A 119,666-nucleotide genomic window follows, 5' to 3' on the forward strand; every position below is an offset into this window, starting at 1 on the left:
ACGTAGCATCAAAAGTATTGAAATATTTCATGTTATAAATTTTTGTTACACTAATCATTATTCAAAACATCACTTTTTTGTCATACAGCTATTAAATCAAAGAAATGCTGTTTATAAAATAAATTTTATTACACACATTTCCTAGAAATTCTATATAATAACAGATTACATATATTAATCTAACAAATATATAACTCAATATAATGATTGCTGTTGAGGGTTAATTACGGGTGTTCTACCATGTTATTTTAACTTTGTAATATAAAGCGCTCATCAATTCTGTAAACCATGTTAGACTTCAAACTACATACCAATGGGGAAACTAAATAGTCCAGTGTTCCTAGAAAAAACCAAATAGGTAGTAACCTTTTCAAAGGCTAATTAGGTTTGATCTAGGTTTCACTTTCATCTATCGAACTAACGATTTTTTAAATCAGATTTTCGGTCACCTATTTCCAGAAAGCTCACCGCATAAAAAAATTTTTTATGTTCTGTTTCTCTCACTCGAAAAAAAAATCTCTACCGCTTCGTTCGGGGAATGTTCAAATGGAAAGAGTTCAATCGCCGCATTTTTTCCCAGTGAACCCTCTCGATACGACCCACCCAAACGGGGTCGCAGCTGCGAGCACTTCCGGTTTTGGAATTGATAAACCGAATTCAAGCTTTGCACTTTGCTCCTCTAACATATTCTGCTTTTATGTTTTTTTTTTCCTATCAAAGCTCCCTTAAAACCACAACACTTTATGTATTACGAATTGTGTTTTAACAAGAGTTGGACCAGCATATTTTTTTATCTACATTCAAATAAAAAAAATTAAAATACGTTTTAAACTCTAAATTATTAACATTTTTGTTTTTTATTTTCATACATTTGTAGACTAACTTTGAAGGATAAATTAAATAATTTTTTAATACATATTTTTGGTCACTTGCAGTGTGGATAAATCTGGCGAAAGAATTCTTTTTCTCTTTCCTCTGGTTGCAGTAAAAACGCACAGCAGCTGGACCCAATTTATTTTATCCGGAGTGTTCGCCGATGATAAGCGTAATCGATACAATGGTCATACATCAAGTTCGCCATCCAATTATTAGCTGTACAATTGAGTTACGTATTGCAGAAGAAAATAGATTTCTCCTCTTAATATATTCGATTTTTGAACACAAATATCTTATTAAAAACACAGAAATTATTATTAACTTTAAAATCTTTTAAGGTGACAATTAAATCATTTTAATTACGAAATCATTGTAATCATGTTTGAAGGGCCTTAATTTATGTTCTGTCGTTTAAGAGAGACAGGTTGGTTGATACCACATTCTGTCTAGACTTGATAAAGTGAAGCGAGCCGTTACAGTCGGTCCTTTGACATTTGCTTCTCGGGTACAAGAAAGCTTATTGCGCACTCTCGCATCCCAAATCGGGTTAGTAGATAAACCACACCATCAAGGGGATGGAGAGGAAGATGTGGAACGTTATCGGGTATAAACTAAATCGGTCGATGGCTCACATTAGAAGATGATAGTTGGTGATTATACGTTGGTGTTAATCAGCTCGATCGTTACGAGTACGGACTCTTAAATTAATTATATCGACAATATATATAATTATATATTGTAACATCTACCGTATTTTCTCAAAGCTCAAATATACTTGAATCTACACGTTGATTTTTTTTTAAGAATTATTTAATTTAATTATTATTATTTGATAATAATTATTATAACTGTTGAAGTTAATTATAAGAATTGTAGCGTTAACAAACCATCAATATATTAGTCTGTACCTAAGATTTATGTATTAATTAATTAACAAGCTAACCCCTAGATCCCAAGCAACAGTACCAAAAAATAATGCAAATCCAACCCAACCCAACCACTGAGCAACCCTAAGAATAAATACTTCATCTTCCAAATAAGTCAATCCCAAAGTAACCACACTCTAAAATATAGTCAATTAAACTGCAAATAACTCAAATCTAAGGCAGTAGAAGCAAAAAATAACCCAAATCTAACCCAATCCAACTTCCAAGAATCTTAATCAATAAATAACACAGCTCTACAACAAAAAATGTTTTCTTTGTTGCCCTGGATGTCTTTGCAAATTTGTATGTTTTCAAGTGCCCAGATTACGAATATATTCATAAAAGTACTGAATGTGCTGAAAATATGCTGAAAAACTTTCAGACTCTAGGACCAAATATGAGTATCAAGTTACACTATCTCCGCAATCATCTGGATAAATTTCCGGATAATTTAAGAAATTATAGTGAGGAACAGGGAGAGCGTTTCCACCAGAATCTAAAAGTGATGAAGGTAAGGTATCAGGTTCGATGGGATTGTCACCTTATGGCAGATTACTGCTGGTCTATAAAAAGAGATTGAACGCGTAGTATAAGAAAACTGGGTTTTAATAAAACAGTGCTGGTTCAAAGATATAAAGAATGAAATTAAAGCGTAGAAAAATGTGGGAAATAGTAGAATTAGTAGTAGAATAAATAAAAGAAGGTGGTCGCGTTAAAAAGAGGGTGAGCGCATGCTCTCGTGTTAAGATATCACAGCCCAGTTAAGCGCACGCACATGCGTGTAAATAATTCTTAGCGTGACGCGGCGCGAACATTGTCCCCTGAAAAATTATAAAAGAAAAGCTTATAAAAGGTGTTTTATGGAAATATAACATATGTTTTCGACATTTTCCTGTCTATTTACTTCGATGTGTAATAATTTTTCAAAACAAAACTGACATTCTAAATATATCTGTTATTTTGTTTCTTGTTTTCCGATTTTTGGAATGTAAAATAAAATAAAGATTTAAAAAAAAACGAGAGCAAATCTTACAAAATCATTGATAGTTTCATGAACTGAATCTAGGGTAACAAAACCACTGTAGACCAGTGTAATCCAACAGAAGAACTCCAAAAGAAGCCAACCTCGAACCAATGCAACACAAACTAACCAAATACAACGCATTTATGCTGTAACCATGCTTAAAGATAGCCAATCAAATCTACTCTATAGAAACCAAATTAAGTTCAAAGACACTACACAACAACATAACCCTACTGTAAAGATAGATGATCAAAGCCCAAAGGTATTCCATCCCGAAGTAGCACAAAGTGATAACATATAACTTTACAGAATAGTATGATTTATAACTTTACGAGAACTTTTGGGAATTGATAGGAATAGGAGAAATCGACTAAAAATCAGAAAATGAGGTTGCTTTTCAAATCCGATTTCGAAATAATACATACAGGGTCGAAATCTCAATATATAACATGTAGGTTTATATACCAATTCATGCATTTTAGGAGTTATATCTTATTCATAACCTGTGAGTATAAAATAAAGTTTTCGTTATGATTCATCAAATGAGCTACAATATCGTTATGATTTTCGGATTTTGAAACAATTATCCATGTTCACGTTAAGTTAGTGTACAGGAATGATTAGGGACTGGGTTAACAATTAGATTGAGAACCATAGATTTATTAGGAACTAAAAGATAAAAGCAATGAAATCACTTTTTGAAATATGTTTATCATTTTTCTACAACACAATAGCAAAGTGTCAAGCCATAATTAGAAAATCTCAAGAAAATAATGGACAACGGTTGGAAATAATAGGTGACAATAATTAAATTAGAAATATAAGTATTAGAGTTATTTTGCTTGTGTGAAATCGATTACAATTTAGAACGTGATCAGAATCGCTTTAATGAACGTCACGGCACTTGGAAAGGGCTGACACGTTAATTTAGTTTTAACCAGATACAACAATAGTATCTAATGAAATTTTATAAGCTACACGTCCAGCTTTACTGTCCATCAACCGGTTATTAGAACAACAGCCGTGTAATTAAATACGAAAATAATAATAGCAATTTTCAGAAAATCAAATTTGGGCTAAATTACTAGACTTGCTGAGTACGTCGTGGAATGACGTTTGTAATGGGGAGGTTTCTAATAGCTGAAGTCTGTTCATAATTACTAACTGTTAATTAAACGAAACAAAGTCAACATGAAATTTAATGTTTAATTTATAACATTATTTTGTAAACACATTTTGTAAATAAAAAATAATTTAATATTTGTCAGTTAAAAAATTGGTTGTTGAAAAAGAATATACCGGCGCATTCACCATTTTTATAAAGCTTCCTTTATAAGGATTACTTGGAAATACTTTTTTTTGTAAGTTGTGTATTATACTCTACTTGAAGTTTGAACCAGTTTTCAGGTCTAGCAAAAATATATCCCCCAAAGTGGCAAATTTCATGCAGATATACAAACTTTCTCACTATACATATGCTACCATTCAAAAACTACCGAACTATTTGAATTCGTTTCGAAACTTTAATCCATAAATTTAAATATTCTCTTGTATAATATCAGAGAAGTTTCCAATTTTACTCTTACTACATAGTATAAAAATGTTATTAAAATAAAGCGACGATACAAATGTTTTCGTTATTTATTGGTAATTTTACGGGTAGAGTAGAAAATTAAAGTAAATAAGTTGGAAGTCACATTTTCAGGAAAGTCTTACTGTGCAGAAAAAGAAAAACCGTCCATACTACGGTTCGCTGAATGAGTTAAAAAGCAAATATTTAATTTCAATCCGAGCGCGGTTTCAACGTAAATCGGAGTAAATGGAAGGAAACTGGGAAAGAACGATTGTGCCGATTCCAATTTTCAATTGAAGCAATTGTTTGATTTTCTGATTTATAGGAATCGCAACGGTAACAAAATCACATGAATAACGCAAATCTATTACTTTTTTTTCATCAACAAAAATCGTTGTAATAACATCCCTACGAGTAAGTAGCTTAATTTATCGATTAAACCGTCGAGTTCCACTCTAAAGTTTTGATTTGAACAAAACTTTAACGTCTGAAACTAGTTAGAAGACTTAGTTTAGAGAGAAAACTGATTTTAACGTAGTGTTTATTCCTCTATTCTATTAAAATTTTCAAACAAAGTATCAATTTCGTAACTACAATTTCAATATTTTTCAGCTAACCTAAATTAAAAGTTGCACAAGACTTTGACATTCTTAGTACTAATTCATTTATAAACAACGTAAAAACACACCTTTACATTTATTTTATGTCGAAATCGTGTAATAAAACTGTTAACTGAGTGAATTGTTTAACATTAAAACGCAAATGGTTGCTCGTTTAGATTTGAACTTGGAGGGGAAACAATTTAATAGTAAACTCGATTAATTAATCGGCGTAAAAGGGAGTTTTTAACGAAACGATTCTTTTTGGGAAAACAAAAAAGTTTAACCTTTTCAGCTTGTAATTTGTACTAAATTGAAATTCAGCATTTGTTATTTGTTACTGATATCATTGAAATGTCCAAATTAACATTTTTTTATTAATCCATTTTAATAAAATACGCCAGAATATTTCATCCGTAGTTAAAAGTACTTTGAATATTTCGGGGAATTGCGTAGAAATTCCACCAAGCGCCAGAAATACTTGAACTTCATGGATATTTTTATCGTTTTTTAGTTAATGGTTTTCTTTAATTAAGTTTAAATATTCGTGAAAAATCCTTTTCACAGAAAATTTTTCTTTAATTTTTACAAATCATAATGTAAAAGATCGTGTTATCTTTAGTTTATATGTAAATTATGTGGAAGGAGGTGCTACCGTGATTAACAAATGAAGTAATGCGCAAGCAGTTTCTAAGAATTTTATCGAGATATGTTAGAAGTATAAATTAGGGCTTCTGCATCTTGTTAGCAGGTCTTTTAAAGTTCTATTAAGGTTCTTTTTTATGAGACTCCAGGCTGAACATGATCACGAATAAATAAATACGTTGCTAACAAGATAGCTAACTACAATACAAACTATATACAAACAAATACTATATACATTAATGACGGAAATAGTAGCAACAGTGTGATACAGCTACCTAAAATTAGAACTGTTGTGAAGCACATGGTCAATAATGAAATATTTACCAGCACCAACCAAAAGATCACGTTGGTAAAATTCCTGTAAAATGATCCTAATCCAGGAGAAACCTCTAAATGGTCAACTTCGAAAAACAAGCAAAAAAAGAAACAATTAGTTTTAAGAAAACAAGCAACCGAAGAAACAACCCGATCCAGAAAAGTTAGGACGAGAAAACTCAGAACCAGAAAACTCCTGGACTAATAACTTTTAACGACGTTCATAATTTCTACGAGTTCAATGTAATGAATATTTCCGAAAAATACGATCCCATTTTAGGATCAGATACACTCCACAGTTCGTGAGCAAAAATAAATTATAGAGATAAATGATTGGAAACGAAAACTGCTAATATTCCTTTCATACGTAACATTCCTGTAACCTGATTGTCACCGAGAACAACACAATGAATTCTTGCGAAAACACCGAATGCGACGCTTCGTTAACAACTATGAAGGCTTAACTTGAATAAAGATAACCTGAAAAAAAATGAACGATTAAGAATAAAGAACGATTTATTACAACAGTATCAATACTAACCTAAGATTATAAAATATAGTCTACTAATATAGTGATCAAATTTTATTAATATTTCTTTCGAAAGATCAAACTAAGGTTTTAATACTAAAATTGTTTCGAGAAATGCAAAAACCTTCTTTGTAATGTGGGTTGTTCGCTACATGATACAGATGCCTGAAATGGTAAACCTGTCGTTGTCAAGTGTTTGCGAAGGTATCAGCCTATCGACGCCTGAAAAGGTGATTTTATGACAGCGCAAAAGACGGTGATGACAGCGTAGAATCAGCGAAGTCCAGCTTTAACGTGTCGGCACTGATGAACTTGCATGGTGCAAGCGAAACACCTGGCTACCTTAGCGATTTACTGGCAGCCTGTGTCTGAATAAAACGGTAAGACAGAATGCCGGACCTAATCCAAACCTTAATGGCTAAAACGAGCCTGGAAAATAGCTCTGCGGCCTTAAGCCTTTGGTGGGTTGTTCGCTACATGATACAGATTACTGAAAATACAAACGCCTGCAATGAAAACCATTTTCACTGCTTTGTGCCCACTTTCACTGGATCGTCTACACCAACTCAAACGAATTGGTTCTCTGAAGTCTACGTACTAGCTCAGTGTTGTCTAAGAGTTGGATGGCTTCATTATTGGTACTTTGCCATTTTTTCCCTAACCGTAGCTACCACAAAATCTAACGCGACCTGAAGTTTTTAAAGTAGTAGATTTCTCGTGAACATAGGATTGGATAGAAGACATTGTCTTACGGAACACTTAATTTTCAAGTTTTAGAGTGTTAGTTCTAGTTCTAATTCAATTAACACCGGCTGTGAAAGCCTTCGTACTGTTTTGGCATTATCAGTTTTAGTTTGGTTTCTAGCCTTTAGTGGCAGACATGATCAAATGTTTTTTCTATATCAACAAAAGCCGTCGTACTGATTTTCTTTACTTCTAATAATTTTTCATTTACGTTGGGAACGATCTAAATGACGTTCTAATTGGGAAGATATAGCTCTCTGGTTCTAGTATTGGGGTTACACATTTCAGAAATCATTTTTCAAAATATTTACAAATGCTCGGTAGTAATGACACTAATGAGGTTGGTCTATTGGAGCAGGTCTTGTTTGGAAGTTTTCCTGGTTTGGGTATTGTAACTACTTCAATCTTCCAGCATGTTGGGACATATTTTAATTGGACCACTGAACAATGTTTTAGGATTTTTTTCAGTTATTAGGTCATAACCCATTGTTGATTCCTTATATTTCCCCTATAACGTGTTTTGGAGTAAGTCCAAATCCAGTTATTTATCTTTTTGTTGAACTCTTCATTAAAACATCTTCTCCAGACAATTGGCAAATTCTTTTATTTTTTTTTTTTTGTTTCTAACTCAGCTTCCATTTAATTTCAGTATAGACGGGATTGAGTTACTGGCCATTTTAGCCTAAATACATTTCTCATTGTAAATTTAGTCTATATTAAAGTAAAGCAGAAAGCATACAACCGATAATTAAGAATATCAATTTTTTAAACTGCATCCATTATTTTCTTTTGTTAACGACATTTTTGTTTAAATTCAACCACAATCATCATATATCGCAACTAGTCATCAATTATTTATCAAGTAACAGTAACTGTTTAAATTTTCAAGTAAAATAATATCTTTTCTAAAATCAAATGATGTATTATGATACACCAACCGTAATACAGTTCAGATAAATTTAAGGAATAAAATCATAACCTACATAACGTCATTATAGTTTAAACTTTTTTTTTGGTTATTTTTAATTTGAAGAATAATGATAATGAATTATTGATACCTACCAATCATAAATGAGTAATTTACCTTACCGATTTATTCGGCTTTTCCTAAACTTTATCAAGACTAGATAAATTTGCACCCTTAATTATAGGACCACACCCTGTATACTGAACGCAGTTGTCTCACCGACCACCTGAGCTCAACATTCATTAAGCCCAAGTGCGGTTTCCGGGATGTAACAGTGCTATAATTTATAACGAGGTTGGAACTAAATAGTGGCAATTTTTATTGGATTCGTTCCATTTATTAAAAAAAAATCTAATTCGAGACCATTTTTTTGCCGGCGTTTTTACATTTTATTGCAAGTCATAAAAAAATAGATTCAAAGGTCTCCGTTAAATTCACAAACAAATCTCCAAAATAATGTGAATCATCGAAAAATGAATAAATCCATGTAGAAAATTTTCCGAGTGTAAAAGCCAGACAAAAAAATATTTTCAAATGCAAAATGAAAACAAAAACCGTAATCATAAAAATTTTCCTTAAAATCGTTCCAATTTTAAATCTTAAATGGAATATGTTAAAATTAAATACGTTTTTTTTTATTCTCCAACCCATTTAAAACTACAACGTAGCTATTCTTAGCCAAATGTACACAAAGAGACGTTTGTAGACGTTTTACAACCGACGAAAGTGAGCAATTAGGTTGAGGAATTTACAATTACGAATGTTTGAATTGTAGATGAGTTCGAGAACGGTATATGCAGAAAGGCAACTTCAAAGGAACTAGCCATTTAAGGTTTCAGTTTACGTCAAAGTGCACGTTTTGCTTACGAAACTATCATCAGTGTTGTACAATTACTGTTTGTTCTCTCTTCTATTTGTTCCTCTGTGATATTTTATTATTATGAAAGTAAATTAACTAGGTACTTTTGACGCAACTTAAATTTGATACAAAATTAAAAGGTTATTTTGAGTTTATTCAGCTAATTCAAGTTGTGTAAATATTTATAGATTACTTCAATAATTGTTAATAATCAGAGTACGGTTCCAACAGTAAATTGACTCTATTGATATAATTAGAGAGTATTTTAACTAAAAGCAGATCGAACCTACGTATGATTTACTAAAACAATCCAATTTCAAACAAATCCCAATTATCGTTAATATTATTAAAAATAAATTAACTTTTTCGATCAAACTTTTTAAATTTATATTATCGCGAATTGGAAATATGTGCACATACAATATCTCCCTAACGAGGGTAACATATCTGTGTTTTGGGATTTAAACCATAAATATGAATATAGAATCGATTTTTTCAGGCTAAAATACAAACGAAATATTTACTAACTTTGTTACTTTGTTCTAAATTAAGTTTAAAACTTTTCTTGTAAAAGTGATTAAGGGCACACTGTATACAATAGATTGATTTCCTGAATCAGCCAAATACCCGCTGCGGTTAAAACATTCAATGGGCCGGAAGTGAAATAATCTCTTAATGGACTCTAGTAGCCATCTCACCTTTTCCATTACAAAGGTCTTATTAATTAAGTGTGATTAATGAAACGTTACGTTTAATAGACGTTATTAAATTAGATCTTGCGATATTTTTTATCAATCTAAGCAATTTTAAAAGTATTGGGATTGTTAGTAATTTCATTTCAACATTTTACATTAATATCAGAACAGATTAATGAAATGATTCTGAAAATGCTCAGACTGTGGGGTTGGTGGGACCTACTCAATTATTGTGGATGATGACGGCACAGCTGCTCTCTCTCCATTCCCATCTACCGTGCATGAATTGCGTCGAATTTTAAAATCGATACACACAGATGTTGAGGAGATGAACACGCAATACAATGAATTGGTGAAGTCTCGTACTTTTTATAGAGATGATATTAATCATTCCGAACACGCCATAAAACGTTTTTGGGATGAGATTAAAACGATTGATTCGTTTTCCAGCGAATTCAGGACTTGAGCCAGAAGCAGTATTTATTAGATGCTGCCTGCTTCTTTGACGTCCTTTTTGGGTTGCTTCTGTGGAGAATATCGTTCCTAATATAAAAATAGGAAATGAAGTAAAACTCCTAACCTGTATCTCCACGTGGTAGGAGGTAGGTAAAACTAATACAGATAGGGATCTATAGGGATCGGTAAGTGATCCAATTCCAACAGATGAACAGCTTCGGGCGGAAGAACCGGTACAGTAACAGCACTCTTTTGTCCTAAGAACTGAATTTCGAAGGCAGGAGAAATTGGAGGAATTGTCGAACAATCACCGGCGTGAGGATGCAGCCTGAGATCCATGCACGAACCTTGAAAAATGCTCAACATCTTGGGAAACAGTGCAACAAGATGGCCAGGTCATTTCCAAGCCCCAATAAAGATAAGTATCACAGATGTGGTGCCGCAAGTAATGTATCTAAAGATATTATGGCATGCGTCATCGACCCTGCCTCAGATCGAGTCACGCTCTTTCAAATACAGATCAACTCAAAGAAACTAAACACAAATAACTAAATACAAACTACAATACAAACTATATACAAACAAATACAAACTAAATACAAATGCATCTAATGCAGAAAAGCTTGCAGAAGAAATTGAGCTATTCCACGAACTAATCAAACGGGTGCCTAAACCATTAAAATTAATAGATATCACCAGAATTTTTTGAGACTTCAATGGGGAAGTGGACAGAGGTAGATGTGAAAACTGCGTAGGTAGGTTTGGATTAGGGGTAAGAAATGAAAGAGGCTACAGATTAGTACAATTTTGCCAAGAGGAAGCAATGCTAGTAACGAATACCTTCAAGCAGCTCATAGAAAATGTACCGATATACTCATAAAATCGACTTCTTAAATCCACTTCTTTTCACTGGCTCCTAAAGCTGAGCAATATCGCCCCGCCGAAACTGCGAAGAAAGAATGTTCTCATAAATGAGTTTAAGAAAATAACTGACAACCAAATCATGATTAAATCATTTATTCCACCACCAGGAACCAACGAACAGATCCTCCCCAACTAAGAATCAAAAGGAGTTATGGAGTTTGTGGACATAGTCTCCATAAATTAGTGTGATTTCGGAGCTTCAAAACATTGTATTTTCTATTGACTGTTATGTATTTGCATATTTTATGTATTTTATATATGTTCGTTATTTGTAACGTTTACCTACTATTCCATTATGTGTTATATATGCCATACGCTAAATAATTCTGCCAGCTTCCGAAGCGACGACTGTATACATATGAGTCTCCACAAGATAATAATAAAAATCCAATAAGAAAACAAACAGACTACGTCGTAGAAAACGCGAGATATAGGAATTGTGTCAAACAAAGTAAGGCTTACTCGGGCGTGGACATATTTACGGATCACAATTCTCTATTGGCACAAATGCACATCGAACTTAAAAGGATAAAAAGGAAACGAGAAAACCGGAAAAATGTACATTTGAGGAAACAAGACGTACGAAATGAATTACGGGTTACAATAAAAGAAAACTTGAAAACATTGGAACACAAGGAAGAATACATAGAAATACAAGAGAAAGATAAACCTCGAAGACATGAGAATAATTTCAAATGTCTACTACGGATAAAAAGCGGCAGTGCAAGTAAAAGATATATCTGAAGAAATCGAAACAAAGAGAGAAAAAGGGTGTATACTATCACCAATTCTTTTTCATCTGTACTTAGAGGACATAGGAGATAGTAAAAAACACTTAATGATCAAGAAGAAAATGAAGCTGTTGGTCGAAACCATGGATGGTTTCGGATAGTGAGAAAAATTAGGATACAAAGAAATGTAATTAAATGAGTTATGATATCTTGCACATCAATGGATTAATCATCTTCTGGTTGCGTTGGTTGCAGTGTTTGTTGAATTATTCACATGCTTATCATGTGAATCAACATTTTGGAGTGATGAAACAGGAGAAGCTATGAATGATGTTTAAAAGAAAGAGGACTTTCATATAGATTATTGTCCTTCTCTACAATGCGAAGAACGACATTCTTAAATTTGTTTTATTTTCCTTTTGTTAACTCTATAGCAACTCTATAACAATATTATAACCAAAATTGTGAAATTCATCTGGTTTTTCAATTACATACTATGGGATCAGTGCTATATTATGGGATTCTATTTGATGCTCACTTTTTGATGTACATATTTTAACGTAGTGTTACTATTTAGGTTAGATAAATATCACGCTTTTCACGTTATAGCAAACTAAATAGGGAGCGTTTGCATGGGATTATAGTTAAAACCAGTTGGATTTAGAACGTTTGCTCACAATTTCCACTCTATATATTGGAAAGCGATACTACTACCATTATCGCGTCACAGAACCTATTTATTGAGACTGTACCGTTGCTTAATGGTCAAACATCATTTTAAATTCCAAATTTTTTAATTTTTAATTAAATTAAAGCCAATTGAATAATTTTGCATTATGTTTTTAGTATTTTCCTTTAAAACATACATTTCTACGTACGGTTAAAATGATCTAAATGTTCCACATTTCTTTGTTAGAGGATATTGGATAAGTTCCAACTGCACTTGGCAACAGTTCCACGACCTAAGCAACAACAGGAAGTTCAGAAAAGCATTTGTGATTTATGAAATAGTAAGACATCAACACATTTGCGAAGACAAAAGGACGTATTTAACAACCAATTTCGATAATTTTGTTTTTTTTTTTATAAATCGTTTTTCACCGCCTATTGAATAGTATAAAGAAGATTACACGATAACGACTGTGGGGGAAAACATACCAAATGGAGCGTACCATTTAGAAAGGATTCGAAAGAAATTGCGCATTTTCTTTTTAGAAGGAGGTCGGATTCGGAAAAGATCGCAGGTTTCACTTTCATTCCCTTAGGCGTGGAGGGCAATCTACCTATGTGAAAAAAAAGGAACAACCCCCAGGAAACATTTTCCGGCGAAAAGATAAACGACACGACCAGAACCTTGCCCTTGTAAATTTTCGTTGTGACGGAACTGCGCACGTGGAATGATTGATTCCTTGTATTCGTCCACGTATAGTTTTCGGTCAAGACGTGACAGGTAAACGGTTATAAATCATCCGAGGACGTCCGGAAATTCCCGTTTTCAAATTCCAAAGAACTGTGCAATGCGTGCGTGTCGAACTTTTTTTCTCTCCTCCATACATTACCGGGATTTTTTATGGATCAAAAAGCAATTTAAAAACAATTTCTTTCTTTCGCATCGTTAGTTTTCTTTGAATGTTAATCTATTTAAATAAAAACAACGAAAAGACTATTCACAAAATGTTGTTAGGATAATCCTAATTGAAATGGAACCTTTTTCACATCATCTTCTTTGCAACTGATCAAATCATACGACTAGTGATAGTTTTTCATTTAGGCATTGTATTTTTTTTTATTTTATTTTATCCAGGGATTTAATGGGATGATACGGCGTTCGTTGCCGCATTCGATTCGAAACCGTCGTTAATCTTCGGTAGGTGCAATGCGGGCCCCACTGTCCCAGTAATAAAACATAACCAATTTAGTTGGGTCTGCAACGTTCAGCACCCTAGTAGTTGGTTTTACGGGAAAATAGATTTACCACCTATATTTTTCCATTTTATGAACTTACCACAGTTTATTTAACTTTAAAATTGGTAAACCTGTCGTTTAGAATTTTATTTTATGGATTTAGGAATGTCTTATTTATTTATAAATAACCTAATTTAAATTAAATTTATTTTGAATATCGTGTTATAACAATAGCTTAATCTTCTATCACGCATCATTAGTAGAATTCAACTCTATCTATCTCTTTCGGTGACAATAAATTCCCATGTATATTGCTAATGATAAACGTATTGTTTGAAAGCTGCTGTGGATGTGTGTATGCAGTTTGCAATGATCATTATTCCGGAACGTTATGTTATATGAAACATAAAGCCAAAATCACGTAGAGGGCTTACTACGTGCTATCGAAAATAGTGCAGCACGTGCCCCACCCACGGTATCTCTCCGGTAAGTACTTATTATAAACTTGGCGTTAAAGTTATTGGGTCGTCAACTTAATGCTCGAATCATTAAAGTTCTACGTCTCTCTCCGTACTACCCCCGTATATTAAAATTGTTAACTGGTCTGCGGATTTTATTACTCTGCAGTTGGTATTAAATGTAAAATTGAGTCAAGAAAACCAGTAAAAAAATAAAGGCGACTTTTCTATTAAAAAAGGTAGGGATATTAAACTGATTTTATAAATTCACTTCTTGGAAAAATTTATTTAAAACGTCGAGACTGGGGGTATAATTTAAAATACCACTTGCGGGACAAATCCCTTTAAAGAATTCCGGGCCAGAAACTGGAAAATACAAATTCTTGGAACTACGTGGTACTCATAAAAATTTTGAAATGAACTAGAGCTTGTTTGATTTCAGTTTATTGCTGTACCTTCCTAAGAGGTTTTATATTTATAGGTTTTTAAAATGCATTATTGATTTAAAAAAATTTTTTTTAATAAATTTTATAAAAATCGTTTAGCAACGAAATCTTATCACTTCTACAAAGTCATACAGCTATGTTACTTTGATGTGGAGAAATACATCTGCTAACAACGTATCTTTGGGCGTAGGGTTTCATGCAGCGTAGATCAGGTGCAGGAATTATCATTTTATGAACTGAATTGTATCTGGTGAATTGCAGTGAGCTTTTAAATCTTGCTGTTGTTCATAGATATCTATTATACCTGCGATGGTATATGTGTCAAAACTATTTAATATGTTATCAATGAATTGATTTTATCATCAAATCTACCGAGAACCATTGTCCATGAAATCTTGAGAACATTGTTTAGAGACATGATTAGGCTTAAAGATGGTCTTTACAGCAAATACAAAAATTCTAACACTGAACTAGCTCTTAATGAATATAAATCTTTTAGAAAACACGTTGCACGCGCAATAGAGACCGAGCCGAAGCCGTACTATGAATCATTTTAAACAAATAAAAGTACCAAGGATCTCTGGAAATCACTAAGGCATCTGAATGTTACCAAATCAAAAGAGCGGGTACTTCCACAACATTTGAATGACGTTGAAGGCATTAAGATAATTTTTTACAAGCTGCTGAAAACTCTTGATCGCCGATCCAGAGGTATTCTACTCCAACTCAGGTATTTCGAGTACTTCAACTACTATCTTTGCTAAACCTTATTTATTTTATACTTCAACTCCCTCCAATACTGTCAAGTAAAAACCGAATAGACCAAAAACTAAGTAGACAGATTTTTCTATTTATCTTTACCATCGATATCGTATTGATTAAAATTAATTTTTCTCTCGAGTAGTTATTTAGACTTTAAAATATGTGTATTCTCCAAATATTTGAAACAATAGAAAATATTTATCTTTGGCAGATTGATGTCGTATGGTTTGGGTTATAACTCTAGTTCTTTTTGGTTGGATACCATAAATATTAGTGTATATTGATTTTATGACGAAGTGATGTAGATATATTACAAATTCTGCTTTTCATTGTGACCGGTCAGCTATAAATCGCGGTCTATAAACGTGCGTTTAGTTTTGATGTGATTAAAAGTGTACTAGTATCGGAAAAATAACGTTCCATTCCAATCAATGATGCAGTGCAATTTATAATGTTTTCAACGATTAACATGAACGTTACATTATCACGGTGTGTAGTTGTTCAAGTATAATGATTTAGATTTAGAAAACCTTTAAATTAAGCAGTAACGTTCTTGTTATTTTATGTATTCCTGGCACGAGGAGATGTTCAATATGTATAACGATTTTGAAGCACGTACGCTATCAATATTTCACAGGAAGCATTTCGACCGTTTTAAAGGACCAATGCGAAGGCAGCAAAAAGCTACCACCACTAAAATGGCCCTCTATATACTCTGCCGTCCGATGTCCTACTCTTATCCCTAAAAAGCTTGGGTTGCGTTTCTTGCAAAAGCATCGTGCAAAGTAACTCGAATTGCTTTAAATATTTATGCATAATTCCTGCTGGTACTGCGCGCATCAACAAAATCGCGACATGAAAGATTCATTTCGAAACGACCTCTCTATAAATGCTGTTTTCAACGGAATTTCTCTTGTTAAGATCTTCGTAAGCTTTTGATTTACCTTGTTTTCAAGACCTTCGTTACACCTCCGCTTTTTATCGATGTGATTTGTATCTTCTCTTTTATTTTGTGTGATTTATTCATACTTATTAAATTATTAAAGCTTTCCAGTTTTATTTAGTGCATTCAAATATTAACAATTTCCGCCTTTTAAATTAGTTCCATTTAATGAGATTCAATTTATTGAATTATATTCACTGCCGCACAAAGGTTTGCATATTGTATTAACACATTCCATACCTAATAATGTAATCAACCGATAACCAACGACCGCTGTGCTGCATCATATTTGTAACCTTGATTTTCAATTAAATCGCGGTTTTATGCGTATAAACCAAGGTCGCGGCTTTCTGTTGATCCTTTTCATTTATATGGATTAAATAGATTTCATATTTTCGAGATATACCCATTGTGTGTTATGCTTTTATTGAATTAGTTCGATTTTTGACACAATTTTGTCATATTATCACAATTCCAATAGATAACAATATTAGTTATAATGAGTTATCAATTAAAAAAGTGATTATAAGGGACATTTGAATATGTACAATTTTTTTAGTAATTTAATCAAATTTTAACAAATCACAACTTTAATTTTAAGACGTTAACACTTTATTCTGGAAAATTTCAATTATCTATTTTCTCTTTGATTTTTTCTTTTATTCTTATCTTATGTCAAGGTAAAAAAGTGATAGGAAGATCAAGGATCGGATAAGTACTTACAGGTGGATTCAGATGAAAGGAACGAAAAAGGGGCCAAGTTAGAATTGAAAAACGTCCCAAGGAAGAAAAGAGAGATGCTGCACGAATACATCATCAACGTGGGGATCCTACGGGATATTGTACAGGAAGAGGGGATACAAAATACGCTTGCGTACGCCGGTTTCGTCGGGGTCTACCTCGGTCACAACTCGCTCGAAGTTGTGGAGTTTCGCGACGGTAGTCAAACCTGAGGGCTAAAGCTCTGCTTCTATCGCGAAAAAGCTCTCGTATTTATTACGAATCTTCAATATAGAAAAAATCAAAATAATTTTAACTTTAAAAGGGGAAGATTACATTATTTTATATTAGATTGTTGTATTAATTTTTGCTTTTAAAACTATTTATTGAGCATTAATTAAAAAAAAACTGGGGCAGTTTTAGTGGTTAAAACTGAAACGGTGTTTTCTTTCATTGAGGGGACTTACAATCGTGTGCTTGCTGTGTTACTTCGCGTGTTTGGAATGTTGGGTACTATTGGAAAGCAAGAGGTAAACGAACTTTGAAGTTTTACGATCTTAAAATTGGAGTATATTTTGTATTCTTTTTTTCTAAATATTATTTATTTTGATGGCGGGAAATTTATTAAAGAGAATTATCTTTTTTTTTTTTGATGAAGTGAAAAATGTTCTACAGCAGACGAGACATGAATTTATCATTATCTCTTGGATGTTGTATAGGACGTGTTCAGACTTTAAAACATAAATTTTAGACCAAGCTCAAATAACGAGTTGATCTTGTGACAAATTATTAACTTGTCAGAACGAATATTACTTAAAATGTTTCGCCCGTGTTTTTTGTTTTCATTTTTATTTCTCTTATTTTAACCTTGTTTATTTTTATTTCTGTGTTTAAAAAATTGATTTTTAAATTTTCTTTACGCTAGACAATGTTTGTTTTGAGTGGAAATTCCACTCAGATTTGTTTATTTAATTATTTTTTCGTTAACCCAAATAGTTTCGTGTGATTGTATCAGTATTTGTTTGTTCTACATAGTAATCAATTTATTCCTCTCATTTTTCCAAAAATAACAATTTTAAAGTATGAAATTTCAATTAATTAAAACATTAAATATTAAACAAACAGACTTTACGTTTGCATGGGGAATAATATAATTTTGTTTACATTGTTATATGTACTAAAGCATTAGACCAATTAAATTAATAAACTATTTTGTTTTGAAATTGTTATAAAAATCTTTTCTTAATGTTACAAGAGAAACCAACATTTATATTATTCAGCAAATTAGAATAACACAAATTCGAAACTAAAATCGAAAAGGGATCGGTCCAAAATCTATACCAATATGATACTACTTTAAAACCTTATATATTTATATTTTGTCCATTAGCTTTTAAAATACGATATTTTATTTTATTTTAATTTTTGTTCTTTTCATTATAACCTTAATAACTAGTAAACTTAGAGAGTTGTATTGAAAACATCATAAAAACAAGATATATGGGGACTAAACAAAAACTCAAATAAACTAGATAAAATTTGCTTCATATTTACTGCATTTCATCATGCGTTTTTACTCTCTTCATTATAGCCTCGATTCAACTAAACGCTAAACGTTATGTTGAAAACATCTTAACAAAAAAATTAATGGGAATTAAGAAATCAATTCATGCACACTAAAACTAGAATAAATTTGCTTTAATATGTTGTTTATTTCATCATGATAACTCAATCAGTTTTGAAGATATGATTATTTCAATTTGTAATTTTCTCCATTAAACTTCAATAACCGCTTAATAAGCTGAGTTATGTTGAAAGCTTCATAACTTCGAAACTTGTGGGAACTAATAAATCAGTTTTAATACAAATAAGTCACGATTTTTTTAATTCATGTGCCGTTTAATTCGTTCAATTAAGGTAAGATAAAATTTCAAGGCAGAGTTATTTTGAAAATAAGACAATACCACAAATAAATTAGATCAACTTTAATATGCTCTCTATTTCATAATGGCTTTTCGTTCTATTCAATCAAATATTGGTAATTAACCAATATTTTTATTATTGAAATGGTTATTGAAATATTCAACGTAATCGAAATAAATAACGGCGTTCCACAGTCGTCAATTTTAGAAATTTAGAAGGATAATCAACCGGAAGTGGTTGTTTATTTGAAACCATATTCAACTTGTTTTACATATTATATGTTTATATAAATATTTTCGTTTAAATCGAAATAAACAAATTAAATATTGCAAAACCGATTAAAATTATAAAAAGCATGTATATTTCACGTAAATTTCACTCGAAACGCGTAACCTGAAGTAGTACTTTACCTGAAGTGGTACTTTACCTGACCATATTCATCATTTTTTATATAAATTGGTTTAAATAAAATATGCATGAAAATTTGTATAAGTCTTCATAATTATGAAAAATGTAGATATTAAATTTCAGTCGAATTGCGAAACCGGAAGTGATCAGTTTTGTTTATTTAGGAACTCATATTCAAATCTGTTTTGTGATTGAATCCAAAAAAATTATTCTTGTCGATAACTTTTATGAATTCATATCTTTGTTAGAATTTAATTGTAATAAAAATTGTAGAATAATCTGAATTTTCTATAGTTGTAAAACTTTTGGACTTGCACTTGAACCTCTAATATACTTCCTATTTCGTTATTCGTTTTTATTCTATTCAATAGAGCCTCAATTGCGCTAAATATTCAGAGTTCCATTGAAATCGTCCCAACAACAAAATTTATGGAAATTAAAAATTGAATTTATGCACACTAAAACTAGATTAAATTTGCTTTATTATGCCGTTTATCTCATCATGACATCTAACTTCGTTTTGAAGGTATGACTTTTTTAATTTGTGATTTTCTCAATTAAACTTCGATAATCGCTGAATAAGCGAGTTGTGATGAAAGCTTCAATATTTTCATAACTAGGGGGAATTAAGAAATCAGTTATAATATAAATAAACGAGATTTAATTTGCTTCAATATGCCTGTTATTTCGTCATGATATGTGAATTACTTTTTGAGATATGATTATTTTAATTTTTATACTTCTTAATATAGCGTTCAATTAACCTAACGTAAAACTTTAAGACAGAGTTGTTTCGAAAACGTAACAACTACTTTAATGTGTGGAGACAAACACAATGGCATAAATGAATTGGATTAAGTTTCCTTTAATATACTTCCTATTTCGTTATTCGTTTTTGTTCTATTCAATAGAGCCTCAATTGCGCTAAATATTCAGAGTTCCATTGAAATCGTCCCAACAACAAAATTTATGGAAATTAAAAATTGAATTTATGCACACTAAAACTAGATTAAATTTGCTTTATTATGCCGTTTATCTCATCATGACATCTCAATCCGTTTTGAAAATATAATTTTTTTTAATTTGTGATTTTCTCAATTGAACGTCGATACAAGCAGAGTTATGTTGAAAGCTTCATAACTACGAGACTTGTGGAAACTAACAAATCATTTATAATATAAATAAACTTGATTAAATTTGCTTTAATATGCCGGCTATTTCGTCATGATATCTAAATTAGTATTTCAGGTACGATTTTTTTAATTTTTGTTTTCTTTAGGATAACGTTTAATTAACTTTACCTTTAGGCAAAATTACATTAAAAAAACCGGCATGTGGGAATTAAGACAATAACACAATGTCTATATTAATATTATATGAACATATGTCATGGTTCTTATCTCATTACTTCATCTGATTTAATCAGATCATTAATTAATTTAAAAAATATACGATTTGTTTAATTACCGTACATTTAACTATCAAACATGGAAAGTTGGAATTAAAAAGATAAATTTTTCTTACAAATCATCATTTTCCCAAAAATAGGCAATTTTTATTACCTAAGTCGATTTGAACTCAAAATTTGAATCAGCTCCAAAAACGATTTTCTTCGAATGAACCAAATTTTCTCAAAATCTAAATAGACGTTTCGTTAAAATCTATCAATGTTGTTTATAATAAATCGAATAGAATCCATTTATAATATATTATTATCAAACTTGCAAATAAATTAAAAAAAACATGACTAAGTTAAAAGGTTAGAACAAAGTTGGAACTTTCTCATTAAAACTAATTTAAGCGGTCTATGTCCTAGTTATTTTAATAGTGTTTTTAAGTTGTGCTCATAAACGGCTTTTAATCTAGAAAATGTAAAGAGCTACAAACATTTCAATAATATTAATGGATTTGAACATTTTATTTAACCGTTTACATATTTTTTAGCTTTGTCTTATTTCGAAACTTTCGTAAATATTCATATTTTTTTGTTGGGTTAATCTAGCTATGTCAACAATTTTCCCTTGACTCTTATCTACAACGAAACATTTTTAAAACATTTGATCAATTTCAAAAATTTTTGTTGTAACCGTTAAAAAGAATAAAGTAATTTGTATCGTAAATTTTTTAAACAATCCGGTAAAAAGTAATATCCATTATTTCTTATATTTGACAATAGTTTCCTTCCTTTATCGCGTTTTAATGTTGAGGTCGCGTGACGAAACTATTTTGACCCTACAACCTAAGAAAAATAAAAGTTTTGAAATGTATCGTGATGATTTTTTAAGTGGTCTCTGAGTTCTAAAGAAGGTTGAAAGGTTTAAAATAACACCAATGTTTATAAAATACGCCGTTTTAAACTTTACGTTCATTAAGTTTAAAATTATTTCTAACAGTGTGCCAGAGGTATTTTGATACGCCAATTAAATCGAGGACATATTAAACAGAGTAATTCCTGGTAACTTTGTTCTACTTCTCGTCACAATTTCAATCTTGCGAGTCATAAACGGTAACATCCGCGAACATTTGCATGAAAACGATGGCTATAAACTCAGGTCGCTCAAGCACTGGTAAGGTAATTGTTTCAAATTTTAATACCACTGCGCCCTTTATAAAGTTCTAAGGGTTTACTGAACTACTCTACGTTTCGATGGTAGATAAAGGTTTAAAGTCCTTTTCTGTTCGGCGTTCTACTTTCTTCGCCTTGGACAGGATTTCCAATCACTTTAAAACCATTAAAAGCATTTTGTCGATTCTAAGTTTGTTTAGAAAAATCGTAATTCTCCTAAAATGTTTACCCCTTAACCTGGATAAAATACAACTTTTCCGGTTCACGATTTCACGTCTTTTTCGTTAATTTCCCTCCACCCTCAAAAATAAAAAAGAAACATAAAGATGAGGCGAACGAACTAGGGAAAGAGAATTTTATTGCAGCCTGGGATATAAACTACAGTTATTAGCCATAAATAGTGCGTTACGTCGCTTTAAGCTGTTTCTATATAACAGGAAATATAATAACAAAAAAATAGAAAAGAAAATACGACCGTTAAAAATCGGTGATAAAAAATTTTCATTCCATAAAAACTAAAATTTATGAACATTTTTGTTAATAAACGTATTTTGCGATCGCTTTTAGTTGGTGAAATAGACTACATGTCATGCTATCGACGAAAAATGTTTTTTTTTAATTATAGGTTTTTAATTTGCAATTAAAAAGTAGTCATAGTTGGGTTGAAATCATTTGTAAATTATTTGTTTTTAATAATTTCTAGCAATAACGTTTTTTTGATTGCTTAACTAAATTTTAATCACCCTTGAAGTTTAATTTATTTATTTTAATGATTTGATATTAATAATTGGTTTTATAAATTGCATATTTACCATCAATTTTAGTTTTCAAAAATACATTCTTTTGTGATATTTAAGCTTATCGATGAGTATCCAGAAGATCTCTATGAAATCCAGAAAGAATATCCAGACAATCAGTAAAATGATAAGGCATTTTTGACAAGGTGTAATATTGAATAGTTTTGCAATGTGATTATGTACATTTTATGCAATCCTAGGTGGGGATCAGGAAAAGTATGAAATGAAAGTAGTTAAAAATCTGTTTACCTTGAACCACCTGTTACAGCTGAATGATGCTTTGAAGCTTTAAGTAGCACTTCACGAAGCTTACTCACTTGTGAATAATTAGGTTCGAGCAGTACGAAGTCTCTTTTCGTGGTTAGGAATGCCTTCAACTCGAATGGAATTGTTTAGACTTACCATAAGCTGTTCATCATATATTCCTTGAGTCCTGCAACATCAAGTATAAGAACAGAAGCAATCAATTCACATACCTCAATCAATTTACTTTTCACTTTTTATCCTAAACTTCCAGAAAAGCTTCTTTTCAGTCTTCAGTAATACGGTACGTTTTGAGGGGATAATACTACAATCAGAAAGAGACTTATTCAATAAGATAGTAAATTATTAAAACAAAATCTTGTCGAACTTGTTATCCAAGAGATTGATAATATGATATCAACTTGAATGTACGATGATAAAACTGACAAATGTATCATGAGGAAGTAGGCGATCAAAAGCTTAACTGATTCAATCGAAATCAGAAAAGAATCCAAACGGAAAGTAAGGTTTCAAATATAACATTTACACATAAATTCTGAAATCGTCAACATATAACAAACATTTCGCATTCCGAAAGAACCTAGATATATAACTTATATATGCTAGAAATATAATTTTAGCAAAGTGACTTCCTTGGTCCTTGCGTAATATAGATGGGAATACTACTATAGGGAATACAACTATTGTTCCAAAGACCTTGTGTATCAGTGACATGAAAAATATAGATCCGAAATTTGATACTTAACGCCGGTCGCCAGACTTAAAATCGGTAACGTAAAACCTCATACCTCCACTGAACAAGGATGTTGCAGTCTTAAAAGAAAAGGAAAAGAATAAAAATAAAACTCAAGTCAGAGATTTATGCAATTTTTAATGAAATAAATAGAACCTCACTACACAACGTCCTCCGAAGCAACATTAGAGAAATCTAAAATACCAATACCAGAGCATTCGGCCATACTAGACTTCATTGAGTGCAGCATATCTGTATAGAAATCGAAAAGATAAGTAATCGTGGTAGTTTCTAGTTCTCATTTCTCCAGGAGGGCACCCATAAATCCTTAGCCTCAAAGCACAATACAAGGACCACAGACGTATAAATAATATTTCTCACACCGAGTATTACACTATCAATCTTTATAGACTTCAAAAAAAGTCTATCGCGACAGAAAATATGATAACCAAAGCAAAAGAAAATTACGTCTCTATGAAGCATCATGACTAAGAGCTAATCAGTGTACGAATGAAGCACTTTAATCACTTGATAGACATGCTGAGAGAAAAAAAAGAATAAAATTGACGTAATAGCTCAAATTATACAAGGAACGATAACTATCAATCCTACACAAAACAAATTTGAATTGTTCGTCAGTAATGACTTCAGCCTTTCGAATAGATATATAGCCTAGAGCTAGACTAGAGAGAATACAGTGATGGGATTTAAATGAAACTTTTGACGGACAATGTTTTATTGGTTGAGATGAGATCATTAAGAAATTTTATGGCTAATCAAACTATCTCGATTTCTTGTGCCATAGTGATGTAGCTGTGTAATCGTTATTTATTTTTTCACATGGAATAGGTAAGTTATCATAAAACAGTTAAGTATCATCGCCCAAATGAGAAGCAAAATTGCATGGTAGAAACGAATATAGCGTGACGCAACAAAAGTTTACTCAGACAATATAGAGCATATAAATACCAAATCAGTTTATCGATCAAACTACCAACATGAGCTGTCCAAGTCCAACTGGAGTCGAGAAACATATCTAGATACTTGAGAGGACTGTGGTAGACAAGGTTGTCTGAGCAAGAAATACAAGTTGTTTTATCATATCTTACCGTAAATAATCTGTGTAAGGCTAAATTCTCCGCACTAGTTAAAAGAACAATATTAGCAGCAAACACTCGAAATTACGTCGTAAATCTGCCTCTCCTAAAAACCATACTGTTCACCACTTAAGAGACAGTTCGCCTCAAGATAAATAATTAACTTTTGAACACGATCTTAAAAACCCTACCAAACATAGAAAAATAAAAATTGGTACGTAATTGCCAACGTATTCGTTTGTAATGTCATGTTATTTCATACAACAACTCGAAACTTCCAGTCCAATTACCGTTCGGATACTGAAAAAGAATTGTATCCATCGTTTTCTTAGCAATATTACTAAAAAGCAAGTTGAAGCCATCCACATTTATAGAATAGTAGTGGTATATAAGTATATTTACGACAACATATGTTAGGTGTTTGACGAAACAGCGTTATATTTATTATTCGCTTTTCTTATAGTTTAAGATATCAGTTTATCAGTTTATGGTAATTCTACAAAATTAGTGATCATTTGCTTCTTCCCTAATATCCTCTTTAAACCAATTGTTAATCCGTTGGTGTTGATTATACATGCTAGTTTGGAAGCCATACTCTTAGTATAATTACCGTTAAACGAAATTTCGAGTAAGTTATTCCTGTTTATTCCTAGGAATAAAGGAATAGTTTTCCCTTTACTACTTATGTAAGTCCAAAGCATAGCTTGGTTTATCATATAGGTTTCTGCCTTGTCTTATGATTAAGTTTGCCAGTGTAAATATCAGATCATTACTTCTACATTTTGGACTTTGTGTTAGAACAAGATTTTGATGTTGTATTGGTGTCTGAAACTTGGATCGCACATGGCCACTACTCAAGTTAAATTGAGTGAGGACATAAATAAGCTGATTGATGTATCCACTAAACTTAAATAAATCAGGTAAATTCAAATAAATCAGTGGTTATGCTCTTTAGGCGATTGATCTTGGGTGGCTGAATATATGTTTAACCGTCGCATATACCATATGGTTTCATTTTATCATAAGTTACGGTTGCTTAAATGTCCTTCTTATTTGTATGATAAGATTACATTCCGCACTGATGTCCATAACTTAAATGTTCGAAGCAAGGGTATTGTCACACCACCGTTACATGTTACTACATTATTTGAGAGATCATTCTATTACAACTTACCTAAATTTTATAATAGCTTACCCCAATCATTGAAAATGTTGAACTTTCGTTTAAAGGAAATTTGATCAATGTTAATAGTAAAATCCATTTTACCAGTAGATGTGAATAATATTTGATTAAATTTTGATTTTTATAAAATCACTAATTGTACTTTTATACTGGTTAAAATTTTATTAACTGTTGTTTTATACTGTTAATTTTATTTTTTTTCTTTTAAAATGGTTCCACCATTTTAACTTTTCATGTAACGTCGTTTTTAATTTTAATTCGTAAGTTCTATAGTTTTTAAATTAATATTTACAATAATTGTTTTAAATATCACCGTTTTTGATATGCTGACCTTATTTATACTTTCATGCGAAGTTTTTTTGAACGCCTTTTCTTATATTACGACAACGCTTCTGAAGATGACTAATTAGTCGAAACATGTAAAGCGGATTTACTTATAATAAACCAGTATAAAAGTACAATTAGTGATTTTATAAAAATCAAAATTTAATCAAATATTGTTTAAAGGAAAGATCAAAAAATTTTTATATGGAGAACAATGTGATCAGATACATACATGGAATGCGATGATTTGGTTTTGCTTTTTATGCAATTGTATTACTATCTTTAAAAATCTTTTCTTTCGTTTTATTTTTTATTGGTGCACTATTATTATTAGTTTTATTTGTACCTAGTTTAGTTTTGTTTTGTATTTATTCATTTTTTTTTGTATTTTTTTATTATATTTTGTTTATTTTTATGGCAGGGTTGAGTGGAAGACAAGACAATTGTCTTAACTTCGCTCTTACCAACCTTTAAATTTATATTGTTATTTTGTGAAATTTAACAATATAATATTATATATGCGAATAAATAGGAATATAATATATATAAATCTTACAAGAAGTTAACAAGCATTTAATTAGATTATAAGCACGATGTATCTTATTGAGAATATCATACGTGGGCCATGACGTGTATCCGACAGTGGATGATTCGCAGTAATCGTACCAGCTGCGTAGGGGTAGCAAACGATGTATGCATTAATATTCGTCGCAGAAACGGCACAATTAAGAGATTCACTACTCCAGTAATAATAACATTATTGCATCGAAATACTGTTCGAGACTCTTCAAACGTGACTTACATCTACCTCAATTCAATTCATCTCATTAAACCAAACTCACAATCAGATATCTTATCACCATGGAAGGAAATGGCTGTTCTATATCTTTTTGAATTTCCATTAGAAAAGCAAACATACTCTCCATAAGTTAGGACTCCAACAGGATTCTGCGCAACATTTGCGACATCAATAAACCTACCGCATTTGGCATGGAAAAAACACTCCAAAATTTTCTGTGTAATGTAGACCGATACACTTTTTTAAAATTTTACGGCGACAGGTCACGCGATCCATTTGAATCCGTTAGTCCAGTGTTTCCTAAACTTTCGACATCAAAATATGCTTCAATTTAGGCGATTTCGTTTTATGCCGGATTTTTGCGAAACTTAACACAAGCGTAAATTAATAAGCTTATAATACAGTATCATAAAGGAGCATAATTTCACCATTTTCAACATAAAAAATCTTGCGGTTATGACATTAACAAGATGTATTAAGTATCAACGAGATTGCTGTGGTTTCCTTTTATAATTTATAAGTTTATAAATTTATATTAGTGTAAGTTCTAAAGCAATTAACTTTAAAGATAAATCTATATTTAACAATTTTGTTTAGCCTTAGTTCCGTTCAGAGTCAACCCATAAAGTGGTTTGGAAACTGAAACTTTCGAGACATCCAACTACACTTCTACTAGTTGTGATATTTTAGGTCAATGTAGCTTCCACTCTATGTAAACTGTTTCAAGTTGTTCCCTTTTATAGTTCGGAGGTGTGAACTTTTGACCTCCACTTCTATAAATATTTAATGTAGTCTACAAATTTGTGTACCAATGGTTTTTAACTGCACGTATTTCAAACTTTAAACTAACGATATATTATGTATATATTTTATTTTTTTGATTAATTTATAGGATTTCAATAATCTATCTATAAAAGTCTACTTAAATAAAAGCTAAACAAAATTTCAAAGAAATAATATTACAGAATTTGTAAATAAGTTAGAGAAGTCGCCCAGATGGTCAAATTTATCATCTTCAGAATTTAAAAATAAATCACCGGTTCAATACTCGGTTCAAAAGTCGAGGAAAATTCCCCTCCTACGATTTCATGTATTTTTTTTCTTTTTTTCTGAGAAACTCGACAGCGTCGGTAACTTTAACACTATCAATAATTCGAATCGAACTCGCCAAAATAAACAAAGACCGATGCCCTCCGTGCTTTTGATTCTGTATAGAGAGAGCGAGTTATGAACTTGATGTTTGCTTTTTAAGTAATCTTGAGTCAGATGATGGTGTTTCAGACCGGCGGAATTAGGACGAACACCATTGCCAAGTACAACATTTTAACGAATAAAATATGAAACTTTAATCTTTTACTCCGAATCTTTATCTTTTGCTAAACCGGCGAAGGCCGGTTCCGGTTTTCGAGAGAGTCGTAAAGAAAATTTTCAACGCCCAACTGTAATAATCCGGCAGATTTAGTTCCTATTTGAACTCTCTAAGAACCCGATTTTAACTCTAAAGATTACTTTTAAATGATAGAAAATTGTGTGACCTATTTGTAAAAACATCTCTAATTTCCCAAAATAGATTAACCCGGCTTTGCTTTAGAGATATCCAATTATCGATTAAATCACCACAAACCATATCCGAGTGAATTTGCTAAATACAGTTGTTTCAAACGTTCAATTAGATTCACCATCGAAAAGGAACCTTTTGAATTATATACTATACAGTAAACCTCGAATAACGGATCTCGTTAGAACGGAAACATTCTTAAGAGACGTACTTCTAGGACTATTGTTAGTTCTAATGCTAGTTTTAGTTGTTATTCAGCGATAGATTGTTGTATATTTTTCATTGAACTAAAAGTAGAACTAGATACATTCAGGTTTAGCCGCAGGTCTCTTAAGATTGCTAAATCCTTAATGTTTCTAGTTCTAGGTCTAGTATTAGTTCTAATGCTAGTGTTAGTTCTAGTTTTAGTTGTTATTCGGCTAGAGTGTTGTATATTTTTTTTTTAATTAAAAATTGAACTAACACCAGACATAGAACTAGAAATATTCGAGATTAGCCGTCTTAAGAGACGCACTTTTAGTTTTGTTATTCAGCTATGACGTCACGAACGGGCCTTCGAGCTGTGCACCGAGCTTTTCCTGGGATGTAGTAGTCTTCTTATCTTACATTCTATCGTTCTTGGTATAAATATAAAGCCATGTAGACTAAACCCAACGGTGTGCATAGCTGCCCGAATTTGTGTGCATTAAAATTATTCATATATGTAACGGACTTTTGGCTATAACGATCTGTTTTATTGTATCTAATTCAACACCTAAAATGTTTGATTTCATCATATAGAGTAATAACTCAATTTTATCTATATTTTATCCTTTAATTATCCGTATACTCGTCTTTAATTCCACAGCTTTCCTGTAATTTATGCAGGATATAATTCGATCAAATTGGAGCAGTTGGCGCAACGACCGCTTGAAATGCAAGGTGCGCACCAAAACTTTACTCTGAGGTGCTGTTCGATCGTCTGGTTGGGAGGGCTCGTTTGATTATGCTAATGTAGATAATATTTGAACTAATCTAATTTTGTGATAATAAATTCAAATTTATAGATTTAATTTAATAGAAAATTTTTTAAATTAGTCAAAAATTTTTTTTAAATAGTATTTCAACAGTTTATTTATTACGTAAACAAAAAATTTAAACAAATAATATATTTATAATAGAACGATTTTGTTTAAAAAATGTTTTCTTTATTATTTTGTTATAAAAACCGATATACAAATTTGATGTTCATCAACGTAAAAATCAATGCATCGATTCTTTAAATAATGCACTAAGTTTGAATCCCCGCTTTTTAAGCTACGGATAAACATACTTTTTAAACGTTTTGAAACCGTTTGAATTTATCATTAAAGTCGTAAAGTAAATCTAAAAACATTTTCTGTTAAGTGGAACTGCATTTATTATTTATTTATGATGTTACATAGATGAAAGTCGTATTTCTAACCATATTTATTCATTTAAGTGCAATATAGACACTCGTTGGCTATTTTTAAACATTTATGTATCTCAAATATTCAATTCAAATCCTTTGAAATTTAGATTCAAATGAATAGTAACTCAGCTAACAGTAAAAACGATTTAACAAAATTAACAAGAATGATTCTCGTTTGCAACGAACCCAATGTACGTAGAAAAATGCATTCATGTATGTATTTCACCATCACCAATGTGATTGAGAGAACCGATATATTTCGATGTAACCGAAGGATGCTGCAGGGGATTTATTCAGCGGAAGCCGACGCTTGCCCTGGGCAAAATGCAGGTGGTCCTTCCCATTCGATCATATCATGGCAACATGGAAAATGGTATTCATCACGATGCGATCTAAAGCCCCTCAATAAAGCCGGGGTTTACCGAGAAATTTATTTTACAGAAATGATCAATAGAAACGGTTTATATATCGATAATACATATTATTTTGATTCCCTAGAGGATTGATTGTAAATTTATATTAAACGGATTAAATTCATGAATATTAATTATACATGGAAGGATTAAAAGTTGTTAAATCAAAAACTAATTTGAATTTTGAACTGTTTGAACAGTGATAAATATATATTTTATAAAAATTATAACTAAAATAATACAATAGAGAACTTATCTGCAAAACAGATATCAAAAATATGGAAAAGGTATATTGAGCTGTTAAATGGGATTAGTCAAAGAATAAAGAGAAGCACTTTACCAGATGCAGAGGAAGATCTACATTGTGGAGAAGAACAGCTTCCAAATGATGTTGACGAAAGTTCTCCAAAAAACAGAGGAAAACGTTGAATGCATAGCAGAAGAAGAATGCTGTTCTCTCAGATGAAAGTTTGTGTCTATCATATATTAATCAGCACATAAACGCTGATAATGTATACTACAGAGCAAAATAAAGATATTCAATTATTTGTATATACATGTTTTGGCGAGATTTTTGTGGTCACGGAAATATGTACGAACTTGGCAAACTTGGTTTCATATCAATATCGAACGTTATTAATAAAATCGTCGATCCTCATTTAATTTATTGATGAAGATATAAATTATATACTCATGATATACTCTTCGATGTTTAATATAGAAGAGTCTTATATGCAAGTTTACAAATAAAAAAACACACCAATTCGCCAACTATGTAATGAAAAATGCAGGATTAGTTGGAATGAGATATCGAAAATAAAACTAAATGGATTTTTGTAAATACTTTGATATAACGCGAATACTGACAGGGGCGTTACATTATAGAGAAAGTAACAACAAAAATATGAACAATAATATGGATATCAATTCGAACATCACTTTTCACTGCATCTATGTCCCGATGATATTAATTTTGAACATATATCCGAATTTACGATAAAATTACACGCGCCCTAAGAAAGCAGCAGGATAAATACTCTACTCGTACTTGCTGTCAGGAAGTTCACATACTGCGCCCTAAACAAAGCGTTACATGAAATCTCGCCCAGTAATTAATTTCATAGTTTCAACATGAACGTGGAGACCGTTGCTTGGATTTGGGCTCTTTACCGTTGTTATAAAAGACTTCAGCAAATGTTTGGGTGCATGCTATATTAAGAGATAGACTAACACACGAAATGTTTATTGCTTTGCTTCTCACAATTACCTTACGGTTTCGGGGCGTTGAGCCATTTCCTGTCTTCTTGCCTGTTGTTGGCAAGGTTTTTCATTTATGCCATCGTTTTCCCTATGTTTGTGGCTATAGAAAGCCTCTATGTTGTCCTCCTATATTTTACGAGATCTTCCTCTATTGTTTTTTTGGCAATCTGCTTTATTTATTATATTATTAAGATATTATATATCTTGGATTCTGCTCTATCTATAGTTCTGCGCTGATACTTCTATTTCTTACCCTATTACGTATTGTTCGTCCTACTACCTGTCGTAGGCACTTCATTTCTGACGCAGTTACTTTTTATCGATACTTCTCTGTTATTGTTCATTAGGGACCGTATGTTAGGATATACAGCGTGTCCCGTATCTTCCGCATCAGAGCATTATACGGTTGTAGGATACATTATTCTGAAGCGATCTTTCTAATAAAATTTTTTCGAAATGTTTATAATAACCGCACGGGAACTGTTTAAAGGAACTGTTTTTCGTCCAATCAGCAGATCGCAAATCAGACTCAGGTAATCGGTGCCACCCTCGGCCGGTTCGCTACGCCGATAATAACTCGTTTCCCACGTGTACTCACCAATAGATTCGTCATGGAAAGAGAAATAAACTTTTTCGATGAATCAAAGTCGTCCGTTATTGGTCGTCGTTAAACAGTTCCCGTGCGGTTATTATAAACATTTCGAAAAAATTTTATTAGAAAGATCGCTTCAGAATAATGTATTCTACAACCGTATAATGCTCTGATGCGGAAGATACGGGACACGCTGTATATAGCTATACAGATGCATTTTCGTTTTTGTATTTATTTCTTCATTCTTTGTTAATGTTTGGTTAATTTGGTAGTATATTCTATTGGCTTTACTAATTCCGCTTCTTATATCTTTATGAATGCACCATTTGTATTGTAATTCCATCGATTTTCATTTCTGGAGCTGTCATTTTCTAAGTGCCTCCTTTGCTCCTTCTTCTGTTATACATTCCTGTATCTACTTTTCCTGTGTCTTCCTGTCCCTGCTATTCTTCTCTGTTTTCCTTTTGTTGTTGTTTCCAATTTTTTTCTTTTATTTTTGATATTTCTGATTTTCTGGGATGGAGTATTTTGAGCCTTTCTTCTTTTCAGAATTCCTTCTGATTATCGTTGTAGCTTTTCTGTATTTTTTCCGCATTCCTCCAAGGTGTTCTTCTTCTCCTCCATTATTACCCTTTTTGCTTCATTTCGTTTCTCTCAAACTGTAGTTTGTTCTGCTCTCCTGCGTTCTGTTTAGTACATATTTTTCCAGGATTCCCTCTTTCTTTCACCTGGTTTTTTACGGTATTGTTCCACCATTTCGTATTAGCTCCCTGTCTTACCATCTTTATGCCGCATATTTCATTTATTTTATATAAAATCGTTTCCATGCATCCAAAGTTCATGAATCTGTTTCGAGTATTTCTTCCTCTATTCTTTCCAATTTTCTTGTGAGGGTATCCTCGTATTTTAATAGCAAACGTTAAGCAAAGTTTAATAAGCAAACTAATTTGCCGGCCTCCTAGAGTACTTGTTGATCCGTCCTCTTTCAATTAATTTCAATCTAATATTTCCTCCATTTGTTTATCGACGAGGGTTTATTTTGATTTTTTTCTTTAATTATTGCGCCAAATCGCAATCGCCATGTAGCGATCAATACAGGACATTGAAATAACATAGTGGAAACGAGATGACTGGAACTTATTGGAGAGTACACCATATAGTACAAAAAAGTATAAGTATACTTATATAATACCCTCGCTGTGTGTACATATACAGTATGCTGTAGTATTGGGACACTCTTTGCATTCGTATAGCGTAACTGTGTGTTGTCCTTGGCTAGAGCACCGTTTGTATCATCTTATAGTTCTTGACTGATCTAGACCTTTTTATCATAACATGAACATGTACCACGATTTTCATTTAGAACCAATCCTTTTATTTTCTTACAGAGTTCTTCATTTCTTCTCCATCATGCCTCTCATTATCCCGTTCTAGGTTTACCTTGTTCTTCCTTTCTTTCTACTTCTTTGCGTTATTGCTTGACAACTTGCTAATATCTCCATCAACTTGCCGCTTTTCGATGCACTCGTTCAATGAATCAATTTATTTTTTACAAGATATTTTATCTTACCCGCTTCACCGTCCAAAAGTTAATAATATTTGTTAATAAATAGATTGTTGATATCATAATAAAGTCTTGTAGTCTTCTCTATTTTTAATACCATATAATTAAGAAAAAATTCTTTGCTTCCGGTAATATTTATTTAATTGGGTGAAAATATAATTCTTAGATATTTGATACATGTTTGATCTTATATTTATATACGTAATATACAATATATAAAATGTCATGTTTAAAGTTGCATTCAGAATACAATTGTACACAATAAATTCACAGAGTGTTCTATTTGCATCGTTTCTTACTGCGCTGTCATCAAACCATCATACCTAAAATTCTTACTTTTATAACATCTTCGAGTGAATAAAATTGTACGATTTTCAAGGAAAAGGCCGAACCGTTCGTTAGCTTTGTGTTGCATTTTTCATTTGTCGCATAAATCCCCTTCACAACTATGAAAACCGATATGACTTCAAAGTCGACACTGAAAATCAAAGACCACATGAGCAAAATCGAGGTCGTAATAAATGATTCCATTTATGGAAGAATATATTATAAAAACTCTTCGTTTAAAAATTATTTAAAGAATCACATTTTTAAAAATTATGTTCGAATTTCCAGTTCTGCATTATTATTTTTGATTAAGTGCCAAGCTCTAAAACTTCCAGGCGCAAAATCTAAAGATGTCGAAAATTTCATGTGCAAGAGTCCGTTCATCCCATCGGATGTCGTGGAATATGCATAAATTTTATTTTGAGCCGTAGATTTATGCGTTCGCATAACTGGATTTACACTCCATAAATCCGACCGATTCACATACGCTATATGTCATAACGCTCTCTGACACTTTACTCTTCTAATTTAAAACGCATCGTAAATTATATAAAGCTTATTTAAAGTGCAATTAGTAAACAAGCATACAAGCTTAAATTAGGATTTTGAAATGGTATTCTATCATTGTTGTTTTTAGATCTTATCATAAATTTTCATTTCATTTAAAATGATAATCATGATAAATTTCCTTCGGCCAGAAATTAAATTTCCTCATGAATATTTTCGGGGATTAATAAACACAAAATCTGTAACCCCATCTAATAAGATTACCACCTTTACGACATCGTTAGGTTAGGCGGCATCCGACCCCCGCATGAACCCTATTAAGTTTATTTTTAGATCCCGGTGTTGTGTCAAATTGCGAAAATCTTTGCGGAAACCACCTCTGTAAGTTGAAACTGGGTGGAAAACACGCAGTTGGAAAATTGCGCCCTATTGTTCGTCCAAAGAAATTAATGACGGCGTTAACCGCATGACACAATGGAAAAATACGGATATTAAACATCAAATGGAGCTGTGGTGGTTTTCGAGGCGTTGATAAGAACGACTCATTTTCTCTCTGTATTTTGGCGCATTTACTACAACGTAGTCGCGTCTAAAGCGGGAGAGAAAAACAATTTATCACTGTTATTTATCCGCTAGATACGAGTAACGTTACAGAAGGACATCTCCATCACGAGATACTCATTACATTGATGTACAAGGTCTGAGGGATTACTCACATGTTTACATTTAAACGCTGTTTGTTATCAGATTTGTGCTTGCTTTTAGACTGAAAATGGGAAATAGTTAAATGATGCTCAAAGTTTTCCTATTTGTATTGTTAGAGAATAATTTAAACCTTAAAATCCTTTTAAACTCCCTTGTTATTAATATGTACAGTGTTTTGGATCATTAATCTTCGTGATTTAGTTACTAATTGCATTTGGTTATTAATATCGCATCTCCCAAACGTTCAAATTCTACGAAACCTACACGCATTATTGTGCTGAGAGGATTCCATGTATTCAGCCAGTTCATACTATTGTAACTGGAATACAACATTGAATCTGAAATGTTCCTTTAATTATGTACATATTGCTGGTGTGTAATTAAGGAAAAATAAAATACATTCAATTTATTTTTTTGGAAATTGCGAATAGTTAATAGTTTTAAAATTGTATTCCATTTAAGGCAGAGTGGTAGCTGTCCTAGTCGAACCAGTTTGTCTTGACCTAAATGAAGCAATTTGTGATTGTCATTTATATTCCTATCATGATGTGATAGGAAGACCTTATTCAGTGTATCATGACTCAGTTGATTAAAGGCGTCAGTGGCGAAATAAATAAGTTGATCGATACTGGGAGTATCAGTTTGGCACTGAAATGTCTATATGGCATTGAACAAACTGAGATCTAGTTCGATTTAGAATGTTTCTGGATTCACTCTTCAATCAATGTCACGCATTCAATGATCTTCGTCTCTAGAGACCCAGCTGGACGATTTATAAATGTCTAATTTCCCACCAAATCACTGATTACGGTAATTGTTCCACCGTGGACGAACAAGAGCAGTCAAAAACATAACCTTTGTGATGAATCTCTTATTTCTGTATGTTTGATATAATCTCATAGTGAGCGAGGTGGTACTTGTTCGATGTTTTCTAAAATAAATAAAGTCATTTCTCATTAAGATGAATGAAGTTTGTCATATCCTTAAAAATCGGTGTACCAGTAGCGATGCTATGAGAATTTCCAAGCAGTATTTGAAAGGCTGCAAATATTGTTGCAATCTGTAAGGAATGGTTTTACTGCGTTAATCAATCCAGATTTAACACTCCGGAGTGCTTTGGTGCTTTTCAACATTCCAATAGCATGTGCTAGTGATGCAATATTTCTGCGACGATGAATGGGTACTTCCTCTATCTTTCTATATCTATGGTTTTTCGTTTCCTGCCAACTTTTCCATATTTCCGCGTTTTTGTATTTGCACATACTGACTCTTCACGTAAAGATTGCTGACTTCGATGAGAAATTCGACTTATGTTCTTCTCTGATACAGAATATCGAGCAACTACATATTTTATCGAAGCATGTTAACCATTTATACTTGCCTCTAGCAAATAATACATGGTACATGCTTTAGTGCATTTCTTTCGTGTTACATTTGATATAACAATATGAAATCGTGAGCTTTGGACGATTTGACCTCGGTGATTTGAGAGTAAATGTGTTCTTATAAGAGACACTGCATCATTACTCAGATGTCTCACAACTTTTTTATAAACCATTTTTATGAAAAATTTTAAAGGTTAATAAAATGCTTGTGTGGTTGTTGGAGATTAAATATTCTCTTTGGATAATTGAAAACTACTTAATTTTGATGCTCTCATCTTTTCAGGAAAATCCAGGCATAGCGAGATAAATGAAAAATCCGGGTTGTAAAGCCGACATAATGCAGCCTTAATAAGCTTCCGGTTCAGTTAACGACCTTACGAAACAATGTTGCTATAATTACATTGTTTATGAAGATATTTGAAAAACTTAGTTTTGTTGGATTTTAAAGCGTTCTTAATATTTAATTCAGACGTGAACCAAAAGTATTGTTTATAGTCACAATAAAATCTTTAATTATCATCATAAATTTATAAATTTTAAGATTTAATGTAGTTTTATAAAATATTTTAATGGAGATAGTTTTAGTTAATAATAGAGCGTTTTTAATACGTTTCAAAGATTTATGTAAAGTGTGGTTCGTAAAATCTTTTATATCAAAAATTACATTAAAAGAACATTAGGAATAATTGTATTTATCTCGTTAATCTTTTTATTAAATTAGGAATCTTAAAGTGTAATAATACTTTGAGATAATTTGTGTTTAAAAAGTTATACGAAGAAAATATTGCGAGAGCGTTAGGTTAGTGCCAATTTGAAACTTTACGACGCCATAAAAACGCAAAAGCATCGCTATTTGCTGCGTACTTATAACCGAATAAATTTTGAATGAATCGTGAAATATTGTCGCGCCCACAAAATGTTTTTACGATTTTTGGTATAAATGTGATATCGAATTTTTTGATTTGATCATTTTGTGCAAACCTTTTATTTGTGTCATCAACGAATACATTCTTATTAATGGAAAACTAACAAAAAAACTGGAAAATCTAAATAGGAAGTGTGTAATTTAGACTAAAACAACAAGCGCAAAAAATAGACGATGAATCAATCCTTTGTTAGTTATTTATAGCAAACTTTTCGACCGTGAATGGTGTTTAGGGGATTGGAAAATTTTAATATCCTTTGAAGCAGATTGAAATAGAATGGTGGTTTTATTAAAAAATGTGAAAATTTAAAAAATGATAGAAATTTCTTATTGAATAAAAGTATACTCTTAGTATAATTTAATGCATTAAAGCAATTAAATATAATGTTCAATATGTTTACCTTCCTTAACCTTCTTGACAGTAATACCACCTTCGCAAACTTTCCTCCCACACACGTCTTAGTACGTCAGAACCAATGTTTCTGCAGACTTCAACGATTTTTTTTGTCCCTAGCGGTTTTACGCACACTTTAGATTTTAAATATTCCTATAAAAATCGAAGGGATGTTAGATCTGAAGATGAAGTTGATCCTTCGATAGATCCACCGTCCATTATCCCTTTGGATACATTTGAAGAATAAGACATGTCATATTCTTTTAATTACAGCTGTAAAACAAGTTTCGATGAAATTGGTCCAACATTAAATGCAACAAAACTAATTTCATCGTTTCAATCATGATTACTATCCTATTCAAAAACTTCACGTAAACCGGACAAATATGTTATGAAAATTAGTTGCAAAGACGTGCAAACATCGTATATGAAGAATGCCGAACCTTATTGGGCGGATAGAAACGTAAGAGACACAGTGTTCAGTTATTACTGACTACAGTTGTGACTACTAACTAGCAAACATAAACTTATGTTTATCAGCACTCTAATAGGAATAAAGGACAATTACTCCTTGAATAAGATTAGCATGTTGGGCAAAAATATAATAATAATGTTTATAGCATCAAACACAAACATTTACATGAATATATACATTCATAAGAAATATAGACATCAAGACAAACGGATCAATTTATCGCAATAAGCGATATCTTCCAAGAGACCCAACTGGTAACAGTGTATATGTAATTTTAAATAAATAATTATGACTACCGAAAAAGTAATACTAAATGATGTGCTAATAAAACTGAGCGAATGAGTATATTTGAATTATGTAACGGATCGACAGTCAGTTACTACAAGGAAGGAAATAGACACAAAAAAGTGCAGTTAAAGAAAGATGAAAGGCAGACTAGAAAAGAAAACAAACACGTATAGGTCAAGAAGAAGATAGTTGAAGAGATAGTAGATGGCGCCTCAAGGTATTTTTCGACATTGATCGCGTGAGCAAGTCATGTGATGCTAAAAAGTGAAAGGCATCAGACAAATAAGCAGGAGTGACGACTCAGGCAAGTCATCTGCAGGTTGTTACGATATGGAGTAATGTGCTGAAACTTTCCTAAATCAAAAATGTACCGTATATAATTGTCCTGAAGTCTTTCCAATTTATCCCGAAGGGAATAGCAGAAAATGAGGGAATAGCAAAGGTTACGACGTACAACAGGAGAAAGGTAGCAGCGAAGTTTTTTCAAAGTATGGAAACAGAAGTAAACCCTCCTACAGACTCCCTGAACTTATGGCCGCCAAGATATCGCCGAATCCATTATCACACCAAGATTTTTGACCGTATTAAAAAACGGAATAACGGTGTCGCCAAGCCTCAGTTGAAGGGTGCCCGCAAGGGACGAGTGCCAAACGCAATGGTTTGCGTTTTACCTGATTCAGGTTAAGTCCATGACGTCTAGACTAGTTAAGTATACTAGAGAATTCGTTGTTAAGATGCAACAAAGCATCTGGTTGTTAACAGTTGACGAAATATAAAGTTGAAGGTCATCTGCATACAAATGATAGTTATACGAGATACTATCACTAATACTATTAATGAAAATTGACAAGAGCAGAGGACCCAGCACACTGCCCTGGAGAACTCCATATTTGATGTCAACTGGAGAATAGAGTACAGGTTCCACGCGGACACGTAAAAACCGACAGGAAAGGTAGGACTGGAACCAAGGTACACAAGAAGAGGTAAAACTAATAGCAGAGAACCTAGTTAACAGGAGGGCATAGTCCACAGAATCAAAGACCTTACTAAAATCAAGTAACACTAGCAAGGTAACACAATGCTTATCACAAGCAGATCTAATATCATCGGTGATCTTAATCAGTGCTGTAGTTTTAGTGCTGACGGAGATTTAATTTTTGGGATAGGAATAACATGGGCGGCGATTCGTCAGATAGACGGAAATATAGACTGTTCAAAAGAACAGTTGAAAATATGTGTTAGGGGAGTAATAACTATATCCAGAATGGGTAAGAGGAATCTGACAATGAGTCAGATTATGAGTCACTAGTGGACTTGGAGTAAGTTAAAGCATCCCGGACCTCGGCATCTGTAACCAAGCTGAATGAAAAGGAAAGCAGCACGTTGGTAGATGCAAGGATTTCATTAATAGTATTCTGCCTAGTTATGTTAGGCAGAAGGATCCGCAAAATACTCCGCTAGAGCAGCAACATCAAGAGTGAGTTGATCTGTGGGAGATCAACCAGTTTATACAAACAGGGCCATGTGAATGCAGAAATAGGCAGAAGTCTTCTTATAAGAGACTTTTTATCTTTACTAAGATACATAAGGAATGATTTCGCCTCAAATCGCCGAGGTGCTTGCGGGCGTGGCGCTGGATTTGATATACATGAATATATACAACATGAAATCGTCAGCTTTCGATGATTCTAGTGCTGCGCCTGCGAGCGTCAAGTCTTTCATGTCTTGTTGTGACAAACTTTGTATCTTTATCAAGATATAAAAGAAACGATTTCGCCTCAAATCGCAGACGTCGCTTACGGGCGAGGTGCTAGTTTTGATATATCACGTTGAAATCGTCAGCTTTGAAGGATTCTAGCGCCTCGCTCGTAAGAGACCTCGGCGGTTTGAGGATAAATGTCTTCTTATAACAGACTTTTGTTTCAAATCGCCGAGGTTGTTTGCGGGTGAGGCGCTAGATTTGATATATGATCATAATATCGTCAGCTTTGGACGATTCTAACACCTAACTCGCAAGCAACCTCGGCAGTTTAAGGGTAAATGTTGTGTAACTTGAAATCGGTCTGGTATAGTGAATGTTGAGAGAATTTTCGTGAGAATATGGTTTCTATTTTGTTCAGAGTAAGCACCACTGAAGACATGGAGAGTTGTATCTTGTGGAAAATCATAATCCCAATAAAGTCGGATATCAGTGGCTTCATCTGAAACTTCATTTGCACCTTTGTTTGCCTCTCTTTTTGGATAAGTATAGAAGATAGAATATTGAAAGCATAATACCACAATTTATTGAAATAAAACATATCCTGCACTGGCTTAAAAAATGAGGCATTATTATTTTACATGTGGCCTTCCAAATTTGTAGCAAAAGTATTTTCTGAAATCTTTCAAGTAAATCTCTTATTTTACGACATTTCTCAAATAAGGGTATTACTGTAAGTAATGGGAATCATTTTTGTATGTTGTTATCCACAAATTTTGGTAAGACGCTGAAGGGACTTATTCGACGTTCCATGTAGGCTCAAGAAAGGGTTTTGACAGACATTAATCCTACTCACACTTCCATTTAATTTATCCATTTCAATATTCGGATGATAATAGGCACAGATAAGCAACTAAATAATAAGCTTATTGTTTTAGTTTCCCTTCAGTGACGCATATAGCCTATAATAAATATGCCGCAACATCGCACTCAGCTTCTAATAAATGAAATGGATGTACATTTCAGGTGTAACAGAAATGTTTGTGGAGCTGAATTGGATTGATCTGCACTAATTTCAATCTAACCTGGATAACTTCTATGTCAACTAATTTGTTATTTCTTTATTTTGCTACATACATAACATATAACAACAATAATCCGGAATACAATTTTTTAATTACAACTTTTCTGGCAAATATCGTTAGCGATAAATATCGCCGTTTTTCGTATAACCGAGTTTACAACTCTGTCAGTGACGTTAAATCTGATTGACAGCGGATAAAATGGACTTATAACAGCATATTCCCAATTTAACGTCAGTGTCAATCAAATAGATTATAAACTAATAATAATATAGTATCTTTTATATGATTCTTAATTTTAATTTACTAAATAAACCAAATCTCACATAAGATAATTTTTTTAATAATTATCCATAAGTTCAAATATAGATCTGCAAACTGCTTCGATTTAAAGTCAATTTAAAGATTTTTTAATCAGTAAATAAATACTTCTTTATCAATAAAAACACGAACAGTTGAAAGGTTGCCGTAAATATTTATATTCATGTAATATATTGCACAATATATTTCGCATAATTCTAACTAATCGTGTGGAAATTTCTCTTTCAGTTCGCGAATGCCAACTCACAAACAATAATATTTCGGATAACCTGAAAACGACGGAGTCGATAACAACAATACTAGCATCAACACGAGGACATTTCAAAATGTAATCAAAACATCATCCGCCTGCTCACATCCCAATCACACCGGATAACAAAAATAAACGCTAAAATGACAACAACGACGGTCGATTACGTTGAGAGTCATCACTTGTGGAGACCGATGGCCGCTATATCATCAGCTAAAGAAATAAAATCTTTCGCAACCGCACCCATGGTACACCATAAGTTATTGATGTCTAATAAAAGTTTAAATAATTTAGTGGCCAGTACGGTGAAATATATGTTAACAACTACAAAATCCGTAGTAACAACGTCTACGATAAGCACAACTGAAGAGGAAGATAGTGGGATGTGGTATAAAATAGAGTTTAATGAAATAGACGACTTTAGTATGAGTAAACATAACGAAACTTCTTTTATTGTTAATGATACTTTGGATTATTTGAATGGTACGAATGCGACAAATGCTACTACGACTAATTCAGAAGTTACTGCAGAATTGGTAACAATGATTGCTACTGGAGTGGTACTTGGTCTTCTTATATTAGCTACAGTAATTGGTGAGTAATCATTTTTTTATTGTTATTCATCTACTTCTTTTGAGAATAACTAATCTGAATATAGCGTTAAGATTTTTTAATTAGGGTTTTTTCATTTAATTCTGTGATTTAAAACAGCATTATTGCAGTCTCAGTAACGTGTAAGCTTGTTATTGAAATTTTTAACTAGTTTTATTCATACAAATTTAATTATTACCCATACACCAATTAAAAAATATGTATTTTTAACTAGCTTTTACTTCAGTGTAGGTGCAAATAAAAGTATGTTTTATTATGTAACGTACAAGAGGAGATGTTAAAATTAGATGAAATTATCATCCTACAAGCAGTCACTTCGTTTTGTTCTCATCTTCACGTCGTTAACCTATATCTTCTGTACATAAAATATCTTTATGTCGTGCTAAATCTTTTTCATCTTCCCATCTTTCTCTAAATTCTTGTTGTAACAAGCATTTTAAGGAATTCTTCTTTTAACTTTAATAACTTTATATTAAAGATATTTATTAATTTAATTTATCAAAAAATTTTTCCGTTTTTGATTGACATTTTCCTAACAACATAGAGGAACCATTCATATCCAAGCGCCAAATCTTGTCTTCATAAAAAAATGTGATCATCAAGTTTTCTTAACACTTTTTCAACTGTACCGTCCATTCTATCGGCTGGCAAAAAACTGTGTCCTCCGACTAGAAATAAGTGGAATTTATTGCAAAGTTTTATGGCAATAATTATTAAACTTATATCTTCACGTACCACTTATGGCTGTTTTAAAGATGTATTAAAAATTTAGATGTATATACAAACTTAAGTACTAAGGTTTTCACGGCTGGTGTTAATTAAACTAAAACCAAAACTAACAATATAGTCAAGTTCGAAATCACTTCACACTTGTTTCTGAAGAAGGTTGCGACATGACATCCGACACGTTTACCACATTTTCTAAAGTTTCTAGTTCTAGGTCTAATGTTAGTTCTCCCTAGTGATAGTGCTAGTGTTAGTTAGTTCCAGTTTTAGTTTATATAAAAATTACTACATACTTGAAATAGGAGAAAATGTTGGATTTAAGCGAAGGTAATTTTAGGCATAGATTTTTCCCAGGTTCAATTTATTTTCAACTTACTGCTTTATTATGACCGTTGCAGAAAATGCAATTTCGCAAAGGTAGGTAGATGTAAATGAGATTAGGAATGTCAAAGCTTCTTTATTAAGTAACGGGTATTCGCTTTTTACCTTTAACTAGACTTCACTTAACTATAATTGGTCAAATCTATTTTCAAGTCTCCGTCATGAGATAATTATATTAAAGATTCATATTCATCGATAGACAAGTTCTTTCTGGTGATGAACTTCCTAAAAATAGTAGTCAACGAGCATTTCGCAATCCCGTTTTATATTGCATGAATTTTATCATTTAAGCAAAATCGATTTATTGTTTTTCCATACAAACTTTATATTAACTTATCGGTCAATTGATCACGCAAATTAAAATTAGTTTCCATTGGAAACATTTCTATCTCAGAATTTAATTCAAATAATGAATTTAACATTTCTCAACGTGAAAGCTATCATACCTCTGAATGAATAAATGTACTCTCTTGGCATTTCTGCTAGTTTCAATATAGCTTTGAAAATTACCCAGGTTGAGATTTTGATGTGGTAAATCTTACCACATCAAGATGCTTACCTTAGGCCATTTTTCTCAAAAATCTTATTTTCTTTCAAATATTTTATCTGCTAATTCTTTGTAACATTCCTACTTTTATCAAGTTAAAAACGATCACTGCTTCTTATTCTTTCTATTAACATGTTTTTCAGTTTCAATAACATCAATCCTTCGCCAAACGGTGTCACTTGATAGTGAAATGGCATTCAATTATTTAGTAGGGTACTCTCGCAAAATGCAATTCAGAGCATGAGCTTTTCCACACCGTACTATTTTCAATCTGGTTAAAAAGAAAAATCAATGGCTATAAAAAACATTAACGTCTTTGGAACTTTTATTACATTCAATTTACGAAGGACAAATATTCTTTAGGTTTGTTTTCTAACGTGCAATGGCGAAAGACGGGGTTTCAATAACCTTGGTTTCATGCACCGATTTAATGAAATTTTAAAGCATAATAACTTTACATATATATCATAAGGAATTTCTTAACTAACTAGATCTTCTCACACTGAAGGAAATTCTACTTGTTCTTTTGCACGCGATTGTTTTTCTGGTGCTCTTTTAAATCCATGTTGACGAAAAAAATGATAAACAATCTCACGTCAAACACGACTGACAAAACTATTTTGATACGCTATTGAATATCTAGAAATGGATATTTTTCCGATAATACAAGAAATCAATTGAAATCAATCTTGCTGATTCTATCCATTTTCGATTTGCTTGCCACTCTTCGCCAGTAATCCATTTCCTTTGTCATTAGGATTTTTTCGTTTTTCCTTTAAGTGATATATTTCGCTGCTATGTTGGTACACTCTTCACTAACGTATTATAGATTTGATACTTATTCTAGTTCTGTCTTGTGTGTTTTGATCATTTGTGATGCACTCTAATGTTCTGCCGTTGCTTATTTGTCCCATTAACTATATTCCTCTATGATCTTTTTCATCATGTACTCCATATCTTGCTGGTCCTATGCGATTACTATTTGGTCGTCGGCGAAACCTAGTGTGTGGATGATGTATCATTTAGCGAAATAGCCATACTATTTTAGTGCTTGCTTCAGATATATTTTGAACAAAGTCGTGAATAGGTGCCACTTCTGCTTGAGTCCTTTAGTGATATGGGAGTCATTCTATACTTTCTGTCCTACCTTGATTTTAGCTGATTTATGCTTGTTAGTATAAATTTCTTACTGCCTTTATTATAGTCACGCTGATATTCTATCGATTGCTTCCCATAACTTGCTTTAGGATGCTGGAATACGCTTTTTCGGTCTATAAACAATACATGAGTTTCTTGATTATACGCTTTATTTTGACTGGGAAGCACAAAAGACCTGGTTATTGCTGATCTTCTAGTCAGGAATCATGCTTGCTCACCTGCTTCCATAACTGTGTACTCTAAGTATATTTTGTTGGCCAAGATCTTGCCATATACTTTACATATATATATAATTCTGTAATTGTCGCAGTTTTGTAGTTTTCACATTTTCAAGGTATTACATCTTTCGTTACGTCCTTTATGGTTATTGTGATTGAGAATGCCGAACAGGATTTTTAGAAACTACATAAAATAAATGTTCTGTAGCAACCTTAAGCAAAAGGTAACAAGAAAAGAAAATTTGAACAATTTAAACACTTGTTAAGTATTGCTAAGTACAACGATTTAAAACATTTGGTAAGTCACACAAGAATAGTAAGTCCTGCCAATAATCTATGAACTGGACGACGAATGATAATAACTTATTTTCAAAATACGTTTTATTACTAAAAGCACATTTTGTTAAACAATTATTTCTTATAATAAAAAAATAAATAGATCTTTCACAACCTTAGCCGCATTTCCTCATTTACGCCACTATTATTGGCACTATAAAATAAGGTATGTGGGAGTTTAATAGTTGCTCTGAAATTTTACGAGATCAAAAATTTTATTTTTGATTATAGAGAATAAAATGATACATTCCTAGAAATAGATAAAAAATAATAAATTGTTAAAACGAACTAGAAAAGCTTGATGACAATTTAAAATTGCAAATACCTTCTTTTTATAAAATACAGAGTAAACTAAAAACTAATTACAACACTAACGAAATGAAACTAAATTCGAGTTTTAAGTAATCATGGTAAAAGTTAGCGAAGAACTTTTCCTTCTTTTTCACCTACTTTTCTTTGAGATTCGCCGTTATCTTTGGAGATAAGGGTGAGCTAAATACGTCGGAAAGGTTAGTTTTGTCTATCTGAAGCTGGGTGTTCGTCCCCGATATATTGATCTAGGCCACTAGGGAAAAACGAACTTTCAGTTCAATATAACGCAAATAAATAGCTCTAAATTTTCCGATTCAGCACAATTGACTTTGTCTCTTTTCGGCAAGCAAAACGAGAGGAAGTCAATATGTAAGGGATAACATATACTGATGAGGAATATATAAGGGGATCTAAGTTAAATGATTGCGCGTATTTGTGTGGCAATTTCATCTAGTTTTCTGTGTTTTATCGTCAATCTCTACGTATTTCATTTTAAGGGTACACAAATCATCTCTAATATTATTTCATCGCATAGAACCACTAGAATTAATTAGATTTGATGATTAATAATATGAGTTAATCACGTGTAAAATACAAATACCAGTTTATTTGATTCAAGTTGGAAGCCTTAAAAGTTATTCTAATAATTCCAAATATATTTTTCTTACTAAATCAGAAATTTAATGAAGTTGTAGATTTTAAGTTTTACCATAAGATGTAATAAATTGGATATTTAAGAAAACCCACTATAATAAGTTTGCGAAATTTTGTAAGACTGAAGCAATTTCTCCTTCGGTACTATCTGAGATGGGTCACAATCTGTTAGTTAAGACAATCTCTTGAGAAAGATTCCGTTAAATTAGATGTAGGATCGAGCACCGCCTTCAAGTCTATGAATTCTCCGTCTGGGAATAATTTTCTTCGTTTCAATTTTTTCCCCTTTGCTCCAGTATTTTCGCAAAATCCACAAACCCTGTAAATGTAGTCTCTTTACAATAAATCATTTATGGGTAAATAATAAAACACATGGTAAATATTTATCAAAAAATGTGATAATCAATATCGTTTCGACAGAAAAATTTTGACAAGAAAACCAACTTGCTTATGAATGAAAATGAATCTTTAATAGAATTGTCTTGTGGTGGAGGCTTGCAAATAGAGTTTAAACAATTAGAGTTGAAATTCTGTTTAAAGATATAAAGCGAATATCCATCACTTAACAAAAAAACGTTGACATTTCTAATCCCATTTACGCCTACCTACATTTGTGTAACTAGATTTTCCGTAACTGTGATAATAAAGCAGAAACTTTGAAATAAATTGAAGCTGGACCCAAATTTAGGTCTAAAATTATTTAGGTTTGAACCCGACATTTCCACACTTGCTTTAAGAACATAGAACATCATTCACATTGATTTATTTATTAACTTATCATATTTTATAATTTTTACATACGCATTTGTGTTAAATTAACGTGTTAAAGACGCCAAATATAATACGGTTTATTCATTATATCGCTCTTTATATATTTTTTTAATTCAATAGTTTAGAAAATTTTAAAATATATGTAAATCACTTGTTCTAGAGTGAGTTGCTACGTTAATTGATGATAGTAACAAACGTTATTGTAACACAAAACCTTAACATTGTTGGAAGAGAGTGTACACTGGATTCCTACCTGTAATCGTCGGCTATATCATTTACTTCCTATTTGGAGAGCTCGCCACTCCATTGAAGCATGTTTGTTAATGTATTCGGGAGAGATACTAGTAATTCGAGTAATCCCGTTAATTTTGAAATTGTAGGTGTAGTTGCAACCGTAGAGCATTTAGTGTAACCACATGGCATAAAATTTCAAACAATATATTGGATATATGTGATTAGACGAAATAATGAAGGAGATAAAATACCATCAAAAGTTTTGAAAAGCGTTGGTAATAAAATGTGTACGAAATGTCAAGCGATGTTTCGAATCTCGATTGATATTGATACAATATTTTGTAAACTACGGAAAAGAACACCTTATTTCAGAAGATCTCGTAAATTCTATTATATTAATTGAATACTTCTTCTTCTTACTTTACTTTCTTACTTCTTCTCTCCTCTTTCCTCTTCCCACTTCCTTTCTTATGGGTTCTTATCTTTTGATGACGACGTCTAACTCTTATGCCAGCATTTATGCTGGTGTCTAGTTTTTGCGTTTGGGTTTTCTTTTCCAGTGTCTTCTCCTCGATCTTGTCAATCTAACTACATTCTGTACCTCACACATCTCGCTAATCCTCTCGTCTCTTACCCTCTCACGCAAGGTTAAGCTTGTAATAGTTCTTTAGGGTCTTATCTCCGTGGCTCTCATGCATTGTTTGATTGTTGATGTATCAGCTCTTGTCTCGGCTGCGTATGTTAGCAGTGGATGTGTTTCTTCCGCCATGTGATATCCCGTAGGCAACCAGATATTACTGCGGCTGTGGTTGTCTATAATTTCACTTCATGCTGGTGATATTATTGCTTAATATATCGCTTCCAAGATATTTAAACTGCATAACCTGTTGGTTCGACTTTCCATCGACCTCCCACTTGCATCGCGTTGTAGCTTTGGAAATGACCAATGATTGTGTTTTCTGAGTAGGAATTTTCATATTGAATTGTAGTTGGCAGTTTTCAGTTTGAATAGCAGACGGTGCAGATCATCTTCATTTTCAGGCGTTAGGACTAGGTTCTTGACGCTACTTATAGTTTGGTCAATAACTATATTAAACAGTGCAAGGCTTAAACAGTGCAAGGCTTAGGCCCTGTGTAATACGGGGATTTTTTCCGTTAGTCCATTGCGCGGTTTGATTCTTATTCTGTTTTCCGTATTCAAGTGTTATCAAGTGTTACACTACGGCGTATTCTGTCGAATGTTGGGGTGAAGTCGACAAAGCTGAGATATAAGGGCTTACTGAACTATGGATCTCTGTTCGAGACTCAACCTTTCAATTGGTAAGCGCACAAATACTTTAAATGTGCGTAGAACCTAAAACTGCACCCCTACAAAATCCAATTGGTGCAAAAATTAAAGCTCGAGGTTACCCGTTTGAGCTTTGACATCGTTGTTCAACGTTTACTAACACCTTGTTTTTAAATTACAAATTGCCTGGGAGAAATTGACAAATTCTTATTTTTAATGTTCATAGCAGTTAATGAATGTATTTCCTTAATCATCATTTAGTTCATTAGACCATAGACTTGGTTTTTCCAAATAACTTAAAGTTTCTTTCACTATATTGTTAGTTGTAAAAGAAAATAAATAATATTTATAAAAAATATTTTAAATTAGCTACCCAAAATTATCTAAAAACTCTCAATTGTCAAGGAGAAACGTATTTTAATATAATTTCTGTGTCAAGAATCTTAGGTGGCTTTTCGTGAAATAATAAATTCACATATTCAAATATATACCCACATTCTTTAGTTCTAGATGAGTCACATTCACTGCGTCATATTTTAATGGTTATACTCGTTGGCTTTGCAACTTCGTAAAAAAGGATAGAAATATTCTGAATCCTTGAAATCTTTCGAGTTTTCTGTATATTTTCCCTTGGGATAAGTTATTCAAGGTTTTCGGACTCACCGCATTAAAATATACTGCGCCCTATTACCATGTTATTACCTTTCGTTCCAACGCCTCTGTTTCCATAATATTTGAAAAGAAACGACCGCGACAGTTTTTGATATGAAAACAGCTGGGATAGAAAAAATTAGAAAAAAAATGTATAATAATACGATTCATTTTTCTTTTCTTTATTGTTCTTTCAGAATGTTACAGCAGTGTGTAATTAGTAATGAATAAAATAATTAAAAAATATATTCTTTCCTCTTTAGAATTTTATTTTAGCATAGCACATCAGCAACTTTCCGCATGAACCGGAAGGAAAGAATTCAATTAACAAGAGCGGCGTAGTTCACCGGGCAACAATTACCAAGTTCTCTACCGCTTTGTGGAGTCTAATTAAATCCTATGGAAGAAGGGGTAGCAACGACGGGATCAGAGTGCAAATTAATGTTGTAGCTACTCAAAAACCAATCCTCTGACAACGGCCATGTCCGCGTCTCGTCGCAGTTTTTAACTACACAAGTTACTGAAATTATCAACGTCCTCTTCCAAACTAATTATAAATGTAAATCTTTACTTCTAGACACTATAAAGTTTTATTACAAGTGAGAAATTACCCGTACCCGATTTAACTCCTAATTTTTTTCAATACTAATAAAATGATATATTCGTAACAAAATTAATCATCTTTTTGCAATAATCCATTTATCAGGAAATTAATTAATTTTCGATTGATGGCACATGAACCTCGTTCGAAAATATTACTCTCCCATTGTGAGACGTCTCAAAACCAATAAAAAAGTAATCTATTATTTATATAACTTGATCCTCTCTTAATTGAAGGTTATCATTTCACGTTTATACACATACGTGTAATGGAAACAAATTTACTTTCGATACGGTCAAAAAATTATTAGAGTAAAATAGGAGGAAAAATAGGACAAGAATTAAATCAATAGTTATTTCAAAAGGTCATCAATGAAATTGCTTACCATTAATAATTTTCGGTTACCACAACGAATGATTTCAAAATCAATAACACGGTACTGTTCTAGGAAATGCAAATTATACCTTACTAAAATTACTAAAAACAACAAGAAGAAGAAAACATGTTATGAAAGTTTTAAAAATCATTTATTTTATTGTTTGAAAAGGATTTAATCCTAAATTTTTTTTACAGTTTATATTTCCTGGAAAACTTGATCTCTAACAAATACCTCTACGTTATGATTTTTCACATTCTTTTCGATTATTGTTCGTCAAGTGCTCTTTTCCCAAGCAGTACTACCGGGAATTTGTCGTTAGTGGAAATTGCACAAGTGGTTTAAATTTTGTCTCTCACTCTCTCTCTTTCTCTTTTGTCTCTGAGTTCAAAGGAACTCTAAGGTATTTTCAGCTGCACCTGTTATCACAAATCTCCAGTTATATGAACGAAATTCCTTAGCGGCAATCTCAAACTTCATTCTCGATGTTCTCTTTAACTTTAGTTAACGCGATTCTCAACTTTTCGAACTATTTTTTCGTTCCTTTTTTTTCAGATTATTTTTGTCGGCGGAGATTTAATGGTTTTGCTGATGTACTTTTCTGCGTCATAAATCTATCGCCAGATGTACTCGATGACATAAAATCCTGGAATTTATGCCGATATGCAAGTAACGTAGTTAATTACACAGCGTAATCAGTTAACTTAATAACGGGAAAAGTAGATAAAATTGTTGCGTAAAATGCAATATTTGATTCGAGTGATTCGAATTTGTCAATTAGCTTATTAATCATATTATTACAGTGAAACCTCGATATAACAGACCTCGTTAGAATTACAGGTGTTGTACACCTGTTACTATGGTACAAGTATTTGTATGTTGTTCCTTGGAACAGTTACATATAGGTACAGGTTAAGTATAGTATACATTGTATACTATTGTATAATGGTTCCTGAAATGACGGTTTCTAATGCAATGATGCTTTAGGAATATTATTTATTCATAACGTCTTTCCCCACCAGTTTTAGTATTTGCGTTATAGTTGATTTTATTAAGAAAAATTTCCGTCCAATTTTGAGATTTTGTGATTATATCACTAAGAACTGGTCTTTTAGGAAGCTTGAAACCTTTGTATTATCAAGAGAGAATGTTCCAGATAACATTCATGATTCTTTACATTTAATACAAGATTTTTTCAACAAAGAGCGGTTGTCCACTTTAAGCCAAAAGAAAATTACGGATTACTTTTAAGATTTCTGTTTTAAATATACGTATTAGAAAAATACATTTGTATTTTTTTTCTTTAGAGCTGAAATTCTACTAATTTTTCTCTAACTCGAATTCTCCATAACTCGAAGTTTTCTTCTGCTCCCTTAGTGATTCGAGTTACGGGAATTTCACTGTAATACTGGATTCTGATTTATTGATGCATTAGGAATATTGTTTATTCATAAAGTCTTTATCCATCAGTTGTCGTACTTATGTTATGGTTGAAAAGAAGGAAAATCGTCCAATATTGACATTTTGTGATTTATGCTATATCACTAGGAACTGGTGGTTGATAAATATGAAATAATTATGGATTATGATTTCATGATGCATTAGGAATACTTTTTATTCATAACGTCTTTCTCCATCAGTTTTAGTACTTGGGTTATAATTGATTTTATTAAAAAAGATCGTCCAATTTTGATATTTTGTGATTTATGCTTCATCAGTTGAAACAGGTGATAGATAAATATGAAATAATTGTGGATCATGATTTCATGATGCATTAAGAATATTTTTTATTCATAACGTCTTTCTTCATCAGTGTTAGTACTTGGGTTATAATTGATTTTATTCAGACAAATCATGCTTTTTTTGACATTTTGAAGATTTATGTAATATCACTAGAAACTGGTAATAGATAAATATGGAGTAATTATGGATTCTGATTTCATAATGCATTAGAAATATTTTTTATTCATAACGTCTTTCTCCATCAGCTTTATTACTTACGTTAGAGTTGATTTTATTAAAAAAATCGTCCAATTTTGACATTTTGTGATTTATGCCATATCACTAGGAATAGGTGATAAATAATTATGAAATTAGTATGGATTATGATTTCTTGATGCAATTGGGAATGTTTTTGATTCATAACATGTTTCTCCATCAATTTTAGTACTTAGGTTATAATTTATTTTATTAAGAAAAGTCATCCTATTTTGACATTTTGGCGATTTATGCTATATCACTAGAAACTGGTGATAGATAAATATGGTATAAGTATAGATTATGATTTTTTGATGTATTAGGAATATTTTTTATTCATAACGTCTTTCTCCATCAGTTTTACTTACTTTACTGTTGATTTTATTCAGAAAAATTGTCCGTATTTGACATTTTGTGATGTATGCCATATCACTAGAAATTGGTGATAAATAATTATGAAATTAGTATGGATTATGATTTCTTGATGCATTGGGAATGTTTTTGATTCATAACATGTTTCTCCATCAATTTTAGTACTTAGGTTATAATTGATTTTATTAAGAAAAGTCATCCTATTTTGACATTTTGGCGATTTATGCTATATCACGAGAAACTGGTGATAGATAAATATGGTATAAGTATAGATTATGATTTTTTGATGTATTAGGAATATTTTGTATTCATAACGTCTTTCTCCATCAGTTTTACTTACTTTACTGTTGATTTTATTCAGAAAAATTGTCCGTATTTGACATTTTGTGATGTATGCCATATCACTAGAAATTGGTGATAAATAATTATGAAATTAGTATGGATTATGATTTCTTGATGCATTGGGAATGTTTTTGATTCATAACATGTTTCTCCATCAATTTTAGTACTTAGGTTATAATTGATTTTATTAAGAAAAGTCATCCTGTTTTGACATTTTGGCGATTTATGCTATATCACTAGAAACTGGTGATAGATAAATATGGTATAAGTATAGATTATGATTTTTTGATGTATTAGGAATATTTTTTATTCATAACGTCTTTCTCCATCAGTTTTACTTACTTTACTGTTGATTTTATTCAGAAAAATTGTCCGTATTTGACATTTTTTGATTTATGCCATATTACTAGAAATTGATGATAAATAATCATGAAATTAGTATGGATTATGATTTCTTGATGCATTGGGAATGTTTTTGATTCATAACATGTTTCTCCATCAATTTTAGTACTTAGGTTATAATTGATTTTATTAAGAAAAGTCATCCTATTTTGACATTTTGGCGATTTATGCTATATCACTAGAAACTGGTGATAGATAAATATGGTATAAGTATAGATTATGATTTTTTGATGTATTAGGAATATTTTTTATTCATAACGTCTTTCTCCATCAGTTTTACTTACTTTACTGTTGATTTTATTCAGAAAAATTGTCCGTATTTGACATTTTGTGATGTATGCCATATCACTAGAAATTGGTGATAAATAATTATGAAATTAGTATGGATTATGATTTCTTGATGCATTGGGAATGTTTTTGATTCATAACATGTTTCTCCATCAATTTTAGTACTTAGGTTATAATTGATTTTATTAAGAAAAGTCATCCTATTTTGACATTTTGGCGATTTATGCTATATCACTAGAAACTGGTGATAGATAAATATGGTATAAGTATAGATTATGATTTTTTGATGTATTAGGAATATTTTTTATTCATAACGTCTTTCTCCATCAGTTTTACTTACTTTACTGTTGATTTTATTCAGAAAAATTGTCCGTATTTGACATTTTGTGATGTATGCCATATCACTAGAAATTGGTGATAAATAATTATGAAATTAGTATGGATTATGATTTCTTGATGCATTGGGAATGTTTTTGATTCATAACATGTTTCTCCATCAATTTTAGTACTTAGGTTATAATTGATTTTATTAAGAAAAGTCATCCTGTTTTGACATTTTGGCGATTTATGCTATATCACTAGAAACTGGTGATAGATAAATATGGTATAAGTATAGATTATGATTTTTTGATGTATTAGGAATATTTTTTATTCATAACGTCTTTCTCCATCAGTTTTACTTACTTTACTGTTGATTTTATTCAGAAAAATTGTCCGTATTTGAAATTTTTTGATTTATGCCATATTACTAGAAATTGGTGATAAATAATCATGAAATTAGTATGGATTATGATTTCTTGATGCATTGGGAATGTTTTTGATTCATAACATGTTTCTCCATCAATTTTAGTACTTAGGTTATAATTGATTTTATTAAGAAAAGTCATCCTATTTTGACATTTTGGCGATTTATGCTATATCACTAGAAACTGGTGATAGATAAATATGAAATAATTATGGATTATAATTTCTTGATGCATTAGGAATATTTTTATTCATAATGTCTTTCCCCGTCAGTACTTTTTAGTACTTATTTTATAATTGATTTTATTAAGAAAAATCGTCCAATTTTGATATTTTGTGATTATTATGCTACATCACTAGAAAATAGTGATAGATAAATATGAAATAATTATGGATTATGATTTATTGATACATTAGGAATATTTTTTATTCATAAAAAACGTGGTTTTACTGTACTTTATTAAATCGATAAATGGAATTGTGTTGGATTCACATCGATAAATTTAATATGAAGACTTACATATTTGCGCCTTGTCTGTGCGTATGATTGTGAAGGATATTCGCAACATAACCGTTATGATACCAATCAAAATCGATGAGTTATATTCCACCGTGTGGAGAAGAGCTGAAGTGTAATTTATTCCCCCACCCTAATGTGTCGTGTCGACGTCGAAATTCAATAACTGATATGGAATATACGAATCGAACCCCATTCAATATCCAAACCTTCCGTTGAAACGATCCGCTTCTCTTGTTGGAAATTAGCTCCCCTTGTGCCTGTTTCCACGGCACAAAGGCAATAGGAAGATGTCGGCACATAAACTATGCTGATAGAATTTCGTGCTATGATCTACATAGTAGTCGTAAGTTCAATTCGATGTCGACCACCTATCGTGTATTCGATATTCTGTGTTTGCTGATCGAAATCTCGTTTTAGGGTTTCCCATTAAATTAATCGATTAAATCTAAAACTAAAATCGGTTCAAATAAATTTCAAAATTTTCTTATAAGTTTTCTCGTTACATCTCTAATCTTGTAAACCATCAATCATAAAGTAAGTTGAGAAATTTTGTTAGAGAGAAGGCGACGGATGATGTAAATGTGCGTGCAGTTGTAACGTGCGCGCATAAATCAACATCAACGGATTAATTCCAGCAACAAGAACCACCTGTTCACGATAAATCATAACCCAACTTCAGTTAATAGAATATAATTCGAAGCGGCCCTTGTTATAATTTATTGGGATACTTGCCGGAGCGTAGTTTTGCCTTTACGACGGCGACGGGTTTGAGTTAACCTCCCTCAAGAATGAACCAAGAAGAAATATTATGAGAGGGGAATTATAAATTATTACAAGAATTTTATTGAAAAATAACTTTAAATTCAACACAAATCATATTTTTTACTCCTATAATTTCTTAATCTTATAACCCTGGATATCTAGATTACTATATATTGAGGCAACGAAGGATTAAGCTAGATTCTCGTAGAAAGAGGAAATTGCTTGTCTTCTACGGAAACATTACGGGGTCAGCGAGGTATTAGCAGCTCTAACCGACAACATTTACTGTTAGCATCCATAGTATTGGATGTGGACACAACCCTTATTTTTCGTCGAAGTGAAACATTGATTGCAATTTGAAATTGAAATTGGAGGTAGTGCATTTGTGGAATTAAATTGGAAGTTTTAAATTTAAATCGTTGATCGATGTTGTATTAGCGGATTCTTTTTCTTGTTTTTACAGTAGTACGTTATACGTTAATTTGTTCGTTTACCAATTTAACTAGAAACTAAAAATAAGTTGATCTAGGTGCACATTCTAATTTGCATAGTTTCCCTCTGAGTTTATAGAGGGATTTGAGTTACTTTGCACAACAAGATCAACATGCAATTAGTTCCCGAAATTACTTTGAATAAATTGTAAATAGAAAACCTTTTATTTTCACTATTTGAAAATGAAAATAGGTCGTGTGTATAACGCGGAGGATTCTTTTGTAAATCGTGGCATTTCATATTCAGAAAATATTTCGTATCTGTCGGGTTATATTCATTTTATCTCGAAGAATTGATTGACGTTTTAGCCGTTCTCGCTGCCTTCAAGAGGGAGTACACACAATAGATAGAACTTTATTCGTATTGTAGTGTATTGTCAGGTGCATTTCATCCATTCAAAACCGAATCGGATTTCAGACATACAATTCGGACATAAAATTGGTTTAACAACTAGCAAAGTGAAGTAAATTGCTTTCAATTGAGTAGAAGATGTAAGCCTTTTTTAATCCATTTTCTTTCTTTAAGTTACGAATATGTGAAATGGTCTATAAAGCATACGATATAGTAGAGTTTAAAGCCATTTTGAACGCACTTCAAGTATCCAGCGACGACTATAGAAATATGAAGCTAATACAAAATGCGACCATGTCAATGAAACTAATGAAAGCACGAAACTGGTCCAAGTTTGCAGAGGAGTACGAAAAGGTGATGCGTTATCACCTTTTCCTTTTTTATCCAGTAAATATGTAGACATAATGCTGTATAACCTCCACCGAGTATGTGCTAGTGTGGGGCTTCAAATCAATATCGCCGGAATAAAATACATGATGAACCTAGTTCCTAGTGAAAACAACAGAATAAGAAGATAATGAGGTGGATCTTGTAGAAATGTACATATACCTTGTACAAGAAATGACTCTTCGAATTGAAGAGAAGAATATCTTCAAAAGTAACTTGCCAATCGGTTGCAAAAATCGGTTTTCTAAAAGATTTATATTCATTAAGTGCTAGTTCAGTTTTAAACTTTTTGTATTTGCTGTAAAAACCATCTCTAAGCCTAATCATGTCTCTAAGCAGGGGAGTAAGCCATGGTGCAGATTATTTACTAAGCCTTACCGTCTTTACAGGTGCATGAGCATCGAATAATGCTAAAATTAAATGGTTAAAGTACTGTAATTTCACATCAACATCATCAATTAAATATACCAGGTCAAACGGCTGCGATTGAAGATCCAACGTGAAAAAATTCAAGTTAATTGTAGCAAAATCTCTCTGGTTCTGATCACCGGGCTCCTCCCCTCATCCGAAACAATAAGGCAAAAATATATCAATTCATGATCAGTAAGGTCATGAAGAGACTTAAGTGATAAAACAGCGAGTTGGTTCATTAACAAGCTGCTACAAACCATAACCTTCAAGTATCTCCGAAAAACCAACGGCGAGACCATGAATGGTGAATGCTTGATGTTTTGGTTCACAAAAAGACGGGAAGATGGAAGGTGGAATGGATAAGAAAAGTAGAGTAAGACCCACATGTTGGACTGACAATATCAAATGTTTAGCAGTGGACGTTCAGAGGTAGAGGATCGGGATGAAGATGATAATGTAACATTTATAAAATATAATACAATATTGTATAGTACGGTACAATACTGTACTGTATTTTCAGCTTTGTAACAAAAAGCTGCATATTTTCGTCCTTTATTATAAATTTATTTTATATTTTGACTATCTGACATGTGATTATCGTGTTTTATACACTCAACCATTAAAATATCATTATTATAGACAATATCATCATTATAAATTATACCCGGACGATCCACTGTCTTTTACTTTTTAATAAGTTTATCGTTCTTTCGTGTAGAGCACTGAAAACCAATGAATACTCTTCAATGGATGTACCGCCATAAATTAAACGTACTTAGTTCGTCTGACATTCCTTCTTAGTAGTTATGTGACTTCATTACATTCATGAGATACAATATAATAACAAGAGATGTAATATAAAAACAAATATAAATTACCATGTAGACTCAACAACGCACTGTTCAGGAAACTAATGAAAATTTTGTACAGAACAGTTTTTGTGATTTTAAATATAGCTAATTTAAGTATTGAGGATCAATGAATAGTCGATAAATTGTCATAAGAAGCTATGGAATTACAAATGACAGATATTAAATATTTAAAGGTTACGGTAAAGACGTTTACCGAGGTTAGAGATATTTGGAATTGTTGAAAATCGAGACAACTTTACATATTATTGATTGGATGACTTAGAAACTCTTGAATGATGATATCAAGAACATTATGTTGGGTTCAATCGTATTTGGTTCTAAAGATGTATTAGTTTACGCCTGAACTAATTATTAGACATTCGTGGATTATAGTAAATCCCTTCGGATAGGGTTTGTGGTTATTTAATTGTTACACACTATCTAAAGTTAAATTTATTGGTCTAGTTCGGGGTGTTAAAGGGCTTGGTAATAATAAAGGGTTGGTGCTAGTTATAAATACGGTTTTACTCTGTTTGTTTAGTCGCCATGGCAAATTATATATTCAAAGCTAGGGTTCAAAGCAAAGGTAAAGCTCAAGTCAATTCCATCTTCTTTTTCACGTTTTTGGTAAATATTTTTGTAAAAATTTTTTGTTTCGCGAATATTATGTGTAATTTTACTTTATCTATCTCTACTATCTGTATTTCCTGCCTTTAATGGCGAGGCTGTTAACTAGACCTCACAGCAATTTCACTTCATTTCATTATTCAAGGTAATTATCATTACTTTAAATACAGCATGAAACTAGTGTTATAATTTAATACCAACAGTTATTGTTAACCAAAAACTTCAAGTCAAGGAAAACTCGTTTAAATGCAAAAACACGTTTTTATTAAGTTTTGCACACAAATACGTAGAAAAATGAATATGCGCCAGATCCTCACCTGTTGTGTTGTCGCTCTGGGTCTTGTTATATTGGCGTTTCGTAATATCTTTCAACACATGTTTACATTGTGATTTTTCATACTGTCTTTCAGTTGGATTTCCTGTGTTAACTTGCATGTTGTAAAGATACCCTGTCTTTACGTATGCGAGTCCTCAAATCTTTATTTCATATTGAGCAGGCTTTAACTATATAAGTTGTTGATTGTCGTCTAGTGTTAACATTTCATACGGAAAGAAAATTGTTGTCAGTGAGAATTTATATTCTTATTTTATGCGTGTTATTTCTGTGAATGCAAATACGATTCTATTAAATAATAAGTCAGTAACCAACCCGTCAAGTTAAAACAGAGAAATACCATTTCTTCCTCTCAAATTTTGATATGTGTCAACACCCATGATTGTGTATCATAAATTTTATGAATGTGGCTGACAATGTGTCTGCAGATTTTCTTTTCACAATACTACGAAATTTATTAATAAGTTTTTGTTAACAGATCTTAAGATAAACATACCTGATTTTATATAATATTTCAATATATTTACAAGAACATTTCAAACTTAACTTAATTTCAAATTTCTGACTATCTGATCAACTGTTTACCGTTAAGCAAATGTTAAATATAGCCTGAGAGTACGATATCAATGTTTACAATATATTAGGAGACATTATTTCAACAGGGATACGATTCGATTAACCGAGAACAATTGCATTACGTTATACATCAATTGGGAATACCGACAGAGCTCGTAGCTTACCAAAGCAACAATGACGGACTTCAAAACACCTAATCGCATACAATACAGCCATTTACATACTTACAGGAGGTAAACCAAGGAGGTGTCCCTCTTTAAACTCGTTTTAGAATACATAATAAGGAAATCAGAACTAGGTATGTCTAACCTGCTGACAAAGAAAGCAGTTCATCTAGCAGCTTACGCAGATGACATCAATACAGAAACACGATCGTAACGGCTGTACGAGAAACATATTGCTAACAATATAGTCAATAATAATATAGGTAACAACAATATAGATAATCAACACAAGGAAAACAAAAATCTTAATACAGTCAAGAATGTCAAGAATGCTGTGGTCTCCCGTCAATGATAACTGGTGACAACATCGAACGTGTTCATCTCTTGTGCTACCTGAGACGGCTACTAGCGATGGAAATCAAGATTTACAAATAAAAAGACGTGTTCTTTTTGCTAATGGAGCCTATTTTGCTTTGCTGCATATCTTCAAATGACTGAATATGCATAGAAAACATACGCCTTATACAGAAATGCGAAAATACAATTAATACCTGCGAAAGAAAAGCGTATATTGGGACCAGTACAAAAAAACGGGATTGTTTTCTTCTATAGATCCCAGTATACTATACACTGTACTATATTCATATAGAATACAGTAAAATCGTGAAATATACCAAGAACTAAGAGAACTACCGGTATCTAAATTCGAGAAAATACAGAGGCTGCAGTGGGCAGAGGATGTAATAAGGATTGGTGAAGATCGTCTACTAAGATAAATAGTAAAGAAAAGTTGGGAAGTGGCAGTAGACACAGATGCTAAACGGTTAATGCCAGTAAGAAACTGGAAAAGGATGGCACCAGGGAAGGACGAGTGAAAGCAGAATTGAGGAAGGTAAATTGAGGAGGTAAAGAGAGACCATAGAAGAGAAAAGATGATACACGAAATCAATAACTGTAAATATTTATCCATTTAAGTTGATGAGAGTGCTGATATGGCACAATTTGCCATTTTAATAGTTATTGAATTAATAGGATTCTTGCTTTGTCTTTCTGAACGTATAATAGGAGTAAAAAAGAAAGTATAAAGGGCAGTGGTATAAGTACTGCTTTCATCCATCCACTTGAGATGATCGTACCACATGTTTCTTCTATGTCTCTCCCATCTTTCCACATGTAGTATACAACATCGTTCTTTGATGTCTGTAGTTTGCAATTTGCAAATAGTTTGCAACGATTTCATTTTGTAAACTCTTAGCATACTCTTAATATTGCTCGTATCTTCACGTGTTCCTATTCCTTATGTCATGACGGATCTTACACAAATTTTATAAATTCTTATCATGCTGTTCATTCGCATATATTGGGTTGACCAAACGATCGTCTTCAAACGTCTTAAGCATCTTGATAGAGATGTTTTATTGATCTGGTTTCTTAAGTTTTTTCGATAGGCTTGTCTTTTACCACAGCGTAGCATCTAATTATTTCTTTGGCAATTGTCATAACTTTTGTTTAGCCATGTTTAGTTGTTGGCTTACTTGGTAGAATTTAAACAGCTGTTTTCGCATCGTCTGCGTGTATATCCTACTGACTTTATCCTTTAAACCTAAATTTAGCGACGATACCTCCTATATAATTATGTCCCTTCTAATTCCGCCTCATGTCGATATATTAGCGGTTGTGTGCTGGTCTGTTTTAATTTTTCTCAACTTATCGTTTAGAATTTAGATTTTTTTCCTATGTTGGATGGCGCTCCTTTCTCAATTAATAATCTTAAAATGTCTTCTAGGTGTACTTTACTTTATCGATGTCATTTGCCCCTGTTTGAATATAAGTACTGTAATGCTTCTGTGCTAATATTATGGTAGTTGTGATGAGCTGAAAATACGGCTGACAAAATCAATACTTTCACCATTCTTACATAACTGGTAAAAATAAAATAATCCCTGTATGATATTACTGTGTTATTACAGCATCTAAGGTAGACGTTAATAATTTACATGGTGGAGGTGGGGTATTTGGATTAGTGATGATAGGTTAAGAGTTAATAAAAAACTTGTACTAATATAAAATTGACGATTTCTAATATTACATTTATACGATTAGAAACAATGTCAGAAAATTATACTGTTCGAAATACTGGATAATTCATGATAATAACGCTGTTGATAATGTTCTTGGGGTATACTTCGAGGAAGCCATTTGGAACCTTTGTTTTTTAACATTCATTAAATTGTATTTTTAAGATAATTCATCACTCATAAATTATAATTTTTTTTTATTGTGTAGCACTAAATCGTTTATACGAACATATATAACAAGGTCATATTAATTCCTTAATATTGGAAAACAACGGAATGGGAATTTTTGATTAAATCGATTAAACAAGAAAAATTATTAATTTTTATCTGTTTCTCGATCCTGTAACTTTTTTTATTATCTCCTAAACCCAGAAGCATTGGTTGGAATAAAAGTTTTCCAATTTTCTCTCATCACCCTCAGTTTCAGCAGTTCCCGCTCACAATTCATAAAAAAACCCTTTTTCGCTTTAATATTTATATACAAAATATTTTTAAAAAAAGAAATGTATATATCATTAGTGCACTATTTGTTTTTTTATTTGTAACTGCATCGAGTTGTATGCTTCTTTAACGAATACTGAATAGCGGAAAAGAGAAGAAATTAAATCCGTAAAGTTTCAACCTCTTAGAAATTCTTATGTGTATAATGAAACTTGCGCATTTATCTTTTTGTTTCATGTTTCGCTTTCAAAGTTTCGCTCACTCCGTACGCTACTGGTAACAATTGGAGCAATATTAATTCGTTTAATTTTCCTGCCTGTTGGCTGGAACGCTTTCGCAATACGCCACCGTAATCCCTAACACTAAACTGTTATCCGTGTTATTAACCGCAGAACAAGGTTTCACGAAGATAAAATAATTTAAAAACATTTAAATTTTTAATTAACTTTGGATGTTTAATTTTGATTTATTTGGTATGTTATGTGTAAGTAATTCTCTAAAGAGATTTAAGAGAAAATACTTTTCCGTTTTCTTTTCAATCACATTAATTTCCTCTCAAAGAATTAATTGATGAGTGTACTAAAAGCCATCATCAACTCCTTTATAAGACGTAAGAAATTTCGGGAAATCTTCTTATACGGTTCAAGAAACTCCGATGCGATTAAGTCGATGCAAACTAGCGTTGGAGGAAAACTTGAGCTTCAATAAATTCGAAGGGACACGCTTTAAAGACTTTTTTATTTCATTCTTTTTTTGCTAGCTCGTTTGACAAAGTGATGATGGTAAAAGGTTAATTTACAAAGTCTAACCTTGTCTGACTTCTCCTTCTGCAAACTTCAAAAGGGAGACCGGATTATTATAGTTCGAGATTTATTTCCAATTAAACTTTTTAACTTACACGAAATAGTCATCCAATTAGTATTTTTAATTAAAAAATTTTAAACGATCGTAAATCGTGTTATTGACATCTAAAAATTTCAATTTATTAATTAATAATTTTCAATTAATCGTTATTATAATTTAACATCAAAAAATTAATTGACATGAAGGTGATCTATTTTTGAAAATATATTAATTCTAATAAAGAACTGAAATATTAATTGAAGTTTAAAATCTGGTTTCCAATAAATTACATTGCTTATTGTGAAAATTGAACCTGTATTACAATCACATTCAAAAATAAATGAAAATTTAACGAAACAATGAATTATAATTGTTTCGCTTATCGTGAAATCGATGTAACTCCACATGCTATAAATTTGTGAATCGGAAATTTTCGCGCTGTAATTAAAAATAAATTTGCGGCCCGTTAATCACGATAAAATGTCCATCCGGTTTTGGTCCGACAGTTTTTCGACAATCCATCCCTCCGGAACTACAAGAAAAAAAGGTGGGTTAAACAACGAAAAATGTTTTATCCAAGCGAAAGCATCACGTACGGTCGTGAATTAGCGGACTAGACCGGGATCAGAGCTTTTCCTCTTTTCTTTCGTTTCCCACATTTTTCCTTTCTCCTTCAACGTTGCTGAAACCGTCGTCGTTCTCTTAAACGAAACGCCAACGGCACACTATCCGAAAACGTGTTACGCAACGCAATTTTCTCCTCTCACTAGAATCTTAATGATTTTTTTTTCTGGATCATAAAAAAAATCACGACTTTTATGTCATAATCTAGCAGAAAACAAAAAATATCCAAATCGATGCCATAATTTGAGTTTAACGCATATACATATTAACATAACTCAATTCTTTAAAAAAGCACTTAACATAAAGTTCAGAAAGTGTGTTGAGCCATAGAAACCATCTTAGTTGGAAGCCAGCTGGATAAACTTGGTGTAGAAAGCCACTTACTTAAAAAAAATCCTTCCATTCTAACGTGGACAATCTTGAAAGCTTTAAAGTAGTTAACACCACTTCTACATAAAACGGAGTTCTACAAAAGGATTTTTACGTTCCAAAGTAGTAATTTTTTAATGATATAATTATGAAACTTAGGATGTACTCTAAGTACTAAAATGGGGGTTTAAAAAACATATAAAGTTAATGTAAAGTCTCGGGATCTCTGTACACGAGAGAAGGAGTGTAATATCTTTTGTTACATGGCTGTGCAATAAATATCGCAAGAATATCGTTATTTATAAATCGTTACTCAAATTTTGTAAAGACCTGTATAGTTAAAGTAAATAACTAAAATAAATAATTCAGATTAAACTGATTGTATTTACATATTACACATGGTACGACGTTCAATATTCATAAAATACCATTTCCAGTTTAATTAATTTGTGCAACCGTGTATCTTCATTTAATATGCAACTTTATATTAAAAGGTTATACTATGTGTTCAGCTTAAATGTCACTTCCGGGTTGATATATTTAGCTAAAACGTTGATATATATTTACAATTATAATTTAATGGCCGAATAGCAAATTCCATCGTCGCAGCTATTTACAACTTGAATACAATTAAGTTATTATGTTTTTAGTATACAGAATGTGTAAAAAGTTTCCGTACTTTTTAGACGTTAATTGACATTGGCATTGCAATTTTTTGTTTTTTCTGATTATATTGTATTCTTTATGCAAATTTCAGTCGCGTGTGCGTTGCAGAAACAAACTGTCTGCAATGTTAAACGTTATAAGGAGACTGGAGGGACTGCGGAGTGGCTTCGGAGAGTAGATTGCAAAAGGTTTGTTGTGACGATTAAAGCAACCCGGAGAAAGGTTCGATCAGAAAAATAGAAAGTCGGTCGTCTTCACTTTCTCACCTACACAATAGGAATGGCCGAATGGCTTGCCTGAAATTTTCATGATCAAATCACTACGCAACCATCGGAACCAACGAAAGACTGACATCAAGAATTGTCAGAAGAAGAGCACTGCTGCAAAAATTAACGGTCGCAGCCATTTCCTCTGCTTCTGTGATGGTTTGGGCGGGCATATGCACCAACGAGAAATCGCCGGCCGTTGATTTCCATTGCTCAGAACGTTAAGATCAATGCCGTCAGCTATCAACAGTGAGATTTACGTTAGATTAGACGTTCTGGAGACGTGGCGAAACACTCTGGTCAAGAAGGATTCATTATTCAGCAAGACTGGGCGCCGTCTTTTGAGGCAAACAATTTTTGGCAGCCTAATTCGTCGGATCTCAACACAACGGATTACTCCGTTTGGTCAATCTTAGAGCAAAAAAATCTCAGGAATACGGTACGCCACTGTAGAAGTACTCAAAACTGATCTGGTACGTGTCTGAGACGAGATTATGGTGGAAATGTGTGCAAGCATCGTCGGAAATTTCCGAAGACTATAAAAAATGTCTTTTTGAACACTCTGTACATCCAGACATAAAAATAAAAATAATAGTACTCAAATTTCCTCAAGGGAAACCTGAAGGGTTGGATCAGATGTCTGATTAGACATGTTTCTGGCCATCATGTAAAATGTTTAGTTACGGTTAAAACGTAAAAATAACCGAGCGAAAAGATTTTTCCAACGAGATTTTTGTAGATATGTACAAATCTTCTTCATGGTATGTGTTTGTGCTGTTACGGAGATTTTGTATTCTTGTTAACAAAAGTTTTTAGTACTGATTTTGCAAAAACATGTTTTAGGTATAATATGTTGCCACCCCTGAATATGGTGATGAGAAAAGTTATGAAACTTGTAACGAAAATTTCTAATATAAAAACTTTAAGGATAGAGGCGTTGCAGCAAAGCTCCAAGTTAGAAAGAAATGGCTTCGTTTTAAAGTTATACTTACTGTTTTTACCTAATTGTGTATTCAATTGTTATTGAGATTTCCACAAGACTTTTAAACATAATATATGATAATGAAGGAAACAAATTGTCACGGGTTTTCTTAGCTTTTATGAGAAGAAAGCTATAGATAGTTTCCAAATCAGTAAATCGTTTACTTTAAATATCAATCAAAATATCGCAAATATACCGAAAATCAGCCCCTATAATTAGTTACTAACGTTGGCTACTGTAAAAACGAAAGGAAAATCAAGCGGAAGCTTAAGAAAATAATTAGACATTTTTTCCAGAAAGGGTCAATTACATACCCATTTCCTCCGGAGAGTGAAAATTGGGAATCTCTTTTACGAAAAGGATGTAGTTTATGGGTAATCACCGATATTGAATTCATTGTCAAAGTCAAGAATCTATTGGTCAAAAAATTCTAGAATATTTAAAAGATATTATTCATTATGATCTAAATTAATGCATGTTCTTGTATTAATTAATGAGTTGTCTCCCTAGGTTAAAGAAGTATGCAAATGGTTTTTTACATTCTGGTTTATTCAAGTGTGTAAAGTTGTCTATTGCAGGCGAGGAACATGAGGTCCGAGCCTAGCATTTCTTTACTGCAGTAGATTAGAAAAACCAAACCTTTTGTATATAAATAAAATCAACCATTTTCCTACATATTAGCGATTCTATGTACTAAATAGATCTACAACCAGAGTATGTTTTCAATTGCTAGGAGTTTTAATTGGTATAATCCAATAAATACTAGGTTTTAGGCGTAAGTATTGGAATATACCTATTTAGATAACAGCTATACCAGGTTAGCTATCAATACAAGGTGGTTCAGATTTTAATCGGTGTATAGACATAGTACACAAATAAGAAACTAGCAAGCCAGTAGAACTTGTTTGCAAAATGTTTCATAACATGTCTCCACGCAATAACTAACTTCTGGTACTTCTTTTTCTTGCTCCTTACCTTCCTTCATGTCCAGAAGCTTTTCAACCATTTATTCTCTGAATTCAGTTGTGGAAATATAAATAATAATACTGATATAATACTGCTTTGATGTGTTTTGTACTCAAAGTCAACACATTATGTTTATCATTTCAATTCAAAATGAATCCTTTCTTCAGTATTTTTGATACAACTTCTTTTAAATTATTGTGGTCTTCACGTGGTTTCTCAAAGTAGCAACAACGTGTGTATTCCTGTTTAGTTATTTGCTAAGTCAACACTACATCTAGCAAACCATCCACAAGTGACATGACACTTCTGGATGGAATATAGATTGATCAAACAATCTCTCCTTTCCACAGTAAACCATGAAGTCATACGTGCCTCTTTTCCCGCAGCTAAATTGAATAATTGAAGGAGGCTTTATGGACAACCGTCCCCTAAAAGACTCAATAGTCTCGTGAATACAAACACTTTCTCCTGGTATATAAATCGGTATGCGCATTGAATATTACACATTTTAGTTTAAATAAATCTCTAACATGGGTGATTACGAGCAAGAATAAATTAACCTTAAAAAACGACTACTATATTTCGGCTCACCACGTTCTCCGTGGTCTTCCGATTCTTAGTCTCCAGTATTCTTTGTCCTTCAAAAGATGTTCCTCCACCTTTCTGTCTCATCAATTCCCTCTCTACAGCTGGTGCTTAGTCTTCCTGTCGTTCTAACACCACGCGGTTTCCAGTTTAGAATTTGGGAAGTCGATTCCAATGCATCCTTCGGACATGACCAAATCATCTCAGTTGTTTGGTCATTCAGCATACATGATTTCTCATATTCCTCCATTTCCTATCTTTTCTCATTTCGATCTATCTGCGTCCTTCCACAATAGTCCATCTCTGTGGCTTCAAAACATGGACAAAGCATGGAAAATTTGGACATAGGATCAATTGCCATTGCTACTAATTGTTTTGCGATTGTAAATTGCCAAAAAGTACTCACTCCTCATACAAACTGAGGGACAAATACAAAGAACGTAAGTAATCGTGAAGGAGGGAGTTGTGAGAAGAACTGATAACCATTGCCATTCTGGCCGTGAGACATGTCAGGCGTGAAAAATCGGAATCAAATACAATTGTATCTTTCGTTGTATCGCTCATTACAATATCGCCCTAATTGAAAACATCACTGATTAATGTAAGGAACCGTGCTGGGTGGAAACAATTTGTAGGACACAAACAGGCGAGGAGCATGATAACTTCAGCCAAGGGTAGTTAAGGACGTTCTCAAATTTCCTAACCAGCCACACATTCCTAAATTCATCTCTTCAACATTGGACAATCAATCAAACTTGTCAACTTTACAACGACAAGTCAGAGACTGCTGAATATATTCTGTGTGACTGCGTTGCCAAAGATTGCCTAAGACACAACATCTTCAGAAAAGTTTGCCTGACACCTACTAACATAAAGGAACAAGACTTTGGAGCAATACTAAGATTCATCTAGGACACAGTTCTGCCCTAAACCTTTGGAAGGTGTCAGATACAATAGAGTTTATAGGTTTAAATTTTCAAAGGTACAAAGGAAAATACAGGAAAGCTTAGTGATCTCAAGAATATCTCAAAAAATCTTCTTTTTGGGCTAATAATAGATAATGCTATTAATATAAGTAGTCATCACAGAAAAAAGGCAGAGGTTTTGCTTTTTTAAAGAAAGTTGTTATTGCACTCGAGGTTGATATACAATATTGATATTACAAAATAGATCAACTTGGATTCTTTTTAATGGCTTATCAATAAAGATTAAATTTTTTTTAAAATCGAGTTCTATTTATATCGAGTTTACTACAACAAAAGAATTATAGGATTGGATTTAATTTTAACACGGGATTTAATAAACCTAAGTTTATTAAAAGGTTTTTAATGGAAAGGGTAAAAGTAAAAGCTTAAAATGGAGTCTTTTTCCATGTAAAAAACTTTTTTTTGTGAAATACGTTTTGTGTTTTATTCTTCTTAGTGTTTTGATAACGATTTTAAAATACGAATCTAATAATATTATTCGTGGTAATTTGTAGGTAACGTAAACTCTAAACTGCTCTGTATTGGACGGGTGCGGTGGTTATATACGAGCTTCCGTTGCTCTTTAGGTTACCCCATGGGAAATACTTTGAGGGCGAATACAATCAATTAATAGAAACTATTAGAATTTCAGCGTAATTGCTATATTACGACTACGGGCCGATTGTTATTAACGCAGAATCGATTTTCGCAATGGAAATGTCTGTATCTGGCAGAAATTGTTAGTAGTATAATTCTTGAAATTGACAATAATTGATGAGAAATGTTGCAATTTGCTCTTTAAATAAGATAAAAGAATATAAATTGGATTATATTTTTTTGTGAAATATTTATGTTTATTTAATGCTTTAAGTTTTATAAATAAAAATTTTCCAGTCGCGTAATATTGTATAGAAGGCATTATTTACCACATTTACTGCTATATTTAGGCTCAATAGAAATGTTCTGCTGTGGTGGCTGAAGCGTCTACAACGGAAACGTGGTTCGTGTGTTTGCTGCAATGCGAGATGGCGTTGCGTTCGCTCTGGTGGTCACAATTTTATTCACCCAACTATGAAATAGAATTCGGAACTCCTCCACTTTTATTATACGAAATTTGGCAGTGCCGCGACCATTTAGAATTTATTCATAAAAAATAGGAAACAAACTTTTAGCCCATATTAAACTAGAAACTGCTATTCAATTTTCTATAACATGCTTCTAGGAAACATGTTCGTTAAAGCTAAAATAGGTAATTTCCAGGGTGCATTTATATTTAATACTTTTACGTGAAAGGAATCTTTATAATGTACGGAAGCAATCGTGTAATTTGAACGAAATCTTTAATGATTTTAATGCGGAAACGTTGAAACGCCAAAACCAGAGCCAAAACTAAACCCGCAAACTGCCTTCTTTAGGGGCGACGATTGCGGCGGAAGTATTTCTGAAACTCTTGTGCAGGAAGTGGTTTCGACCTTCGTTTGGCGAGCTTTCGCGATTCAATTCCAAAGTAAATTAATTTTCGTCCTGTTATCCTCGGATTACTTTACGGACCTCTAAAAATACCGCAACGAAATTGATTTTATTACCTTTGAATTTAACGAAAAAAGATTTAATTACAGTAAAACCTCGATGTAACGGATTAATACGGGGAAGTGAGTGTCCGATATAGCCAAAAGTTTGTTTGAATGAGTAATTTTAATGTACACATATTCAAACAGCTAAGCACATCGTTGTGTTCTTTATTAATTAGTACTATTTTTAGTTTAATAAAAATATACAACAATCTAGCGCTGAATAACAACTAAATCTAGAGCCAACATTAGCACTAGAACTAAACTAGACCTAGAACTAGAATCATTCGGGTTTAGCTATCTTAAGACTAAACCAGAATGTTTCTATTTCTAGGTCTAGTGTTATTTCTACTTTTAGTTCAATAAAGATATACAACAATCTAGCACTGAATAACAAGTAAAAGTAGAACTAACACTAGACCTTTAGCCGTGCGTCTATTATTTTTTTTTGTTTTTGTTTGTTTCGTTTTAAAAGGGATCCTTAAATCAGAATTTTCTGCAGGACCCCTATTGATATTGTAATAGCAATGCATATATACAGGGTGATTCACATAAGAACCGACACAGAGCAGGGACATGTAGAGGACAATAAATTAAGATGATTTAACGTATAACTTACCTCTATACTAAGTTGTACACCTCAGGAGTTATAGGCCTTCAAAGTTGGCTCTTAAATTTTTAAAAAGTTCAATATCTTCGTAATACATTAAGCTAGAAAAACCAAATTTGGTATACGTTATGAATAGGGTATAAAGTTATTTGACGACAAGGTTTTCTCCATCTTTTCTCCATCACCTTTCATTCTTGAGTTATGATCGATTTTAACACCAAAAGTACCCAATTTTGACATTTTGAGGATTTTCTCTTTATCACCTGAAAATCATTACATCTAAACTAAATTTGTTTATGGATGATGTTTTCTTAGTTGACAATAAACAACTTATTCCTAAAAAACTTTTCTCCATCACCTTTCATCCTTGAGTTATGATCAATTTTAATACCAAAAGTACTCAATTTTGATATTTCGGTAATTTTCTCTTTTTATTATTAGAAAATCATTATAACTAAACCAAATCTGTTTATGAGTAATGTCCTTTTAGTTCATACTAAACAATTTATTTCAAATAAACTTTTCTCCATCACCTTTAATTTTTGAGTTATGATCAATTTTAACACCAAAAGTACCCAATTTTGACATTTTGAGGATTTTCTCTTTATTACCTGAAAATCATTACATCTAAACTAAATTTGTTTATGGATGATGTTTTCTTAGTTGACAATAAACAACTTATTCCTAAAAAACTTTTCTCCATCACCTTTCATCCTTGAGTTATGATCAATTTTAATACCAAAAGTACTCAATTTTGATATTTCGGTAATTTTCTCTTTTTATCATTAGAAAATCATTATAACTAAACCAAATCTGTTTATGAGTAATGTCCTTTTAGTTCATACTAAACAATTTATTTCAAATAAACTTTTCTCCATCACCTTTAATTTTTGAGTTATGATCGATTTTAAAACCAAAAGTACTTAATTTTGACATTTTTGGGATTTTCTCTTTATCACTAGAAAATTATTATGCCTAATCTAAATTTGTTTATGGGTGATGTCTTTTTAGCTCATAATAAACAGTTTATTCCTCAAATTACGTACAATTTCACAGCCGACTACTGAATTTTCGATGATTTTAAGTAGCATTAACAAGATACGCGTCTTTAGTTTTCTGAGTCTTTTATGAAAACGACAATGTTTTTTAAAAAACAGTAAGAGTAAAAAAAGTTTTTGAATTAAATTCCACATGAAATGAGATAATAATGTATTAAATCCACAAAAAGGTTAAAAAAATCTGCCAAAATTTAGGGAACCATCACCCTTAATAAACCCTTTGAAATGCTTCATATGGTCTCACCTTGCTACCAATTAATACCCTCGGTACACTCATAACGTCTACCAAATTTGGTTTTTCTAGCTAGAGAGCTATAGAATGTTTATAGTTATTATTATAACTATAAACATTCGGGTTTAGCCATCTTATAAAAACATGTATGTATTTATGCTTATTTTAAAACGTTTTTATTTTTTATATAAAATGATAATTTAATATGAATTATGTTAATTTTCTAGGCTAATTTCCATGCAGATACATATTTGAAAGCTTCTCCCAAACAAAACCCGAAGCATAAATTCGAAATTGTTTTTTAATTGCCTCTCCTTCCGTCTAAGATATAATCTATCCACTCCATTTTCGTCTTCTTTCCATTCGCAAACCTGAAATCGCTTTTAGAGAATTCCGTTAAGTTGGGGGGTTATAATTCATCCTCAGGGCAATTACCAAAGAAAAGCAGGTACAATAGTATTGGGTTTGGAATAATAGATCGCGTGCCAAAGTGAGACCTTCTGTTCGGCCGTGGCAAATCACAAAACTGTGTGGAATATTTCCATGATTACGACCTATTATTTGGGAAATCTGGGAATTATAGCATCAAAAAAGGACGGAATAAATGCGCAGGTTTTTATTACTGCGCTAGTATTTTTATTGACGTCAGTGGATCGACGATTGTCTGGGCATAAAAAGGCTGTATCTTTTGGAATGATACTTTGTGTGCTTTTTACGGGGACGGACATAAACTTAAATCCTTTGCTATATAGGGAGAAGCGAAACAGTAAACTTTCAACCGAAATAGGATATTTTGTAGCGAGAGTTCGAGACAGATTTTAGATTAAAATTCAGGATTATTGAAATGGAGAGATGATAAGATTTTATAGTTATAAAGGATTAATAAAATTTTCGCGTATTCAGCTCAATCCAGCATAAATATAGAATCGTTCTAGTTTTAAGTGAGTATAAAAAAATCTAATTTCCCCAGAATATTTTAAACTACCAACTAAATTGAATCAACCGTTAACACTTTACAACCGAATATAAAACGAGTACAGTTTATACTCCAGTTTGCAATAAGAACGATCTCTCGTCTTTTATAGGTTTAGAACGTGTGTCGTTAAGTCTCCACAAATAAATCGATTAATCTTGTTTTCATTTGAAATAAATAATGGAAGGAAATAAAAATAACTCAGTTTATCGATAGAAGAAAAGTTAAATTTCAATTTCCCAAAAGGAATAAATCGAAGATTTTATTTTCTGAATTTTCTCACATATAATGCAGTAACTTTGATGCAGTTTACTTGCGGTCGGAAAACTTTATCGTTGCGACGTTGCTGATTTTGGCGATGTGACGTGGATGTAAATGGCGAAGCAGTTGCAACTCTCCTAAGGATGTTCACTTCGCCACTTACATTACCACAAAGTCCATAAACTTGTGCCTTTACGGCACTTGATGGAATGAGATGACGACAACATTTCGCTCTAATTTCATAAACTTGCAATTTATAATTAATTTTATCTGACAAAGATAATGTAAACACATTTATTTCTTAATCATAGTTTGGGTTCAATAAAAAATATACAACAATCTAGCACTGAATAACAATTAAAGCTATAACTACTGTAACTTTTGTTTTACTGTAATTATTTTCTTGAACACGCTGTTTATAGTTTGTAGCTTATTGTTAATGTTTGATTGATGATTAGAAATAACCAAACCAATGTTATGTTAAAGAAAAACTTTTATACAAAATCACCGGACTCCGCCTTAAGATTGTTAGAGAAATCGTATCGAATACAATTTCTCAAGTGATAAATATCCCTTCTACGTGACATGACCCAAATCCTTAAATCCACTATCTACAATTCTCGTTTTGCTATTTAGACTTCTCCTTTTCCGGATCATCTAGCTAACAATGACAAATCTACCAAGTTTCGAATCGACATTTTATAGATAGCTAACAATTTTCTTACATTTGTTTTATTGATGTTTTTTACTATTAATAACCACAATATGATTTTTACAAATAAATTTAAAAAACGAAAGCAACAAATTACATTTATGTGAATCATAAATCAAATTCTAAATTACACGTTATTAGCTGGTTTAAGTGGCACACCTACACACTAACAATCACGAGAATCGTTAATGCAAAATCCATTTGAATTGTCGTCCTATGAACAGGTAGCACAAAACGACGACGATAACAAATCACGCTGATGGCAACAGATGGCAAAACAATGCTAGGGAAATGCTATAAGGGGGTTTTGGTGTTAAAACTGGGAACGCCACGCGAGAGGATATTCCGGATATTCATCGGTCGATCATTAATTTCCAAGCTATTTACATACGAATTGAATATTAGTGGGGTTGTGGTTGGTTTCGTAGAGGGCAAACAACCCGTACATTGACATATAGTCGTCTCTGAGCCAGGTACTAACTATCACAGCTACTGCAATTACTCCGAACAATGGCCTTTGTAAGGCAGGTGTTACCATTGGGGTTTCCACGAAACACGGCATTTTCAAATGCGTATGTCTTTAATTTAAACGAACGTGACCTTTTTTCTTTTATAAAGCCGATATCGTTAGCACGAAAAGTTCGTAAATCATTCATTCAATGAATGTTTAAATAATTCTTAACAACTTTAAGGAAAATTCCAGTTGTATTAAATTGATTACTTTCTATTTATATTAAACTAAATTTTAATCAGTCTTATTAATAAAGTTTAATCCAAAATTCGACACTGTCTTAGTGGCGATGTTGATACCATTTCAAAAGTTATAATGAGATGGGTGAACCTACCGAAGGCTAATGGATTTAACGATCCTTGGACGTTGATGATATAAATGTTACGTGAAATTAACTGTCCAAAGTTCTTTTAGTTGTAATTCTTGTTTGCTCTAATAGTAGAAGATGGAAAAAGTTTGTTAAAGGAGATTATTATGTATCGGAAATTGTTGATTGAGAGGACTTGGAAGGAATATTGTGAAACGTCCTATCGAAACGGTATAACTCAATATGCTTACGTAGGACGTCATATTCGTATTTGATGTTGGCATGGTGGTACCAGCACATCTCAAATATTGATATTATCTAAAATCAACATAATTGAGAATATAGAGAGTTTATATTTGTTAATATTACTAATACGACAAGTGCATAAATCGACTATATTATTACTAATCAATTCCTGTAGTGTGTCCGGCAGAATAATTTTTTATCAGATCAAAACTTGATTGCATACGATATTTTAACTTCGAATTTGAGGTTGCCGCTGATTGTGCATGATTCGGAGCTTTTGTAGAATTGATGACAATTCTTAAAAAACATATTCTACATTAATGATATACATTACAAGCAAGAAGTATTTGCAACATTATGTCTTGAGCTTGTTAGATTGCATTGCACGCTTACGACCAGAGCATTTGTCAGCCAGGTTCAAAAGAACTCATTTTGATTACCAAAAAACTTTGAGAAAACTTACAACATCTGCACTAAAACATTGTAAATGAAATTAACATTTTTTGTGTTAGAAAATTTGTTCTATGTAATGATTTACTACAAATCTATAATTCTAATGAGTACTTTCCTGAACATTATGATAAATTTAAATTTAAATTTGTAGATATATCAGAAATATCATATATTATAAATTGTGTTAAGGTAATGGCATGTGGAATAAATGACTTTAATATTATTTCAATTAAAAAATGTGGTTACATTACTCACGTGGTTAATTGATGTATAAATAATAATTGGTGTCTACCTAAGAAACCGATTCCCATAGGATTTCAGGATTTGCGTCCCATAAGTATCTTGCCAGTTCTTTCTGAGGTGTTACGCAGCTACGAAAATATATAAATGACAAGGACTAACTCCTAATCATAGTTGTGACACTGAACTGTTAAATGTAACCGATGACATAATAAATACTACTGATAAAAACTTTTGTAGTATTATGATACTGTTAGATTATTGTAAGACATTGTAAATTATTTCTGTACAATTCTCAGATTATTTCAGAAACTCAGATTGATTTCGAGTTTCTTGTCCAGGCGCAGCCAAAGTTGTTAAAGTAATCTCCTCCACTTAATCTGCCTTACAAATGGACAAGTGAAATAGGCAATGATAAAGATTAAGGATAATAAAGGTATCAATTTAATGTATCGAAAAGCAAACGACTGATATTATTGAGTTAACGGTTAAAAACTGTCTGAAGTTAATAACCTGTAGCAAAATACATGTTGAAATTCGATACGTCTTTTGGCGTATTGGAAAAGGAAGAGGTACAAGTAGAAAAGGAGGTAATATCCATTATAAACGGTAATTTAAAGCGTACGATCATAAAATCACTTTACGGGAAAAGAAGCTCTAGACATCTTTAATGTCGCCATCGACAAGTTTTTTTTTCTAAATCTTTCAAGTTACCATAAATAGAGAGTGTTTCTATTACTCGTGTTATAATTTTATCCATGATGTTACGTTTTTAGAAATAATACTCTTTAGGGATGAATTTGCCTTTTCAATACGGAACAATCAAAACGAGAAAAGCCGAAAAGTTAGTTCCATTTACATATAACAAAGACGTAACAGTACCCTCACTAATTCGTGATTTTACAGGATGTGATCTGAAGACAAACGGATTTACACATAACAGCGACGTGACACTGTCGTGATTTTAAGTTTAATTAATTCTCCTCACAATTCTGTGTTCTCGTTATGCGTAAAGTCAGGAAATCGACATTTTCAGATAAAGAGAGTTACACTTTATGTTGTTGATTGTTGATCGCAATAAAAATTCTTGTAAGTTGTGTCTTTAACTTTAAACTGTGTCTAGAACCATCAGCTGAAGATGTAATTTACTGCATAACTGACGGTGATATTGATTTTCATAACAGAGGATTTCTACACGATCAGTTTAATGAAGTGGCTCAATTAATATGGGCATCTACAAGGATAATTTACTTAATAATAAGATTTTTGACTTTATAACAACGAATTAATAAACTTGATGAATCATAAAAAAGAAGACCTAAAAAATACCTTGTTTTGAACCCACATCTTTCATTACAATTAAGTATATATACTTTAAGTACATTAAGAGTTGCTTAAACTAACAACAAATAAGATTCTAAATCTACTTAATTTTCAATAGACAAAAAATAGTAAAAGCAAATGGAAGATAATTTCACCAATAAAATAGTTTCAAACCGTGTTCAAGTTCAAACTTGGAAATTTTATTTTAATCTATTCTCTTTAAAGAAACTTTCGATATAAATATTTGAGTTTAAACAAAACTAGCATAAACTTGAACATTAACTTTGAGTTAAAGTTAGTATCATTACTAAAGTTTTCACGACGAAACTTATAAAAGTACTTAATAATTTAATAATTAAAGGGGGGGTTATCTATGTTGAGTTGTTTAAAGCCTTATGGAAATCCGTTGACGAAAAAAAAACATATTAGTGAAAGTATGAAAAGTTTCACCAGTTTTAACAACGTTCTACAAACAGCACGAAATTTGAAGTGTAGACCCCGTTGAACTAAAACCGAAATTGCCTCGCTTTGATTGCCGAAGGCTTCGTCGTTGGGGCGAAGCTGTGGGAAATTTCTGAAATTTCGGCTGCTCCCGGAAGTTCGAACGTATTCTCATTAAACCATATTTTCGATGTAATATTAGTGAATCAACCTAGTTTATTTTGCAAGTAATAATCACACGATACTCTCCTATATCGACCTCTCATAATTATTTATTAAAAAATAAAAGAAATTATTGAACCATGCAGACTATAATTAAAAAATAACTCACAAAACTAAACGAAAACATCAATTTAATATTTTCGAACAAAACGGCAAATAAATTGGTATTTCAATCACTACATTTAGGCTATTTACGATGAAAATAATAAATTTGTGGTAGTACATTATTTAATGTAATCTTTAATTACTTCTCAATTAAAATAATCAAAAGAGAATATCTAACTTTAGATCAAAGAGGAAACTAATTGATCTTTTAAATTTTCTCTAAATTAATATTATTTTTTTAAGCTTTCAGATTGTTTATTTTGGGTATTCCTACCAAAAAAAAGCGTTAAAACTTAATTTGTTTTCTCTACATTTACCGTTCTCTTTGTAGTTTCCACTCTATTATCGTGTTTAAAAAAAAAGCGCCAAATAAAAAAACATTTTACTCACATAACAAAAAAAACGCTAAACAAGAAAAAAGAATTTGCAGAAAGAACACGCGCAAATCGTAAACTGGGTCGTAAACAATACTGCATACATTTTGAACTGTGTCCAGTGTGACGGCAATAACTTCAGATATCGTTTGTGGAATCCAGCATTGTTTCCAAAAGCGTAGCAGTAACAGTATAGTAGTTGTTGGTGGATGAAAAAGTGATGTTCGAAAGTATCCGCTAGCATTTGTGGTTGTTTATAAACTAAAACCACCAGTGCTCGTTCTATGAAACTTTAGAAGCTTTTTTGATGTTACTGTTTAGATTTAGAACACGATGAAGAAATAACTCTGTTACATAAACACAGCAAAATCTCGATATAATGAACCTCGTTATTAACTTCGGATATAACGGACAAAATATTTTTATCTACGACTGCTTGGATAAGTCATCATTACCGCACTCATTTGAGGTGATTTGAGTTACGTAATGAAGTTCATGGTTTCATTACGTAACGCATTTTTAGCCTAATCAGAACAGACTTAATTTATTGAAACGAGCAACAATACAAAAGAAAAAGTGGTATCTACTTACAGAGAAACAATACTATTTATTATAAACATTAATTGTTATGTTTTTACATTTCAAAACACTTATTCCAGATGAGTAAACATGTTGTTGAAACTGACAATTCAAAATTGTCAACAATCATTTGAAAGTATTTTTATAAATGTCAAATAGACTTTTCTAAAGAAATTGATTTTATAGTAATTTTTAGCAGCCGTAGATAAAATGCTGTATATCACACGTGGGCTAGAATAGTATATTAAAAAACAAGTTTCGTAAGACACGCTTGAAATGCACGAATTCAAGTTGAAAAACGAGTGGCGAAGCCACGAGTTTTTTAATGAATGAGTGCTTTAAGTCTTATGAAACGTGTTTTTTATGCTATTTTTTGTAATTCGCGTTTTTATCTTTTTTTTTTTAAAAAATAAAATAAATTTTGACAATGTAGGGAAATAGGTATGCAGCAGTTGGTAACACCGTAACACTTGAAAATAGAAATTTGAATTGACAATTAAAAAACAGTCAAAACACAAAATGTATTCACCTGAAAAAAATGTTTCATGTACACCTCCCAAAATAAGAGAAATTGCTCAGTGTTCAATGTCCTCATCATTGTGGACCTTGTATTCGATGCTAAGAACGTGTTTAACTCCTTACAGCATCGGATGCTGTAAGGAGTCTCATTACAGCACTCGTTTGAGTGCTGTTAGAGCTTTCGTTACCGTCGCGAATTACAAAAACATAATTACAGTACGAGTGTGGAGAATTGCACGACGAGGTCGTAGACCGAGTCGTGTAATCACACGAATCACTTGTAATATAAATAACTATTAAGTCATACTATTAATATTATTTATTTAATACATCAGTATATTTAAATATATATGTTAGCGCTCATAGATAGAATCCAGCTTTGTTTATTCCCCAAGTTGTTCTTTCCCATGTTAATAGATAAACTCAGGGTATTCTCCGAGTGAATAAGAACTGAAACTAAAACTAGCATTAGAACTAACACTATTCCTAGAACTAGAAACAATCGGGTTTAGCCATACGTCTCTTAAGACGGCTAAACCCGAATGTTTCTAGTTCTAGGTCTAGTGTTAGTTCTAGTATTAGTGTTAGTTCTAGTTGTAGTTGCTATTGAGTGTCAGATTGTTGTATATTTTAATTGCATTAAAACTGGAACTAAGCTTTTTCATATAACGCACTAATCCGTATTAATCCGCTATATCGAGATTTTACAGTAATTATTATTTATTAATTCGAATATTTTTGAAATTTGAATATTCTATTATTTTAAAGTATCATTCTCTTTAAATGAAGCCTAAATTATTACCACTTCATTATACTTGCACGAGTAAATATGCTTTCGAATTTCAAGTTACTATCTGAGCTGGTAAACTTTCTTGAGATAGTTTCTAATGTAAAGTGTGCTGGACGAGAAGTTACTTGGGGGGACAACTGAAGTTCTTGTGGTGAACATTTCTATACTTACGTTAACTACTGTATATGAAATGTGAACTAACGAGAAGTTATGAATCTCGTTGAATTGAAAATTTCTAAATGAAAAATCTTCGACGTAATAAAAACGTTGAAATAACTTTAAAGGTTTCAAACAACAATAACAAAATGTTTGATTTTATAAATATTTATATTGTAGTAACAACGACGCGATTCTTTTAATAACAATAGTTTTTAACATGGTGTAACAAAGTAAATATGATTTAACGTATAAATATTTGTACCGGTCGGATGGTTTTGATAAAATATGAATTGTGTAACATATTTTAACGTATTATTTTAATCATAATTTTGTATCATAAATTAACGTTTGCTAATAAATGATATTTTTGTCATTTATTTTTCAATTTTTAATACAAATTTATAACAAAATGATGTTGAACTCTTCCCCATAAAAGATTGATTGAAAATGTAATGTTTACGTCGCTCAAGTCTGGATAAATTTTTAACTGTAATTTAATTTATATTTAAAATCGATATTTAATTATTTTAACCTTCTTCACATCATAATTCTTTATAACTTTTTGACACCAATGTAGTCAATAGTGATACTATATTGTTGTGTGGGAGACATGATTATCATGCAGTAAAGTGTTGTAATCAAACTTGTATATTCCTTACACTTTTCTTTTTATTTTTGATATACTACAAGTATCAACTTTGTGTTTTTTATTTCAACAAATAATTGCCCGGTTTGTATCTGATATCAGAAAAACAATTAACCAGGCAACATTGCAAATATTTCGTCTAGAATCGGCATATGCTAAATTTGAATTATAAATTTTAATGAATCGTTCCTTTAATGAGCAATTATTGTAATTAGTGATTGCATTGAAATTAATGACAGTAATTTAGTCAACATCAATGTACAAAGAATGTACATTGATTTTCAATTTTATAGGATAACGCATTTGAAAGTTATTGATTTCTGGCCCGCAAAGCAGTGTTTAACCCCACTGGCCGATGTGTACTCTCCAATGATAATAATCATAATAAATCAAGGAAATCTGGCTGAGCACTAATATTGACTATGTCTCGAATGATGGGTGGCAACGTAACTCATATCGTTCCAATTCGCCAGTTATGTATATTATTCTAGAAATGAAAATATATGAAACACCTGATTCATTCAGTGCGAATATCATCGATTAATAAATATACGACAGATATTTGGTCTACCTCAGTCGGTATCGTTTATATATGAATTGTTGGCAAGCAATGATTTATTGATAATGCAAAAGGGGACCTATTAGTTCATTATTAGCCTAGGTAATTAAATTCTTAGGTAAACAAAAAACACAAATAAAAAGAAAAACTCTTGTTATACACTATTCTTGATTGGTTCCTCACACTCTTTATGGCCCAGGATATTGTAAAAAGAATGATAGTCGGCGTGCATTAAGATTTTTAATTCTTCATAAAGAAGCTAATTCTATGGCACATGGAGAATTATACAAAGGTAAGCAAGTGTTGTACTTTTGCTTCATAGCTAACTAGAGAAGATCATTTAATACTTTGACGCTACGATTCTGATACATACAGCCATCCCCCCACACTGTAATTTTGGAAGGCTTGTGCTAAGTTGTTCTTTAAGTAAGAATTTAGCCATAATTAAAACTCTCACTGTTTAGTCTCAGGACATGCTAAACATTAAACATCTTTATTATTTAATTGTACAATGTCAGGTTAAGAACTTTAAGTCGATAATCGGGGGCACAACAGCACTGCTTGGAGATCAACAGTGTATACAAAGACCTAACCATCTGAAGATGATTTTCAGTCGATTCTTTATCCTTACTTTTTCCATCGTGCACTTGGTTTCTTCTAGCAATGTACTGTTCATAAAGAGTAACTTCTTAATTTCACTTTTTATGCATCATACATGAATTACGTTGATCTTCCTTTGGAGAGTCTGATAAATCTAACTTAATTGCCTTGTATGTTTTCTTCTGTTTCCTTGTTTCCAATAATAAAGAAAAACTGCTGTGTAAGTAAATGCTTCATGGAGGCTATAAATACAATTTCCAACTTGAAGATTGACAGTGGTGAAGTGAGTCCAGGTTCTGGACATAGGACCAGAATAATCTTTCCAACAGCATTCCGATCAGAAGGGGAGTGTCGCCAGGGACATGCCGATACATCCGATACGCCGGTGCCGATGACACGATCTTAATTGCTGACAACTTGATGGATAGCAGATCAGTGGTTATGAATATAAACATAAAAAAGACCAAATTCATAATAATAAGAAGAAACTCGAAAATGCCGAACTAACAGTCAATTTATGACGCATAAAGCAAGCTAGTCGGGTTTGTTCAAAACTACATATTTGGGACATGTTATGCGATATGATAAATACAAATATGTCCAATTAATAATTGAGGGCAAATTAGAAGGGTGAAGAGAGATTTGCAGAAAAAAGATATTCTGGCTTCGAAATGTTCGAAAAAAATGTGATCACAATCATCCATAAGTGGATAAGCATTGCAAGAAGAAGAAGAATAGCCATACATCAAATTATGTAGCTGCAGCTAGTTACGTTTTTGAGTTATCAAACATACACAAAAACATCATTAGTCGAATTAAGTCATGGCCCTCAAAACGTATAGATCCATTAAACCCCCAAAATCGAATTTATTTTCGATTGCAACACTGTCCCTTCATATACTTTGTGTACTTTGAGTACCAGATAGTAATAATATACCTTCATCACAGCATAAACTAAAAAACCAGAACCAAAAGGACTATTATCGAGCACTAATTAACCACACTGACTACACGTGAAACGTTGTGGTCATTTTCCCAAATATGTAGACGCAACACTATCGAAATCAAAGCCAGAGAGGGTCTGTAAAGTATGCATAAAACGTAAAAAATGCATTGAAACAACGTTGAAGTACAAAAACGTGTAAAATTGTATTACAGGTTTCGATGTTTTGAAAAATATCACACGATCGAAGATTATTAAATTTATATACATGTTATTAATAAGATAAATATCGATATGCCTATTTAGATAAATATACATATATGCGACTTGAATATTCCACAATTCCATTTGAGTATAGTTTCGAATGTACCTCTAAAGCAAATTTCCGTCATAAATTTGCAGATTTAAAGCAGGCAATCGTACCAAGTCATTAATACGTGAATACATTGTTGATACCGAAATAGCCATACATGACTCATACTTGGAATTGTATCCAATGCTATTTCACTTCCTATCATGATTCGATAAAGTCTGTGTTCAAAGGCAACTATCAGCTATTTCATTTTCAGTTGAATTTCATCAAAATCATTAAACAGTCTGGTTTTTTTAATACTCCGGCCTTTTCCACGAATCGATTTACATAATTCTTCAGTTATAGCCAATTTAACAACTGTACGTTATTTTATCATGGTAATAAATTTAGCCATCTTCAATAATTCAGAGTTGTTAAAAGAACTAAAACGGTTGAGTTTAACCAGAAACAGTTCCTTCAACAATCAAACATAAACGAAAGCTATGAATATCAATTTTCTTGTTCTCCACGAAAAACAAATCTCGTTGTAAAATCGAAATTTTTTTTGGTTACATTTTCGAAACTCATTAACCCAACAAATATTTTAACACTTCCATACATTTATTCACACTCTCGTTTCGTCATGAACTCTATTTAAACGAAAAGTGCGCATTCGCGTGAAGAAGCGTCGAACACAAAACCCGTTGGAGTGGATGAGCTTTCCACGGTCCATAAAACAACGATAACCATTCTACCGCAAGGACGATCCACTCTCCAATAACATACCGGTGGTCCGATTATCGCATACTTTGTACCCCGAGCGAGCGGTTTTTCCACAGAATTCGACCGGAATGTATTCTCAGTTGGTAGGAAAAGGAACGAATGGTAATGTTGGTTTCTCGAGAAATTTCAAGGATGGGAAATTTTCAAGGACGAGGTCAGTCGATCAAGGTATTGGAAATCACTTTTCCTTCAGTGAGACACGAAGGAATTTTCGAATAACGAGGAGATTATCTTTATCTGATCCAAAGATTCCGATCGTTTCACGTCTTCTTTTCAAACAATACCAGAAGTTTTCGTGTTAGTGGACAATTTCTGAGGGGTTAATTTTCTTTTATGTCCATTGTCAAGATTTGTTTAAATAAAATTATTATGTCGTTATAAAAAAATCTTATTACGATATTTTTCCTTTGACAATTCCATTTAACTCAAAAAAAAAGTTGAATAACTCAATATCATAGCTTTTATTATGAAAATATTCATTATGTCAACCCCGAAACTCATCATCTTGGTTGGTCTTTTGATGTCAAAGCGGAGATTTTTATGTCCCCTCAACTCGACCGAACACTTTTTCATACGAACCTGAGTCACAAGTGAGGTTAACGTTCTCTTTTATATCACGAAGAAAAAAATTGAGTGACGTTTTTATGCCCTACACCATTTACATTTTTTTATAGAGTTTTAAACGAAATATTAAGCAGAATTCCGATCATATCTTAACACTCTTTTAGGTATAATAGCCTCAATTTAAGGAGGAGAATAAACATTGAACTTTCCTGCTGCGTAATTTACCGGGTTCCTTTGTCGTCAACGAAACTTTCGGTAAACATTTAAAGTTTTGTGCAGAGCTTTATTCTCGTTATCTGATACAAAAGATGATGAGATTATGATGAGGTTATACAGAAAAATCTCGATATAACGGACCTTGTTAGAACAGACCAGTTAGAACCCGAACGTTTGTAGTTCTAGGTCTAGTGTTAGTTCTACTTTAAGTTGAATAAAAATATTCAACAATCTAATGCTGAATAACAACTAATACTAGAACTAACACTATTCCTAGAATTAGAAACATTCGGGTTTAGCCGTCTTAAAAGACTTACGACTTACGTCTAGTGTTAGTTTTAATGCTAGTGTTAGTTCTAGTTTTTGTTATCAAACAACTTTTTGAAATGATTAAAATCAAATTAAAAGTGAAAATATAAATGTTTTGGTTTATTTCGACTCCTTCATGCATATTTAAATAAAATTGTTTTGTAATTTACGTAACTCTAATGGATGTTTAATAATGGTAGTCGTGGGTGTAAAAAATCGTTTCGTTATTATATTCAAATCGTGGACTACAAATAACGGTGTAATTATTATCCACGTAATATGACGCGCAATCGATAACTCCATCCGTAATTGCCGCATCAATCTTAAGCTCGAAGGACCTCAATAAGGCGGCACGGGTCGCCTTAATTAAATTCAGCAGTGATCCAGTGAAGTTTTAAGCCATCACGGCAGAGATAAATTCCCTTGGACGGAACGGATATAGAGCTAGAATCTATTAATTTAAAAAGCCCACCTTGCATATTTAATGATACACGATTTTACTTTAAAAGTTTTAATGAACGGTGGAATATTTTGTCTTTCTTTTGACAAGAGGTTTTTGAATTGCAAATGCGCAATCAATCTTAAATTAATTATTGAAGATATTTTAAAACTAAATTTATAACTAGAACTGTGAATACTTATTCCTATATTTAACATGTTTGCAATGAAGTTTGAGACGAATCCTATACACAAATTGCTCGGAAAATTGCCTGAAAATAAACAAGGATTGCGTGCTCGAAGTTTTCGACATTCCTTGCTGTGTGGTATGTGAGGGTCGTTAAACTACCCCTAGAGGGTGTGTTACAAAATACGAACCAACCTCAACGTACAAGGTTTAATCACGAAAACGGTAAATATTCGTAGTTTGAAAACATTTATGGTAAAAAGAAAAAAATAAGGTTCTGGAAATTGTTTCCTGTAAGCACTTCCTTTCAAGATCTTCGAGGAAAGACGTTATTTATCTTGCGAGGCAAATTGCACCGTACAATGCGCTGTCAAATTCTCTTCTATACCCATTATGATATCGTGCAAGAAAAAGATCCGCTCCATACAACAACATAATCCCCCCAAAAAAAACAACTTAGATACTCACTTTATAATGAGAAACTTTCTATTCACGAAAATTATTTTTAAAACGAATTTCTTATAACTAAACACCCACAGGATATCAACATATTTTTATATCTACAAAAAAATTAACCGCAATGGAGACTATTTTAAAAAGAATAATTCTTTTATAGGAAATCAATACAACCATAATGGTTGGAACAAGGTTTCCGGCTTGGGTCGACTAAATTGCAGCAAAACTCGAAACTGGCAACCAACGTTCCCCTTGAGTTTAATAAATTAAATCCATTCATCATATCGCTGAGTGGGGACTGAAAGCGTCGCTGTCGCCGTCCAAGGGAATTGATAAAAGAATAGAAAAGAAACGAGAATCGGGTTCTCGCGTACACCAAAAAAACCGGAAACTGATGCCCCACGGGTTGAACCATCGCGAAAACCCACCACTAGAAATCTCATTTTTATAAACAATATTATTTTTAATAAAAGTGAACCACGATTTTCTAGAATAAACTTTTCTTGGAGTTTTGTGGAAAACATAAATCTTATTTAAACTAAAAAAAAAGATCAGGCATAAAAACGTCCCCGAAAAAAGATTGCCACCAACTACTAAATAAACTTTTCTCAGATACGGCTGGGTCACTTGGGACACGAAGTCCTACTGCTACCTCCTGAGACTCTGTGCAATTAAATCAAATGTATCTCGAGTAGTTTGCCACTGCTGCATTATTCTCAACCTCCTCGCTTGGGCATTACTAAAAGTCTCACTTTATTGTTGTTGAGCGACCAAGTGGCGAAGAAAGCTATTACCCATAAAGATCAAGAAGAAAGCAAGGTGGGAGGTGCAAGAAACAAATTACTAAGTAGAATTTTTTTAATAAAAGCTTTTTCTCATAATTTAAAGTAAACCTGAAATAAGCTTTCCGTAAAGAGGCAAGAATTAATAATTTATTCCTCTTGGATAAGGGGAAAATAACCGTGTTCGCATCGATTTTTGTTTAAATCATGATATGTATGCACAATGTATTCCAATTTAACCTTGAATCACCTAAATAGGGCAATAACCAGCTGTAGGTGAGATGTGTACGCATATCGATAGCTTAATTGGTATTTACTGGATAAATTGCTTGTTCTGCAATTGATCACTGTAATTAAATATTCATACGTTCGATACATACTATAATATTTTTATTATTTTATATCATTACATTTTTATATTTACATTACGTTTTTTATTAATATCATAAATCTATATTTCTTTCAATGGATATATTTACTGCTGGTTAACACTTTATTTTCAAGTATACTTTAAGCTTTCCTAGCACCCTCTAAGGGTATAAAATTCACAAGCCCTTTCAATTTTTTATATGAACCTTTTAACACCATGGAATATTAACAAACACTTCTACTGATAATTGCTATGTCATCGGCATAGGCGCACACTTGCAATTCTTTAGTACCAATATACTCAATGGCATCTAATTTGCAGTGCAGCACCGTGTCGTACCCCAGTATCTATGTTAAATGACCGGCGAGACGATAGCAACAAACCACTCAGCAACAAACTTTTTCCTTTATATTTCCACCTATTTCTAGGGCCCATATCTTCGTTATCTAGAAAGATAGCGAAAAACTAACCACACGGTTGGAAAGCTTGGACTTTTCTCTATCATAAACCGAGTTTTCGTCCGCCGATATGTTGATAATAAGAGCATGAAAAAATAAGAAACGGCGCGCTGCATTCAATTTACCTCAAAATTACCAAACTTCACGGCCTTGTGCAGCCGTTATCAGATGGAAATTCAATAAATGGTTTACATATTCGGCAAGAGCTGACCTTGGACTATCTTATTCCGACTTTTCGTCCGTCAATATCCATCGGAGTCTGTAAAAAAAACGCTCCTGAAAAGGAGCCTACAGTTGGCAACAAACTTTACTTTTTTATTTCCATCTATGTACTTTTCGGATGGATATCTTTGTTATTTATAATACTAGCGAAAAACTAAGTACACGGTTGGAAAGCTTGGTCGTTTCTCTATCATAAACCGAGTTTTCGTCCGCCGATATGTTGATAATGAGAGCAAGAAAAAATAAGAAACGTCGCGCTGCCACGAATTTTTGCCGCGGCTAAACCACGCTTGGGTCAATAACTTTCTTATATGACGGGGAGAAAACTCTAGAACTATATTCATCTTATGGGAAATTTTCTGCTCTTTTCATCGGTATATAACACATCTCAATCACACGTTTGCACAATCGTTTATCAGCCTAGCAACAAACTTTTCCCTAGTATTTCTGTCTACTTTTCGGGCCAACATTTTGGTTATCTAGAAAGATAGCGAAAAACTAAGCACACGGTTGGAAAGCTTGGTCGTTTCTCTATCTTAAACCATGTTTTCGTCCGCCGATATATTAATAATAAGAGCAGAAAAAAATAAGAAACGACACACTGCATTTAAATCACCTCAAACCTTAGGCTGTGTGCAGCCGTTATCAACCTACCGATAGCCTACAGACAACCTGCAGGTAGCAGAACGCAATCACTTCTTATCCTAACTTTCTTATTTGATGAAGGAAAAATTGGGACAAAGTTTTACCCGCGAGAGAATCCTAACATCATTTCATGTTGACAGATAATGTTTCATTCACTCTTAATTTATTTAAAATCATTTAAAAACATATACATAAGTACGAAGGCTTTTACGGCCGGTGTTAATAAAATGTTTGACGTGTCGGATGTCATATTGCAACCTTCTTCAGAAAACAAGTTTGAAGCGAACCCGAAAGTTTCTAGTTCTAGGTCTAGTGTTAGTTCTAGTGATAGTGGTAGTGTTAGTTCTAGTTTTAGTTTTACGTTTAGAAACATGTTAAACTGTTCAAAACGGAAAGATTATTTCATGTTACACCTATATTATCAGAATCTGAAATTGTGTTTTGATGGTTTTGAATCTGGTAACGTTACCAACCTTTGCATTTTAAGTTATTTAGTTTATCAATTTAAAAAACGCGTATCAAATGCGTAAGCGAAGTGCGTCGCACACCCTTGGAAAGAGCAGAAAATTTCCCATAAGATGAATATAGTTCTGGAGTTTTCTCCCCTTCATATAAGAGAGTTATTGACTCAAGCGTGGCTTACCCGCGGCAAAAATTCGAGGTTTAGGTAGTTCATAGTCAGAAAAAAGGATTGTGTAAACGTGTGATCACGGTGTTTCACACATCGTTGGAAAGAGCAGGAAATTTCCCATTAGCTGAATATAGTTATAGAGTTTTCTCCCTGTCAAATAGGAAAGTTATTAGTGCAAGAAATATTTGCGTGTTTTCATCGGTAGGGGCTTTTTCAGGTGCGTTTTTCTTACAGACGCTGATAGATATTGGCTTCACAAGGCCGTGAAGTTTGATAATTTTGAGGTAATTTGAATGCAGCGAGACGTTTCTTATTTTTTCTTGCTCTTATTATCAACATATCGGCGGACGAAAACTCGGTTTAAGATAGAGAAAAGAGCAAGCTTTCCAACCGTGTATTTAGTTTTTCGCTAGCGTTATAAATAACAAAGATATCTGTCCGAAAAGTAGATGGAAATTCAAAGGTAAAGTTTGTTGCCAACTGTAGGCTCTTTTTCAAGAGCGTTTTTTTTACAGACGCCTACAGATATTGACGGACGAAAACTCGGAATAAGATAGTCAAAGGTCAGTTCTTTCCGAATATGTAAACCATTTATTGAATTTCCATCTGGTAACGGCTGCACAAGGCCGTGAAGTTTGGTAATTCTGAGGTAAATTGAATGCAGCGCGACGTTTCTTATTTTTTCTTGCTCTTATTATCAACATATCGGCGGACGAAAACTCGGTTTATGATAGAGAAAAGTCCAAGCTTTCCAACCGTGTGGTTAGTTTTTCGCTATCTTTCTAGATAACGAAGATATGGGCCCTAGAAATAGGTGGAAATATAAAGGAAAAAGTTTGTTGCTGAGTGGTTTGTTGCTATCGTCTCGCCGGTTGTTAAATGTACATATATCTTTATAAAACAGTCCTCTCTGGAAAGTTTTGCATTAAAATCTCCGACATCCTCGCTATTCTGCCTCATGTTTTGCAATTTTCTTACATAAGGTTTGTAATTCATAATAGAAGCTGTCTGCAACATGATCTTCCGCAGCCTCATCTTCTACAGATTCTTTTGGTAATTATGAATTCAACACTGTATTCTCCTGTCTTTCTTCGTTGCTAGATAAATACAGTGAGTAATTTCTTTTATTTATGGTACCTTATATTTTCCATCGTATCTACTAAATTGCTAGAAAGAACATCAATAGCCCATATCTTGGACTCTTCAGCTGCATTGATCATCAGTCTGATCGTAGCATGGTTTGAACGTTCCAGGTTAAATCGTAAATACATTCATTCCTTCAGCTATTATAATTATTGAGCTATTTATAACAGTACACCTTTTTCGATTTAGGATCGTTACCCATTAATCCCTTATCTGAAAGACATTCTTTTGGAGAAATTATGTTTTAGGCGGGGTGTTCCGGTTTTGAAACGCCGGAAATTCGTCTTTCGCCTACCTCATTCTTGTGCCTACTCGCCAGTTTACCGGATAATTTTTGAGCCATTTCGTAGTCCTCTCTTTATGCAGATACAATAGCGACACGGTCCCATGACATTTAGGGAGGACCATTCAGAATCCAGATATTAAGCTACCATGTATAGAACAAGGTTTTTCCTTTTATTTAATGTCCTAAGATGAACCTAAAACTAAACGCCAAAACAGGACTCAACTAGCACACCCTTTATGTTTTTGAAAACAATTTTTGATATTTTTATTAACAAGTAATAAGCAAAATCTGAATATCATATTTTCAGTTTTTTCTTGCGAATAGCACTGATAGTTTTAGCATAACTGCAACACATAAAAGAGTTTATATTTTACTTAGATATATCTAGGAGTATTAATATAAACATCTGTTTAAAATACGCAATACAGTGCTAATAAAAACAGTCCGCTATTCACAGCAACATACGAAAACATAACTCCCTTAATTAAACGTAACGTTTCTATTCAATGAAAACGGAGTAAAATAAATGAGTCTGCCACCTCTGCTAAGAGCACTAAAACCAAGTGCTTTCGATCTTCATGTATTTTCTTAATCGTTAAATTAAAGTGTTTTACTGTTGAAACATAATTTAATTAACCTTTCTATTTAATATGATTCAATTGCCAGTCCCAGTTATAACGTTTCAACTATATTTGATATACGTAAATAGTATTTCAATTCACAAGATAAAACATTTCGAACTCGTGATGTAATTATTTGTTCATGTTAACAAAGACAGAATAGGAACCGATTTTGGTTCGACTCAATAGTATTCAATTACTGGTCTACGAGAAACTTCACTTCCTGAGATCGTATTTACAGATAGCCTAATTTTTTTTCGAAAGTACTGCTACTTGGAAATGTCCCTTGTAATTCACTTTCCCACAACCGTAAAATACATCCGAGCTCACCTTCGAATTAAACTTTAATTCGTTCGGTTGCAGGTGATTGCTCAGGTTTTGAACCATCCCAAGCGAACATTTTCGGCCGTTACCCGTCGTTTCCTTCAACAATAAACCTTCCAAGTCGTGTAAAATGAAACAAAATGAAACAGTTTATCTTGCAATATTTAACGTTATACAGGGTGACTGGTACATAAACGTGAATATTGAAATACGTTGTTCTAGAGCTCATTTGTATTTGATTAAGCCAAATATGCCTTATACAAAGCTGAATAGTTTAGGAGTTATTTCAATTTTTTGTTTTTTGTACAAGTTCAGTACATACTCTTACAAATCTTGAAATGTAGAGAGTAATAATAGTTTCTTTGGCAATGTATTGACTTCTCTGGATAGATTACACTCTAATACACATTTTAAGTTGAAAAACATTTTAGATATTTCGATGCTTTAAAAATATAGGGTGTGAAATAATCGATTTTTAAGTTAATTTTTAAATAATGTGTTCATTTACGAGCTTTTATTTCAAAATTTTGATAATACATTTAGCGTACCAATTATTGTAAAAACTTCTCTGTTTTCTTACATTTCGAATAAGGTATTAAGCATGGCAAAATGTCTTTCTAATTACCCAATAATAAGATAACAAGTGGCGCGAATACAATTTTGACAACCTACCCAAAGTTAATACAAGTCAAAATCGATTACATTTACTATTTATTGTTGCTTATTGGAACTAAAATATAACGTTAATTCAGACAACCATAAAAAATTAAGCAACTAACATTAAAAAAAAATTAACACAATCATGTGACATAACTTCTAACTCTAACTCAAAAAAACTCAGCGCGAAACACAATTTGTCAGTCCAATAATGTAAATTATGAAGATTTGTTATACCTTCTCTGTTAAACTTCGATTCGTCGGTCCATAAAATCCTTCTCAAGAAATATTCATCCTGAATGTCAGCATTTAAAAGAAACCGGCAAAATTGAATCCTTCGTTCAGGATCACCATCTACAAGTGCCTGGATAGGTGTGTAATGATAAGGATGGTTGCCCATTTGTCGAAGAATTGGCCAGACTTAACATTGTGATATCCCCAAATTAGCAGCGACGTTTCTTGTACTGGATGTAGGTGCTTCATCGAATGTTTCCAAAATGTCTTCTTCCACATTAAGTCCAGCACGTCCTACACGTTCGGCTTTTCTTAAATTGCCAGTCTCAGCTAGACGCCGATAAGTGGCGCCAAATACACTAATATGAGTAATTCGTCGATTTGGATAGCGTTGCTGATATTCTCGATATCTAAATTCCATGGCTTACTGCCAAAACGTAAAAAAATTGTTTAACCGATGGTTGTTAACCATTAATGAATTGAATTTCAACCGCAGGTGTAATCGATTTTGAATTTTATTCACATTGGGTAGGTTGTCAAAATTGTGCTCGCACCAATTGTTATCTTATTATTGGCTAATTGGAAAGACATTTTGCCATGCTTCATACCTCATTCGAAAGGTAACAAAACAGAGAAGTTTTCACAATAATTTGTATGCTGAATGTATCATCGAAATTTTGAAATAGACGCTCATGAATAAACACTTTGTTTGAAAATTAAGTTAAAAACCGAATATTTCACTTCCTGTATTTTTAAACCATCGAAATATTTACAGTATTTCTTGACTTTAAATGTGTATTAGGATGTAATCTATCCAGAGAAGTCGATACATTGCCAAAGAAACTATTATTACTCTCTAAATTTCAAGATTTGTAAGAGTATGTACTGAACTTGTACAAAAAGCAAAAAATTGAAATATTTTCTAAATTATTCACTTTTCTATAAGGCATATTTAGCTTAATCAATTACAAGTGAGCTCTAGAACAACGTATTTCAATATTCACGTTTATGTACCAGTCACCCTGTATATTTCGAATCGAAATTTGAAACCGCAATATCAACTACCTACATCTAACTTATGCGAAGTTAGCCTCCAATTAGATAGAATTTTACCATGTATAGTATTTTGATTATAACAAGAGAACCACTGAACCGATTTTGATAAACAATGTCTCATTCGAAAGCTTAATCCTCGGCCAATACGAATGTGGAAATGTCCGAAATCTCTTTCAAATTCCGCTAAAACGTCAAAATATTGCGAAGGTACACGAAAATAACACAAAAATGACTTTCTTTAAGTAGTCATAACTAGTAGCCATAGTTTGTTTACATACTTTATTATGATTAGTAGACTATTTCAAACATTTTCAGATTAGTTTGTTCTATACATTTGTTGTGGTTTGTTCTACTATAAATGTAAAATCACTTCGCATAGGTCTACATCTAAACCGTTAATAGTTGAAACATGCCCGATGGTTAGTTAATCCTTGAGATGTCAATGAATATATAATGATGTTAGTTTGGGTTCTCGTTCGATAATTAACTGCCCCTTCTGACATCATTACGAAAGCAACCGCATCGTAGAACGCTTAGTTTCAGGAACGTAACATGATGTGGATAATAAACGGAAGGTTGCACCGTGTCTAGTCTGGTGAGTTATAGCTTATGAGTCTCCTTGCAGATTATATGCGAGGAGGTGGCAGCGATAAGCCACCTAGGGCTTAGAGGAGCAAAACCTTAAACTTCTGAGAACGTAACTTACATCATTAGGTCATTTCGCTGGTGGTTTTAGGACGGATAAAGGAACTTTTTAATAAGTTTAACAACCACCAGGGATAATAAAAATGTTCCAACTCTTTGTAGACGTGTTCCTGTGGATATATTTCACAAAGGCTAGTAGAGTATGTACATTAGTGGGGTTGTACTTTAAGCGTCGTGTGTTTGGATAAATTTATTACCACGACATACTAGTTTGGTAATTTACATATCCCTGTATAAATAATATAGTTACACTTTAGAGAGATAACAAAACTCTCTCGCGTATTTCTGACCTAGCTTGCATTGAAATGAATAATTTTAAAAGGGACATGTAACATGGTATTAATATAATTTTCTAGATGTAAATATTTACTCGTTCCTTTCATAATAAGCAGATAACACGGTACTAACGCATAATAAATAGCTACAAAGAGAAATCTCGACCATTACAAATACAGAAGCGTTTAAATAAACGTTGACTTGGCTGTGGCCAGAGTTAATTATCTCATCTAGGTGTATTTATCTCTAAACGGTTTAGTAACTAGTTTTAACACCTTTATACTTAGTAACTAAATAAAAAAGGAGTGAACTAGAAACTTAATTAATCCTTAACATCTTGTAACGACGAAGACTTGTTGTTAAAGCTGTACAATTCAATATCCTTATCTGTCGTTGGATTATTTTTAGATTTCACAAATCGAATTTCGATTACGACATTCTCGTCTTTTGCTTCTGTAGCTATGCGTGCTGTCGCTAATCGGGTTTAACGAAAACCGAAAGTTTGCCAAGCTGATCGAAGAGAGGAAGAACCCTCGGGGCGTTGTAACTCGGATCTCATTTGACACCGAAGCTCGACGTGTCAAACCTTATTACAGCAAACCAGGAGGAGGAATCTCTCGTAAATCCGGAATCCATTGACGTCAACACGTTTCGCGCAACACACAAAATACTGATCGTCTATATTAAAGGTTGTCACTCAAAAATCTTATACTATTAGAATTACACCCTGTTGCATCCGTAAGTGAGGGCTGCAAATCGGATTTACTTGTTGAATTCGAACCGGGAAAATTATGCAGAGATATGGGTCTAATACGTAATTCATATTTCAAATTGGAAAATTAATGAGAAGGGAATTTCAAAGTTAGGTTATTTGCATATGCGATAGAAGGTCTTGATTCACCTGCCCACCATATTTGGACTATGGAAATATACTTATATAGAACCTCTCTGACGTAGATATGACGTAAATAAACATTAACCATTTGCTCTAATTGATAAATGCGGTTGTAATTTGATATAGGTTACACGTGTGATGTTAGGACACGTTTGTTAGCCTCGGGCTAATACTGAGCACTTAGATATTTCACACCAGAACAGATGTAACTATGCGAGATATAATTAACCGAAAGATATTAAATTACTTCTATGAAAAAGTCTAAGAAAAAATTAACTTAATGAATCATTTTGCTTTAATACAATAAAACCTCGATATACGACCTCGTGTTAGTTCTAGTTTTAGTTGTTATTCAGCGTTAAATTGTTTTATATTTGTCATTGAACTAAAAGTCGAACTAGCACTAAACCAAAAAACTAGAAGTATTCGTGTTAAGCTGTCAGATACGCATGGTAAAGTGTAAATTAAAAATTTTTCATATAACGGACACTCCGTTCCTCGTATTAATTATATTGAGGATTTATTATATTTATGCTTTTACTGTGTCATAAACAATAGGATAAAAAGAAACAAAACTTTAATTGATTGACAGAAAATGTAGGTTAATGGAGAAATTGTATGTATAGGTTGCTCCTCATGGAGTCGCATTGACTAAGTGCACCCCGGAAATCCATTAGTGTTGCGTTAGTTAAACGTAATATAAATGATTGATCTTTTGTGAATTTAATGTTGTACTATATATATAAAACACCATTAAGTCTTATTAATATTGTATCTTACTCGTACTTAAGGAGAACTTTACTATCCGCCAAAGTTTAGCGGGATGTATAATCTCCCTTTTTTATCATTCCCAGACTCGTTAACGTGCGCTCGTAAATGTAGATGCTAAATAGCCGTCATTAGCAAGTTAAGGATGAACTTTGCAAATGACATTTTATGAGATTCATTTTAGTTCTTTGATGTGATAAGAAAGAAAATTAGTTACAACGTTCTTTAAGAAGAATTTTGTAAACATGTTATGATTTTTAAAATTGCCTTATACTCATTAAGTAACTTCCATTATTTCGTCCCTTGAGAAATACTTTGTAGTGCTCCACTATGTATGTCATTGTTAATGTGTTTGTCTCGTTGACTTATTATTTTATATTGCATTTTTAATGAGATCCTTTCTGTAGAAGTAGAAATAAAAAGAATCAAAATTACATTTTGTTCATTCAGTTCTTTTTTAAAGCAAAGGTTTTTTATTTCACAAAGTTGCTTGTTAGTACTAGTTTAGCAAACAGAACTACTTTCTACTAATGACCAAAGTTTAGATTACACGAAACTGTAACACCATCTAGTTAATTATATTAATTACATATTCAGAAAAAATACGAGATTAATACCTGATTATTATTATTTTTATTACTCCATTTAAGTAACAAAAGTCGATAAAGAGGCAATTACAGATTACACAATAAGTACTTCCCAGTCCAATTGAAATTTACTAATTAACAAACTTCTTGTCTACCATACTCAAGTTAGCACAGCAAAGCACAATCATATCTTTTTCTGACAGGACCCTCTCGTAATGTCTTAGGCACATTACGAGACCGAAAACGCCTTTGTTAAACTCGTAAATGGCGACGGAAGCAACAATCAGCAGCAGGCTCGTTATTCATTGTTCGTTCGTTCATTCCCCCTTTGGTACTGTTGAAATGCGCACCTACTCTAAAAGCATTCCAATACCGGGTAGAAATATTACTAGGGTCATCCACGAAATCGATATAGTAAAGCTAACCGTACGGGTAAAATAAGTTGCCGGTCATGACCCCTAAAAGATATCATTTCGTCTCTGAAATATATTGGATCCCTGAAATAAGGCGATCCATCAAGACGAGAGATCAATTCAAAGCCGTTGGCATTTAAAATTTGAATAATGCCCTGAATTCGATTTCGTGCTTTAATTTCTTGTTTTCTCGCGTGACACACACGACGTTTTAACACCAAAAAAAAGGCGAAAAAAGGAAATGACGGTCCTCACGCTCTAACACATATACAGAGCGAGCGAAGGCATTGTTGAAGTAACGTGAGTTGCTGTCGCCTCGACACTTTTATTGACAATCGCTTGCCGGCATATGGAGAGTTTCCATTCAGTAGGATTCACAAAAGCAGCCAATTACCGGCTGCTCTAAGGTGTCTAGTTGTCGATGGAAAGGAAACAATACAAAAAGGCATTCTAAAATCGATATACGAAATTGGTTGGTAGGGCTTCGTATGTGTTGCTTTACTCTTTTGTTATCGATAAACTTATTGTGTGACAGCCAAAAAAATAATAGATATTCCCACGAATTCGACGGATAGACATCTTGGAAAATAAGAAGAAAGTAATATTGCTGTTTACATTTAGAATATAAAAATAGTAATGCGACCATAACTATAAATACGATCATATTGAAAAAAGTAAATTAGTTAATAAATACATTTTTCAATTAAAAATAAAACTTCACTTCAAATATGTTATATGCAATAATAAACAATTATATTTTATTCTGGGATGTATTTAGTACAGATGCCGCGAATACTCGCTATTGTTTGGTGTTCCGCATTACTCGATTTTTTGTTGTTATTCGTGTAATACCGAATAATAGCGGGTATGTATTATTCGACATTCGGCGAATAGTTGTATAAAATAAACTATTAATGAACAAAAAAAAACTATAGACTTAAAAATAATCAAAACACACTTAGTATTAATTATTATTATTAATATAGAGTTAGCCAAATATCAAAATATTAATATTTAAAGTCCAATAGGTCTTAATAGTCTTTCTGAATAAACAGAGCTTGCTGATGTGGTTAAGTATCGTTTAGCAAGTTTACTTCAAATGGGGAATCCATTCTTATTGGTACTCATAACCTACCATTCATATGAGTTTATACTTCTGTCAGTCTTTGGTGCTGATTTCTTCAGCAATGGCATTCTTGGGTTGCTTTGCAGAAAGCTGCTCTGTTGTAGATTCTTCAAAAGTTCTACGTCTTCGCAGCGTTCCTAAACTAAAGACAATGCACCTTTGCTCATACAAACAGTAAGATAGGTTAAATTTGTGAGCTAAATACCGAGCAAACCTTCTCTGCAACCCTTTAAGTCATCAGCGTAACGAAAAAATTTACTGTGATGAAAACATTCGTGAATATCGTTAATATAGGCTATGAACAAAACTGAACCCAAGTGACTTACTTGAAGCTCTCCAGAAGTAATCAAAGCGTAGTGAGAAGTATAACTTAATTTTTACAGCTTGACATCGGAAATATAAGAAGCCAACCACGATAGCAGTCAATTTGACAAATTATCTCCTTCTAGTTCAGATAGAAGTGTTGTATGATTTGAAGAACAAACGCTTTTTTCCACTCAGAAGGGAAAATTGATTATGACTGCGAATGGCAGAAAATAATAGATTAACAAGCTTTGGTACACATCCGTCGGGACCAGGTCATAATTTGCTATTAACACGGATAAGACCATCAAAAACATCATCAAAACCAGGGACTATAGTTATTAAATAAAGTTTGACGTGCTTTATGTTGACTTTTACTATCTACAAAAACCGAACTAAAAAAGTATACACCTCACTATCCTCTATGTTTAATTGAATGGTTTTGGGCGGAGAGATTGGAATCAGAGCTTAAGATTGTTTTACTCTTGTGCTAATACTATCTATTAGTTGTACTTACTAAACGTATATAGTTTATACTTACTTTATTGTTCATAAGATATTTAACTTTACATCTACCTACGATTCTTATCTCAATGTTCGAAAAATACTTTTCAATAAATTAATTTTTTCGTATAGTTTAATTATACAGTAGCAGAGTTAGTAGTATAGTTAGTAGCAGAGAAAAATCCGCATTTTAATTTTTTAAAACGAGAGTACATTTACATGCAAAGTTCTCTTTGTTCGGGTGGGGCGCAAGAAAAGAGCAGATACTCATCTGGTTACATTAATAAATTAACACTTTAATAATTCAGAAGCTTTCCAAGCACAATATCTTGGTGTGCTTAATTAACACACCCATATTGCTTCAGGGCTTCATTTCTAATACAAAACAGTAAATTGAATTATTTACAGGTTATATGTATAAACAATATTTCATTTATTTTATAACATTCTCCACAGTTCTATTAAAGTATAAAAAAGTGCTTTATACAACCTTTTAAAAATTTGTAAATAATTTCATTAGTTTAATATTGAATTAAAATTCATAAATTGATTGAATATAAATGTTATGTCGAACATTATATCAATATGTAAAATAAATGCGTCGAACATTGTGATGTAAATTTCGTCGATAAAAAACTAAAAAAACAACCCGAAAATTTCATCGAGGTTCTAATTCAATATACCGGGAGGTTGTTGAAACCCTAAAATTGCTTGTCGATGCAAAAACGTATCCGGTCGATTAAACGCTGCTTTCGTTTCGAATTGATAGCGGTAAAATATTTACTTAATTTATAGGGAGATTAAGTAAAACAGGGCGCAGTTCGATATCAGAGAGGTGGAAACGTTTGCAAAATAATAATCCCTACTCCACAGCTACTTCAATTACTGAAACATCAAACTAAGCTGAAAAAATTTTTAATTACCATATTGCCAGAGTTTGCGATGTAATGGAAATTTATTACAAACGCAAAATTAAAAGAATAAAATGCAATTTAAAATGAGAATTATCGATAAAGAAAAGTGAATCTCGTTTTTTTCTCTCTTTATATAAAACAGTTTAGATTTGTTTTAATGTCATTATAAACGATTTAATCCTTTTCGCACGGGAGCTTTGTGTAAATTAATTTCGAAAAGGTACTAGACGCAATAATTAAGTCTCTTATCCTAATGGATCTGATGTTGAAGTAAAATATTAGAGAAAAGAAAGGGGTTAGATGTCTCGCTAATAATTCATGAGATAGTGCCTGGTATAATTTAACGTTACACAACCAAGAAAAGTATATTTCCACTTTTTTAAACTTTTAAATTAACTCAACTTAAAAAAAAAATAATAAAATGTAATTACGCCATGAAGAGATGCAATAAACTAGCAAAAACGTCGGTTCAATTAATGTATAAATTACATTCAAATTCGCCCGATTTAGCTCGACACACAACGTTGTGCCAGCGGTGGGTAGCTTAATATAGTTTTTCTCTGGCAAATTGATGTTTTGATTTTTTTGTCTGGCTGCATTTCAAAATGAAAAATGAGCTCGAATGCGATTAAGGGCGCGTCATCTAAATTGAGTTTGAAATTTTTAGAGTCACCCAATTTGTAAATTGTCGAAAGTTTTAAATGAACAAAATAACAAATTTTATACAATAACAAATCTAAAATATTAATTTTCTTTTCAGGAAACGTTTTTGTGATAGCTGCTATCTTATTAGAGCGAAACCTTCAAAATGTGGCGAACTATCTTATTTTATCGTTGGCGGTCGCCGACCTCCTGGTGGCCTGTCTAGTGATGCCTCTGGGCGCCGTTTACGAGGTTAGCAACGAGTGGATGCTTGGTCCTGAACTCTGTGATATGTGGACATCTAGCGACGTCCTGTGTTGTACAGCTTCCATATTACATCTAGTTGCGATAGCTTTAGACAGGTAATTTTAAAGTAATCAAGTAGCTTAAGCTTTTTGAAATTTGCATTTTTAATTATAATTTTAAAATGTCTAAAATATCTATCATAAAAATGTCTCTTTCAATTTCGCATACATATAGGCTGGTCCATATAGTATTTCTTTTTAAAAATTAAAAAAAAAAGAACAAAAATCAAATTCTCATTATTCGGCTCCAAGACCTTGGTGATGGTTTCATCTCATAAATGGCTTGCCCGTTATTCGCCTTAAGAGCCTGAACCGTTAATGGATTGTTCGCATAACATCGGTCCTTGGCGCGCAAAGGATCGATTGTGGCATGGGCTGTGTGGCATGGCGCACCATCCTGCTGGCTGAAAAGATCGTCTTAAATTTCTGGCCACAAAAAAATAATTTATCATGCCTCTGTAACGCTCACCGTTGATCAAAATGGACTTTCCAGCAGGATTTTCAAAGAAAAATGAGCCAATGATGCCACCGCTCCAAACTCTCTGAGGATGTATTGGCTTCTCTACGATGCGGCAGTTTTGCTTTTTAACATAGCCGCTGAGATGAAAATGCGTTTTGTCAGAAAAGATAATTTTTCAATCAAAATCGTGGTCCATTTAAAAGACGCACGGCAAAACCCGAAAGCTTCTAGCGTTAGTTCTAATTTTAGTTCAACCTTTTTATTGTTCTCGCCAATATGAGATTAAATGGTTATTAAATAGGCAGCTCATTATCTCAGAAGATCCACACTTATTTAGCAATAGTCTCATCCAACACTTACATTGTGGGATCTACATACTTCTTTATTATGTAGGAATGAAATGTGTTGCAACACTTTTGATCGACTATGGAGCTTGTTTTCGTCGCTGGTTCTTTTCTCCCTCTTAGATCGAGTTAAAAAGTTCCAGATAAACTTGTCTCATGTAAAACCTGATATGTCTAGTTGTTACTGATGTAAGACTTAACGACTTTTTACATTTATACTTTTAACAAGTTTTGATAGATAAACATTCTGCCAGTCGCAATTTCGCATCTTCAAAAATTTATCAAAACTATTACCATTGTTATCTGTACCTACTTTTTCAAAACATCCGCAGTCCCACGGAGGGCCTAATTGACAAGCTGAAACTAAATGAAGGCTGACCTTAATCTGTCTCTTTTCATTGATATTTGTTTCCACATTTTATTATTTTTTTGGTATTTTTCGATGACACCCATCTACAATATTATCTTTTGAATTCATTCTTGCATTGTATTCTTTTAAATGCAACGGCAGCTTGAATACATCTAGATTCGCAACTGTTTTATGATAAATCTGTTCTTTCCAACAGTCCTAGTATAACCCATTGGATTTAAATCCGGAATGCATTAACCATGTATAAAACATGACTGGAATATCTTTCTGGTCGTTTATTTCTTGATAGTGGCAAGATGTACGAAATATAGTTACCTCTAGTACTACTACTCTTGTAGTGCAAAGGATAAAAGAAAAAGAATGGGACCACATTATGAGACAAAAAAAACAGAAAAGTCACTACGACGATGGAGAATCTAGGAAACCTAAGATGAGCACAACAATTTTGCAAGTTAGAAATAAGTTTCAAAGAATTACTCTCTCTAGATTTGATCATTACGATAATGATACCAAAATGGAAAAGTAAACGGAGATGAGCAAAAATTGATCATGTTAAGTACCTAAGTGAAACTAAAGTATGTACAGAATATAGTTAAAGTTGACATTAAAATTGAAAAAACTAAGCAAGTCAATGACAGGAAAGAAGAATCCCTTGATCTTAATGACTCCTACAAGGACATTACCATGCTCCATAGCAAATTAGTGCCGTCTATCAGTAAGGTTTCGTGGCCACAAAGTCGCCTACATGCACAAAAACGGGAACAATTTCAGTTTGGTTTCTTAACAAATCATGCAACGTGGCTTATGAAGTTATAAAAAAGGATTTTGATACAAAACTCTATACAGCGATTGCATTTCTGGATTCTGTCCAAATTCGACACCATATGGTTGGAAAGACTAAAATATAAATTTTTTAAGTTAAAATTGACTTAACACCTCACTGCAACACTTTCCTCGTACCTTGCAAATCAAACAGTCCAAGTTAAAAAAAAAACAAATTTTCAGGAACTAAACTTGTCAAAGTTAAAGTTTGCAACAATATTATGTAAATATGGCTCAAAACGTGGTTTAATCCTTATGATTATGTAACAATAGTTGGATATCACAGATTTAGTGATGATATACGTGTATCCTGGGACCTTAAATCATTATTAGATTTAATGTCCCCAGATACACGAACAGATATCATATTCAGAGGTAATGTTTGTTGACAAATTAGCGTTGGAGTTAATCACTCCAATTTCGGGTCAAAAAAATATATAGTGAACTTTCCAGGTTGGCAATGTCCAATCATCTTTTACTTAAAGTTCAAGTATTCTAACGTAACAATATTCAAGAAACTGTGCAAAATTGATCAAATCTATTACCATTTCAACTAAAATGTGAACTTTCCGGATGTCCTGATTTACAATACATGTATGTAGGCTCTTTCTTTATGTTGTCTAGGGATTTTCTTTTAATGTAACACGTTTTAGAATAAAACCGTATATTAAATTAAACTGTTTGATAATAACAAAATGAACAATGAATTCGTCTTTGCACGTCTTGACAAGTGTTTCATGCGGTGTCTTCGGCGGAACTCTCTCGACTCGTCTTGATGTTCTCAAAAAATAAAAATATGTGTGTGCGCGAATGGTGGGGAGGCCGAAAAGTGACGCCCTCTCTTGGGTAAACTCCTACATCTCGGCCATCCTAGCCGTCATTCGCCTCGAATGGCATCCATGGCTTCATCTTTTCTGCGCTGCTAGTCGTCTTGTTTGGGCCATTATGATTTCCGACCTTTTCCAGATTATAACGATCCGGTCCGTAAGTGCTCACAACCTGATAGGGTCCATAAAACTTTGGTAGCAGCTTTGAATCATTTTGGAATTGTGTTCGTTTGATTGCCACTAGATCGTTCACCTGGTACTGCTGAGATTCTTTTCTTCTTTTGTTGAATGTTTTTCTGTTTTCTTCCTGGATCTTCTTTATTTGTTCTTTTGCTTCTCTTCTCAATTCGTTTCTGCTTTCGATAAATAGGTTGGCATATTCTTCTTCTATCACTTCTCTCATTCTTATGTCTTCAGGTCTTCTCATCTTTATTCCAAACAAAAGTTCAAATGGTGTCATGTTGATGCTTCTCTGGTAACTATTGTTCAAGGTTTCTTGAAGTTTCCGTACGTATTTGTACCAATGTTCAGGTTTTTCGATGGTCATCTTTGATAATGCTGGTATTATTATTCTATTAATTCGCTCAACTTGACCATTCCCTCGGGGTTCACCAGTTGTTATTTTTATATGTCGAATTTCTTCATTTTGACAGTAAGCTTCAAAGTCGTTGGAGGTAAAGGCAGTTCCTCTATCTGACACAATAACTCTTGGGTTCCCAAATATCTGCTTTTGTTGATCTAATTTCTCTAAAACTTCTTTCGTAGTTGTTGACTTTGTGGGGTACAACCAAACAAATTTTGTGAATGAATCTACCACCACTAGTAAGTATCTATAAGCTTTTCCTGTTTTTTCCATTGGTCCTAAGTGATCTACATGGTAAGTGTCCAGTGGAGTATCACCCTTGTTGATTGGATTTAATAGTCCTTGCTGCTTTCCTGACTTCCTTTCCGTAAGTATGCACGAAATGCAATTTGAAATCACCCTTTGAATTTTCTTTTCCAATTCAGGTATGTAATATTCTCTGTCAATAAGTTCTTTAGTTTTCCTTGTAGCAAAATGTCCATTCTCATGAGCCTTTCTGATGATGTCGTACTGCATACCTTCAGGTACCACTAACAAATTTTCATTTTCTACCTCTTTGTATAAAAGGTTTTTATGTATTACAAAATTTCCATAGGGTCCGTTCTCTAATATTTTAAAAATTGCTCTTAAATGTGAGTCGTTTTTCTGTGCCTGCAATAATCTTTCTAAAAATTCGTTTTTTGTAATTATCATCAAAATGGGATTTCTGCTTAACGCATCACAATGTTTCATTCGTACACCTGGTCTATGTTCTAGCGTGTAATTATATTCTTCGAGCAATAGAGCCCATCTTGCTATCCTTGTACACAGATCCTTTTTATTCATCGTGACTGCAAATGAAGCACAATCAGTCAGTATTTTGAATTGTATTCCCAAAAGATACACTCTAAATTTTTTAAGAGCTTCTACAACGGCAAGAACTTCGAGTTCATAACTGTGATATTTCTTTTGTGCGTCGTTTGTTTTGCGGCTCCAATAGTAAACTGGATGAAGTTGGCCATCGTCCATATTTTTTTGTAGTAGCACAGCTCCAAATCCATCGCTACTTGCATCCACATGCAGTTCGGTTTCACTTTCATGGTCAAAAATTTTCAATACTGGCTCTGTACACAAAAGTTCTTTCAATTTTTTAAATGACGCGCTTTCGTCTTCTTCGAATTTAAATTTTTTCTCATCTTTCAACATGTCTGATAATGGTTTTGCTATTAACGCGTAGTCCTTTATGTACTTTCTAAAATATCCCGTCAATCCAAGGAAGCTCTGCACCTTCTTTATCGTTGTCGGTATAGGAAAGTTCATAACCGCCTTTATTTTTCTGAGAGAAGGTTTAACGGTACCATCCTCAACTTCATGTCCAAGGTATTCTACCTTTGTGTCCATAAAATAGCATTTAGACCATTTAAATTCAAGGCCGTAGTTTTCTGCTGTTTTCAATACTTCTTCTAGGTTGCTGTAAGCCTCTTCTACTGTCGTTGATGGAATTATCAGGTCATCCATGTAAGTTAATACGATTCCTTTGTGGATCAATTTTTTGAATACTTCGTTCACGTATCTCTGGAAAACAGCTGGTGAGTTGCACAAGCCAAATGGTGTTTTCAAAAATTCATATTGTCCGCTTGGGGTAACAAATGAAGTATACTTTACACTATACTCGTCAACAGGTACATGGAAAAATCCGTTTTTTAAATCCAATGTAGTAAAAATTTTTGCTTTAGCTAAACGATTTATCTGGTCTTCTATTACCGGTAAGGGATATCTGTCCTTTATTATTTTTCTGTTCAACTTCCTATAGTCGATGCATATCCTTGTCGACCCATCTCTTTTCTTTACCAAGACTATTGGACTTGCGTAATCAGAAATGCTAGGTCTCACTATTCCATCAGCTATCCATTCCTCAATCTGTCTTTCAACTTCTTTCTTTTCCATAAATGACAGTCTTCTAGGTGATTGATAAACTGGTATTTCATCACTCAATATTATTTTAGTTCGAATCGCTGTACTCTGTCGATGCTGTGGTTTGTACGCTTGTACAATATTCGATATCCGTTTGTAACATCCAAGTTTTCCTACGTTTAAGGTATTACTGTCCATTTGAATCATAAAGATATCACTTAATACTTCTCTTTCCTTTTCAATTTCTCGAGTCATGATTAAATCTTTATTTTCTCCATTCTCCGTCACTTTGATTCCTTTGTTATTTATTGTCAAGGTTGCAAACTCTAGTACAGGTTTTCCAATAATGAATTTCATGGGAATTGCTTCTTCGGGAACAATGTGGATATCTGTTGCAAAAATACAGTCATCCATTTTCATCTCTGTTTTAAACTTGCCCAATGTTGTAATGCAATTATCTCCGATTCCTTTGATTGTTATAGGCGTTTCGTCAAATTTTGGCCCACCTATTTGCAAAAATGCTGTTACTTTTATTAAATTTAAATCACTCCCAGTATCGATAAAACCGTTGATTTTTCTTCCATTCAGTATTACCGTCTTGTATCTAGACAATTCCATCTTGGTTTCTTGAGCAACATAGAGTTCTTTGGTTTCGTCACGATTGGAATTCTTTCTTTGTGGTTTTTCCCTTTCGCATTCTTTCGCTATGTGACCAAAGTTGTCACATTTAAAACATTTTAAACCTTTGTCCTTATCTCGACAATTTTTTGCCTGGTGTCTTCCTTTTCCACAGTTAAAACATCTCATGTTTCTTTCATCTCGTTCCTTTATGGTATCTTGTTTTCTTTGAGTCTGTTTTGTGTTGTTTTGTCGCATAAAATCTTCCTTCTTTGTGTCTTTATGTTCTCTGCCCTGCTTTTCCTTCAATCTCTCGTACATTTTCAATTTTTCTTTAAATTCTTTTAATGTTGTTGGTCCATAAAGTATTGTCTTGTTTATTTCGTCGTCAACAATTCCCTCCGTCACATACTCGATCAACACTTCTTCTTCAATGTCTCCCTCTGCAGCTATTTCTCTCATCTTCATTAAGTACTGCCACAATGTTTCGTCTTTTTTCTTCTTTCTTGTAGTTAACCTCTTGTGAATAACTGCGCTATTTGTTGTTCTACCAAATTCCTTTATTAACTTTGTTTTAAGGGCTGTCCATGACGTTATTCCCTTTTCAGCTCTAATAAACAGCAATGCTTCTCCTTTCATTAACCGTTTACCATAAATCAGCTTTTCCACCTCATTCCATCCCATTATTAGCGATGTTTCTTCGAATTCGACGATCCACTTATTTATTGAATGTGATTCAGCTCCATCAAAGGTGCATAGAGTTTCTTCAATGTCTTTAAATGTCAGCATGAATTTAGGATGAAAAGTCTTGGAATTGTTTTCGACATTTTTTGTGAAACTTTGTTCTCCGTCGCTCATGTTATTACTTTTACTTATATCAGCCATTTCTAATTCACTTTCGTCATCAGATTTTCCTTTTTTTCTTTCAATATGCGTGGTGTCAACATCTTTTCCAGAACCATCGTCGTGTATATCGTCATCTAAATTTTTTAGCTCTAGATCAGATAATTTTCCACACAACATTTCAACTAATTCTTTTTTGTCATTCGCGTCGTTATCCACACATAGGATTTGACAAATTGAATTTAATTCTCCTAGCGTCAAATTATTCATGGCAAAATTTATCTTAGCTTGCAATCGTTCGTCGTTATCGTCTTTGAAATCAAAGCCTTCAAACCTTCGCAAATTACGTCTATTATTTCGACCATCATCATTTTCAAAAACAAATTTATGAAAGGCTTTAATGACTTTAAGACTCGCTTTTGTGATGTTTTGTTCGATTTTAAGAATGCGTCCCAACTCCATTTTTTCAAAAGGATCAAAAGGTTATTTTCTTACTCGTATTTTTCTAGGAATCCTTATCTTTGGTGGCGCCAAATGCACATTTGGTCGTCACCGGTTTCGTCGTTGATTCCCACGCCGTCGTTCTTCCGTCCTCGTTCCAACACCTTTCTTTTCACTCTTTCTTCGTCCTTGCTTATCCCAGGCGAGCGCCCAAAATGTAGGCTCTTTCTTTATGTTGTCTAGGGATTTTCTTTTAATGTAACACGTTTTAGAATAAAACCGTATATTAAATTAAACTGTTTGATAATAACAAAATGAACAATGAATTCGTCTTTGCACGTCTTGACAAGTGTTTCATGCGGTGTCTTCGGCGGAACTCTCTCGACTCGTCTTGATGTTCTCAAAAAATAAAAATATGTGTGTGCGCGAATGGTGGGGAGGCCGAAAAGTGACGCCCTCTCTTGGGTAAACTCCTACATGTATACATGTCCAAATAGTAATTGCTAGAGTATAACATTTCCCTTAGTTCCGTACTAACATCTGCGTTAATGTTTAATGTCTTGTTGAAACTATGGGAAACACCCATTATAAACGAACGATGAACGTTTCGTGCAACACCTGCAGTATATTCGAAGCGAACGACTAAATTTGTACGGTAATGTTATCTATCCGATGAGATTAGATGCGGGGTTTCTTCGCCCTCATCAAGTATCCGATGTCGATCTATCGTGACTGACGCTTTAGGGCATTTGGTGTCGGCTTAAAATTCAATTTAATCGCTTTTAGCCTATCGCAAGGGACGGAAACGAATCAGAGGACACGAACAAACGTTTTCTATAAGATATGAAATATTCAAATACTTATATTTTTCTATGGCAGATTCTAGTAGAGAAAATGTTATTTTGTAACGGAAGCTTTAAAACGTTCGATGTTGCCTCAAAATTCAATTTGATTTCTTTACCGTCTTGATAAGAAAATGAGCAACGAACAACGTTGGAATGTTTCTGCGAAAGGCGACATTTTTTATAAAGCTTTTTAAGAAAAATTTTACGTGATTTTTTAAATATTTTTCTAGATATAAAACGTCATACCTTATGTACACCCGATTTGTTGTTCAATATATGAAACTTCGCCTCAATATCCGGTAACATAATGGTGCACCAGCAGCTTGGAAAATAGCTTTTCCATTTCCTAGAATTTCAACAAAGGTTTTATTGAATACGTCCAATAGAAATTGATACGTTTATATCCTATATAGAAAAACTCCTGGCTTATAATTTCATTTTACTTTGATGCTTATATTACATTATAAATTTCCTATTTATTCAATCGTTAATGAGCAATGACAACAATAAAATTTAATTATTATAGTGTGTGTTTACCAACATTGTAAATAATGAAACGACCAGAATATAAATGAAATTGTATCTGATGTTATAGGGACACGTAAATATTAATGAATACCAAAGCTTGTTTGGTTTGCAGAACATGTGACGACGGATTATAGAACTTTTCAAATACAAGGTCGGTTGAGAGTTGGAAAATTGATGAATCCCCTGTCAGAAATTTACTCGATAAATATTTATCACTAAAATTGTTCATGGATGAAAAAAAAATCATAAAATGACCCTCTTACATCGACGAAGGTCTAATAAAATTGATACAACAACGTAAGTGAAAGCATAATATTTAACTAAAAATAAATTTTCTCCAAATAATTTTCCAAAGTAAATTTTTATCTTGTAGGGCAAACATGATTTTCGCTGGTTGAGTATTTTTTTTATGGCTAGGGTAAAGAGTAAGCGCAAACGATATTGATATAGGTGCCCTTTTCGTCTCGACATGATGCTCTGCAGGGGAAACCCGAATATGCCTAAATCGGAAATAAACTCTATTTCCCTTGGAACGAAGTTTTACTTCGGCATCGCATGACACAGAGAGCCTAATATCGATCCAGACTGCCCAGAACGTACAAAGTTCAGAATGGAAACCTTGGTTTAACGGACCGTGAAGAGGGACAAACAGGCTTTGTGGTCAACCTAGGCAATCCTACAGGAACAAATTATCGCGACTTAGCGAAATGGATTCCTAAGAGAAAGGGTACTACGTAGTAAACAACTCTTAGAATGTAAACACCAATGCACTTATATTATTAAAGATTATTCTAAAATATTAGAAAAGTAATCCAATAAAATATTTTTACGAGATCAATTCCAAAATGTAGGAAAATAGTAAAATATTAACAGTGCCCAAAAACATAAGCTATTTCAGTCACGCAACAGAATTTTGCGATCGAAACTGTAATGTGAATGCCAAATTCGAAAGCTTCACCCGATATAAAATATTGAATTGCCGTTGAACATTTTATTACCACACTGCATGTGACATCACCACTTATCTTTAATTTAACTACCAACAGGTGATGTTGGTTAAAGCCAGTATGAAGTATCAAGTAGTTGTTTATTTAATATTTGTGTGCTAGTAATAAAAGCAAACAGTTTTAATAAATGTGAGAAACTCAACCTCACTAAATTGTTGTTACGCATAATATAAAAGAGAGTATATCCTGACAGAGCACTCAGGAATGGGGCACATGCATAATAATTGCATTAAAAATTACTCACAGAAATTCTCTTCTCCATTAAATACCATTTTAAACAAATTTGCGAGCTTTTAGTAGAGAACAAAATCCAATTACATACTCTTATTTCAATATACTATAGGTATCATATAATTTGAAAATTATTTAAGTGGAAATTGTAACTATAATATATATAACGGATTAATACGGGAAAGGGAGCGTCCGTTATAGCCAAAAGTCCATTACATGAAAAACTTTTAATTTGCACTTTACACTGTTTGAATTAATAATTTTACTGCACATAAATTTGAACAGCTATCCACACCTTTACGTTTTGTATTAATTAGTTTTACTTTTAGTTCAATCAAAAATGTACAACAATCTAGCGCTGATTAACAACTAAACCTACAGCTAACACTAGCATTATAACTAACACTAGACCTACAACTAGAAATCGGATTTAGCCGTCTTAAGAGACGTACGATTAAACTCGAAAGTTTCTAGTTGTAGTGTTAGTTCTAGTTTTAGTTCAATAAAAAATATATAACAGTCTAACGCTGAATAACAACTTGTATATTTATATTAATTGAAGAGACATGAGTTTATTCTAAGTATCGCATAGAAACACGAATACAATCACTTCGTTTGAGATAAAACGAGATCACCTATCCTTCATTCTCTCAATGCCTTTGTTGTTATGAACCAGATCTCTATCACATGATTACTAGAGTTCGAACCGATTTCGAGAGGCTACCGTCAAATAGATTTAGTCATTGATTGTGTAACTGATGACGTATTAACGTAGATGATACCAATGAAATATATAATAGTAAATGCACCGAAAACCCCGATCAATACATCATGGTTTGGTGTACAGTAAAACCTCGACTTACGCGACCCCGTCTTACGCGTCCCCGTACTTACGCGGTTTTTTTAACGATAGTTCTTTTAGGTTTTCGACATTGGAATTGATATAAAAAAAGGGATCTAGACATGTTAGCTGCTTTTTTTCTAACTCTTACAGTTTCCGAGATAGCCCATTCGGACATCGAATTTGAACCACACTGTACATACATTTTTTTAACAAAATTAATTTTTATTAATCCTTGATTTTATAATATGTATTCATCGAATTTCGACTTACACGATTTTCGATTTACGCGGCTACTGTCAGTCCCACCTATCGCGTAACTACGGGGTATTACTGTACTATATTTCTCTCTCGGTTCATCTCACTTTAATCGATATAAAGATGTCTTTTCAATTGACTGAATTAAAAATTTGTTTTGTTTCAGATATTGGGCAGTGACGAATATAGACTACATCCATCAACGTACTTCAAAACGAATAGGAACGATGATCGTTATCATTTGGTGCGTGTCTTTCCTGGTATGTATAGCGCCGCTTTTGGGATGGAAAGATCCTCAATGGAGCGTAAGAATTCAAGATAGAAAGTGCATCGTTAGTCAGGATATTGGTTATCAAATATTTGCTACGTCTTCAAGTTTCTATTTACCACTTTTAGTTATATTAGTTTTGTATTGGAGGATTTTTCAAACTGCTCGTAAACGAATACGTAGGAGGCAAATTTTGAACAGCGCAAATAATCCTGCTAATAAAAACCCGGCTGCTGGAGGAATAGCAGGAGGATTAGCGGCGGCGAGTGGAACCGGTGGAATAGCCGCTGCTGTTGTCACAATTATTGGAAGACCTTTGCCCACTATATCAGAAACGACAACCGCATTTACAACGGTTTCATCTAATAATACGAGTCCGGAAAAAACTAGTTTTGCAAATGGTTTAGAAGCCGATCCTACAACAACCGATGGCGGAATCAGCTGTTATCAACCTCAATACACTGTAAAACGAAAACTAAAATACTCCGCCGATTCTAAGAGAGAGCGAAAAGCAGCGAAAACTTTAGCCATAATAACAGGTGCTTTCGTAATTTGTTGGTTACCGTTCTTTGTCATGGCCATACTTCTTCCTATTTACAAAGATTCTTTTGAACCATACGTCGTATCCATTTTCTTATGGTTAGGTTACTTTAATTCCACCTTAAACCCAATAATCTACACCATTTTCAGTCCAGAATTTCGACACGCTTTCAAAAAAATTCTTTTCGGCAAAAACTATGCAAGACGCAATAGAAATTTCGGAATTAAACATTTTCAATGATGGCGGCAAAGGGATGTCTTGTCGCCTGATACCCAACCAACAGCCACGAGATTAGCGGCTACTGTAGCAGTTACTGCTTCTGCACCTAGAAACGTCACCTTCAAGTGTGACTGATCCATAGACAAGATTTCCCGCGCTTCGTCAACACATCAGTATCATCAACCATATAGAACTAACATGTGGAGTACAGCAAACATCAGATTTAGAAGATTTTTACGTAAGAAACCGATTGTAGATGCCAGCAGCTACAGTGATGAAAAAGTGGAACGTGTTGAATGTTTTGAAATGAATGAGGTGTTATAGTGAGTTAAAAATAAAGTTGTTATGAAAATATAATGAAAAAACCAATGGTATTAACGGGTACAATTATATAAAATAAAGTCTATATGATAATTGATTATGTTAATATTATGTAAATCGCTGGAATTATTTGACGTGGACTATTTAAATATTTTCAGGGTAACTTGTATGTAACATTTTCAATAAAGAAAAACATGTTTATTTCTAATAAAAGTAATAATCAGTATATGAAGTGACATAATCAGGTACTATCAATTCGGAGATATGGGTAATCAATTCAAATAAGTCATGTTTTGGAATTTATCAAGTGCAGATGAACACAATGCAATATATTTTGCCACTCATTTACTTGATCAAATATCTCAATACACGGCTGGGATTTGTGGTATAATCTTTGCATACTCACACCTGATATAGCTAATAATTATTTATATAGGGGTAGGCCAAGAACAATCTTAGGTTTAAAGTTTAATATATTAATTTCTGATGCCAAGAAGTTGTTAACGCAAGGTCATTATTGCAGTCAACCACAGCATATAAAATTTCAGTATCAAGAGTTGTTTCATTGGAAGAGGTGTTTGATATTTTGAAAATTTTCAGTAAGTCTAAGCTAAAGAGTCAATACTGGTAAATAAATTTATCATACCAATATAAATTCAATATACATCTTTATAATTTACTCAAGCGTTTCCTTCACTTAATCCAATTTTAGTATTTTCTGGATTGAACATTAGTCACAAAAGGCAGTAAATGACATCCACACTTGATTCTTCTCAAGTTTGTCACAGTTTGGTAATACTGTAACGATAATCGCTAATAAGTCCCAATTTACTACCATGGTCTGTACATAGAAAGAAAAGTAGGTAGAAGTAACCTTCGCTGGAGAACAAAGACTAGAGAGAGCAGATATTAAAGAAATTAAGGAAGGACATTGCACAATAGAGGAAATTAAGCTGCCGATGAAATAATTTAATAACGGCATATCACCAAGTCTGGACAATATCCTACTGAGCTGTTGAAGTGGTGAGGAAATGGACTAGCAGAACAAATCTGTGTAATAAACTGCAGGATGTACAAACTACAGAGATCTAGAGAAAGTATCGTTATTCCACTCGTTAAGAAAGGAACATAATCAGACGCAGAAAATTACTGAAGAATATCCCACCTAGACACATACATGAAACTGTTTTCCCGTCTCCTACAGCACCGCATTCTTTGTTGCGATTCAACATTATTATGGACTCACAGAATCACAGAGCAAAACACGTATGAGATGGGAATAAACATTGATTGCAAACACAGAAGATGGTCTGCCGGCTTTTATAATACAGGCGAAAAAATCAACATCATGACGTGATAGAACAAATAACAGACTACACTTATTTAGGCGTAAGCATATCTTCTTATGAGGAAGCTCTAGAACAAGGTGAAAAAACAGGTCAACAAGTCAACCAGAATACAATGCCTGCATCAAGCCTGCAATAATGACATATACTGCAGAGGCGCAGGCAGATACAGCGGAAAAATGGATGGTATGTACCAGCGAATTCGAATCAAAACGAAAATACACAATGAGATTAGAAAAGAAGCAAGAGGATTCGGGAAGAATGCAAGATGGATGCGCACACGTAGGGGACTCTGAAATGAACACGTTTTAGAATAGAAAGAAATAGACCTGCCAAGGTTGCAGGCAGAACAGAATGGGTAGAACAAGCCTCTAGGACTGTCGCAATGAAGAAATAGAAGATATAAATCCATTATAATTTACGAAAAATAAATTAACTTTAACTCGTATTGGACCTTTTAATAAATGTCAGATCGATCAACATCAGTGATTTTCATCTCCACCAGTTTCCGGATGCCTTCTAGTGAGAATAGCGTGCCATTAAGATGTTGAAGGGATATCTTTAGCTATGTTCGGGTGCTATATTGTGTGGAGGGTTTTTAGAGGTTTTTCATTACTACGGTTCACACATAAAACTAATTCAGAATTAATTTACAACTTACTTTTCACCAATTCGCTTTTTATAATAATACTGTTGACACCGTGAGATTGAGTGAAACTTAATATGATTTAGTGTTTAGTTACATAACTAACTATAAAATAAGCGTAAGGTGACGTAAATCGGTTTTCTAGTCGAATTTATGCTTCTGTAAGAGTGAGCCCGAAGGCAATTACGCAGTATGGACAAATGTAGATTTTGCAGGGATTTACTAAAATATGTAGGCTATATTATTGGTGTTGGTAGTTTGAATGTAAATTTTAATCCGATTTTTTCTGCCATCAGCCGATTTTTTCATTAACGTCTTAAACGATCAAGAGTATACAGTTTGTCTATTCAACTGTATGTAGATGTGCTTGGGATAAGATTAAGAAATGCATGTTCTACATCCCTGCGTTTACTCCCCCATATTTTACTCTGAAATTCGTAGTACTGACTATAACTAATCATTTTAGTTTAGTTCGTGTCGCAAAGTTAATTATAAACCTCGCCATAACTTAATATTGTTACTAATAATTTCCACACACCAAATCGAGACATTCAAAAGATCTTTTAGTTTACATGTTGATATTTGATTTTATTAAAAATAAACATGTTTCTCTTTGAAACGCTTATTACAAAGTACTTTGTAATAAAGATACATATCTACTTATACACAAAAAATGTAGATAATCTTCCACAATATGAATTAACCATCAAGATAATAAATAAAACCTTATCTATTATACAACGAAAATGTTCTCTAACATAGTATTAATATAAAAACGCGAGAATATCTTTTTTTTCTAATATACAAAAACATCGAAATTTATGATTTTTTTTTCAAGATTCTTTTTGTATGCTAGAAAGAAATACTTTTATGCTTCGAATAACTTCAGCGATTTGTACATCGACTGAAAACGACCATGTACATAATCACAACACACAAATTCGTTTAGATGTAGAACAAAAATAATACCTAAACAATTTAAAAAATAAATAAGAAAAGACACAAAGATGAATGTTGCACCGACCAATAATATAAATATTTTTGCTAATTAGGTTAGCGATATTGATTTATTAATTAAAAAAAGATAAATATTAATTAAATACCAACAGAGAAAGAGAACTGAGAGTAATCGCACGTTGACTGTTATTTATTAACGACTTAATTAACTTTAAGAACCCTTTAAAAAGATTATTAACCGTATTTAAATGATGATTGGTAGATTTACTTAAAATTGTGTCTGTGACTTATATGAAATTCTGCAATAACCGTAATTACTAGGTGTTTATAAATTTAATTTTTTATTTCTTAGCCAACGTACAATAGTATTCAAAAATCGTGTCATACGAATTATAACAAATTATTTTGTAAAAATTATTGATTATAAGAATCGTTCGTGACAGGATTTTTGAACTAATCGGTTCATACAACGTAGTTAAGTGCATCATATACAGCCCATTCCATTCGATCATTGTGATGTACAATCAATTATTGTGTTTATGAAAGAATGATTGGAACAATACAGATTGAATGAGCTACGCTGACCATCCACATTAGAATTACAAATTTTATCGACATCTAAATGTCTATGAATATGCATCTAACAACAAAAACATTGTATAGTACTAAACTTGTATATAAAAAAAAAAGTCTTGTATATTAAACCGTGTGTATATAAATGAAAATATCAAAAGTCTTTTGTCAGGTACAATTATATGCTTTTCGAGCCCAGAGCATGTCATTGATCCTTTAAAAATCTGATTTTGTGAATACTGATGTATAAAGGAGATATTAAGAGAGTATAATATTATATGGTGTTAATGTTGTTTGTAACAATAAAATTCTCTTTTTGTTTCATTTTTTTCTTTTTATCATCCCTCATTAATCTTAAAAATGAAGTTAAAGAAGATTGATTAGGTAAGTAAAAAGTCTTATTAGATCTTTTTAATTTAATTTACAAAGCGTAGTTAATTAACCTTAATAATTAAAATCCACGCAATTAGATTAGTTACACTTTTTCGTTTTAACCGTTTTAAAGGCGAGAGAAAATCTCGGATTTGGAATCCTCGGATCTGAGGTTTTCACTCCAATAGTATTTCTTCAACACGGGATAGCAATTCTTAAAGTCAGCATCTCCGTCGTATAGGTTGAAAGTCGTTAAAATAATTAAACTCTCTTGAGTCGAGAGGAGAAATCGATAAGTTACGCCACTACTAAAAATTGAACTTCTTTTCTACTTTTACAGCTTGAAATTAAAACGGAAAACGAATGAAAATTTCCATTTTTAAATTAAACAATAACCGAAATTCTATTCTCTTATTATTTGTAAAATATAAACAAATACTACTAGTATTTACAATAACTAAATACGCCTTTGATCCTTGGAACCTTTGATTTGTCCCCGTCTCAGCAAATTAATTAACCTAATTAATTCTGGATTGCATTGTCACTCCCTTAGTAGTAGTAATCAACTCCTAGCTCTAGTGCATCCTAATATAGCGACTTGTTTTCCTCGCTCCAAACAATTAATTGTTTAATTTTGAAAACACTTTTAATCGTAATACTCGAAACATAAAGTAAGATCCATCTCATTATAATTCGTGCCGTCCGTTTCTACTAAAACTTCGACGTTAACCAGGTTTAACAATTTAACTTTAAGAACTTCCCAAAATGGATTTTCACCTGTTCAAAGCTACGGGATTTGAATGCAGCATGAACTTTCGACTTGCTAAATACACCAACTACGACACATAAATGCATTACAAGTTGCCGTTTTACGATGAGTAAGTTTAAATTAACTGTAATTACTTAAATAAGTATATGAGGAGGGTTATTTTCATTGGAACAAGAAATTTTTTTACTTTTTTGGGAAATAAGCGTCATTTCTTTTAAGATTATGTGGATTTGAGTGAAAAATTATGATGTATTAAACATCTCTTCTTCTGCAGGCTTAGTAACATCGTCAATAAGCTGATCTCCTTGCGATAACTCAAAATTATAAGATAAGCTAATCACTTATCCAAGTTCATCATTGAAAAAATTAGAAATTTTTGCCACGTTGAAGACATTTCAAAATTCACTACTACTTCTTACTTGGCGTTAAAAAAAACTACCTACTGTACAAAACTCCTCAACTTCACAATGCAATATCATACATTTCCAATATAATAAGCCGAGGTTGGTAATCATTATGCCGAGGTCGCTTGCGGCCGAGGCGCTACAATTCCTTGGTATATTTTTCGAGTTGATAGACT

The 119,666-nt window shown here is 32.7% G+C and overlaps 1 protein-coding gene across 1 annotated transcript; it reads left to right on the top strand.

Moving 5' to 3' along the window:
- Positions 1-17,317: 17,317 nt before the first annotated feature.
- On the top strand, positions 17,318-118,269 carry LOC111414309 (5-hydroxytryptamine receptor-like). The gene is made up of 4 exons (XM_023045623.2): positions 17,318-17,627; positions 42,347-42,962; positions 101,977-102,220; positions 113,241-118,269. The coding sequence occupies exons 2-4, from the start codon at positions 42,512-42,514 to the stop codon at positions 114,121-114,123; spliced, it is 1,578 nt and encodes a 525-aa protein (XP_022901391.1). The 5' UTR covers positions 17,318-17,627; positions 42,347-42,511; the 3' UTR covers positions 114,124-118,269.
- The last annotated feature ends 1,397 nt before the right edge of the window (positions 118,270-119,666 follow it).

The sequence above is a fragment of the Onthophagus taurus genome, chromosome 2 (assembly GCF_036711975.1).
Source record: "Onthophagus taurus isolate NC chromosome 2, IU_Otau_3.0, whole genome shotgun sequence".
Lineage (NCBI taxonomy): Eukaryota > Metazoa > Arthropoda > Insecta > Coleoptera > Scarabaeidae > Onthophagus > Onthophagus taurus.

Coding starts and splice junctions, on each gene's coding strand:
- LOC111414309 (XM_023045623.2), top strand. CDS start 42,512: ATGACAACAACGACGGTCGATTACGTTGAGAGTCATCACTTGTGGAGA. Junction 42,963..101,976: donor TATATTAGCTACAGTAATTG/GTGAGTAATCAT, acceptor TTTTCTTTTCAG/GAAACGTTTTTGTGATAGCT. Junction 102,221..113,240: donor GTTGCGATAGCTTTAGACAG/GTAATTTTAAAG, acceptor GTTTTGTTTCAG/ATATTGGGCAGTGACGAATA.